Source organism: Leucopleurus acutus, assembly GCF_964270905.1.
Source record: "Leucopleurus acutus genome assembly, chromosome: 1".
Lineage (NCBI taxonomy): Eukaryota > Metazoa > Chordata > Mammalia > Artiodactyla > Delphinidae > Leucopleurus > Leucopleurus acutus.
In genome coordinates this window covers 24,919,525-25,063,703 of record NC_139142.1, presented here as the reverse complement: position 1 = coordinate 25,063,703, position 144,179 = coordinate 24,919,525, and the positions used below count along the sequence as shown (strand labels likewise).

General features: G+C 42.3%; 2 protein-coding genes and 1 pseudogene across 3 annotated transcripts; 1 reads left to right on the top strand and 2 right to left on the bottom strand.

Moving 5' to 3' along the window:
• Nucleotides 1-43: 43 nt before the first annotated feature.
• ISM2 (isthmin 2) lies at nt 44-14,727 on the bottom strand (the record flags this gene model as incomplete). The annotated part of the gene is made up of 6 exons (XM_082849659.1): nt 44-561; nt 1,850-2,103; nt 2,191-2,379; nt 4,187-4,593; nt 5,696-5,938; nt 14,440-14,727. 6 exons carry the CDS (start codon nt 14,725-14,727, stop codon nt 44-46), a joined length of 1,899 nt encoding a protein of 632 aa, XP_082705785.1.
• Nucleotides 14,728-25,408: 10,681 nt separating this feature from the next.
• SPTLC2 (serine palmitoyltransferase long chain base subunit 2) lies at nt 25,409-136,216 on the bottom strand. The gene is made up of 12 exons (XM_082832584.1): nt 136,009-136,216; nt 109,514-109,708; nt 99,278-99,432; nt 97,186-97,334; nt 94,975-95,099; nt 93,189-93,282; nt 89,828-89,933; nt 88,395-88,614; nt 85,953-86,079; nt 42,941-43,076; nt 40,160-40,289; nt 25,409-25,725 (listed from the first exon to the last, which is right to left on the bottom strand). Exons 1-12 carry the CDS (start codon nt 136,135-136,137, stop codon nt 25,606-25,608), a joined length of 1,686 nt encoding a protein of 561 aa, XP_082688710.1. The 5' UTR covers nt 136,138-136,216; the 3' UTR covers nt 25,409-25,605.
• Nucleotides 113,370-119,326, top strand: LOC309960197 (protein transport protein Sec24C-like; annotated as a pseudogene). The gene is made up of 4 exons: nt 113,370-113,398; nt 115,865-116,272; nt 116,569-118,791; nt 118,849-119,326. The product of its transcript is annotated as a protein transport protein Sec24C-like (transcript).
• Nucleotides 136,217-144,179: the final 7,963 nt, after the last annotated feature.

The following is a 144,179-nucleotide window of genomic DNA, read 5'->3' as shown; positions in this document are numbered from 1 at the left end:
GTGAGCGGCCCGTGAGGAAAGTTCTCCAGCACAGCAGCCCTCATTAGAACTCCTTGGCCTCCTGCAACTGCGCCAGGTATTCCTCCTCGGGGGGGTTGTCCGTGCAGGCCCGGCCATTGTTCGGGGGCCGCACGGCGTGGTAGCGGCTCCAGTCCCCCTTACACAGGATCCAGGGCAGCGTGTCCACCTTGAAGTGCAGCTCGGGCGAGAAGTCGGTGCTGACGAGGTCGGGCGCGCCGGCGCCCTTGCCTCGGGTCAGCAGCCGGCTGCCCGCGTCGTAGCAGCAGTGCTGGGCGGCCAGCGTGCTGCTCTCCCCGGACAGCAGAGAGCGCAGGCAGAAACGGGCCGTGGGCTGGTACACGTCCAGGCGCTCGCGTGGGCCGCTGGCGTCCCTCCACCGGAAGCTGCGGCCCTGGTGCTCGTCCTGCAGGCTCACGGCGCTGGACACAGCCTCCAGCGGGTATGCACACGGGCAGCTGGGCAGGTCCCGCAGCACCTGGCTCAGGTACTTGGCTAGGAAGTCACTCTTGCAGTTCAGCCACTTCTCACAGCTGTCCACATCTGCAGAGGGCAGGGGAGCGTGGGAAGGGGACCGGTCAGCCCCTGGGGTGGGGGGGACTGGTCAAGGGCCAATGCACGGAGGGGGAAGGCCTAGGCCCCAGCTGGTGCAAAGCTGTGCCTTGGTAGGGCCGTAGGGGCAGGAGGGGAAGGACCCACACCAGAGCGGGGGGCAGTCTGACGTGGCCGCCGCTGTTAACAGATAAGGGCAACCACACACCACCCAGGCAAGCTGAAGCAACAGGCCGTAGCCGAATGGACATCGGCCAAGGGGCTGGAGGAGGGGCCTACAGGCCTCTGCGGAGCTAGGCCTTGTCCCTTTAGATGCTGGATGGCGGGAAAGATCCTGGGATCGTGGGGAATGAGCTGGGGTGGGTGGGGGCAGGGACAGCAGTTTTAGCCTCTTGGTAAGAAAATGTTTCACTCTTTTCACCACTGGCCCATTCTTGTTCTTAACTTTGCCTTTCTTAGGCTCACTCTGTCTTTCTGGGCCCCCTGTGACCCCTCTGTCTATGCTGCCCTCCCCCCCTCTCCCTACCTTGGAAAATGTGGCCTCTGACCCTGGCCACCCAGAACAAACTGCTCCTCCCTCTTTGCTGCAGACCCTTGGGCCCACTTGGCAGTGCTATACCTAAGTTGGTTGTGTGTGTCTTTCCCCCGAAGACCTGAGCCCCTTGAGGGCAGGGACTGGGCTTGGTCTTCTGGGAATCCCCTGCCCCACACAGGGCCGGGTGCACCCTCCCGGCTCAGTGAGCTTCTGTGGCGTTGAGCATAGGACCCATCTGCAAGGGGGCTGTGGGCAGCTGCCTGCCTCCTTGTGGGGTGCAAGAGACACAGATGTGGAGTGTGCTGGGGAAAGCGCGGCCCGCTCCAAGCTGCCGGAAGGGGCAGTCCTGGAGCTCTGGACCCTGACCTGTTTTTGAGGGCAACTGCTCCCCAGACAGAGCCTGCCAGGAGCCTCCAAGAGTGACCAGGGAGTGGAAGCCAGAATGTCCCCAGCCTATCCTGCTGCCAGGGAGCGTACGCCCCACTAGATGGTCTCCAAGCTCTGGGCTCCCCTCAAGACCTTCTTCCCAGCAGGAATATCAGGCTGGGAAAGGCCAATGGGCCTGGTTAGGGGGGTTGGAAATGTTACGGTCCCCTTGCTGGGGGGGGGCTAACCTTCCACCTGGAAGATGTACCCTCTGCCTCAGTGGATGGAGGCAAGATTACTGCCCGCGCGGTGAGGCTCCACCCTCCCGAGAGAGGTTTCCCCCAAACCCCCAGGGGCAGGGCCTAGCCCCCCACTGACCTGGGCTGAGCATGTCCGTAGAATTGTGGGCCAGGGGCCGCCACCCCTCACTGGGGAAGCCCAAGGGGTCCTTGTCCTCAGCGCCTTTGGGAAGAGAGGAGGCCAGGCTGGTGGTGCCGCAGGGCACCTCTGTGCTCCCGATGGGAGCCCAGCCCTCACTAGGCTCTCGGTGCCCGCAGCATCTGGGACAGGCCTGGCACGGGGCAGGACCACCGTGTGTGTGAGCTTCCTGCCTCCCCTCTCCCAAGCCCACCCTATACAAGGCTTACACGCCCACATTCCCAGGGGACCAAGTCCAGCGTGTAAGCCACTCCATCTGCAGGAGCTGCGGCTCATCTCACCAGGACGGGGGGGGCAGGTCGCAGGCACGGGACTCAGTGGCAGTGCAGGTGTAGCCACAGGGCCGAGTCCTCTGCCGGCTGCCGCTGCCGCAGCTCCCATTGCAGGGAGACCAGGGGCTCCATTCCTCTTGAAGCTGGGTCTGCGTCAAGGCAGGGAGCCGGGGTGAGGGAGCAGAGCCCACGGGGTGCCTTGGTGCGAATTAGCAGAAGGCACCCCTTCCTTGGGAGGATACGGCCCGGGCCAGGACGCCCCTAGCGGACGGAGCATGGGCTGAATTTCAGCCCCACTAGTCTGCTCATCTGGGTACCCCTGTGCAGTGAACACCCGGGCAAATGCAGGAGGTGTCACAACTCCCAGCCACCCACTCTGTGCCCACACAGCAACGAAGAGGTAAAGCCACCTGGAGGCCACCTGACCACTGCTGAGGGGACCTTGGGCAAGTCCCCCGACATCTCTGAGCTACAGTTTTTGTGCCAATCAAAACCAAGAGTGACAATACTTCCCTGGCACTGGGGGTATTAAAGAATGTCCCTGCTCTCCACGTCCTGGTCTGAGGGACCCAAAATGCACCACGACAGTACCCACAGGCCTTTGGCTGCACGGGCCTGAGACCCAGGGCTCTCTGTGGAACCCCCAAAGTACTGACACACACACCCAGCTCTCTCCTCGCTTCCCAGGCAGGCCTGAGCAGGCTGGTACCAAGTGTTTAAGGAAAATCAATGGAAGAAAAGCTGAAAGTCATGAAAATTCTGCCTGTTAGCTTACATGACTTTGGTGAAATGGAAAAAGCCTGCTACGACTTAGTCTGAACCAACGATGAGACACCAGGGCTCTGGGGAGAAGTGCTGTAACTGTGTGTGAAACATGTCTGTACCCAGGGAAAACGGAAACCGCAATATGCAAAAATAAAAATGCCTGGGGGCTTCCCTGGTGGCGCAGTGGTTGAGAGTCCACCTGCCGATGCAGGGGACGCGGGTTTGTGCCCCGGTTCGGGAAGATCCCACATGCCGCGGAGCAGCTAGGCCCGTGAGCCATGGCCGCTGAGCCTGCGCGTCCGGAGCCTGTGCTCTGCAACGGGAGAGGCCACAACAGTGAGAGGCCCGCGTACTGCAAAAAAAAAAAAAAAAAAGTGCCTGTCATGGGGCGGGGGACAGGCTTTAGGTGGTATTTTCTGAATAGTCTACGTTGTTATGTTGCTTTCTAAAGAAAACATAATAGCCAATACTTTGTTTACTATGTACTGGCACTTTAAAAGTACTAACTCACGGGCTTCCCTGGTGGCGCAGTGGTTGAGAATCTGCCTGCTAATGCAGGGGACACGGGTTTGAGCCCTGGTCTGGGAGGATCCCACATGCCGCAGAGCAACTAGGCCCGTGAGCCACAACTACTGAGCCTGCGCGTCTGGAGCCTGTGCTCCGCAACAAGAGAGGCCGCCATAGTGAGAGGCCCGCGCACCATGATGAAGAGTGGCCCCCACTTGCCACAACTAGAGAAAGCCCTCGCACAGAAACGAAGACCCAACACAGCCAAAAAAATAAATTAATTAATAAACTCCTACCCCCAACATCTTCTTAAAAAAAAAAAAAAGTACTAACTCACTTATTACTCTCTACACCCAATTCTACATAGTCAGGGTTGTGCCCATGTCCATTTTAGAGAAGAAGTAACTGAGGCCTAGAGAGGTTAACTTGCCCAAGGTCACTCAGCTGGTAAGCAGCAGACCCAGGGTTCAAAGTCACACAATCTGAAGGCGAGGTCAGTTGTGAGTGGTGGCATTTATAATATTTCTTAATTTGTTGGAAACGGATATGAATATATATATTATTAACAAACGTCTGTTCTGCTTAGGGGATCTCAGGGCTGTTGTGAGGGTCAAATGTTTGAAAAACAAACAAACAAACTTTGCAAGCTATGGGTAATGCTTGCCTGATGATGCTGTCTGCACAGGCCTAGGCTCCAGGCCTCCCCAGCTGCCCCTGCCCGGGAAGCTCTCACCCCCATTTCCACTCAGGACCCCCAGGGCTGGGGATGTCAAGATGGGGGAGCTCACCGGAGTTATCAGGCTCCTTGAAGGCCCGGTCCCCGGGGGACAGCCAGCCCCGCTCCCAGCCTCCTGCGGCCCCACTGAACCCATGCTCTTGGTCATCGTCGTCTTCCTCGTCGTGGTCCTCTTGGTCCTCACTCTCACGGTACTCTGGAGGGTAATCCTCCTCTTCCCCTGCGGCTCTGCCCTTGAGACCGGGCCTCCCTTCCTCGCCCTCCAGGTAGCCCCAGAATAGGGGCCAGAAGAGTTCCTTGGCCGGCAGCCAGCTGGGGGCCCCCTGGGACCAGCGATTGCTAGGCTCAGCCAGCAGGTCCATCTCCACCTCAGCCTGGGGGTCCTCCACCACTTCGATGGTCACCTGCAGAGGTACAGACACACCCGGCCAGTGAGGGAGGGCTCAGAGCCAGACTCCAGAGGCAGGGGAGATGACAAGCCTGGGGGCAGGGGCAGGGGCAGGGGGAGAGGCCCGACCTTTTCTCCAAACCAGCTCATTCTTTCAGTCCACCTTCTTGGTCTCCCCGGGCACAGAGGGTCACAGTGTAAGACCTGGCTGTGCATCAGAATCTGCTGGAGATTCCTGAGCCCCTGACCCCACCCCAGACACGGATTTAACTGGTGTGTGAGGTAGGGCCAGGCGTAGTGGTCCTAACACGTGCCAGGGTGGAGACCCACTCATTTAAGAAAAGCTGGGTTTGAATTCTGGCTCCACCAGCCCACAGGCTGCGCAACTGCTGGGGCCACTGACGGCCCTGAATCTCCATTTCCTCATTCTAGGGCCGGAAAATGAGACCAAATGACAGCAGATCCGCACAACAGCCCTGGGGAGGCTCTCGCCCACTACATCGTGGACAGGAGAGAAGTAACGTGAAACCATTTATGTGAAAGTGAACTTTAAAAACATCACTTTGGGCTATTACAAAGCGATAGGAGGTCACAGAACAAAATTTGGGGAAAAGAACAAGCAAAATGTAAAGAAGAAAATGGAAATCACCGATATTCCATCTCAGGTAACATTTTGGTGATTAACCTTCCAAGTTTAGATATATAGACACACACACACACACACACACACACACACACACACTTTTAAACAACTTTAGAATGTTGTGTGTTCTATATTTTTGTGACCTGTTTTCTCTTTTGGTGAAAGTGTTTTGTAAGCTATAGATGGTACACAAAATGCAGGAATTATTGTCATTAGGGATTCGGGACTGATGGTGGAGTATGTAAACTGGAATTCCACCAACCCCTCTAGTTTTCTCTCCCATAAAGCCCCTCTGGTGGGCAGGCCACCACCCACTGCTCCACAGGCAGGGCGGGGGCTGTCACCTTCTCCGACCTGCACAGGACCCCTGACCTCCAAGCAATACCGGATGGGACGCCTGACTTCAGAGCTGAGCTCTTCAGCCCAGGTTCTCTCCAGGTGTCCACTGGGCCCACGGCCCCCCTGTAGCTCTCACCTGGATATTGGGGTTTGGGGCACTCAAGTCTGTGTTGGCCAATCCCGGCAGCTTCTGCAGCTCCAGCAGCAAGGGAGCGTCCTCCAGGGTCCCGGGCAAGGAGGTCTTGTCCAGGGTCAGGGCTGCTGGCTCTGTGAGAGCCCAGCGTCTGTGTCGGCGCAGCCCTGCCTGGAGGTGGGCTCTGGAGAGCAGAGGGGGCTCCTCTTCTTCTCTAGGAGAGCTGGGGTCTGGGGAGGCCGAGACCTGAGGGAGAGATGGGAGGGAGGGGTGCCTGAGGTCAGCGCCCATGTGAACCCGGAAAAGGCTGGTGGGGGGCGGGAGCAGGGGGAGATTCGGGAGCCCTGGGAGCAGACCAGGTCACAAACTTGCCTGGAGACCGTGTATCCAAACGTGTCTGCTTTAACACCTCAGAGGGTGGACGGCGTCCACAAAGCGCTCGGGCAAATGATGCCAGCGCGAGGCACGAGAAGGAGGGTTCAAATCAGGTTTCTACACGTGGAAGAGACACAATCCAACCTGCTCATTTCACAGATGAACAAACTGAGGCCCAGCGGGGAAGTGAGATGTTCAAGGCAGTGGCTCCAAAGTGCAGTTGGCAGACACTTGCCTCAGAATCCCCCAGGGCCCTTGTCAGAGAACAGACACCCAGGCCCACCCACGTCAGGGCAGGAAGGCTCAGGAAGGCCGACAGGGGCGTGGGCAGCAGACCCAGGCCCTTCCCCTCAGCACACTCCCCTGCCACCTGGCCTTCCCAAGCCATCCGTGCGGGGGCTATATTTCTTGGCATTCCTGACCATAGCAACCTTCCTTCGCCTGCTCACGTGGGGCCCGGCCCCTTTTCCTATTCCAGGCTGCTTGTGTGGCCGTCTGTCTGCCAGTGAATCCCCTCCACCAGCCAGTGCCATGAGGTCCACACTGGGACTGTCCTTGATGCAGCTCAAATAGTAAGTGAAAGCAGTCCTGGCTGTCTCTGACTCTTGCTCTGGCCTTCCCTGCTCAGACGGTGGAGCACCGGGTCGGCACCTACCTCCAGGCTGCAGCCATCGCCCAGGTCTCTACACCAGGGCAGAAGGAGCCCTGTCCAGGGCTGCCTGGTGAGCCTCAGGGGCCAGGAGCCTGTGGACCCTGCCTCACCCAGGCCACAGCCTCACCCAGGCCACAGCCTTCTTTCTGCCTCTACACCAGGGCAGAAGGAGCCCTGTCCAGGGCTGCCTGGTGAGCCTCAGGGGCCAGGAGCTGTGGACCCTGCCTCACCCAGGCCACAGCCTCACCCAGGCCACAGCCTTCTTTCTGCCTCTACACCAGGGCAGAAAGAGCCCTGTCCAGGGCTGCCTTGTGAGCCTCAGGGGCCAGGAGCCTGTGGACCCTGCCTCACCCAGGCCACAGCCTTGAGCCCACCTCCCGCCTCATGCCTCGGACAGTGTGGTACGGCTGAAAAACATGGGTCTGGAGAGTCAGATCAGCTTGGGTTCAAATCGCAGCTCTCCTTCTCACTTGCTCATTCAATTTGATGATTTCCCATCAACAAAATGAGAATAATAATTCCTACCTGGAAGGATTGTCGGAATTTTCTTTATCAAACACTTCCACAGCATCCACTGTGGCAGGCGCTCTTCTAAACACTTAAATCACTCGTTTAATCCTCCCAACAACCCTCAGAGGTAAGGGCTAGCTGTCATCTCCATTTTGATCATGAAAACTAAGGCACAGAAAAGGCAAGTAACTTGCCTGAGGTCACACAGACATTTACTGTTAGAAGCAGGATTTGAACCGGGCAGCCAGAGCTCACACTCTTCACCAGCATGCTCCAACACTGCAGGTGGGAGTACTGAGAGTCTACTTCACAAATCAGGGGCTGGATCAGTCTTGTTTCTCATGTCTCTCCCCTTTGACCCCCTCCTTCTGTGGTCCCCAGAGGCCTGGCTCCAAGGCTCCTGCACTGGGACTTCCCTGGTGGTCCAGTGGTTAAGACTCCACGCTTCCACTGCAGGGAGCACGGGTTCGATCCCTGGTCAAGGAACTAAGATCCTGCATGCCATGTGGCGCAGCCAACAAACCAAAACAAAACAAAAAACAGAACCAAAATGAACAAGGCTCCTGCACTAAACACCTGGTCCCAGGGCAGCCGTGGGCCCATCTCAACCGGGGCCCAGAGTCTCTCGATGAGTGAAAGTGTTCTGGTCCAGATAGCCGGGACGGATGAGCAGAAGATGGATAGATGAGTAATGGAACAACCCAACCCCTTCTCTGGCCAATCCTGGAGGCCTGGAGCATCCCCAGATGCCACCTTCCTAGCAGTTCCCACCCATCATTCCACGGAAGCCCTAACTGTCCCCGCGACTTTGCTCAGCAGTTCCTCTGTCTGCAGCCTCTGGGCACAGAAACAGGCAGACTTGGGGCAGCAGCAGTTCAGGGTCTGCAGCCTTTCTAGATGATTTAGATACCCCAGCCTCCTGGGCACAAACACCAGGTTTCATCTGCGGACATTTGGCAATGACATTTGTAGTTGTCACAGCTGGGGCGGGGAAGGGGGTGCTACTGGCATCTAGTGGGTAGAAACCAAAAATCTTAACAATGCATACATAGCACAACCTCACAGCAAGGATTATCCAGCCCAGAATGTCAACAGTGCTGCAGTTAAGAGACCCTGCTCTAGAGTCAGGCTGCCTGCGTCTGAATGCCCGTGGTGGCCTGGCTTCTGACCTGTGGGACCCTGGCAGGTGACATAACCTCTGTGAGCGTCCTCATCTGTAAAATGGAAATGGTGATGGGACAGAGCTGGTACTGAGCAGGCATTCAAAGTGTCCGTTTCCAGCCCTCCCCACCCTGGTGCCCAATCGGACCAGACGATGAGCAGAGACCACAGAAAGCCCTGGCTCAACATCACAGCCACACACACCACCCTTCCTCTCTTGGAGCCTCCTGCCCTGTGTGTCAGCCCCTGGGGAACTCCCCGGAGCGGAGGGGGACATCTGATCTTAGTTTGGGTTCCCTGAGAAGCCGACCCTGAGACAAAGATTCAAGGGCAAGTGATTCCTTTGGAAAGTGATCCCTGGAGACACCAGCAGGGAGTGAGGCAGCAAGTCAGGGAGGGAGGCAGCTAGTAAAGAATGCTCCATGAAGCCAGTGACCGCGGTGCACAACTGGAGCGCATCCCACTGGGCGCCTCAGTTATGCCATCGGTCATCGGCTGAGGGAGGCTGGGTGGGGGAGAGGATGGGCACTCCAGGCGCTTCGGGCTGGCCGTGCACAGCTCAGAGCAGGCCCTAGTGCCAGCAAAAGCCCTCAGGCAACTGGAAGTGAGGCCTGCAGGGATGTGGGCAGAGCACTCAGAGCCCTGACGTGTAAGCACCGTCTGAGCGCATCTTCCGTACCGCGCCTGGACCAGGCCCTTTACATACCTCCTGACACTTACTCCAGCTAGGGTGTAAGCTCCGTGCAGGTAGAAATGTTTGTCTGCTTTGTTCACGCTGTATCGCGTGCCTAGCACAGTGCCTGGCACGCTACAGGCACTCAGTAAAGCATTTCTGAGTGATTGAATGAATGCCAGCACTGATGAGGGGTGAGTGTGACTATCTCTGTGTTAACGATGAGGCTGTGGAGGCTCAGAGAGGGTAAGGGGTTTCCATAAGGTCTCACAGGTTACACTATGGGAGCTTAGGCTCAAACTCAGCTCTGCCGGATCTCAACGCCCAGGCATCGGTGCACACGCGCCTGCGCAGACAGTCAGGCCAATTACCCCTCAAGCGCAACCCCCTCTGCATTCAAAAAGCGCTTCGGCTTTCATCTTCTTGTCTGGCCCCGAAGGTGGTGGTAACGAGTGCAGGCTGGAGGCCACATCACCTGGGATCAAACCCCAACTTGGACACCTACTGGCTGTATGACCGTGGGCAGGTTACTTAATCTGCCTTAGTTTCTCCTCCTGTAAATTAGGGAAACGGCCGGCCATCCCTGTCTCATAGGGCTGTTGAGTTAGAACGGCGCCTGGCACATGCAGTGAGTGTTACCTAGAGGTGGTGATAGATAGTTCTCAGAGAGAGAGCGGGCAGCACCCCTCTCACCAGCACGGTGTTGGTTCTTTACATCTTACTTGGTTTGAAGACCGCCCCCCTCCACTACTGACGCAGATCTCTGGGCGGTGTATTTCCATGACATTCTGAAGCAACTTCGGAGGCTCCCGCCTGTTTAAGAACACCTGCCCTATCCCACGGGACCACCTCCCACATCTTTTATGCTTAAATGTGGAGTTTCACACGTGTACAAATACACAGCTCCATTCTTTTGGGGATGGTGTCATCACCCAGATAAACATGAGATATATAGATATACACCAAGATATGTCCCCACCATTCATTCTCTCTCTCTCTCTCTCATACATACACACACACACACACACACACACACAAACACGGGCCCACGCATATGCTCCCAGGCTTGGCAGGGCAGCCCTGACCCATGTGTTTCCAGTTAACATAAGAGCCCCCCCCCACCCACAAACCCTTACTGCATTGCTTGAGCATTGCCTGCTAACCTGTTTCAGCTCCCCTCACAGTCCCCCCACTCTCCCTTCTCCCCTCTGCCTCCTCTCAGGGGTCAGGAACTTGTTCCGGATAATGAAATCCAGTTGCCAGGTGCAGTCCAGCATCTCTCCTCCGCGCAGCCACTGCTGAGGCCCGGGTGCATCCCTACAGAGCCCGGCTGCACACACAGTCACCACGGCTTCCCGGAGGTGCTGGAGCCCCATCATTCAAAGGCGGTTGCTTCTCCAGACAGGCCAGAGGACCACCGGCAGAGGAGTGGGGTTGGATGTCACCCTCCTCACTGGTGTGCGCTGTTCTAACCCAGCCCACCCCGGCCTGGGAGGGAGACCTACCTCAGAGCACACCCTCCAAGCACCAGGGCTGGCTTCATGCTGTGTGACCTGTGGACTTGTACAGCACGCTGCACAGGGTTTACTGCTCTGCTGTTGCCATCTTGAAATGCTTAGAGACCCCACGTTTTCATTCTGCACTGGGCCCCATGAACTACGAAGCCGGTGCTGTCGAGCACCCTGCAGGTACGGACCCAATGAATCCTCACAACCACGAGGTACCAGCATCACCCTCACTTCCTGGAGGAGGCAGCCAAGGATCCGAGAGGCGGAGGAACTTGCTCAGGGTTACACGGGGGTCTGGCAGACCCGGTTTTGAGGCAGATGATCTGGCTAGAGAGCCTGTGCTCTTAATCCTTGTGCTTTGCCAGCTCCGGGCACGGGCAGCACCTTCTGGTTCACTGCCTGCCACTGTGGGGTGCGGAATGTGTCGACTGAACAAAACACTAGGACAGGATGTTCTGCTTTTCATATCCATCCTTCCCGTTGATCCTCATAACAACCAAGTGAGGTGAGAAGGGCAGGGACGATTAGGAGACTGAGATCCAGTGAGGCTGGGACTTGCCTGGGACCACTGAGCAGCCCAGCCTCCAGGTCTCAGTTCCTGACCTTCCTTCTCTCCCTCAACCACCTTTCCAGTGGTTCCGACCTCTCAGAGGGAGAAGAATGGGCTGGAGGGAGAACAAAGTTCACAGTCAAGAGGCGGGAAGGTGCCCAGCTGCAGGAGGTGGCGGAGGGCAGGGCCACAGGCTCGCCTCACACAGACCTGGGTTCCAGTTCCCCTTCTGTCAGCTGCTCACTGATTAGGCCAGAAAGACCCCAACCAAAGAAGGCCTATCTTCAGAAAAATACCTGCTTCTCGGTGCCACCCACCTGGCAGATGAGACCTTTCAACCCACCATGCCCCTCCTGCAGTCCAGGCCCTGCTGCCAGGTAACTGGCTGGATGACGCACCAGGACTGAAGTGCCGCCTAAGTACCCCTACCACGTGCATGACGCTGACCCGGGTTTGGGGAGCTCCTTCCTCTGTGTTTAGTCCTTCATCTCAGCCTGCACCCTCACAAAGTACTTCCTCCCATGGCAGCTGAATCCCTGCTGCCGCAGCATGAAATGTGCCCAGCTCTGCCCCGTGGGGGAATCCTTCCTGCGGGACAGTCCTTGAAGCCGAGGAGCTGCCCTCTATCAATTCTTCTCTCTTGCCTAGTTCTAAGCTCCATTACCCTCTTGTGGCTGCAAGTCCCCAGCTCCCCTCCGCCCTGCCCCAGGGTCTTCCCTTGCTGGCCTAGGAGGTGGTGAGTGCCAGGGTTAGGTGCCCAGGGGCTGGAGAATTAAGCAAAGCTGGGTTTGGACCCTGGCTTAGTTATTGGACCCATTGTCAGTTTCCTTGTCCTTCAAATGAGGACAACAAGACTATAGGAACACAAAATGCCCTGCAGCTGTTTGGGTGGTGTTCTGATCCCGACTAGAATAGAAGATACCCAAGGCAGAGCTGTATCATTCTTTGCTCGTCCAGCACCCAACAAATTGCGTGGCTCCAGCCCCTTGTAACGACGAGGCCACCCACGTGGACAGTGCTTTCTCACCCCGCATGCCACCCAACAAAGTGGGTTCTCATTCCCACTCGACTGTGGGAGTAAACTGAGGCTCAGCAACAGGCCTGCCCGGAGAGAGGATGGCATATTTTGCTCACGATAGTAATGATTTCAAGACTTTAGATGAGCAGGCTGGAGCATGACACGCAAAGGTCTCAGTGTAGCTCTGGAAAGACAGACCTGGCTCCCAATCCCAGTGAGGCTTACCATCTCTGTGCCTCGATTGTTTTCATCTGGAAAATGGGAATGATGCCCATGTCAGATATTTGATGATGAAATAACATCACGTTAAGTACTTTGTACTGAGTCTGTCAGGCCCAAGGGATGCTAACTGCCCTGCAGTCATCCTACACCTTTGGATCCGGGGAGGGGTTATGTTCTTCAGCTTCTTCACAAAGCCCCCTGGGCTGGTCAGTGATGTCTGACACATCACCAAGGCCCTAGAATAGCAGTGTGCACTCTCTCAACATGATTCCTCAGCTCACACCTTCGACGTGTGACTGCTTGAGCACACGTCATTCACACATGGGAAACAACGTTTGAGCTGGACGGGACCATGGAGGTGACTTAGCCCCTCCTTTCAAATGTCGGGAAATTGTCCAAGGGGAGTCACACATGAGTTAATAACCAGCTGGGACCGGAACCCCAGGCCTCGGGCTCCAAGCTCTGTTTTTCCTCCATGCCTGTAATTTGTTTGAACATGTTTCTGAGGGCTCTGCCAGGCTCGGTACCAGGGCTGGGGATATGACTTTGGCTCTGAAGTAACTCATCCTCTGGGCTGGCCTTGGGGGAAGATCTGGCAAACTTACTAAAAATAATTACAGTCAAAGGGGTAAGTAAAAATGTATTTATGCCAATTCAGTTCATTTTATTTTCCCTTGTCATCTCCACTGAGGAAGTGGACTGGCCAGAGGCTGTTCAGTTCCTCTAGATTTGTCTTCAGCTGTGGCTCCTAACAACGGGCAGGAAGAGGGGGTATCCCACAGGAAATGACGTCTGGCTCTGGGCAGCGGGTGCTACAGGCATCTAGTGGGTAGAGGCCAGAGATGCCGCTAAACATCCTACAATGCTACAACTCACAACAAAGAAGTGTGTAACCCCAGGATGATGGTGGTGTGGAGGTTGAGAATGCCTGGTCTACAGGACGTACTCTCAACAGGGGCAAAAATTAGATCTTGGAGGAGGAGGCAAAAAAATCTAAGTATTATTGCAAAACAATGGTTTGTAACACTCCAAAGGGCCTTAGTGCATGAATAGAGAGCATATCTGTGGTATTAAAATTTCATGGGGGAGGCACTTAGAACAAATAGAGTCTAAAAATCTCCTTAGGAGGGAGGGCAGTCATGAAAAAAAGATGGACAAACAAGGGTCCACAGAGACCACCCCCCCCTCAAATGCAGGGGACGTGCTTTCTTCCCGTTGCCTCTGGAGGGCCTCAGCAGCCTGGGCACTGACAGGGCCCCAGGCTCAGGCTCTCGCTCACTTCACTGCTCTCCTGCACCCGCCTCAGGCCCTGAGTGTCCTCATCTGGAAAATGAGAAGAGCCACTGCGGCCTCCCCCTAGAATTGCTCCGTGCACTGAGAGGCCAGGACCCCCTGCCACACAGGCCTGCTCCTGTGAACCCTGCAACAAGTCTGGCGGGCTTTGTCCCCATGGGGATGAGTCCGCTGTGGTCCAGGAGGGAACGGCTGGACCGTTGACCCCTGGCGACGGGAGACGCGGGTTTTGACAGACGGTGATTTCTCTTCGTGTCTAAACTACTCTTGGTCTCACTCCTCTGTCTTCAGTCGCCCGCAAAAGCCCACTCACAGCCCCTCCCCACTCCCAGAAAGCGCTCCTCTACCTCTTACCGACCTCTTCTGCTTGTTCAAGTACCAAATGATATAAAGGTCCCACCCAGCAAGTTGGAGGCCCCCACTTACTACCTCACCTTCTCTCAATTCACACCCTAAAGGACCCAAATCCTTTGAAGATTTGATTGAAGAGGCTGCACCAGGGGCTCACTTCGCCGCTGGAACCTCAGCAACACCCGCCCGCCACTCCGCAAAGCGCTGCGGTCCTTGAGCATCCTCTGGACTCCTCTCGGAGCGCGCACCTGAACCTCATGGCTGCAGGAGAGGTTCGCTCAGGGCGAGGCAGCCGCGGGGACGCGGCGGGCGGATGGGAAAGGAAGCCGGGAGGCTGCAGGGTGTCTGCGCACCAAACTCAGCAAAGAAGTAACGTTTCTCCCCAGGGTGACCTGCTTCACAGCCCGGGGGTGTTTTCCGCAGGTCCGGCGCACCTGGCCACCACCCGATGCCCGCCGACGTCCGGGCCGGTCCCGCCCCTGGCACTCGGGGGCCACCACTCGCGTCCCGGTCCTGCTCCCCGCGCGGCCAGAGCTGGGGGCCGGGGGAGCAGGGACCCAGCGCGCCGCAGCCCGCGCCGCGCCGCTCACCTCCGCCAGCCTCACGTGGCTCCAGCCGGGGCCCCGCGGCTTCCGCAGGGGGAGCGCTCGCACCGCGGCCAGCAGCGCGGTCAGCAGCACCACGCAGAGGGGGAGCGCCGCGCGGCCGGGGAGTCGAGGCATCCTCTCCCTCCCGAGGCTGCTCCGCCCGGCGCCTTCGCGCCTCCCGGGCCGCTCCGGCGAGTCGGTTGACGCCGGGCCTCGCCTCCTCCGGGGGCGGGAGCGCTGGGACGGCGGCGCAGGCCCGGCAGCGCCAGCGCTCAGGGCTCGGGAGGGGAGCGCCGGCGGCCGCGGGGGCGCGCGGGGCGGGGGCGCGCGGCTCTTCTCTCTCTCTCTCTCTCTCTCTCTCTCTTCTCTCTCTTCTCTCTCTTCTCTCTGTCTTCTTTCTCTTCTCTATCTACTCTCTCCTCTCTCCTCTGTCTCTCTCTCTTTTCTCTCTCTCCTCTCCTCTCCTCTCTCCTCTCTCTCTCTCTCTCTCTCTCTCTCTTCTCTCTCTTCTCTCTGTCTTCTTTCTCTTCTCTATCTACTCTCTCCTCTCTCCTCTGTCTCTCTCTCTTTTCTCTCTCTCCTCTCCTCTCCTCTCTCCTCTCTCTTCTCTCTCTCTCTCTCTCTTCTCTGTCTCTCTCCTCTCTCTCTTCTCTCTCTGTCTTCTCTCTCTTCTCTATCTACTCTCTCCTCTCTCTTCTCTGTCTCTCTCTCTTTTCTCTCTCTCCTCTCCTCTCTCTTCTCTCTCCTCTCTCTTCTCTCTCTCTCTCTTCTCTCTCTCTCCCTCTCTCTCTCCCTGGCCCGGCGTGGGCGCCCCGGCTGCTCTCGGGTCAGCGCTCGGGGTGTCCCCCGCCCTCCCCGGAGGGGTGGCCCCTCGCGCTCCCGGACAAATCTTGGCCCAGCGGGCGGCTCCCTTTGATCTGGCCGCCTCCCCGCCCTGAGTGCCCGCCGCTGTCGCCGGCGCAGCCCCAAGCGAATTCCTGTTCGGGGAAAGTCGCAGCCCGCCTGCCGGCGCTCTCCAGTCCAACTGTGCGACTCCTGCGGGGTCCTGAGGGCGACGCCGGGGCTCACCGACCGCCAGAGCCTCGCGGGCTAGGGACGCGCCGCAGCCCAACGCGGGAGCCTTCAGCTCTTGGGCAAATGTGCACCAAGGTAGGGTGGCTTGGGGAGGAAAGCCTGGAAGTAACTCCCCCAAGGCTCTTTCAGCTCCCCTGCTGGAGGTGGAGACTCGAAAAAACACCTGCCACTCTGCACCCAATTTCCCAGCACTTCAAAAGCCAGGAGAGAGCTGAGACTCAGATGTGAGGATAAAGTCCCAGAAGGACAGCAGCTAGCCACGTTTGAAGGAGTGGTCAGAGATCCTGCCCTGCCACTGGGTGTCACCTAGTTTCATCCTAGGTAAAACAGTGGGGCCACCCACTCCCTCCAGAGGGACACTCGTGCAGGGATCCTCCCGTGTAGGGCGTGCGGTCATGAAATAAAACCTCAGCTTATGATAATGATCAGGAACTATGAGTGGCAGTGACGATTTTCATGGCTGGGGGCTGTTAGGGACTGTGAGCTCCGTGACACAGGGCAGGTGGGGTGGGGTTTGGCCAGGTAGGTGAGGAGCAGTCAGAAGGCATTATTAGGAAGATGCCTACCCAGGGGCCATATGGAGGAACACAAAGGCTTCCTGGTTTCTGGGTAGGGACAGCAGATCCCTGGAGGTGCTGGGAAGGATGCCAGAAACCTGGCCATAGGGTAAAATTTGGGATCTGGATTTAGCCTTAGAAACTCTTAGGAGACTAAGCACATTTCTGAGAAACCATTCCTATCCCTAACAGCACTGCCCAGGACTCTGCAGTTGTTGTTGTTGTTTTTTAAATAAATTTATTTATTTTTGGCTGCATTGGGTCTTCGTTGCTGCGTGCGGGCTTTTCTCTAGTTGCGTCGAGGGGGGCTACTCTTTGTTGCGGTGCGCGGGCTTCTCATTGTGGTGGCTTCTCTTGTTGTGGAGCACGGGCTCTAGGCGCATTGTCTTCAGTAGTTGTGGCATGGGGCTCTCCCTCGCCGGCTCTAGAGCGCAGGCTCAGTAGTTGTGGCGAACGGGCTTAGTTGTTCCGCGGCATGTGGAATCTTCCTGAACCAGGGCTCGAACCCATGTCCCTGGCACTGGCGGGCGGATTCTTAACCACTGCGCCACCAGGGAAGTCCTTCTGCAGTGTTTTGAATAGTGCATCACAGGGGTTAGTTACAATGCCGATCTGGAGTCCGCCACAGGGGTTTGAACCTTGCTTCTATCATTTACTAAGAAGGTGATATTATTGGGCAAATTCTTTGACCCCTTGGTGGGTGCTTTTGTCATCTGTAAAAGTGTGGGGTGTAGGGAGGGGCTACCCACCTCACAGATATGAGGAGTAAATAAGAATCTAAGGACTTATATTAGGATGAACTACATGAAGTTGCCACTTCTGGGTCAAAAGGGTCAAATGTTGGCAATTTCATGTGGTTCAGCCTAATAAGATGTCTGGTACATGCTAAACACTCAAATATTAGCCCAAAGAAACCTAGCATTTGAGCAACCTGCTGCGCCATACTGCTTTTACTAAATGCGAGGCCACTGTGTTCTTTGTTTTTTAGGACTTTTTTTTTGTAAAACTATTTTCACATCCAGTCGAATATTTTGTCTTTTCATCAAACTTTTGAACCTTCCCCCAGATTAAACATGAAGTTTGAAAATAAGGAATTCATTCATTCATGTGTATCTGTCTCCAAGTCAGTAACTACCGCTAATGGGAGCCCTTCCCCTTACCTGGCCAGCTATAATAGCCTCCCGATTAGTCCTGCTATATCTACTAGTTCTCACTCTCTCCTCCCCAAATGCTGTTGGTTATTCTTTTCTTTTTCTAATCAACTTTATTGAGATATAACTTACATAAAATAAACACACCTATTTTAATTGTACAGTTCAATGAGTTTTGACAAATGTATACATCCAGGTAACTACCACCACCATCATGACTTAGAAATTTCTCATCACTCCAATATCCTTCTGTGCACTGCAGGAAAAGTAAATATGCTTCAGTGGAAAATAATGCATTGTCTACATACAGGGCATCCTTTTAAGTTATCTGATTCTAGTCTTTCATTGTCTTGGGGCTGTTTTACAACTTTGTAGGTTGTAAGTAACTAATAGCAAAGCAAAATACTTCTTGTCTATATAAATGCAAATTCTGTCCTGTTCTGTGGAGGTTCGATTGACCTCCCTCCCGCTGTGTGGAAGAAATCAGTTTTGTTTTCATTTGTACATTCACTTCAGTATTCCTGACCTATAAAGTTTGTTTTTCAATATCTCCTTTGAATTGGCTGTAATACCCTTAACAGTTTTCTCATTAATGAGTTAAATAAAATCTTTCATTTTTACATCTGTAAGAGAGTCATGATTTTATTCGTTTTTGAAAATTATCTTTTAACAGTCCCTTTGTACAGTTAATCCCTACCTCCCTACCCTTGGCTCCTGGTAAGCACTTCTCCACTCCGTCATCATAGGTTAGTCTTGCCTTTTTAGAAGTTTGTATCAGTGTAGTCACATTCATGTATTCTTTTGTTTGGCTTCTTTCTTTGAGCATGGTTTTGAGGTTCATCCATCTAGTTGTAGGTGTCAGTAATTTGTTCCTTTTCACAGCTGAGTAGTATTCATCATATGACCATTCTGCTGCTTTTCCCATTAACTATGATAGCATTTGGATTGTTTCCAGGTTGGGGCTATTACGAATAAAGGAGCTATGAATATTCAAGTGCCAATTCTCTTGTGGACATGCTTTCACTTCTCTTGGGTGAAATTGGTGTCAAACACCTGCCAAATTGTTTTCTCCAACGGCTGTACCATTTTGCATTCCCACTTTTGGCAACACTTGGTATTGTAATTTTTTTTTTTTTTAGTAATCTTTTATTATTTATATATTTATTTTTGACTGTGTTGGGTCTTCGTTTCTGTGCAAGGGCTTTCTCTAGTTGTGGCAAGCGGGGGCCACTCTTGATCGTGGTGCGCGGGCCTCAAGCGGGGGCCACTCTTCATCGCGGTGTGCGGGCCTCTTCACTATCACGGCCTCTCTTGTTGCGGAGCACAGGCTCCAGACGCGCAGGCTCAGTAGTTGTGGCTCACGGGCCTAGCTGCTCCGCGGCATGTGGGATCTTTCCAGACCAGGGCTCGAACCCGTGTCCCCTGCATTAGCAGGCAGATTCTCAACCACTGTGCCACCAGGGAAGCCCTGTAATTCTTTTTCTATTTAGCCATTCTAGAGGGTGGGTGAGTAGTAGAATTTTATTGCAATTTTAATTGGCCTTTCCTTAATGACCAATGATATTGAGCATTTTTGCATGTGTTTATTGGCCATTAGTATACTTCCTTTTGTGAAGTGTCTGTTCAAATCTTCTGCCAATTTTTAATTTCATAATCTTGCCTTATTGAGCTTTAAGGACTCTTTATATATTCTAAACAGAGAGCCTTTGTCAGATATATGTACTCTGGACATTTTATCCCAATCTGCAAACTACATTGTCTTCTGAAATTTTCATTCTGGTAAAGTCCAGTTTATCAGTTTTTTTCAGTCATGCTTTTTGTGTCTGAAGAAATCATTGCCACCTAACCCAAAGTCACAGATTTTCTTTTATATTTTCTCCAAGAAGTTTCATATTTTTTTATTTTTTATGCTCAGGTCTATGATTTGAGTCAACTGTGGTATGTGACGTAAGGTTGAAGGTCCTTTCCCCATTTAATTAACTTGGCACTTTTGTCAAAAATCAGCTAACCATACACATGTGGGTCTATTTCTGGACTCCCTATTCTGTTTCATTGTTCTATATGACTAATCTAATGCCAGTTGCAGTCTTGGTTACTGTAGCTTTGTACAAAGTTTTGAAATCAGGTAGTATAAGTTTCTTTACAAAATTGTTTTGACTATTCTAGGTCCTTTGCATTTCCACATAAATTTTATCAACTTGTCATTGTCTACAAAAAAGCATGCTAATGGGTATTTTTTTTTTAATTTTTAAAAATTTATCTTATTTATTTTTGGCTGCGTTGGGTCTTTGTTGCTGCGCATGGTCTTTCTCTCGTTGTGGCGAGCAGGGGCTACTCTTCGTTGTGGTGCATGGGCTTCTCATTGTGGTGGCTTCTCTTGTTGGGGAGCACGGGCTCTAGGCACGTAGGCTTCAGTAGTTGCGGCATGTGGGCTCAGTAGTTGTGGCTCACGGGCTCTAGAGCGCAGGCTCAGTAGTTGTGGTGCACAGGCTTAGTTGCTCCGCGGCATGTGGGATCTTCTGGACCAGGGCTCGAACCCGTGTCCCCTGAACTGGCAGGTGGATTCTTAACCACTGCGCCACCAGCAAAGTCCCAAACGGGTATTTATTTTTTCAGTGCTTACTTTTCACTGGTTTTCCCCGGTGTGTAAGATAAGGTCACCCAGTGGCAGCCTCTACCACCTCCTGCTGAGCCCCACTTCACCATCGTGCGAGCATCAACCACACCCTTGCTTTCAGATCCTCCCATCCTTAGAGAAGTTTCCTCTATCACCTCTGTCTAACCCAGACACTGGTTCCAATCTGATCAGGCTCTTTGCCTTTCCTTCATGGCACTTAGCAGTTTCTAATACAACATATATGGTTCACGTGCCTGTTTGTTTACAAAAGTAGGAACCATAACTTTCTGTTCGCTGTTATCGGTAATGCTCAGTGCAGTGCCTGGCATGGAAACAGCACTCAGTATTTACTGGTTTAATGAATAGAGGCAGATACAGCTTTCAGAGTATTTTATTGGAGCAAAACAATATATTTCATGGGATGATTCTTAAGTCATCTCAAGTAGTTCCCCTTCAGCTCTTAACAGGCACTCTCAAAATGGACACACCTCCCCCAACCCATCATTTATAGCTTAACAGTCATCCAACAACAACAGCAACGAAAAGTCATCTGGCAAAAAAAGGAGACCAGGGAGGGGTGTGGGTAAGGGAGAGAGTGACATTTTAACACTAAATTTTAAAAGGTTTTATTTATATTTTAAATAAATTTTATATTTTTAAAAGGTTTTATTTATATTTTAAAAGGTTTTATTTATATTTTAAAAGGTTTTTTAAAAGGTTTTATTTATATTTCCCCTTCTCTTTCTCAGATTGTATGAGCATTACAGGACTGGAGAAGGGTTATCACAGCACCTCTTGCAAATTCCAGTTTACAGGAATGAAAAAATATGGGCCAACAAAATACGATCTCGGCTCTCCATAAGCTATTTCTCTATTCTTATTTTCTCTCTTTCCCCCTTCTTAATGTTAGCTACCTTTATCCAGAGAGGGATCATCAAGACTGTTGGCATGCTGGCTGACATGGTGATCTCACCAGTATCCTGTGAAGAACCATCAAGGATGCTTTTTATCGTTCCAACCATTAACACCACTGAGGTAACAAGACCTAACATCAAGGTGGAAGACAAGTCACCACTCCCCCCTAGTCAGTGATAGGTCCCACACTTCCTTGGAAGGCCGGGAACTGTGTTGGAAAAAGCAGACACTGAGTGGGCTTAAGGCTCCTCGTGTATGGAAGGATCCACTATCCACGCAGACAGCGACAAGGCAGGACACTTGGCACATCAGGGCACTGCTCTAATTTTGACCTTTCATTCAACCTCCCTGTAACTGCTCCAGAAGAACAGAGCTTTGGGTGTGCTTCATTAAAAACACAGTAAAGGCAGTTTAAGAGCCACTGAATTCTTTATGGTCAGTTTAATAAACTCATCATACCACAAAAAAATCACAGTTTATAAGGCCATTTATCACGTGCACTACACAGTAAACAAGACCTTGCCCACAGCTCCCCCAAGTCAGTCACAAGGATGACTGGGAATGTGATACCTCAGACTCAGCAGAGACATTAGAATAAACATTTCCAATAAGGGCTCAAGCTAGCCCCTTCGGTTTCCTCCCTAGAAAAGGCTCAATCTATAGCAAAAGGTGCTTAAGAAACAGAAGTCACTAGAAATGACAAAAGGGGCAACAGCATTTTCTACACATTAAAAGCAAAGGGATCACTGGCCAGTCCTGGCATTTCCTCTGTATAAGGGAGGAAGCCAGCCTTCTAACCCAGCTATCTGGGCACATGGCAAATGGCTAGGAGCCTGAACACTGCATTTCATGTGGATAAAGCTGAAGAGAGAATGGACAGGCTTTTCTTTATGTGGAAGGTGTTTTAATTAACTGCCTTAATGGATTAAGAAAACAGCTGTTCAACAGCCAAGAAGAATACTTTGGCCTTCGTAACTCCCTCTTCATAACTCCTTTGGGCTAAGATGATTTCACCTGTGTGAAGTACTCAACAGTTCTTGACCTTCATGAAAGTGCACAGAGGAAAACCACAACTTTCCCATTTCTTCTAACCACATGGGTTATAGCAAGTACAGATTAAAACCTATTCTGGCTTACCTAGAACACCAGGAAAGACACCCTGGGAATTAGGGCACAGCAATTCTTTATACAAGAGAACCAGGAGGGACCTCCCTGGCGGTTCAGTGGTTAAGACGCCGCGCTTCCACTGCAGGGGGCGCGGGTTTGATCCGTGGTCGGGGAACTAGGATCCTGCATGCCACGTGGCACAGCCAAAAAAAAAAAAAAAAGAGAGAACCAGGAGACAGTCAGTTGTATTTAACCTTTTCTAGGTGGTTTTGCCACAAATTCATACAAAACAAGAACCCAAATTCTCTTTCTTCACTGCCTATGACATGACTAGAAATTCTGTGCTGCTGCCCAATCCAGTATGACAAGGGGCCAGAGATCCTCATCAATTTGGAAAGAGGCACATGGGGGAAGAAATAGGGCCTTGGCCTCTGAAAGGGCATCAGGCAAACACGCAGCCCTTAGTAGTTGTGTCGGGTTATTTCTGTCCACCTTCCATGACTACATGAGGAAGAGGGGTGTCTGACCATATGAAATCCTCACCTTATCACGAAAGTTTAAGACAGTGACGAGAAGTTCTTCAAACAAGCAAACAGTACTCTGGGCTCTGGAGACCAGAATGTTTTTTTAAAGGGAAAAAATGTTCCAAAGCAAAGCGAAAAGTTTAGTGCTTCAAAGACCCTGCCCCTGAACATTCTCTTTCAATGCTCTAGAACGTACGCCATATTCTACGGTAAGGCTTTTAAAATAAAGGTGGGAGGAGAATCTGCCACTGCCACTTGATCCATTCTTTGGGTGTGATTTTGATGTCCCCTAGTTATAAACTTCCTGGTTTCTGATGTGATCTGCAGAAAAAGGCGGTATAAACCTGAAATGGATGAAGACAAAGCTAAATAAGAGGGATGAGAAAAAGTAATGAGGATTAGTCACACCTCTATCGACTGATGACCAGCCTTGGTAGTAATGGTTAGCTGATGCCTGTTTGAATCCCACCAGATTCTTGAAGTAGGCTGTGTTAAACCATGTACTAAACAATACTTATTTGTCCCAGATTTCTACTCATTCCCAATGACAGTATTTATATACACTTGTGTTTCCCCAAGTGCTTGGTTAAGTAATGATATTTGTGATATGACTGGACCCTAGATTTATATTACAGTTTCAAGAAGAGACAACCAGTGTGTGTAACGTTTTGTCCTCTAGAAAGTAGAGGTCCTAGAGAGATCACAGGAGTTTTCTCTCTTCAAAATAAATCTGTAACTTAACTGCATTTATCCTGAAATAACTGCATAGCAAAGTGATATATATATATATTTAAATGCCCATATTAAGTGACATTTTAAGTTGCAGTGACTTCATGCAAGCCAAAATAAAAGACTGGCCATTAAGTTCATTGCTTTAAGTTTGTGACTTCTGCAAACCCTACATCACTAAATAGTAACTTCAGCGCAAAAGCTCTCTGGTTCTAATGGGGTTCTATGGTGAGGACCTAGATGTGCAGGAAAGGTTAGTAATGTATTTTATTTTACAGGACTAATTACTTAGTTACCACAATCTTTTTTACTTCAACTTGTACATGCTAAATGCAGTCCCGGCATCTCTACTTGGTTCTTTTCACTTTTTTCTATTCTTTAAAAAATTAAAATAAAACCTTGGAATATTTCAAGGGCTTAAGGCTCTCAGATGCTGAGAGTGACCAAAGATAACTTAAGACATGAAAACAAAACTTCACAAACAATAGCATTGCTTACATCCTCCACTACATGTATCTGCACAAAAATACCACAGCTGATGACAAGATGCCCAGGAGAATTTGGACTGAAAATTTTTACCAATAAAAGGAGTGATTTCAAAAATAGAGATGTACAAAACTACTTTCACACAATGTTTTTCCATTCTGTTCCCAGTCCTTCCCCTATAATACTAAAAGACAAGCTGATCTTGGGTATAAAAAAAAGTCAAAAGTTCTCTTCACTTAAGCTTTGGTCAACGGAAGAAAGTAAGAACTTTAACATGGTGATTTTCAGATTTGCTCTTTGGTCAAGCAGTATAAAGCTCGCTGAAAGAAATCCCCTTACTTGGTATGAAAACAGAGTCAAAATAGAGGATCCCAGTTTAGCAATAAATAAGTGTTCAGAATTTCTCAGGGAAAAAATAAGGGGTAATGGAAGGAGATGGAGCCCCTAAAAGCCCCAGATGCCAGGTTAGAACTGCATTAGGACATTAAGAATAGAAGAGAAATATCACTCAGAGTGATTTTTTTTTTTTTTTTTTTTTGCGGTACGCGGGCCTCTCACTGTTGTGGCCTCTCCCGTTGCGGAGCACAGGCTCCGGACGCGCAGGCTCAGCGGCCACGGCTCACGGGCCCAGCCGCTCCGCGGCATGTGGGATCCTCCCAGACCGGGGCACGAACCCGCGTCCCCTGCATCGGCAGGCAGACTCTCAACCACTGCGCCACCAGGGAAGCCCCAGAGTGATATTTAAATGGGTCATCTTTTAAAAAGGGTAAGTTAATAAACTTTAATCCTTAAATTAGGAACATGACAAATGATTTCTGAGCAGAGATTTACCAACATTCTCCTTTATCAGTTGAAACCCTAATATGGACCCAAACCCAGGCAGAGGCTGTCATGGTTCTGAAAAGTAGAAAGCAGTCAGAAGGAGACCACAGACATTCTACAAGGAGCAGTCACCCCTCTCCCCGCCACCCCCGCCCTCACCGCGCAGGAGGGCGCATCACTCTGTGGAGCAGCTGTGTACACAGAAGGGTGCGGCGTGAGTCGACTTCGGCACCGAGGTCTGACCAGAGGGGGGTGTGGGTGCTTTTAAAACATTTAAGTGTTTTAAACAGGGGGTGGGAGTGTTAGATTCCAGCTTGAGAAGAACCCAGAAACTGGACATGCCCTCAGATGGTGACCATTACGAAGAAACATTTGATGGTGAAGGAAGATATCATCTGGTGACCAGAACAAAATGGAATAAGACCAAGCCTTGGAGGCTCCTGGCCAGGGAGGGATATACAATGACAGGGAGTTTCAGCAATGTTAGTGTTTACTACTTTTCTTAAATGGCTAAACTTAAGACACATTAAAACGCTTTGGTTGATTACGTGACTGGTTAAACAAGGATTCCAAGGCTGGCAACCTCTGAGACCTGGACTGGAAGTAAGTGGAAGGCACTTGCTCCCCAGGAAGGAGGGCCAGGTGAGTCTCGAGGCTGTAGTGCCAGGGCCAGCAGGAGCTTTGGATGGGCCCACATCTGTGAGGCAGCTGGGAGAGGAAAATGGCCTGCGTGGTTAGCCAGAGACAGGGTAGGGTCAGTGTGATTTCACAAGTAGAATAGTTATAAAATAAAACATTTTTTAATGGACAAAAAAGCAAAGTGAGTCACCTCTCTTTTTAAAGGTGATGTAGCAAAGGAAGGATGTGAAGCAGTTTTTCACTATTTACAAAATATCATTTAGAGTGGAGGTGGCCACCGTCAGTAGTTGAGGAAATCTCTTGCACAAGAAGTGTGGTTCCTGCAACTGGACTGGAAAGGCCACACACTCTCCTGGGTGAGGGAGAGTTCCTTTAGGGGAGCACCAAAAGGCTCAGTCTTCTGTTTCTTCATACGTAGTCTCGTCAAAGGGCCTGTCCAATAGAGGTACCGACCGATGACGGGAATATTTCAGGTGCAAGAGGTCCCCGACTTCATCTATCTCCTTTAAAGCCTAAAATATACAAGACAGAGCAGAGGTTAGTCAGAGTCAGGAGGAGGAAGACACATTTGGTGCTTTATTGTTCTAAAAACAATCATGGCAAGATTATCCTGTGGTGGGACCATGTCCAATGCATTTACTCTGAGAAGACTAGAGTCTAGCAATGGAAAGAGCTGCTTTTAGAGCAAGGGCATCAGGCTGACCATGAAGAACAGGTTGTGAAGAGCAGGGATGCAGAATAAAGGGTATAATCCATCAAAATAGGACACGCTGGGACTTCCCTGGTGACGCAGTGGTTAAGAATCCGCCTGCCAATGCAGGGGATTGGCAGGGGACAGAGGTTCGAGCCCTGGTCCGGGAAGATCCCACATGCCATGGAGCAACTAAGCCCGTGTGCCACAACTACTGAGCCTGCGCTCTAGAATCCGAGAGCCACAAGTACTGAGCTCGTGCGCCACAACTACTGAAGCCCACATGCCTAGAGCTGGTGCTCCACAACAAGGGAAGCCACCACAATGAGAAGCCCGCGCACCGCAACGAAGAGTAGCCCCCGCCTGCCGCAACTAGAGAAAGCCCGCGCGCAGCAACAAAGACCCAACGCAGCCATAAATAAATAAATAAATATTTTTTAAAAAGAGAAAGAGCATTTTAATATTTTAAAAAAATATATGACATGCTTGGAAGAAGAAGGAATATGTACCCTGAATTTGCCAGGCTGGCTATAATTGGTCATTTCTCCTTTTACCCTCCAGCACTTGCTCTTTCTGTTATCACACTACCAAAAAAGTGAGGAGAAGTCTGCACTGGGATGCTTCCTAGATGCAAGATGAAGAGAGTCCCCAAAGTGGGCTGCTGTGCAGACTTAGTAAGAAAAAGTGGAAGCCAGCAAGGAAAGAAACAGAGCCAGCATTTAAACTCAGGTTTGATTTAAAACCCCCAAATCCTACCATTGAGAGATTATCTTGTCTTTCCATCAAAACTCTCTCAGTATAACTTTCTTTTCTATAAAACCTGCTCTTTTATTTTTCAAATATGTTTCTTATAAAAATTAAAACACTAAGACAAGTGATGAAAAGTCTCTTCCTGATTGCAATACTAGCCCTACCTGGTAATTTGTGTATGGTTTCTTATATGTACTTAAAAACAAACAAACAAAACCCAACTCCTGGTTGAAGTATACATACATACAGCAAAGTACACAACTCATAGTTCACACAGTTAACTTTCCAAAAAGCAGCACACAGAGAGTCAGAGTAGAGAATGACAATATAAGAAAGGCATATATGTTCAGAACTTCTTAGAAAATGTTTAATGGAAGGACAAGGAAATTCCAAGCTTCAGATACCCCTCAGAAAAATCCATGGAAGATAGCAAAAATTTTGGAATCCTAGATTCTAAGGCTTTCTAATAAAAGCACCTGGCTCAGGTCACGGAATGCATTTTCAGGTCATGGCAGCTCTCCAGCCCTGTTATTCACTCCCCAAGTACATGTGGATGTTGCCTAGTGGGCCTAATAGGCCTCAGCTCTGGAGACAATGGCCCTATCTAGGACACCATCTCATTAGACTAAGAAAGGGTAATGTGGGCAGTAGAAGCCCTATTGCCTAAGTCTGACTCTCCAAATTTCCATCACATCATATAAATCTTCTGTCCACTCTCATGGTTGTAATCCCATATAAAAATGTACATCTTCTAGTTCAGAAAAGGGAATCAGTTGATTATCAGTAAATAGACACATATACCTGTTCCTGAATTTAACTTTAAAAAAATCAGTGTTTGTAGAGAGGAAAAAGAAACACCAATAAATAGTATTCCTTATTTACTCTAGCATAAGAAAAAAATACTCTTCACTCCAAATGTGAAAAATATAAAAAGCAAATAAGAGCTGGACTTCAACATGCTATCCGAACAGTGGTACCTTTGAGAAGAGGTTTAATTAAAAGCTCCATATAGAAACAATTTAAGATTGAATTTCAGCTGAGCGAACCCATTAACTGTTTATTCCCCTGACTTCTGATACAGGATTTATTAATTTAAAACAATACATGACTTACTAAGATCACAAAGTAAAGGATATTCAGAAGAACATGATATTTTTCATCAATTAAAAAAGAAAATGAATAGAGACAGAAAAAAAGCCCCAGTAGCCCAAAGGGATCTAGATAACAAGATTGTGACTGATACCACACCAACTATCTCAGATGAATGGGTTTTATTTATATAAAAGGTAAAATTATGCGACTTCCCTGGTAGTCCAGTGGTTAAGACTCTGTGCTTCTAATGCAGGGTGCCCGAGTTCAATCCCTGGACAGGGAACTAGATCCCACATGCCACAACTAAAAGAGCCCACATGCCGCAACTAAACATCCCGCATGCCACAACGAAGATGCCGTGTGCTGCAACTAAAGACTTGGTACAGCCAAATAAATAAATAAATAAATATTAAAAAGGAAAAAAAGAGATAAAATTGTAACCAGAAACTGCTGGTCATGATGTGGGGTTACCTGGTTAGATTAGGAATAATGAAGCATTACAAGTACCAACTGTTAACAAATAGTCTACACTTACACTGAACCTCCAGATCACAGGGTAAGATGGGTTCTTAGGGAAAAAACATGTTAATTTAGGGTTGAGTATGGCCCTTGAATAAGAGAATATTCTCGGATACTTGTGCACCCCTGAGCTAATAAGCTTGCTCTTCTTCTTTTAAAAAATAATAGCTTTATTGAGATACAATTCACATGCCAAAAAATTCACCTTTTTAAAAGTTTACAATTCAGTGCTTCTGAGTATATTCACAAAGTTGTCAACTTTCATCACTATCTAATTTTAAAGCATTATCACCTCAAAAAATAAACCCCATACTCATATCCTCATTCCTCCTTTCCTAAGCCCTGACAACCAGCAATCTATTTTCTGACCCAATGACTTTGTTTATTTCAGACATTTCATATAAATGTGGTCTTCTGTGTCTTCTTTCACTTGGCATAATGTTTTCAAGGCTCCTCCATGTTGTAAGGGTACAAATTCATTCGTTTGCATGTGGTTATCCAGCTGTATAGAACCACTAGTTGAAGAGACTATACTTTCCCCATTAACTAGTCAGTCTTAGCCCCTTGTTGAAAATCAATTAGCCATAGATGTCTGGGTTTATTTCTTGACTCTTAATTCTATTCCATTGGTCTATAAGTCTATCTTTATGCTAGTACTCCGCTGTTTCAATTACTGTAGCTTTGAAGTAAGTTTTAAAATCAGGAAATTTGAGTCCCCCAACTTCTATTTTCTTTTTCAACATTGTTTTGGCTATCTGGGGCCCCCTACAATTCCATATGAATTTGATGATCAGCTCTTCTACTTCTTCCAAAAAAAAAAGCCATTGTAATTTTGATACGGATTGCAATGGATCTACAGATCTTGCTGTACTCCATATTAACAATACTAAATCTTCCAGCCCATGAACATAGGGTATCTTTCCATTTATTTAAATCTTCTTTCATTTCTTTCCGCAATGTTTCATAGCAATATGCAAGTCTTTCACCTCCCCTGGTTAAATTTATTCCGAGGTAGTATATTCTTTTGAATGCTCTCATAAATGAAATATTAATTTCCTTTTCATGTGTTCACTGCCGGTGTATAGAAATACACTAATTTTTGTGTCTTTTACTCTGCAATTTTGCTGAATATATTTATTAGCTCTAGCAGATTAGTTTTTTGTGTGTGAATTGTATAGCATTTTCTATAGACAGAATCATGTCATGGGGCCCATTAATAAATGAAAGTTCATTTTTATCTCATAATTTTCATGTTTACTTCCATAAAAAATCATAAGACAAAAGTCATAAGACAAAATCATAAGACATAAAAAAATCATAAGACAAATCATAAGGTTTGTTGACTTCAACAAACCTGTGGTTTCAAAAAATGCACTTTATGCTTAAAAAAACCTAAATGGGGCTTCCCTGGTGGCGCAGTGGTTGAGAATCCGCCTGCCAATGCAGGAGACGTGGGTTCGAGCCCTGGCCCTGGAGGGTCCCACATGCCGTGGAGCAACTAAGCCCACGAGCCACAACTACTGAGCTCACATGCCACAACTACTGAAGCCCATGAGCCACACCTACTGAAGCCTGTGTGCCTAGAGCCCGTGCTCCGCAACAAGAGAAGCCACTGCAGCAAAGAGTAGCCCCCACTCACACAACTAGAGAAAGCCCACGCTCAGCAGTGAAGACCCAACGCAGCCAAAAATAAATAAATAAATAGATAAATAAATAAACAAATAAATTAAAAAAAAAAACCTAAATGGAAGGCAAAGTCAAATAATCCTGCAAGTGGATCTTATGAGAAAAATATTAGCACTCTCAACTGGTAAACACGTTTGTTGGCAACAGAAATCTAACAAGATATACTGGTTACATCTAAATTATTTCTCTCTTTTAAAAAAAATTATTTATTTATTTGGCTGGGCCAGGTCTTTAGTTGTGGCATGTAGGATCTTCATTGCAGCATGTGGGCTCTTAGTTGTGGCATGCTGGATCTAGTTCCCTGACCAGGGATTGAACATGGGCCCCCTGAATTGGGAGTGTGGAGTCTTAACCGCTGGACCACCAGGGAAGTCCCTAAATGATTTCTTGAATGTGTACAGTTATCAGGAGTAAAAACTGTTAGAAAACACAGTGAATTACTATAGCCATTGCATTTAATGACACAGATATTTTTTAAAAGGTGTGCTGGGCTTCCCTGGTGGCGCAGTGGTTGAGAGTCCGCCTGCCGATGCAGGGGACACGGGTTCGTGCCCCCGTCTGGGAAGATCCCACATGCCGCAGAGCAGCTAGGCCCGTGAGCCATGGCCGCTGAGCCTGCATGTCTGGAGCCTGTGCGCCGCAATGGGAGAGGCCACAACAGTGAGAGGCCCGCGTACCGCAAAAAAAAAAAGAAAAAGAAAAAAAAGGTGTGCTGAAACTCCTAAACACCCAAATAAAGTAGAGTGGAAGAAAAGTTGATATTGCTGGGTTAAAAAAATAATCAATGAAGAAATTCACCAGTAAGATTTTTGAGTAAAGGGAAAATCCAAAAGGTATAATCAAGATAAAAAAGAAGAAAAACAAAGATACAGTATCAATAAACTGAATTCAATTTCAGTGTCAGAAGAAGATTAAGAATATACTCATACTGGTAGGAGTTTTGCTATGAAGAAATAGGGAAGAAAAATCAAAATCTTTAGCAGTTAAGAAAATTAAAATGTCAAACTTTTAAAAACATACATTCATAATATTCTTTAAGATTAGTACCTCTCCAATGAATTAATATTATGATATTTCTATCAACTAATTTTATGCAAATATGTTCTAGAGCTCTATAAACTCTCAGAAAGTAATACTTATGTAATATAAAGTCTGAAATCTTGAAGATGTTAGAGACAAGATGGTGGAATAGAAGGACTTGAGTTCACCCCCTCTCACGAAAACACCAAAATCACAAGTAACTGCTGAACAACCATTGACAAAAAACACTGGAACCTGCTAAAAACGATATTCTACATCCAAAGACAAAGAAAAGGCCACAATGAGATGGTAGGAGGGGCGCATTCACGATATAATCAAATCCCATACCCACCGGGTGGGTGACCCACAAACTGGAAAATAATTACATGGTAGAGGTTCTCCCACAAGAATGAGAGTTCTGAGCCCCACATCAGGCATCCCGGCCTGAGGGTCTGGCATCGGAAGGAGGAGCCCCCAGAGCATTTGGCTTTGAAGGCCAGTGGGGCTTGATCACAGGAACTCCACAGGACTGAGGGAAACAGAAACCCCACTCTTGGAAGGCACACACAAGGACATAAGGGAAAAAGCAGTGACTACATAGGAGCCAGGGCCAGACCTACATGTTGGTCTCGGAGGGTCGCTTGGGGAGGTGGCAGGGGCGGATGTGGCCCACTGTGGGGACAAGGTTACTGGTGGTAGAAGTACTGGGGAGTACTCATTGGCATAAGCTCTCTGGGAGTCTGCCATTTTGACACCAAGACCTGGCCCTACCCAACAGCCTGTAGGGTCCAGTGCTGGAATGCCTCAGACCAAACAACCAACACAGCGAGAACACAGCCCCAACCATCAGCAGACAGGCTGCCTAAAGTCTTCCTGGGCCCACAGCTGCCTCTAAACACACCCCTTGACATGGTCCTGTCCACCAGAGGGACAAGACCCAGCTCTACCCACCAGTGGGCAGGCACCAGTCCCTCCCACCAGGAGGCCTGCACAAGCCTCTAGACCAGCCTCACCCACCAAGGGGCAGACACCAGAAGGAAGAGAAACTACAACCCTGCAGCCTGTGGAATGGAGACTGCAAACATAGAAAGTTAGACAAAATGAGACGGCAGAGGAATATGTTCCACAGAAGGAACAAGATAAAAACCCCAGAAGAACAACTAAGTCAAGTGGAGATAGGCAATCTACCTGAAAAAGAATGGAGGCACAGACCGAGAAGGTACAAGAAATATATTACAAAGAGCTAGAAGATATAAAGAACAAACAAACATAGTTGAACAAAACAATAACTGAAATGAAAAATACACTAGGAGGAATCTATAACAGAATAAATGAGGCAGAAGAACGGATAAGTGAGCTGGAAGACAGAATGGTGGAAATCACTGCAGCAGAACAGAATAAAGAAAAAAGAATGAAAAGAAATAAGGACAGTTTCAGAGACCTCTGGAACAACATTAAACATTAGACCAACATTCGCATTACAGGGATCCCAGAAGGAGAAGAGAGAGAGATAGGGCCTAAGAAAATACGTGAAGAGATAATAGCTAAAAACTTCCCTAACACGGGGGAAAAAACAGTCACCCAACTCCAGGAAGTGCAGAGTCCCATACAGCATAAAACCAAGGAGGAACATGCTGAGTCACATATTAATCAAACTGACAAAAATTAAAGGCAAAGAGAAAATATTAAAAGCAACAAGGGAAAAGCAACAAATAACATACAAGGGAATCTCCATAAGGTTATAAGCTAATTTTTTCACCAGAAACTCTGCAGGGTAGAAGGAAGTGGCACAATGTATTTAAAATGATGAAAGGGAAAAACCTACAACCAAGAATACTCTACACAGCTAGGCTCTCATTCAGTTTTGACGGAGAAATCAAAAGCTTTACAGACAAGCAAAAGCTGACAGAATTCAGCACCACCAAACCAGGTTTATGACAATTGCATAAGGAACTTCTCTAGGTTGAAAATAAAAGGCCACAATTAGAAACAAGAAAATTACAAATGGGAAAGCTCACTGGTAAAGGCAAACATACAGTAAAGGTAGGAAATCATCCACACACAAATACGATATCAAAACCAACAATCATGAGGAGAGTACAAATGCAGGATATTGGAAATGCATTTGAAATTAAGAGACCAGCAACTTATAACAATCTTGTATGTAGACAGACTGCTATACCAAAACCTCATGGTAACTGCAAACCAAAAGTCTACAATAGGTACACACAAACAAAAAAGAAAGGAATCCAAACACAACACTAAAGATAGTCATCAAATAACAAGAGAACAGAAGAGGAAGGGAAGAAAAAAGACCTGTGAAAACAAATCCAAAACAATTAACATAATGGTAATAAAAACATACATATGGGTAATTACCTTAAATGTAAATGGATTAAATGTTCCAACCAAAAGACACAGACTGGCTGAATGGATACAAAAACAATACTCATATACATGTTGTCTACAAGAGACCCACTTCAGATCTACGGATGTATACAGAGTGAAAGTGAGGGGATGGAAAAAGGTATTCCATACAAATGGAATTCAAAAGAAAGCTGGAGTAGCAACACTCATATCAGACAAAATAGACTTTAAAGACTGTTACAAGAGACAAAGAAGGACACTACATAATAATCAAGGGATCAATCAAAGAAGAAGATATAACAATTAGAAATATATATGCACACAACATAGGAGCACCCCCAATATATAAGGCAAATGCTAACAGCCATAAAAGGGGAAGTCAACAATAACACGATGATAGTGGGGGAACTTTAACACCCCACTTACATCAATGAACAGATCATCCAGACAAAAAGTCAATAAGGAAACACAGGCCTTAAATGACACATTGGATTTGATGGTCTTAATTGATATTTATAGAGCATTCCACCTGAAAGCAGCAGAATACACATTCTTTTCAGGTGCACATGGAACATTTCTCCAGGATAGATCACATGCTGGACCACAAAGCAAGCCTCAGTAAATTTAAGAAAACTGAAATCAAAGTATCTTTTCTGACCACAATGCTATGAGATTAGAAGTCAATTACAAGAAAAAAAACTGTAAAAAACACAAACAATTGGAGGCTAAACTATATGCTACTAAACAAGCAATGGATCACTGAAGAAATCAAAGAGGAAGTCAAAAAATACCTAGAGACAAATGAAAACGTGATGATCCAAAACCTATGGGACACAGCAAAAGCAGTTCTAAGAGGGAACTTTATAGCAATACAAGCTTACCTCAGGAAATAAGAAAAATCTCAAAGAAACAACCTAACCTAACACCTAAAGCAACTAGAGAAAGAACAAACAAAACCCTAAGTTAGTAGAAGAAATTATAAAGATCAGAGCAGAAATAAATGAAATACAGACTAAAAAAAACAATAGAAAAGATCAATGAAACTAAAAGCTCGTTCTTTGAAAAGATAAACAAAATTGATAAACCTTTAGACAGACTCATCAAGAAGAAAGGGAGAGGGCTCAAATCAATAAAATTAGAAATGAAAAGGGAGAAGTTACAACTGACACCACAGAAATACAAAGGACCATAAGATACTACTACAAGCAACTATATGCCAATAAAATGACAACCTAAAATAAATGGACAAATTCCAAAAAGGTACCATCTCCCAAGACCGATTCAGGAAGAAACAGAAAATATGAACTGACCAATCACAAGTACTGAAATTGAAACTGATAGCAGTTAACTAATTTCCAAAACTAATTTCCAATAAACTAATTTCCAAAACACCCAACAGGGACTTCTCTGGTGGTCCAGTGTTGAGACTCTGCACTTCCAACACAGGGGGTGTGGGTTCGATCCCTGGTCGAGGAACTAGGATCTCACATGCCATGCAGTGTGGCCAAAAAATAAATAAATAAAAATAAAAATACTTTGTGTGTGTGTGTGTATAAAAACTCCCAACAAACAGAAGTCCAGGACCAGATGGCTTTGCAGGTGAATTCTATCAAACATTTAGAGAAGAGTTAACACCTATCCTTCTGAAACTATTCCCAAAAATTGCAAAGTAAGGAACACTCCCTAACTCATTCTATAAGGCCACTATCACCCTGATACCAAAACCACACAACAATACCACAATGGAAGAAAATTACAGGCCAGTAACACTGATGAACATGGTTGCAAAAATCCTCAACAAAATACTAGCAAACTGAATCCAATGATACATTAAAAGGATCATACACCATGACCAAGTGAGATTTATCCCAGGGATACAAGAATTTTTCAATGTCCGCAAATCAATCAGTGTGATACACCACATTAACAAATTGAAGAATAAAAACTATATGATCATTTCAATAGATGCAGAATTTTGACAAAATTCAACACCCATTTATGATAAAAACTCTCCAGAAAGTGAGCGTAGAGGGAACCTACTTCTGGGAGTTGCCTGGTGGCCTAGTGGTTAGGATTCAGTGCTATCACTGCAGTGGCCTGGGCTTGATCCCTGGTTGGGGAACTGAGATCCCACAAGCCACGTAGTGCAGCCAAAAGAAGAGGGAACCTACCTCAACATAGTAAAGCCCATATATGACAAACCCACAGCTAACATCATACTCAATGGTGAAAAGTTGAAAGCATTTCCTCTAAGATCAGTAACAGGACAATGATGTCCACTCTTGCCACTTTTATTCAACATAGTTTTGGAAGTCCTAGACACAGAAATCAGAGAAGAAAACGAAATAAAAGGAATCCAAATTGGAAAAGAAGTAAAACTGTCACTGTTTGCAGATGACATGATACTATACATAGAAAATCCTAAAGATGTTACCAGAAAACTACTAGAGCTCATCAATGTATTTGGTAAAGTTGCAGGATACAAAATTAATACACAGAAATCTGTTGCATTCCTATACACTAACACCAAAAGATCAGAAAGAGAAATTAAGGAAACAATCCCATTTGCCGTCACATCAAAAAGAATAAAATACCTAGGAATAAACCTTCCTACGGAGACAGAAGACCTGTACTCTGAAAACTATGTGATGCTGATGAAAGAAATCAAAGATGACACAGACAGATGGAAAGATAAACCATGTTCTTGGATTGGAAGAATCAATATTGTCAAAATGACTATACTACCCAAGGCAATCTACAGATTCAATGCAATCCCTATCAAATCACCAAGGGCATTTTTTGCAGATCTAGAACAAAAAATCTTAAAATTTATATGGAGACATAAAAGACTCTGAATAGGCAAAGCAATCCTGAGAAAGAAAAATGGACCTGGAGGAATCAGGCTATACTGACTTCAGACTATACGATAAAAGTTACAGTAATCAAAACAGCATGGTATGGGCACAAAGACAGACTTATAGATCAACGGAACAGGATAGAAAGCCCAGAAATAAACCCACGAACCTATGGTCAATTAATCTGTGACAAAGGAGGCAAGGATATACAATGGAGAAAAGACAATCTCTTCAATAAGCGGTGCTGGGAAAACTGGACAGTTACATGTAAAAGAATGAAATCAGAACATTCTCTAACACCATATACAAAAAACCCCTCAAAATGGATTAAAGACCTAAATGTAAGACCAGATACTATAAAATTCTTAGAGGAAAACATAGGCAGAACACTCTTTGACATAAATCGCAGCAATATCTTTTTGGATCCACCTCCTAGAGTAATGAAAATAAAAACAAAAATAAACAAGTGGGATCTAATTAAACTTAAAAGCTTCTGCACAGCAAAGGAAACCATAATCAAACAAAGAGACAGGACTTCCCTGGTGGCACAATGGTTAAGAACCTGCTTGCGAATGCAGGGGACACAGGTTCAATCTCTGGTCTGGGAAGATCCCACATGCGGCAGAGCAACTAAGCCCATGCGCCACAACTGCTGAGGCTGCGCTCTAGAACCTGTGAGCCACAACTACCAAGCCCATGTGCCACAACTACTGAAGCCCATGTGACCTAGAGCCTGCGTACCGCAACTACTGAGCCCATGCGCTACAACTACTGAAGCCCACATGCCTAGAGCCCACGCACTGCAACAAGAGAAGCCACGGCAATGAGAAGCCCATGCACCGCAATGAAGAGTAGACCCCAGTCACCGCTAAGTAGAGGCCACGTGCAGCAATGAAGACCCAACGCAGCCAAATAAATAAATAAATAAACAAACAAACAAAGAGACAGCCCAGAGAATGGGAGAAAATATTTGCAAGTGATGCGACCGACAAAGGATTAATTTCCAAAATATATGAATGGCTCATGCAGCTCAATATCACAAAAACAAACAACCTAATCAAAAAATGGGCAAAGATCTACACAGACAATTCCCCAAAGAAGACACAGAGAGGGCCAAAAAGCACATGAAAAGATGCTTAACATCACTAATTATTAGAGAAAAGCAAATCAAAACTACAGTGAGGTATCACCTCACACCGGTCAGAATGGCCATCATCAAAAAGTCTACTTAACAGGGCTTCCTTGGTGGTGCAGTGGTTAAGAATCCACCTGCCAATGCAAAGGACACAGGTTCGAGCCCTGGTCTGGGAAGATCCCACATGCCACAGAGCAACGAAGCCCATGCGCCACAACTACTGAGCCTGTGCTCTAGAGCCTGCGACCCACAACTACTGAAGCCCACACACCTAGAGCCCGTGCTCCACAATGAGAGAAGCCACCGCAACAAGAAGCCCACGCACTGCAACGAAGAGTAGCCCCTGCTTACCGCAACTAGAGAAAGCCCGGGCGCATCAATGAAGACCCAATGCAGCCAAAAAAAAAAAAAACAACAGTGGACCAGGCTTGACTAGACATCATGGTACTCTTCACCACTGCACACACTTCAAAAAAAAAAAAAGTCTACAAAGTCTACAAACAATAAATGCTAGAGAGGGTGTAGAGAAAAGGGAACCCTTCTACACTCTTGGTGGGAATGTAAGCTGGTGCAGCCACTGTGGAAAACGGTATGAAGGTTCCTCAGAAAACTAAAACTGGAACTACCATATGATCCAGCAGTCCCACTACTGGGTATATATCCAGACAAAACTAAAATTAAAAAAGATGCATGTACCCCTATGTTCCTAGCAGCACTATTTACAATAATCAAGATATGGAAACAACCTAAATGTCCATCAACAGAGGAATGGATAAAGAAGGTGTGGTAATATATACAATGGAACATCACTCAGCCATAAAAAAGAATGAAATAATGAAATAATTTGCAGCAACATGGATGGACCTAGTGATTATCATACTAAGTGAAGTCAGACAGAGAAAGAGAAATATCATATGATAACATTTATATGTGGAATCTAAAGAAATGATACAAATGAACTTATTTACAAAACAGGAATAGACCCATAGATTTAGAGAACGAACTTATGGTTACCAAAGGGGAATGGTGGGGGTGTGGGATAAATTAGGAGTTTGGGATGAACATATACACACGACTAGATATAAAATAGATAACAAAGACCTACTGTACATCTCAGGGAACTCTACTCACTCCTCTGTAATAACCTATATGGAAAAAAAATCTGAAAAAGAATAGATATATGTATATGTATAAAGTGAATCACTGTTGTACACTTGAAACTAACACAACATTGTAAATCAACTATACTCCAATATAAAATAAAAATTTTTTAAAAAATAAAAATAATCAAGATACTGGTGAGAAGACAGACACCTAAATCAATGAAACAGAACAGACTTTTCAGAAATGAATTTACACAATATATTCAACTGATTTTTGACAAAGTTGTTAAGGAAAACATATGCAGGAATGATAGCCTTTTTTCAAAAAATGATGCTGAATATGAATAATAGCCTACAAGACCTCTAAAAACTTGATAATATGAAAATAAAAGATAAACAATGAAACTTGGACATAAACTTGTACAGATACTTTATCACAGAAGATACACAGATGGCAACTGAGCACATTAAAAAAAAAGGTTCAACAACATTTGTGATTAGGGAAATACAATCTAAAGTCATCATGTTATCCAATATACATATTAGAGGGACTAGAATTTAAAAGTATAATGGACGCAGCTTCGATCCTGGTCGGGGCACTAAGATCCCACATGCTGCAGGGCAACTAAGCTCAGATGCCACAACTAGAGAGAAGCCTGTGCACTGCAGTGGAGGATCCTGCATGCCATAACGAAGATCCCACATGCCGCAACTAAGACCCGACGCGGCCAAAAATAAAATAAATATTTTTTAAAAATTAATAAGCCAATCCTAATTCAGACAGAAATAAGAAAAACATTAGAAATACTGATATTGATACGAAGGTGTGCTTTACTAAAATATGTGGGATTCCACTGACATGGTGTTCATTGGAAAATCCATATCCAAATCAAAAAGTTAGAAAATAATAGCAAAATAAACCAACAGAAGGATAAGAAAAAATTCAAAAGGGAAAAAATACACTAGAAATTCTAAAAAAAAAAAATTAAATAAAAAATGCTAAAAAAAGAAGTCTGAAGTCTCAGGTGTGAAATAATAGCATATTAAGAGAATATCAAGAGATCAGAACATATTAAGAGACCATAAATAATTACATTCAGTAATAATTATGAGCTCCTACTATGTGCCTGGCACTGTGGTAGGTCCTGGGGATACAGAGTGAGAAAAATAGACTTAGTCCCTCCTAAAGATTTATCTAATGGTAAAGATTGCCATTAAATAATTACAGGTGTAAAGAATTTCCTAGGGGAGAGTCTTAGGATTTCCAGAAATATCTAGCCAAGAGGGTTTGGGAAAACCCTTGAGCAAGTTTCTTTTAAGTGGAGATGTTAAGAATGAGTAGCAGTCAGCCAGGCAAAGGGGAGAGAAAGGTCAAGAGAGAAACTGCCACAGACAGAACAACACACAAGAAAGCTCAGGGGAGAAACAGCTAGAGTAGAAAGAGAATGTAGAGCTGTAGAGATCATAATGAGGGAGAGTGGAACAAGATGAAGCCAGAAAATTCCCTAGAGCCCTGATCATGCAGTGTCTGGTGGGTGAGGCTAACAGTTTTGCAATTTTTTGTAAATAGCAATGTATTAAGCAGCATTGTGCACTCCCTCCTCTACTTCACCAGTAAATATCTCAGGTGCTCAGAGAGCATCAGGACCAACAGATGATTAATTTCATCTGATATACAGGCCTTCTCAGTATAAGGTATTTTATATCAAAGTGAAAATGTCTACTTACAGTATCAAGCATTTCTTTGGTATGAGCTGCTGACAGGCAAAACCTGGCTCTGGACTCAATGATTGGGGTAGCAGGAAATCCTACCACAACTACACCGATATTCCGCTTTAGCATCTCCCGTCCAAAGGCGCTGCAGAGGGAAAACAAGAAAAGAAACCAGGAAGAATAATAAATCACACAGTACAAAGGCCTGAATGATGTAAACTCTTGGGTGATACAGGCACTAGACAGTTCTATGAGGAATTTCTTCTAACTTCTATGAAAGTTAAAATTGACAGTTTACAAAGACTTCTTTTATTCAATCCTAAAGTGGTCTTCTCCCAAATAGTTTCCTTCAGAAAGGTGAAAGAATATTGTTGGCACAGACCAACTTTTAATAGGGCTTGCCTAAAGTAATTTGCAACTGTAGCCTTAAGGTGTCACTGACATGTAACAGTGGTTCAGAGGTTTCAAAATGAACTTGAGTTTAAAACCTGGTCCTTGCAGGCTTGGCAGTTTAAAAAATTCTTAAGATTAAGGATGCAAAGGATCTGGACATCTTTCTGCTGGCAGAAAGGCCAAGCACTAGCCTCCCAGACCAGGCATTTTTTGGATCGACTTAAGTGTTGAGCTGCCTTTGTAATTCAGGGTTTCCTTTGGTGTTTGTGAGGCCAGCTCATCCCCAGACTTCAGATGACCACCCAGACCACACAGTTCTTGTTTAACCCCCCATCCCAAGTCAAACTCGTGGCATGTGGCCTTACTCTACATCTGTATCTTGCCTAATTAATACAATTCTAACTTTCATGTAAATTTTGTTATTTACTAAATTATGTTATTCTTTGTCCTTTTCTCTTGTTGACCTACCTTATTCCTTTCTGACTTTTCCCTTAGCTGTTTAAAGCATTTGTTTGAGAATAAAAAATTCCACTCTCTTTAGTAATAGCACCAGCTTTCCCCACTCCTAGTAACAGTACATCCTCTTCAATGTGTTTCCTTTGTGTCAGGCCAAGTCCTGCATCTTTAGCACATGCTCCCGAACTGTCTAGTGCTTTATTCCAATTCTGCCTTACTCTCTCTAAATCTTAATTATAATGTACACAGTCAGTTTCACCTGTATAGAATAAATTAGACACAGTCCTCTCTAAAGAAAGCATTCTAGACTAAGTCAATCCTCCAGAACAGGTAACTTTTTGAGTTTATTTATGATGATAATTCCATTTAAAGAAGAATGAGGGAAATCCTACACCTCTGCTTTGGTGTAGGATTCCCTCATTTCCTCCATCTCCTGTGAAGGCCATAATGCCAATTGCCCATATGACTTCCTACTGGAAACTAAACTCCTCTTTTTCCCTCAATGAGCACCCTTTCCCAATATCCCCCATTCACTAACTTTGGAATCACCATACTTCCAGGTTCCCTGATTTAATTTTCCCTCCTATATTCACTTTAATCAACACTTATTGAGTGCAAGGGGCTGTGGTGGGCGCTGGGGATTCAAAGATGAATAGAAATATTTGCTCCTTTAATGAGTTCCATTAAACCTGAGAAATGATCCTTACTCAATTTTATATTTACAATCCAGTCAAAACTCACAAATCTGAAAAGATGTGCCTTTTTTACTGAACCTATACTAAGCAGATGACTCCTTTATTTTATTTTTAAAATAAATTTATTTATTTTTGGCTGTGTTGGGTCTTTTTTGCTGCGCACAGGCTTTCTCTAGTTGCGGCAAGCGGGGGCTACTCTTCGTTGCAGTGTGTGGGCTCTAGGTGCGTGGGCTTCAGTAGTTGTGGCACGCGGGCTCAGCAGTTGTGGCTCGCGGGCTCTAGAGCGCAGGCTCAGTAGTTGTGGCGCACGGGCTTAGTTGCTCCGCGGCATGTGGGATATTCCTGGACCAGGGATCAAACCCGTGTCCCCTGCATTGGCAGGCGGATTCTTAACCACTGCGCCACCAGGGAAGTCTGACTCCTTTATTTTATATCTCTGGTGCAATTTTGCACATAATTATTTTGCAAATAATTAGATTCGTCTACTGCATATCTGCTTTTCATATATATTTTGGTTTCGTTATACATCTGTACTTCTCAAATACATTGAAAGCTATTCCAGGGCAAAGATTTCCATTATACACGCCTTGCACAAGCCAGAGAGGCTGGTGTAAAGTGCACATCTGACCTCATGGCTCACTGTTCCCCCTTGGGCACTGTACCTCAGCTCCACTCACCTCCCGCTAGTCTTCCATCAGCTAAGTATGTTCCTGCATTGTGGCCTTTGCACAGAAGCTTCTTCCTCCAAGTGGCTAACTTGCTCAGCTAGTTCAAGCTCAGATGTCACCTTCCCTTACCCCTGAGGCTGTCGAGGGTGACCACCCCATTTAATACTGTAATCTGCCCACCCACAGTGCACTCTCAAACCCCATATCCTGCTCTTTTTTTTCCTATAGCCCTTAACACCTTCTCGCATATTACATAATTTCTTTATTTATTACGTTTGTCTGACTCTTGCCCCAGTAGAGCATGAACTCCACAAGGACATGGGTTTTTCTGTGTTTTGTTCACTGATCTATCTCAATCCCCCAAAGAGTGCATTAAACTCAAATGTTTGTTTAAGGAAAGACTAACAAGTTAACATATTTTACAAATTGGAATCCACTTGTTTAATCTACGGCAGATCTAGCAAACAAAGGTTAACATAATGAGGCCAAGACAATTTTACCTAACAAAATATATAAGCCTGGTCTCACATCATGGTAAACCTTAAGTCTAATAAGGGGGCAATCTGTAATCTGCAAAAAGGTACCCAATTTTGGCTGGCATGTAGAGCATCAGAGGCACCACTGGAGAATCTTCATTTCCATAGATGATGAAGCCCATATTTTTCAGACGTCTCCTGAAATATCTGACGTTTTCAGCTAACTGCTGTATACACTCTTTGCCTGGAAAATCATGGGGAGGGAAACAAAATAATACTAAGAAAGAAGAAGTGGAAAAAGACAGCAATCTCCTCCATCTCTATTCTATCAATCAATTCTATGTTTTGTTTCTTCCTTTCCCATATAAAATATTTTTGCACAGTAAACTGTATGGAATATAAGGAGAAACAAATATATCTTGCGTTTGTATTCTGTCATAGTAGGTGTTGATAGCAGATTTTATAGTAATGTACAGAATAAAGTTTAATGACCAGTATTTCCATGGCACATTAGCATCTTCAAACATTTTCATTGATACAACCTCATTTAACACTCTACCACCCCTTTACAGTAGGTTGGATAATTATTATCATTCTCATTTTATATATTAGGAGACTCACAAAGGTTGTGAGTGGCCTACAGTTACACAATAATGAGTGGCACAGTTGACTAGAAGCTAGGCCTCTCAACTTCAATATTCATTCCAAAAACCGTGCTGCAAATAATTTTACACATAAGACCAGAGACAGAACCATTCAGAGCCCCATATTTTCCTCTTAAGAGTTTATGTTACCATTTCCCTAAAACTTCTACCAGACAGCAATAGCATACACATATAATAATGTAAAAATCATATTTTTAACCCTACTTTGTTCATCTTCCCTAAAACACAAATGGATTAAGACACACATTTCTCTAACTGCTGATTGACTAAATATTTGCCCTGGTTTTGACTTTATGGTAGGTCAATCTATGAACAGATGTCCAAAAACAATCATTCTGTTACAGAGAGCAAGACATAAATTCAAAAGATCAGCTTGCAAAGGGCTAAGAACTGTTTAATGGTTTTCTAAATCACAAGTACTCACAAATAAGAAGAGGTTGCAGTCATTTTCACATATATTAGAAAGCAAGCAAATTCATATTTTAAAAAATACAACCATACAGCTCAAAGGTAAGTTAATCAATTGCAAATACAGATGACTAACAAATGTCCTTAGAATCAAAACACTAACATATCCGTCATTGATGGGAAACTACTCTAGATAAGTTTGCTACAAATAACCCCAAATTAATACTCTGTATGTAAATAATTTCAAGTTGACCGGAGAAGCACATACAAGCTTAGATTAGTTTAGTGTGAACACTGAAGAACATCACTTAAGTTATGACATACATCTTACACATATTAAAACAGACATTAAGGTATGTTAAGTTTATGTTGACAACTGATGAGCCACGTACTCTAATTTTCCCCTAGAAATACCAACACATGCTTACTCTACATTTAGAATAAGAGACTTCCACTTCCAGCCATGATAAAGTACTAGGAACCGGATTTTCTTTCCTGTTTGTAAACAACAGAAAGCTGGACAGAGTACATTACAAAATGGTTTTCAGACACTGGGCCCCAGGCAGTGGGGGACTGTGCTGCTGCAGAGAAGGGAAAACAGAAGTGAGTCTCTGGATTGTCCTCATACCACCTGGAGACAGGTCCCGGGCTGCTCCAGGAGTGGGGACCTAGTCTTGTCAGTCGAAGACATCAGATTTTGGAGTTGGGGAGGCTAAGGTGGCTAGAATTTACTGGGCACACAACAGGGGAGGAGGAAGGTGCACAAGAGACCTTTGGGGGTCTACAGAAGAGCACTTGGCAAAGGGCTGATCTGAACACGTATGAGAAGAAACTATGAGGGGCTGGGGAAAGCTCCAACAGAAAGCAGCAGACTGAACAACTCCCAGCACTCATACAGTTGGGAATAGCTTCTATTTTCACCAACCAAAATGGAAAGACCTCAGAATCACACTAGTAGTGGAGTTAAATTAGCCCTAGACTAAAACTTGCTCTGGCCCACCCTAACACCCCTTAAAAGCAAGTCTTAAAAGGATCCAATTGATTCCAAGAACAAAGTCCAACATTATTACCTAAATGAATACAAAATGCAGCCCCTAGTAATGTAAAATTCACAATGTGTGATGTATAATAAAAAATTCTAGGCATTCAAAGAAACAGGAAAATATGACCCACCAACTAGGAGAAAAGTCTATCAATAGAAACAGACCAGAAATGCCAGAATATTAGCAGACAAGGATACAAAAATGCTATTATAAATATACTCCATACATTCAGAAAAGTAGAGGAAACATGATGAAGACAGAAAGAAAATACATAAAAAGGGAACAACTGATACATGCAAAAATGATGAATCTCAAAAGGATTATGTTAAATGAAATAAGTCAGACACAAAAGACTATACTCTTATGAATTCATTTATAGGAAATTCTTAAAAAGACATAATTACAATGATAGAAAACAGATTAGTGGTTGCCAGGGAATGGAGAGAGGACTGACAGCAGAGCGGTATGAAGGGGACTTTTCAGGGGTGACAAAAACATTTTATACTTCAGTTATGGTACATGACTGTATACATTTGTCAAAACTCATGGAATTACACACTTAAAATCGGTGAATTTTATTGTATATAAATGATATTAAAGGTTTTTAGAAACTGTGTGACACATCTGCTAATTTAGTGTACATTAATTTTTCCTGTACCACTTATTATTTTACAACTTGCTACCTTTTTCTTATCACAAACTACCTTTTGTTAAAATATTTTTTTCTTATTCCAAGATTATCAAGAAAAATTATCAAGGAGAAGAAGAAATGCTAAGAGATTTAGACCTTACCTTTTCCACCTATGGCTATATCATTCTAAGCAAGTTCTCTGTAACAAAAGCAAGTGGAAATCTCAGTCTCACCATTCATTGTCACCTGTTCCTTGACAAGAAGAGTCCCAAAAGAAAACACATCTAAAATAACATTCATAGGCAAAACTGGAAGATACTGAGAATAGGCATTTAAAATTCCCAACTTATATATCCTTATTATTGCTGAATAGTATTCCTTACCAAAGATATACCACAATTTGTTTACCCATTTATGTGTTAATGGACATTAGACTTGAGATTACCAACTTTCATTTTGGCAGTTATAAAGTTCAGATTTAAAAGAATTCTCTCTGAGGGACTTCCCTGTCAGTCCAGTGGTTAAGACTCTGTGCTGTCAATGCAGGGGACACAGGTTTGATCCCTGGTCAGAGAACTAAGATCCCACATGCCATGTGGTACAGCCAAAAAATTTAAAAAAAAAAAGAATTCTCTCCTAAATAGAGGATGTGGATAAAAGGGACCCTTGTACACTGCTGGTGGGAATGTAAATTGGTGCAGACACTATGGAAAACAGTATGGAGGTTCCTTAAAAAACTATTGATAAAAATAGAACTACCATATAATCCAGCAATTCCACCTCTGGGTATATATCTGGAAAAAAAGAAAACACTAATTCTAAAAGATATATGCACCCCAATGTTCACAGCAGCACTATTTACAGTAGCCAAGATATGAAAGCAACCCAAGTGTCCATCAACAGATGACTGGATTAAGAAGATATGGAATATATACAATGGAATATTACTCAGCCATAAGAATGAAATAATGCCATTTGCAGCAACAGGGACGGACTTAGAGAATATTATGCTTAGTTAAATAAGTCAGACAAAGAAAGACATATACTATATGGTATCACTTATATGGGCATATATCTGGAAAAGACAAAAACTCTAATTCTAAAAGATACATGCACCCCAGTATTCACAGCACTATTTACAACAGCCAAGACATGGAAGCAACCTAAACGTCCATCGACAGATGAATGGACAAAGATGTGTGTGTGCAAGTGTGTGTGTTTGTGTATACACACACACACAGTGGAATATTACTCAGCCATTAAAAAAAAGAACTAATGCCATTTGCAGCACCATGGATGGACCTAGAGATTATCATACTAAGTTCAGACAGAGAAAGACAAGTATCATATGATATCACTTATATGTGGAATCTAAAAAAATGATACAAATGAACTTATCTACAAAACAGAAATAGACTTACAGACTTAGAAAACAAACTTATGGTTACCAAAGGAGAGAGGGAAGGGGGGAGGGACAAATTAAAAGTATGGGATTAACAGATATAAACTACTATACATAAAATAGATAAGCAAAAGAATTTACTGTATAGCACAGGGAATTATACCCATTATCTTATAATAACCTATAATGGAATATAATCTGCAAAAATAATGAATCACTGTGCTATACTCCTGAAACTAACACAATATTGTAAATCAACTATACTTCAATTAAAAAAAATTCTCTCCTAAATATTTATTTAAGCATCTTAGTCATGCCCAAATAAGGGAAGAATTACTATAATTAGCAACTAACAGCTCAGTTTCATTTGCTTCTAACTGCTTTAGGTGGATATGGTAAAAGAATGTACTACAGTTGACCCTTAATCCATATAATTTATAGTCGGCCCTCCATAGCTGAGGTCTGCAGATTCAACCAACCAGGGACCACGCAGTACTGCAGCATTTACTGTTGAAAAATATCTACATGTAAGTGGACCCGGGCAGTTTAAACCTCTGTTGTTCACAGGTAAACTGTATTTATACTTTATACACAAAGAAACAGGCCCATAAATGTTAAACTACTTTCTCTAAGGCTTTGCATTCAGTAGGAGGAAGATCAAGGTTCTGACTCCCGTTTAGCGCTTTTTCTTCTAAACCGCAGCAAGAAATTATGTACTTTTCAAACTTTAAAGTGTTTAACCCTTTATTGGGTAACAATATCTGTATTTTACTTTTTAAACGGCACTTACTAGCAATGAATAGGATAGGGATGAATGGGTGAAGGAGCCTAAGACACAAGGCAAGTATGAGACAAGTGGAAAGTAGTTCTTCCAATAAACTCATCTGGAATAGCAAACTGCAATCATCACTGGTGAGTAGGGAATAAAGACTGAGGGGGAGAATCAAGACCAGTGCTGGAGAAAGAAGCAAACTCAATTAGAAATAGTGGTCATAGTGAATCCCAGAAATTAAGTGGTCTGTTTCTCCAACAAAACTACTAGGCTGAACCATGAAACTGCCAATATTTGACTATTTTTGACCTTAAAAAGGCGATTTCTTCTGATTCAACCTAATAATTTCAAAGATAATAATAGGAAAAGCAGCCAAGTTAAGTTACTTACAAATCAGTAAGCTTTTGCAGTTATACGTATTGGGAAAGTGATTGTCCCTTATTCCTGAAGTGACACTGAATTTTAAAGACAACACTGTTACCCATTTTGAATTAAATATCATATAAAATACCAGTTAATATTAATACAAGAAGCATGGTACTTAAGTCCAATCTGCTAGCTCAGTTCTAAAGAGTTTTCTTACTGCAGAGCTGCAGCAAGTATTTGGCCTAACACAAACTTAAAAACAAAGAAAGGTTAGCCTTGTTAAAAAAAAGGATACTGGGCTTTCCTGGTGGCGCAGTGGTTAAGAATCTGCCTGCAGGTGCAGGGGACACAGGTTCGAGCCCTGGTCCGGGAAGATCCCACATGCTGCGGAGCAACGAAGCCCGTGCATCACAACTACTGAGCCTGCGCTCTAGAGCCCGCGAGCCACAACTACTGAGCCCACATGCCACAACTACTGAAGCCTGAGCGCCTAGAGCCCGTGCTCCACAACAAGAGAAGCCACCACAATGAGAAGCCCGCACGCCACAACGAAGAGTAGCCCCCACTCGCCGCAACTAGAGAAAGCCCGCGCACAGCAACAAAGACCCAGTGCAGCCAAAAATAAATAAATATATTAAAAAAAAAGATACTAACTCTTAAAAGGTCTTTATCCTTGCCTCAGAGAGAACACAGATGGTAATATAAGAGATCGGCATTCTTCTCTACTTTTCAAACATAAATCTTTACTTTTAAGGGTGATAAAAAGCATAAAAGCAATGTAGAGAAAACCTCTGTACTGATTCTCTTGAAGTTCACAAATGAACCTTACTGTGTTGGCTGTCCTTCTGGAATTCCTTAATACAATTTGTTAGAATGAAGCCATTTTTAGAATCTCTTCAATTAAAACCTACAGCCTGGCATGAAAGAGAGAAAAGTAAACACATATGTGTAGTTAATGTCCCAGAAAATGTAGCAGATAACTTTAACTGGTCATTTTTTAGTCCTCAACTTCTTGTAATAAATTTTATGCTAAGGAGGGAAGTAATGGATATGATGGATCAATAGGTTGTGATGGCATCATTAGTTTTAAGAAATAATGATGGCATCATTATTTCTTTTAAGGAAATAGAAAGCCTAAAAAGGGTGGAGGAAGATGGAGGTAGAAGGAACAGCACAATTATCTACGTATTGACAACCATTATATATTGATAACTTTAAATCACTTTTACCAAACAGAATTACAAAGAGAGTTATATTTATTAACCACTGCTAAACAGATTTGCAGTTGTACTAACTGCATTCCAGACATTTTCAAAAGAAATATTTTTACCAAGTCTTAATCCAGATTTCTCTGGGTTCTCAGGCTTATAATCTTAGGGTTTGAAGGAACTACTCTGTTATTACTCAAATAAAATTCTGTAAGCCCTCCCAGACAGTTATTAATCAGAACAGATGGTGTTCTATGAGATAAAAATTTTCTGAAGTCTCAGGGCCAGTTAAAAAAAAAAAAAAAGATAAGATCTATGCACAAAACAAGAAATACAAAAGGTAGCAGATATTTTGTCTTAAATGGCATTAGTGCTAACTACTCAGAACTCAGGCTTCAAAAAATATAGCAAGTACTCACCTGTTTACACAGCAATATAACTTTCAATTTAGCTGATGAGCTTTTATATAACTTATAATCAGCAAAATGAGTTTGAGTCTGCAACTTCAAAAAAAACATTTCCGGTGTTAACCAAAATCTTTCAAAATAAAGGACACAAATATGACTGATGTTCAGTCAGAGTTGATCCCCTAACTCACATTATACTCCATTACACAGCTCCTAATCTTCTTAGATTTCCTGGATATGCTGATATAATCTGCCTTCCTGGGAAAAATAAAATAAAGTTACTGCTATTCCTCAGACTTATACTTTCCAATTAATCATAATGGGCTAGAAGAATTTGAAACTGAAGAGCTTCTTCCCCCCTCCCCACTTCTTCTTAAACGTCATAATATCAAAGCACATACGGGTTTTCTCAGTTTAGGGTTCCCAAAACAGAATACATAGCCCCAAGAATGGTTTCAGTTAGCTTTCAGCATTAATTAGGAGTTATGGGACATAAGGCAGGATAAAATATGGAAAAATACTACCCATCACCTTCTTCTAATTTATACTATCAAAGACATTACATTATGGATATTTCACATAATATCTCTTTAATACTTTATGTCTAAGAATTGAACTTAACTATCAATCTTTCAGTTTACTCATCTGTCCAAAGACTTATTTTTACTATCTGGAAGGTTACTTTTTCTAATATTTTACTTTGGTTGAACTATACTGCAGAGTGAAAAGGAACATGTTTCACTCCTGTGGTTTTTCTCTTGAAAAGCATCTTCTTTAAAAAATAGAATAAACTCAGACATCCTCAGTGTTTACTCTGCCTATGTTAAACACATGTCTCCATTGATATCTAAAACTGGAGCTTGTATCTTGAAGACTTCTTATACAAGTCTTTATAGTATCAGGTAACTCAAATCACATGCAAACTATGTTTTCAAAGGCTATTTCCAAAGTAATTATGGAAGCTTCTAGTACTGACTCCCTTTAAAGCAAAGAAACCATGTAACATAGTAAGCACAGTGCCAGGCTCAATAAATGCTTCTTCATTTTCCTTTTGCCAGTAAAGCAATTTCTAATCAGGGGAAAATTATATTTAGCTTCAGTTATTATATCTCTAAATATTACCAAGTCAACTACTAACCAGCCTTACTTCCTGATAAGATACTACTTTATAGTCTTCCATAAGTGAATGGACGAACGTGTTGATTTATATTAATTTAAACGAACTTGGCATTCTCTTGCACTAGTGGTACTATATCTAAATCCAATATTAGGACAACAGCTCCATCTCCTTCTCAGCTGGAAGTACTCTGGGCTTATGCAAAGGAGGAGTTAGGTGTGCCTTAATTACTGCTATTATAGCAGCTCCAAGAACTGTAAATAGTTGGCATGGCAGAAAATCTCAGATGCAATCACAATGACACTTTCAAAAGAGACAAGTAAACCTGGGCTAAGAAGAAGAATTCAAATTCCTTTCTTGCTCAACACTTAAAACCACAGCATCTTTCATACACCACATCCGTAACTTCTGAGAAGAAGAACAGACTATTAGTAGACATTCTCATCTCTCACTTTTGGAAACAGAGGCAACTCTAAGAATTATTTTGCAGCTGAGGAAACTAACCTAACACCCGAAGAGGTTATGTAATTCCAAGTGGAAGAACCAGGATTTGAACTCTCTGATTCTTCTGGTTTCAGACTGTTGTCTTAACCACTACTCACTGATCCACTTTGGCTTCTATATTAAGTAGAACTGACTAAAAGGAAATATTAGGAATAAAACGCCTAGGAATAACCCTACCTAAGGAGGCAGAAGACCTGTACTCTAAAAACTGTATGACACTGATGAAAGAAACTGAAGATGACACAGACAGATGGAAAGATACACCATGTTCTTGGATTGGAAAAATCAATATTGTCAAAATGACTATACTACCCAAGGCAATCTACAGATTCAATGAAATCACTATCAAATTACCAAGGGCACTCTTTGCAGATCTAGAACAAAAAAAATCTTAAAATTTGTATGGAGACACAAAAGACCCTGAATAGCCAAAGCAATCTTGAGAAAGGAAAAATGGATCTGGAGGAATCAGGCTCTCTGACTTCAGACTATACTATAAAGCTACAGCAATCAAAACAGTATGGTACTGGCACAAAGACAGACTTACAGAACAATGAAACAGGATAGAAAGCCCAGAAATAAACCCATGCACCTATGGTCAATTAATCTACAACAAAGGAGAAAAGATAAGCTCTTCAATAAGTGGTGCTAGGAAAACTGGACAGCTACATGTAAAAGAATGAAATTAGAACATTCTCTAATACCATACACAAAAATAAACTAAAATGGATTAAACACCTAAAATAAATGTAAAACCAGATACTATAAAACTCTTAGAGTAAAACATAGGCAGAACATTCTTTGACATAAATCACAGCAATATCTTTTTAGATCCACCGCTTAGGCTAATGGAAATAAAAACAAAAATAAACAAATGGGACCTAAATAAACTTAAAAGCTTGTACACTTGAAACACTATGTATAACTGAACCACTCTGCTGTACACCTGAAACTAACACAACATTGTAAATCAACTATACTCCAATATAAAATAAAAATTAATTATCTGGCTCTGCTCTCAGGAAAAGATGTGGTGCCCAGAGACTTCCTTTCATCCTGCATTCTTCCCAATTTCCACTGTAAGATTTCTGTCATTCCCCCATCTTCCAAAAGGGGGCATCCTACAAAATTTTGGTCAACCATTGCCAGTGTTTCTCAATAAGACTGCTATTGGCATTTGGGGCATAACAATTCTTTGTTGTTAAGGCTGTCCAGTGCCCTGTAGAACATTTAGAATCACTGGCCTCTCAACAATAAATGCCAATAACATCTCTCCATAGCCCAGTCTGTGACAATCAAAAATGCCCCTAGACTTTTCCAAATGTGCCTTAGGAAGGCAGCACTGTTGCTGGTTGGTTGAGAACTCCTATTGGTCCTGTTATTTCTTTATAGGAACCATGGATTTCTTTTCTTTTGTATCCTTAAACCTGAGTTGGAGATGCATTAGCTATATGATTTGGGGCATGTTTTTACGTCCCTTAGATTCAATTACCACATTTACTCTAGAGGAAGATATAAACGTGGGGCAATTTGATATATTTAGAGTACAAAACCACACATAGGAAAACCTAATATAAAAATACAAGCTAACTGATTAACAGTATATTAAAAGTACCATATACTTATGGTTAAGTAGGGCCTTTATTCAGTAGGCCCTTTCTTTATATATGTTTGGATTCCTTTCTGGAATTTTACTTCTATTTCATTAACTGGACTGTTACAAATTATTATAGCTTACATATAATATATAATTGCATGTATAATTTATATATTTATATATAAGATATATATAATTACTTGTATTTATAAACTACATATATAGCTTATATATAATAAAATTTACTCACCAGTTCCTCTACTCTTTGGAGTTTTTCACCTCAATTATTATTATTAATTGAGATATAATTCACATCCTTTAAAATTCATCCTTCTAAAATGTACAATTCAGTAGTTTTTATCTATTCTGGACATTTCATATAAATGGAATCATATAATATGTGACCTTTTGTACTGGCCTCTTTCACCTAACATAACGTTTTCAAGTTTCATTCATGTTGTAGCATGTATGAGTACTTCATTCCTTTTTATGGCCGAATAATATTCTTGTACAAATATACCACATTTTGTTTATTTATTCATGAGCTGATGCACATTTGGGTTGTTTTTGATTTTTGGCTATCACGGATAATGCTGCTATAAACATTCCTGTGCAAGTTGTCATGTGGACATACGTTTTCAATTCTGTTGGGTATATACCTAACAATAGAATTTCTGGGTCATATGGTGACTATATATTTAACTTTTTGAGGAACTGGAAACTGTTTTCCAAAATGGCTGGGTTATTTTACATTCCTGTCAGTAATATGGGAGTATTCCATTTTATTAGATCCTCACCAACAATGTTATTGTTTATCTTTTTTATTTTAGCCATCCTAGTGGGTGTAAAGTGGGATTTTGTGGTTGTCATTTGCATTTTCTTAATGACTAATAGGTTGACCATCTTCTCTTCTGTGCTTTTTGGCCATTTGTGTATCTTCTTTGGAGAAGTGTCTATTCGAATTCTTTGCCGATTTTTTTTTTTTTTTTTTTGCGGTATGCAGGCCTCTCACCGCTGTGGCCTCTCCCGTTGCGGAGCACAGGCTCTGGACGTGCAGGCTCAGCGGCCATGGCTCATGGGCCCAGCCTCTCCGTGGCATGTGGGATCTTCCCGGACCGGGGCACGAACCCGTGTCCCCTGCATCAGCAGGTGGACTCTCAACCACTGCGCCACCAGGGAAGCCCTCTTTGCCCATTTTTATTTTATTTTTATTTTTTTTAATGATTGCTCTTATTTATCTATTTATTTATTTTTGGCCGTGTTGGGTCTTCGTTGCTGCATGTGGGCTTTCTCTAGTTGCAGTGAGTGGGGGCTACTCTTCGTTGTGGTGTGCGGGCTTCTCATTGCAGTGGCTTCTCTTGTTGCGGTGCACGGGCTCTAGGAGTGCTGGCTTCAGCAGATGTGGCTCACGGGCTCTAGAGCACAGGCTCAGTAGTTGTGCACACGGGCTTAGCTGCTCTGTGGCATGTGGGATCTTCCTGGCCCAGGGCTCGAACCCATGTTCTCTGCATTGGCAGGCGGATTCTTAACCACTGTGCCACCAGGGAAGTCCCGTCCATTTTTAAATTGAGTTGTTTAATTTGAGTTGTAAAAGTTCTTTATATATTCTGGACACTAGACCCTTTTTAGATATATGGTTTGCAAAATTTCCTCCCACTCTGAGGGCTGTCTTTTCACTATCTTGCTAGAGTGTCCCTTAAAGAACAAAAGCTTTTAATTTTGATTCAGTCCAATTTATCTATTTTTTTCTTTGGTTGCTTGTTCTCTTGGGTGTCATAACTAAGAAACCACTGCCTAATCCACAATCATGAAAATTTTACATCTATGTTTTCTTCTAAGAGTTTTATAAATTTAGGGACTTACTGGCAGTCCAGTGGTTAAGACGCTGCGCTTCCAGTTCAGGGGGCACGGGTTTGATCCCTGGTCGGGGAACTAAGATCCCACATGCCACGTAGCATGGCCAAAAAAAAAAAAAAAAAATAAGAGTTTTATAAATTTAGCTCTTACATTTAGGCCTGTGATCCATTTTGAGTTATTTTTGTATATGGTGTGAGGTACGGATCCAACATCATTCCTTTGCATGTGGATATCCAGTTGTCTGAGAATCATTTTTTTAAAAGATTATTCTTTCCCCAATGAATTGTCCTGAATACCAACTAACCATAAATAGAAAAGTTTACCTCTGGATTCTCAGTTCTATTTCACGGTTTATATATCTACACCTATGCCAGGATGACAATGTCTTGTCACTACAGCTTTGGGACATGTGAGTCCTTCAATTTTTTTTTTTTCCGAGACGATTTGGCTATTCTGGGTCTCTTGTTTTTCCATATGATTTTTAGGATTAGCTTGCCTATTTCTAAAAACAGGCAGCTGGGATTTTGATAGGTATGTTGTTGAATCTACATACTTGAGGAGTATCACTACCTTAACCATAGTAAGTCTTCCAACCCATGAGCACAGATATCCTGCCATTTATTTAGGTCTTCGTCCTGTTCATTTTTGTATATTTTTTTCCTTGGGTGGAATTACGTAAATATTCTCAAAATACTGAATTGAGCTGGGAAGATAGGGCAAAAGGAGGAAATGAATAAACACATTAAATATAAAATGATATGTTCCTAATTTGGAGTAAGAATAAATAATGTTTCTCTTTTTTTCTACTTCCATTTCTAATTTCCCCTAATGGGAATGGAATGTGTTTTTAAAGTAGTTGAAAGGTTACAAGTGTTGGCAAAAAATATGGAACAATACATTGCCAGTGAGAGACTGTAAACTGGTACTTTGTTAAAAATGGCAATATATGCTGAACCTAAAGATATGCCTACTCTATGACCCAGCAATTTCATTCCTAAGTACATATACCCAACAGAGTTATGTACCAAATGGCACGGGTAAGAATGTCACTCTTAATAACAGCCCAAATCAGAAAATAACCCAATTTCCATCAGCAGAATGAAAAAACTGTGATATATGCAAACAATGGGATACTGGACAGCAATGAAAATGAATTATTGTTTCACCAAAATATGTGAATGAATCTCAAAGACATATGATGAATAAAATACACTAAATTCAAGAGTGATTGTGTGTACTGTATTGTAGGTAAGATTCCATTTACATGAAGTTCAAGAACAGGCAAAACTAATATATAGTGATAGAAGTCAAAATAATGGTTATCTTTGGCAAGGAGGAATGAATTGGGAAGAGGTACAAGATAACCTGGGATACTGAAAACGTTCTACAACATGATCTGGGTGGTGATTAGACAAGTGTGCATTATTCACTAAACTGTATGTTTAAGATTTCTGCACTTCACTGTATCCATGTCAATACTTCAAAAAAAATAAAAATAAATTTTAATTATTTGGGAAATAAACTGGAAAGAAAACTGGAATGAGGTTAAATGTCTGATCTCTCATTTTATAATCTTAAGTATATCTAACTACTATTTAATAATCACCGTTTTACTTAAAAAACAAAACCAAAACAGAACCATCTAGACATTACAGGGGTGGGCTCAAGCATTTTCCTCTTAGCCTTTGTTGTTTAAGACAAATCTAAAAAAAAACCGAACTTTTTAGTGCTGGGTGTTCCAGGAATTTGTAAGACAGGGGAAGTGTTATGAAAACAGCACTTTGGAGTTAAAGCCCTTGCCCTGAGGCAGGAAATGAAAGCATAAAGGGATTGGCCCTTCCTTTCTTTCCTTTTAAAAAAAATCCTATGGGGACTTCCCTGGTGGCGCAGTGGTTAAGAATCTGCCTGCCAATACAGGAGACACGGGTTTGATCCCTGGTCCGGGGAGATCCCACATGCCATGGAGCACCTAAGCCTGTGCACCACAACTACTGAGCCTTCACTCTATAGAGTCTGTGAGCCACAATTACTGAGCCTGTGTGCCACAACTACTGAAGCCCAGGTGCCTAGAGCCAGTGCTCCACAAGAGAAGCCACCACAGTGAGAAGCCCGCGCACCACAACAAAGAGTAGCCCCCGCTCACCGCAACTAGAGAAAGCCCACGTGCAGCAACGAAGACTCAATGCAGCCAAAAATAAATACATAAGTAAAATTTTTAAAAAATCATATGAATGAACGTACAAATCAGACAATACTGGCCAAAAAATATTTATTTTTCATCTGTGCATCTACTTTCATTCCCATAAAGTTATTTTTTCCTAGGATGTTTTAGTATCAGTTTTTCTTATACATACTTTGTCGAGAGAGAGAGAGGCTGATAAAAGGTGGCACCAAGTATTACTAACACATCTGGTTCAGACTGCCTACTGTAAGACTGCCTTTTAGGAGAGCTATGGGACATTTGCATATCCTTTAATAGGGGGAACTGCTGGGATTCCTGACTCCAATTAGTCAGGAAATCAGAGTTCAAAAAATAACTTTTACTTCTTCCAAGAAAGGGGAAGTGGGTTGGCAAGTGAACACTTAGATTTGACACCAACATTAATAAGAATTATTCTGTAATCTCTGAAATTTTGGGGAGCCCAGTGGAAACCAATTGAATTTTGAATCCCTATTATAACGGCTACCTATTTTTATAAAAATAAATATGCACATCTATAAAACTCAACAGAACATGTAAATTTGTTCCACATCTTATTACTTAGTCCATATAAATGATGAACTCTTTCATCACATTCAATATTGTCAATTAAAACAAAAGTGTTCATATTTGAGAAAGATGACCAATTTATATTGGTAAGTCTATCAAGTAAGAGTTTTATAAAAACCCTGCATGTACAGCAGTTGTGTATATGCTTCAGGATTTCTTAGAGAAACTTAAACATTAAAGAAGCTGAATTTAGGGGCTACTAACATTTTTTAAGTCTCAGTGCAGTCTAACTTTAAGATATAAAACTATTTTTTAAAAAACAGAAATCTGATACATAAAAATAATTAAATAATAAAGATTTCATTTATTTCAGTATACATTTGCTAGAGATACAGCAGATACAAAAGTGGTATGATAGCCATTACACCAAAGGCAAAAATCTCACCAGGAAGACTACACAGAAAGGGGAGAATATATTACGTGCTGGGTAAGCACACACTAGACAAATCTATCCTGAGCACCCATCTATTATGTGCCAGATCCTGCTCTAGGCCCTGGGTAGACTGTATCCAATAAAAGACACAAAAACCCCTGCCTGCTGCGAGCTTACATTCCAGTATGGGGGACAGACAACAAAAAAGATGAACCTCACTCAAGCACTCATTCTGCTCAAGCGCTGCCTCCATAAAGCGTCAAGACCCCAAAGCAAAGCACACCTGCATTTCCAAGGACCAAGTAAGCCAGTCTGGTTGGAGCTGAGCGAGCCAAGCAGGGAAGAGTGGGACCGGAGAGGTCAACAAAGGGCCAAATCATAAATTTATTTATTTTACTTATTTATTTTTGGCTGCGCTGGGTCTTCGTAGCTGCACGGTCTTCCTCTAGTTGTGGTGAGCGGGGGCTACTCGTCCTTGTGGTGCGCTGGCTTCTCATTCTGGTGGCTTCTCTTATTGCAGAGTATGTGCTCTAGGCACATGGGCTTCAGTAGCTGTGGCATGTGGGCTCAGTACTTGTGGCTCACGGGCTCCAGAGCACAGGCTCAGTAGTTGTGGCACACAGGCCACAACTGTGGCTCCGCGGCCTGTGTGATCTTTCTGGACCAGGGCTCGAACCCGTGTCCCCTGCATTGGTAGGCGGATTCTTAACCACTGCGCCACCAGGGAAGTCCAGAGGGCCAAATCAGAAGGGCCTCATAGGTCTTCATGTTAAGACTCTGACTTTAAGAAGCAGGAGAAGCCCTCTGAGAGAGTTCTTAAACAAGACTGGCATGACCTCCTATGCTTCAGCAGGATCACCCTGAGTGATACATTTAGAAGAGAGTCAAAGACAGAAGCAGAGAGAGCACTGGAGAGATGACTGTGGTTTGGACTAGGGTGACAGCAATAGGTATAAAAAGTGGAGGGAGGATATATTTTGAAGGTAGACTAAACTGTTACCAATGCTTAAAGCACACAGAAAATGCTAAATAAACATTTAATGAAAGAATGAATCTTGAAAGGTGGGAGAAACCAATGTGAACTAGAGTACTCAAGAAAGGTATCAGTCATAAAATTTTACTGGTACTCTGCATGGATAGCTCCTATTCCTAATTTTCAGCATTGTTCATGTATCTGAATCCTTCTAAACCATTTTTCGCTTGACTGATCCCTCTAACTGGTTATTAAATCCAGGTGAAAGTAGACAGGAGTCTAAGTCAAATAAATAACAGTGGGGATTACAGTGAAGTAGAGAGGTTCAAGACATTAAGGAGGCATAATCCACAGGCTCTGGTGATTAAATATATGGAATAAAAAAGGAGAGAAAATATAATAATGATCTCTTCTTCGGACAACTTCATGAATAAAAGATGTCATTACCTGAAATAGGGAACACAAAAAAAGCAGGTTTGAGGGGAAACAAATGGAAAAGGCTAAAAACTTTAGAGAAACAAAACAATTTTGGGAAACAAGTATTTTTGGAGTCTAAAGGCTTAAAATTAAGTATATCAAGACTACTGCTTCCAGGGATTTCCCTGGTGGTCCAGTGGTTAAGAATCCGCTTTCTAATGCAGGGGATGCGGGTTTGATCCCTGGTCGGGGAACTAAGATCCCACATGCCGGGTTTCCCTGGTGGCGCAGTGGTTGAGAGTCCGCCTGCCGATGCAGGGGACACGGGTTCGAGCCCTGCTCCGGGAAGATCCCACATGCCGCGGAGCAACTAAACCCGTGTGCCACAACTACTGAGACTGCACTCTACAGCCCACGAGCCACAACTACTGAGCGCGTGTGCCTAGAGCCCATGCTCCGTAACAAGAGAAGCCACTGTAATGAGAAGCCTGCACACCGCAACGAAGAGTAAGCTGGTGCAAAATTAAAATTTGGTTCCTCCTTAGGTTAAAAGGATGAGCGTTTTTTCCCCTATTCGTCTGCTCTTGATAGTAAGATTATAAAAGACAGATCTTATGTTTTGTCAAAATAATCACTTATGTTCTATGTTGTCTTTATCAGATCTTTGATTATTTAAGTAAACCTAGTCCTCTCAATATTAAAAGAGCTAAGTTTTGCACAGTACTAAATATATAACCTTGAATAATTGCCTGAGAGGGCTTCCCTGGTGGTGCAGTGGTTGAGAGTCCGCCTGCCGACGCAGGGGACACGAGTTCGTGCCCCAGTCCGGGAAGATCCCGCATGCCGTGGAGCGGCTGGGCCCGTGAGCCATGGCCGCTAAGCCTGCGCGTCCGGAGCCTGTGCTCCGCAGCAGGAGAGGCCACAACAGTGAGAGGCCACAACAGTGAGAGGCCAGCATACAGCAAAAAAAAAAAAAAAAAAAAAAAAAAAAAAATTGCCTGTGAAATCTTTGTCACTTTGATTAAATGGATAACTGAGCGTTGTTCCACAATGACCTATGATCCTATTTGACGAAGTATTTTTAAAACTTTTGATATTTTTGACAAATTTCAAAAATAAAATTTTAAATAAAGTCTTTTTTGACTTAGAACTAACTCTGAAATATTATTTCAAGGCCCCTGAAATATCTCAAAGATTGGTTCTCTCCTTATAAAAAGGGATATGTTAAGCTAACTAGGCTTATTTCATATATTAAATTACATGGGAAGCATTTCCAAATAAGTAATACTAAACCTTCTTTATTGTATGTCTGTATAGATATGTGTTATAAATATTTCAGAAACTATGTGAAATTCCTAGAAATCTGGTATGTCCTGAAATAATGTTATCAGTCATAATTCTAGTTATCTTAAAATATTGTATGTCACAGAAATAACCCAATTTCCTTGTCAACTCTACTGTCATCAGATCTCTAACCATGCCAGGGTAAGAATTTATAGAATTCTAACTTAGAAATGGATGACTTCATAAAACTGTTAACAAAAGATCAAAACCATGAATTAATTCCATGGGACTAAATGAACTGATGAAGATGATTATAATTTTTATGACTTTTTGTTTTAAATATTGTCCGTTCTTTTATGCTTTGTCAGAGTCCCCATTTATGTTGGATTCACAAGCTGGCAGACCTCTCACAATGTGACTTCCTTATCTTTTGTTATTCGTAGGCACCATTAAACACTGTGTGGGAGGGGAAGTATCCTAGCAGAACTCATCAGCTTTTTGTTCTTGCCAAAATTATGGAGTAAATTCTAACAACCCTAGAATGAAACTGTCCTCCAAAACTGCTAAATAGGCAATTAATATCGTCATTTTCTTCCCTCCCATAAATGACTACTAGTCAAAACTCTTCTAATCCTGTGGTGTTATTTATGTGCCACTGCTAAAAGTAACACGAATAAAATTATTATTTGTATATATGTATATTATTTGTATATATGTGTATATATATGCATGCAAAAGAAATCTGTAGACTATATGCCAAATAACTGACACTGGTTATTCCTGTTTATTTTCTGTGACATATATTTGGGGTTTTGAAAATGAGCATGTATTGCTTCTATAAACAAAACAAGAATGAATGAATAGGTAAATTCATTTAAACGTAGTATTAAAGGGTTAGGACTCAGCACTTTCACTGTCGTGGGCCCGGGTTCAATCCCTGGTTGGGGAACTAAGATCCTGCAAGCCGCACGGTGAGGCCAAAAAAAAAAAAGGAGTATTAAAATTCTGTACTTGGATCCTTAACAGGCTGACCCCGAAATGCATATTTTCATACAGCAAGAGGACTCAAACAAAATAAAACTATACAGAAAAAGAATTCCAAAATCAGAACTTAAATCAGAACATAAAAACACATCTTCATATTTGTACAGATAAACATAAACTCTATATCCATCAGTTTTACTTGTTGGTCTCTTACTTTCATTAGTTAGAATCATATAACAAAGTTCCCAAATTAATTCATTTGTTCTTCTTGGCTGTTACTGATGATCTACTTTCTAGCAAATTGCCAAGGGTATAAACATAATGTATGGAACCAACTAAAAATGAATTAATGAATAGAAACTAAAATATAAAGTTAACTGAACTTAATATTGTAAAACTGTCAACATTCCAAGGGAACCAGACTTTAGAACCCAAAGTTAGGTCTTCACTGTCAAGCCCAATATGGAGGGAAAAAAGTTGATAGGCTTAGACAGAGTTTATTCACTCATTTACTTCTCCTGAAGCTGAAAAACATTAGAGGCAAATTTCAGTATCCAAAAAAAGTGGACTAATCAACTGAGGATACTGTGATGGCTTTTTTTTTAAAAAAAATATTTATTTATTTTTATTTATTTATTTATTTGGTTGCACCAGGTCTTAGTTGCAGCAGGCAGGCTCCTTAGTTGCAGCCAGCGGGCTCCTTAGTTGTGGCTCACGGGCTCCTTAGTTACGGCTTGCCAGCTCCTTAGTTGTGGCATGTGAACTCTTAGCTGCGGCATGCATGTGGGATCTAGTTCCCTGACCAGGGATTGAACCCAGGCCCCCTGCATTGGGAGTGCAGAGTCTTAACCACTGCACCACCAGGGAAGTCCCCGTGATGGCTGATTTTATGTAACACCCTGACTAGGCTTCATGGGCCCCAGATATTTAGTCAAACATTACCCTGTATGTGTCTGGGGGTGTTTTGAATGAGAGTAATATTTAAATTGGCTGACTGCCCTATGTGGGTGAGCCACATCCAATCAGCTGAAAGCTGAAATAGTACAAAAAGGCCCCCCCAAGTAAGAAGGAATTCCTCCTGCCTGTTAAGGTGGGACATTTTTTTTTTTTCCTCCTGCCTTCATACTTGAACTGAAGCGTCAGCTCCTCCTGGATCTTGAGACTGATGGTATCTGGACTAGATCATTTGGGTCTCCAGTTTGCCTGCTGTAGATCTTGAATCTTGTCAGTCTCTATAACTGCATGAGCTGATTCCTTATAACATCTTTCTCTCCCTCTTTCCTTCTACCTCCCTGTAAAAATACTGCACAAGGAAAGCCCAGCAAATGCTTTATGATGATGATTTTAGCACTGATGCCTTAGAAAGCGTGGAACCCTCTCCAAGAGACAGCAATCTATTCATTTGACCAAGTTATTCCAGGTCCAATGGGACTTAGATGATACTTAACAGAAAATTTTCTTGAATATGGCCATACTTTTACTTAGAAGTTAAGAACAATTTCTAACTGCTGTTAGAGCCACTTATCTTCTACTCTCTTTTCTACTTCTCTCTGCAAATGGCCACAATCCCCGGTACTATCATTTGAAGTATAAGCATAGAATTGGAAAGAATACTAACCCATGTAATTACTGTACTTCACTTAAATGGTTTTGGTTATAAAGAAGAGATAAGAACCACTCCCCACATCAAATATAAAAATGACCAAGTACTTCTTTTATCCTTTATCAACTGCAAAAACAAACAGCTCTCTAGGACCCGGGAACAGAGCACCCTGTCACTGACGGGGTGTTGTTCAGGAAAAACTGAATGGGAGACATTACTCAAAATCACATATAGCAGCAAATCTCTTAGAATAAAAAATCTTGTAGCCATGCTCTCTATAAATCCCCACAAGAGCAGACAGGCTTCCTAAATAATTAAAAACTGAACAAGTAGGAGGCATAGCAGAAGTCCCTACAGCCACAGTGTTGTGTTGTGGGGAAGAGACGGATTTGTAAATCCTAGAGCAAGGTTCTGCCTACCCGAGGCCACTGCTGGGGGGAGACCCTGGGGGAAGCCACTGTCACCATGTCTGACCAGGAGGCAAAACCTTCAACTGAGGACTTGGGGGATAAGAAGGAAGGAGAGAACACTAAACTCAAAGTCATCAGACAGGATAGCAGTGAGATTCACTTCAAGGTGAAAATGATGACGCATCACAAGAAACTCAAAGAATCACACTGTCAAAGACAGGGAGTTCCCATGAATTCACTCAGGTTTCTCTTTGAAGGTCAGAGAATTGCTGACACTCACACTCCAAAAGAACTGGGAATGGAGGAAGAAGATGTGATTGAAGTTTATCAGAAACAAATGGGGGTATTCAATGGTTTAGATTTTTTTATTCTTCTCCCTCAATCCTTTTTTTATTTTTAAAAATAGTTCTGGGCTTCCCTGGTGGCGCAGTGGTTGAGAGTCCGCCTGCCGATGCAGGGGACACGGGTTCGTGCCCCGGTTTGGGAGGATCCTGCGTGCCGCAGAGCGGCTGGGCCCGTGAGTCGCGGCCGCTGAGCCTGCGCGTCCGGAGCCTGTGCTCCACAACGGGAGAGATGACGACAGTGAGAGGCCCGTGTACCGCAAAAAAAAAAAAAAAAAAGTTCTTTTGTAATGTAGTGTTCAAAACAGAATTGAAAACTGGCACCGCATCTCTTTAAAACATCTGGTAATTTGAATTCTAGTGCCCATTATTCATTACTGTTTGTTTTCACTGTGCTGATTTTTGGTGATCAAACCTCAGCCCCCTTCATATTGCCCTCTCCTTTTTAAAAATTACATGTGTGCACAGAGAGGCCGCCTTTTCCAGGACTGTGCATTTGCACGCTTGTGATAAATAACAGCGACTAATGCGAGTGTTCATAATGACTTTCCAATTGGCCCTGAAGTTCTAGCATGTGATTGCTTCACTCCTGGACTGTGGCTTTCAGTGGGAGATGGAAGTTTTTCAGAGAACTGAACTGTGGAAAAATGCCCTTTCCTTAACTTAAAGCTACTTTTAAAATCTGAGGGTCTGGACCAAAAGAACAGGAATATCAGGTTGGAGTGAAGATGACAGAGGTGGTGAGAATAATGACTAACTCCAAAGATGGCTTCACTGCAGAGAAAGCATTTTAAGATGAAAGAAAAACCTTGCTTGAAGATCCCAGAAAAGTTCTACTTTTCATTAGCAGTTAAAGTTATTCATGCAGAAGTGTATACAACAGAACACTGCTCTTTTTGGTACTTTTTGGCCTGGGATATGGGTTTTAAATGGACACTGTCTGTACCAGCTTCATTAAGATAAACAAAATATTTGTTTAAAAAAACTGAATAAGTAAAGGTAACAATGGGGGGAAAAAACCTTTTCTACAAGTAGTAGCAAATATTTGGTACTTGTTAAAATTTTGATACTTTTTGCTTATTTTATGAATCTTACAAATGTATAGATACTGAAGTTGATTTTCATGCCAACAGAAATATATTGATAATTAACAAGGTTAAACCATGAAGGAACTTCTACTTCATGATATATATATTTTTCACATTTAGATGATACCGTAGTTTGTGAGTTGGGCAGAAGAGGGATTAATCCTTAACTAGGTCCTAAAGTTTTCTTCGTTAAAGAATCAGTCTCTTCTTCATTCATCTTTTTAAATCATCAGTAGTCACTCTCTTTGAACAGCTCTAAAGTGAGGGGGCAAAGCAGCAGACAACGCTATCCACTCTCATCACAGCACTTTCTAGATCAATAAATTATGTACTTGTCACAAGTATCCAGTCAGGATGCATCATGAAGAGCAGCAACTCAGGGCCTCCTGGAAGGAGCAAGAGAGACAAAAGAATGCCAGCAAACACACAAATCAACTGACCTTTATGGTCATCCTTAGTTCTTTAACTTCTACATGAACACCTGCAGAGATGTAGATGAAAATTAACATCATTATATCTAAAAATATCTTAAAATACCAAAAGGGACTGGAGAAGGAAGTAGTGGTGGAAGAGAGAATAGAGCATAGGATGTAAAAAAAACATCAATGAAGCTATTTTTAAAACCACACTATGCTGGAACTTGAATTTATCTATTCATGTTTTTCACATGACCTCAGACAAAGAAGAATAAAGTATCCTATTTAAAAACGTTACCTTGGGACTTCCCTGGTGGTGCAGTGGTTAAGAATCCACCTGCCGGGGCTTCCCTGGTGGTACAGTGGTTGAGAGTCCACCTGCCGATGCAGGGGATATGGGTTCGTGCCCTGGTCCGGGAAGATCCCACATGCCGCGGAGCGGCTGGGCCCGTGAGCCATGGCCGCTGAGTCTGTGCGCCCGGAGCCTGTGCTCCGCAACGGGAGAGGCCACACAACAGTGAGAGGCCCGCGTACCGCAAAAAAAAAAAAAAAAGAATCCACCTGCCAATGCAAGGGATACGGGTTTGAGCCCTGGTCCGGGAAGATCCCACATGCTGCAGAGCAACTAAGCCCGTTCGCCACAACTACTGAGCCTGTGCTCTAGAGCCTGCAAGCCACAACTACTGAGCCCACGTGACACAACTACTGAAGCCCGCACACCTAGAGCCCATGCTCCGCAACAGGAGAAGCCACCACAATGAGAAGCCCGCCCACTGCAACAGAGTAGCCCCTGCTAGCCGCAACTAGAGAAAGCCCGTGCGCAGTAACGAAGACCCAATGCAGCCAAAAGTAAAAATAAATAAATTTATTAAATAAATAAAATAAAAATTAAAATGTTATCTAAAACAAAAGTAAAAGAAATATTAGCTAAAAGGCAGGGCAGACTGACTTTAATAACACTTAAGTCCCAATTAAATGGCACTAGACAATCTTCCCGTTAGGCTCTTCCAGGGAACAGAGAAAAATAAATGTACCTTTCTGCTCCAGTGAACAGTCTTGTAAAAGGGATATTTATAAGGGACTTTCAGGAAGCAAGAGTTCAGTAACTTTGGAACACTGAAGCAAAATGAGTGGGAACTAGGTTTACCATCTTCTAGACGCAGCCCCTGTTTTGCTAGACTGTCAACAAATAACAAAGTGCTCAGCTTGGGCAATTGTTAAGTTAATGAACATCAGAGGAGACAGCCCGCCCCTCCCTACCCTAGGGATACTGTTCTAAAGCAGCCCTTTGGTTCTTTATCTCCCTACAAGAATGCATACAAGTATTTGAATCTACTCTCCCATTATTACTACTGCTATTTCTCTCCTCAACAGCTAGAGCAGCTCCTTAACACCAAGCACTGCACAGTGAATTCCTGTCACAAGCACTTGTTTATCACCCTCTCCCTAGTAGTAGTTTAATCCTTTAATTAGTTTTAATGCCCCAAACTAGGATTTCCTGAGGACTGCCACAGGATGTGCAACAAGCAGCAGGGGCCAAGGCTTTAAGTTGTTGATTCAATATAATCAAGAATTTTTAAAAATGGGTGCTAATGCAGAGCCAGAAACAGGGCCCTAAACAAAAGGAAGAAAAGAGGCCAAGTGCCTCTGAAAAATTAAGGAACTGAGTTTTAAAGGGTGCCAGCTCACAATTAGGACAGAAAGGCTTAATTTGTCCAGACTGTCCTACTGTCCTCCTTTGGTACTGGAACATATTACAAGCTACTTTTAGACAGAAAGGAAGGGATGAGGAAATATGCGTACTGTGGTCAAGCACCCACGGACAGATGAAGAGGGTTAGCAAATACAGCAATCACTGGTGAAAGCGAGGCTTGGAATTAAACTAGTTTCAGAGGCAGAAGGCAAGGCAATAAGTAAGAATTTCACAAAACTGATTAGTATTGAACATTTAAAAAAAGAGTATATAGTGAGCAAGGCCTTTTGTAGGTTACGTACAAAATTTGAGAATCTGAATTAATAGGCTATAAAAAATACAAGTAGCATTAAAAAAAATAAAACAAAATAATTCCAACCATCCTTAAGAGGCCTGAACATAGGTCTCTGAATCCTTAGTTGTCTCTTTTCCCTCTCCTAATTTGTTCTAACTTCACCTATGTCACTGATTCATTCAGCAAGGACCACCAGCTCTTTAGAAGGAAGCATCAATGCATTTAGATTTCCAAAAACAATGAAAATTGGCAACTTAACATCACCACCAAACTCCTGTTCCACAGGCCAATATTTCCCTTATTTTTTTTTAAAAGAAACAGATCAAATATCTTGTCTTCCAATTTCCTTTCTTTTCCCCAATTACCACCAATCAGTAGAGTGGCTTTTGGTTCTCACTGATGTAAATGAGCTCAAGAAAAAAAGAGAGAGAATCCTCAAATCTCTTAAAAGTTAGTTTGCATTATTAATTGAGATTTTATTTAAAATGCATAGTCTAAGGCCTTTGTCCACCAAGACTCATGGTCTGGTGAAACAGACTCGAATCCTCATTTTTAACAAGCTCTATAACTGTGGTGCTCAACCCTGGCTGCACATTAGAATCATCTGGGGTGCTTTTAAATAACATCCTGCAGGAGCCTCACCCCCAGATAGTCATGGGTCTGCAAAGGGGCGTGACACTGGCATTATTACTAATTTTTAAGCTTTCCTGTGTGTGACCAAGGTTAGGAACCACCATACTAAAAGTAACTTTGACGCAGGTGGTCCATGGACAAAGTTTGAGAACAGGGGCTTAAAAGAGTACACCTTAATGAGATCCTTCTGAAACTCATTCCACGTATCTAGATAGCAGGCAGATACAAGTATTTAGATAATTTATTTTTTCTAAACCACAGGTGACAATTAAAAAAAAAAATCAGGGCTTCCCTGGTGGCACAGTGGTTGAGAGTCCGCCTGCCGATGCAGGGGACACGGGTTCGTGCCCCGGTCCGGGAAGATCCCACATGCCGTGGAGCAGCTGAGCCCATGAGCCGTGGCCACTGGGCCTGCACATCCAGAGTCTGTGCTCCGCAACGGGAGAGGCCACAGCAGTGAGAGGCCCGCGTACCGCAAAAAAAAAAAAAAAAAAAAAAATCAAATGCTCTTCAAAAAGCTCTCAAATCTTAAGGAAGGCCTTAAGGAGGATATCTGGTTCTTAACTGAGAAGAGTCCACCTATCTTGTCACTTATTTATACATATTAAGTATTCCTGTGGCAATAAACTGCAATAAAGTTGATGAAAATCTAGGATCAAGTCTCCTAGATAAAGCCCTCAAAAATAATTCTGGGGGGGCTTCCCTGGTGGCGCAGTGGTTGAGAGTCCGCCTGCCGATGCAGGGGACACGGGTTCGTGCCGCGGTCTGGGAAGATCCCACATGCTGCAGAGCGGTTGGGCCTGTGAGCCATGGCCGCTGAGCCTGCGTGTCCAGAGCCTGTGCTCTGCAATGGGAGAGGCCACAACAGTGAGAGGCCCACATAATGCAAAAAATATATATATATAATAATAATAATAATTCTGGGGGAGGGACTTCCCTGGCGGTCCAGAGGTTAAGACTCTGTGCTTCCACCGCAGGGGTCACAGGTTTGATCCCTGGTCAGGGAACTAAGACCCCACATGCTGCACAGTGCAGCCAAAATTAAATAAAAGAAAAGACAAATAAAAAAATAATTTTTGGGGAAAAAAGCAATTCCAACTGTGTTAATATTGAGAAAGGGACTTCCCTGGTGGCACAATGGTTAAGACTCTGTGCTCCCAATGCCTGGAGCCCGGGTTCGATCCCTGGTCAGGGAACTAGATCCCACATGCATGCCACAACTAAGGAGCCCATGAGCTGCAACTAAGGAGCCCATCTGCTGCAACTAAGACCCGGCACAACCAAATAAATAAATAAAATATATATTAAAAAAGAAAAGATTGAGAAAGTTATTCCTCTTCAACAAACAAAACAGAGACTGGGCTATAAAGTTGACAAATTATAAGTGATGAGAAGAAATGGTCATTCATCTCACCCAAACAGTAAATGAACAAATCAAATCATGGAAAAAAATCTTTAATTTTATTATGAAATAAAACTAAGGTAGTTCACCCACTTCAATCTTAAAAAAATAATAATAATGTGATTCACAGTAGTTTAATTAAGAGTTTAGTTCCCTTATATCATCTTACCACATCTTCTCCAATATGAGGGGCATCGACTTTGGGGCTCCTTTCCTGTCCAAGGGGAACATCCTCAAACTCCTTATTTATGTTGTGCATTAATAACAACATTCTACTAAATGAACAAGTCTACATTAGCTTCCAGCCTGCTGCCTGTGGGCATCTTAACAGCCAGCTTAAAACAAACTCTGAAACAAGACGCAAAAGGAGAGACCACTCTTGTGGCAAGAAATTTTTATTAGCACTTGGATTTGGAAGAAATAAATGGGAGTGGAAGAAGTAATAGACAGACCGTGCTACAAAAGCTCTTGAGTATTCAGGATAGATTTCTGAAGCAGAGAGGGAGGTTAAAGGGGTTACTGATCCATGGAGAGGAAAGAGGTAGGCTTTCATTTGTAGGGGCGATTACTCACAACTAAACTTAGCTGTTTTTTTGAAAATTCGCAGACAAGAAATCAGAAAATTAAAAATAGATTATGAAGTGGATGGAGTTCAGGAAAGCCACATTCTACTTGACGACAAAATATTGAGAAAACTTATCTTGTGTGTGAGCTCAATTTTCTCTACCTGTAAAGTGGTTATACTGCTTGCTGATTTCAGAAGGCTTTAGCCATTCGTTAAAAAGCCCTTTTTGCTAGGTAATAAAGAGGCTACTTTACAGAAAGAAAATCTTTTTCTTTGATTGCTGGTAATTTACTAAAGTGATGTATATTCCATAGGAAAAATCCATTTAGATAGAAAAATTAGTAAGAAACATAAAATCAATAAGATCTGAATTTGCTTCAAATAATTAGCTGGATTTAAGGAAGTTTAAGGGGGTTTTTTGGGGGTGGGGGTGAGGGAGGAGGAGAAGGAAGGAGGGAAAACAAGAAAAGGGGAAGCTGAACCAAAGAAGAATTTATTTGTGGCTCTGAAACCAGTCCTTTCTGGAATCTTACCCCTACCACTAGACTATATGCATTTTCAAAGGCAAGGACCATGTATTGTTCAACTCTGTACCCCTCAACAGCATACCCACCACAGGATACAGAGCAAGTGCTTGAGCAATGTTTGATAAATGAAGAATTAAATATTTCTCAACAGTGTTCTAGGCTGTAAGTTACAAGAAAGGAGGGATCTAATCTACTCTCCAGCATTAGATATACTGCTAAACTGTACTGTGGCTAAGAATTAACTGTGTTCTCTAGAAAACTTGATTTTTACTTAGATGAATCTCTAATAGTGAAATAAACAAATTACATAAAAGCAGATACATAATAATAAAGAAAAAAGTGGAACCCAAATATTCCTAGGCTCAGAAAGCATAGGGATTGGAAAGAAGGGTACCCAGGTTCAACCAAATGAAAAGCCCGCCTGCCAAAGGTAACGAGCGGATGTCAGCACCCCCTCTCCAGAAGCAGGAAATTCTCTTTATGACCACTCCCACCGCCACCCTCTCTCAAGACTGTTTTCTTTAAGGGTTCTGCCCCCTCAGCATGGGGATCCTGGAATGCTTTTAAAAAAAAAAAAAAGCTTTTAAAAAAAGGATGGGCATAGAATCTGAATAGAAATTTACAAAAAAAGCTTCTCAGTTCTAATTAGCTTTTGACAGTTCTTGGGATTCTCAAGGTGATCATTTAACACCTCATTAACAAGTCTATTATAGGAATTAATTCAAATGAGCCAAACCGAATTTTAATTAAACCTCTATCTGCCCAAGGTATTCTTTTTCTTCCTCCTATGCCAACAGCCACCTGAATGAGCTCTCAGTTCCCTTCAATACTAAGAAGTACAAAAAGTGCAGTTTTCTACAAAGAAAGGTATTTCTGTCATCATATTAAAATTTATCTAGTAAAATGTACCTATCTAGTTTATTTTGTTCCACAATTTGGCCATTCTGGCTTAACATTCAAGTATACAAGCAACGTACTTTAAGAACCCATCCATTTTCTAATATTTCTCGATCATGTGTGTGTTCATTCATTCACCAAATTTATCAAAAGGCTACTAGATTTCAGACACTAAGCTAGGTGCTGTGCTTGTTATTAACTACATATTTGGACAGAAATAAAATACATCAAAACACAACTCTGGAAAATGGAAAAGCGCAATTTTAGTTCCTTTGGTCAGACATTTTGCCTTGATTCATAAATAGATCTTACAGCTAAATTTCTATTACTGGACGTGGATTAGTGACGTGTCAAGTAAAATCTAGAATTTCAAATGTCTTGTGTAATTTGTCAGAATTTCCTAGGTCTCATTTTTTTCTACTCACCAGCCTGTTCTAACTCAGTATGTCTACTCAAGGTACAAACACAATTCCTAACCACTGTTATCTTAGGTAAGACAGCTCTTAGGTGGTTCCTAGGCAAGACGGCTCTCAGTATCTACCCATCACTGTAGTCACATGGCCCTCTCTTCTTTGAGAAAAGGAAAGGAATTGGAGGGGAAATGTGGAAAAGATTGGGAGAAAGAAGAAAGGAGTGCTTACAAAGTAGGGTAGGGAAAGGATCTCAACTGCCCCTGCATGCTGCAGCTTTTCTGAAGGCTCTACACTCTCATCACCAAAGAATAACAAGTCTTCCCACAAAAAAGATGAAAACATTTATCAATAATCAACCACAGACTATTTGTGTGTATGTTTAAGGCTTACTTTCACACTTATCTTAGGTAGGATTTACTTTCATGTAAGTTATTAATGTACTCTGGAGTCTAAAACAAAAAAAGTTTTAAATATAAAAGTAACATATTCAATCTGGTAAAATAAAATTCTAATAGTACAGAAAATTATTAAAAAAAAAAAAAAAAGAAGTTTCCCTCCTCCACCCAGCCACCTCCATTCCCACTCCCAGCAAGAAGTTCCAGGCTCTGTTTCTGGCTCTCTTCGTGGCTAGTACCAAAATGCTGAATAATAAACTTACACCTCTGCTGCCTCTTCCGTCAACCCTGGATGGTGCTTAGATAAGGCATCTGTACTCCTACTTTCCATGTTTCCTCCACTAATCACCACCACTTTTTGTAATACTACTATTTTAAAATTCTTCTAGTGGCTAGTTATCTTTATAAATTTAAAGACTATTTCTTTCTTTTTTCTTTTTTTTGGCTGTGCTGCGTGGCTTGCAGAATCTTAGTTCCCCAACCAGGGACTGAACCCAGGTCACAGAAGTGAAAGCACCAAGTCCTAACCACTGGACTGCCAAGGAGTTCCCTAAAGACTGTTTCGTAATTTCAAAATGTGTTGTTTATAAACTTAAGATGGTATCTACTGACTCTGAAGAGAAAAAATAAAGTATGAATACTAATAAGATACACAGAACTCAAACTTAATTCATTCAGGACAAAACCAAAAATTATTAGACATGCCGAATGTGGCAATAATAAACTTCATATACTCATTGGAATTATGCTATTATTAGCCAATTAGCGACATGTTAAAGAGAAAAAAATCAAAATTCAGTAACATAAAATACTTGAGATATACAGTCAAAATTACAATGAAGGGGGGCAATAGAGGGGTGAGGGGTGGGAGGCACAAACTATTGGGTGTAAGATAGGCTGAAGAATGTAGGGTACAACACAGGGAATATAGCCAACATTTAGTAATAACTGCAAATGGAAAGTAACCTATAAAAATTGTTTAAAAAGTTAAAGATTTTTTAAATAAAAAAAATCTTATTTACATTTAAAAAATTGCATGAAAAGGCTTAGAGAATTGCAATGAAAAGGCTTAGAGATTTCATTATATGTTCAGTATTTTAGGACTGGGACAACAATTGTAACATCTATCATATAAGTCTTGACTTACACACTTTGAAGAAAACATTGTGTTCAAACATTAAGCACTGGCTCTGTGAGACAAAATTATAAATGTGAGATATAAAGTTGTGAAACATGGCTTTTGGAAGGAAAAAATGAATCAGCACAAAGGTGTCATAAAAGACAGGATTTCACTTTGTTGTAAAGAATGAACAGAATTTCGGTGACAGGAGGATGAGCATTCTGTCAGAAGCACCAAATTGGTTTAAATGAGGGTACAGGAAAAGATGGTTAAGCTAAAATCAAACTATAGAGGATCTCAAACATCACATAAAGAATTGAACTTTATTCTGTAGGCAACTAGGAGTTACTAAAGACTGTTATGCTGTATTTCGGCATCTTTAGGCAGACACCAACAGAAGCTGTATGTTAGGAAGATTAATAAGTGGTACAGGAAAGACTGGAGCAAGGAAAATGCAGTTATGAGTGGTGCAACTGTTTAAGGAACAGGGAGTCAGGGCCTGAAACAGTCATATGGCAGTGGGAATAAGCAGAAGTGACAGGCAGAATCAACAGATTTTGACTTAGACATGGGGAAATGGGGCTACGATTTCAGGCCTACATAACCTGAAGACAGTTATATATTTAGTTGAGAAGATGAAGAGAGGATACAATGAGAAAAAGCAGCATAATTTCTGTGCTGTTCCTGTTAAAGATACGTAGGCTGAATCTTAATCACGAGGAAACACTAGATGAACCCAAATTGAGGGATATTCTGTATAATAACTGGCCTGTAATTGTTAAAAGTGTCAACGTCACAGAAGTCAAACAAAGACCGAGGAACTGTGACTGAAGAAGAGTAAAGAGACGTGACAACTAAGTACAAAAGGTGACTCTAAACCACATCCACAGCCTCAGGATGCTGGTCTGAGGAACAGACAGTAATAATGTATCATTATCAGTTACTGAAATAATTAATAACATGTTCACATTAGTTAATTAAATAACATATTAGTGTAAATTTCTTGCTGTGGTCGGTTGTACTATAGTTCTGTAGGAGGTACACACTAAAGCATTTGGGATGATGGGGCTTCAGATCAGCAACTAACTCTCAACTGGTTCAGGAAAAAAGGTTTTTTTGGGCTGTACTTCCAACTTTTATGTAAGCTTGTGATTGTTTTACGGATAAGAAAAAGATTTAAAAACATTATGATGAGGGGCTTCCATGGTGGTCCAGTGGTAAAGAATCCACCTTCCAATGAAGGGGATGTGGGTTCAATCCCTGGTTGGGGAACTAAGATCCCACATGCCTCGGGGCAACTAAGCCCGCATGCCACAACTAGGGAGTGTGCATGGCACAAACTACAGAGCCCATGCGCCCTGGAGCCCACGTGCCACAACTAGAGAGAAGCCCTCGTGCCGCAACGAAGAGCCCACGAGCCACAATGAAAGATCCTGCATGCCACAACTAAGACCCGACACAGCCAAAACTATAAATAAATAAGTAAATAAAACAAATATTTAAAAAAAATTATGATGAGAAACATCAACTCTGCCATATGACTACAGGTCTACATCACAGAATTTAGGGACAAACATTTGAAATTATTGTGACTTTTTTTTCATAATTTTTAGTTCTCTTCCCCAGCCCCCAGTTCCTTAAAGCCAACAGGGAAAAGCAAGAACACCAAGGAAGATTAGAATGCTCCTGTTTTTCCCTACAATGTCCATTTGTTTCCAGAAGTTGCAGGAAGTTTCAAAAAATGAAATAATATATACATTTAAAAATAAAAGACAGGAAAGATGATCGTTGTACAGCAACAAGAGACGTGCACTACATATCCACAAGGGTCCATATTGGGCCAAGAAAGAAGAAAATAAATACTTTTGTAGATGTAATATATGAGCTCCTTAAGTTCCTAAATCAGTCTCAAAAATGCAATTGTGCCTCAAATTTATGATCATATATAAAATGCTAACAGCTCCAATAACAGAGTAGCTTAGAGAAGATATAAAAATTCATGATCTTAAAACACACACACACACACACACACACACACACACTCCTTTCAAACACTGTATGTTCAGAAAAGTGAATCTGAGTCTCAAAGGGGTAAGGGTGTGGTAATGAGATTAGAACCCATAGATGGTAGTGCAACTGGCCCAGGGAAAAAAGCAAACCAACAAATACTGTGCTGCTCAAGATGGTGGACTAGAAGGACGTGTGCTCACTCCCTCTTGCGAAAGCACAGGAATCACAACTAACTGCTGAACAATCGCTGACAGGAAGACACTAGAACTCAACAAAAAAGATACCCCACATCCAAAGACAAAGGAGAAGCCACAATGAGACGGAAGGAGGGACGCAATCACAATAAAATAAAATCCTATAACTGCTGGGTTGGTGACTCACAAACTGGAAATCACTTATACCACAGAAGTCCACCCACTGGAGTGAAGGTTCTGAGCCCCACATCACGCTTCCCAACCTGGCGTCTGGCAATGGGAGGAGGAATTCCTAGAGAATCAGATTTTGAAGGCTAGAGGGATCTGACTGCAGCACGTCAACAGGACTGGGGGAAACAGAGACTCCACTCTTGGAGGGCACACACAAAGTAGTGTGTGCATCGGGACCCAGGGAAAGGAGCAGTGACCCCATAGGTAGGTCTGGAGACTGAACCAGACCTACCTACTAGTGTTGGAAGGTCTCCTGCAGAGGCGGGGGGTGGTTGTGGCTCACCACGGGGACAAGGACACGGGCAGCAGAAGTTCTGGGAAGTACTCCTTGGCGTGAGCCCTCCTAGAGTCCGCCACCAGCCCCACCAAAGAGCCGGGTAGGCTCCAGTGCTGGGTCGCCTCAGGCCAAACAACCAACAGGGAGGGAACCCAGCGCCACCCGTCAACAGACAAGCGGATTAGAGTTTTACTGAGCTCTGCCCTCCCCAGAGCAACACCCAGCTCTACCCGCCACCAGTCCCTCCCATCAGGAAGCTTGCACAAGCCTCTTGGATAGCCTCATCCACCAGAGGGCAGACAGTAGAAGCAAGTAGAACTACAATTCTGCAGCCCAAAGAACCAAAACTACATTCATAGAAAGACAGACAAAATGAAAAGGCAGAGGACTATGTACCAGATGAAGGAACAAGATAAAACCCCAGAAAAACACCTAAATGAAGTGGAGATAGGCAACATTCCAGAAAAAGAATTCAGAATAATGATAGTGAAGATGATCCAGGACCTTGGAAAAAGAATGGAGGCAAAGATCGAGAAGATGCAAGATATATTTAACAAAGACCTAGAAGAATTAAAGAACAAACAAACAGAGATAAACAATACAATAACTGAAATGAAAATTACACTAGAAGGAATCAATAGCAGAATAACTGAGGCAGAAGAACAGATAAGTGACCTGGAAGACAGAATGGTGGAATTCACTGCCCCGGAACAGAATAAAGAAAAAAGAATGAGGGCTTCCTTGGTGGCGCAGTGGTTGAGAGTCTGCCTGCCGATGCAGGGGACATGGGCTCGTGCCCCGGTCCGGGAAGATCCCACATGCTGCGGAGTGGCTGGGCCCATGAGCCATGGCTGCTGAGCCTGCGCGTCCAGAGCCTGTGCTCCGCAACGGGAGAGGCCACAACAGCGAGAGGCCCACGTACCGCAAAAAAAAAAAAAAGAAAAGAAAAAAGAAAAAAGAATGAAAAGAATGAAGACAGCCTAAGAGACCTCTGGGACAACATTAAAGGCAACAACATTTGCATTATAGGGGTTTTAGGAGGAGGAGAGAAAGAGAAAGGACCCGAGAATATATCTGAAGAGATTATAGTCAAAAACTTCCCTAACACGGGAAAGGAAATAGCCACCCAAGTCCAGGAAGCACAGAGAGTCCCAGGCAGGATAAACCCAAGGAGAAACACACCGAGACACACAGTAATCAACTTAACAAAAATTAAAGACAAAGAAAAATTACTGAAAGCAACAAGGGTAAAATGACAACATACAAGGGAGCTCCCATAAGGTTAACAGCTGATTTCTCAGCAGAAACTCTACAAGCCAGAAGGGAGTGACATGAAATATTTAAAGTGATGAAAGGGAAGAACCTACAACCAAGATTACATTACCCGGCAAGTATCTCATTCAGATTCAACAGAGAAATCAAAAGCTTTACAGACAAGCAAAAGCTTAAAGAATTCAGCACCACCAACCAGCTCTGCAACAAATGCTAAATGAATTTCTCTAAGTGGAAAACACAAGAGAAGAAGACCTTCAAACACAAACCCATAACAATTAAGAAAATGGTAAAAGGAACATACATGTCGATAATTACCTTAAATGTGAATGGATTAAATGCTCCAACCAAAAGACACAGGCTTGCTGAATGGATACAAAAACAAGACCCAAATGTATGCTGTCTACAAGAGACCCACTTCAGACCTAGGAACACATACAGATGAAAGTGAGGGGATGCAAATGGAAATCAAAAGAAGCTGGAGTAGCAATACTCGTATCAGATAAAATAGACTTTAAAAAAAAGACTGTTACAAGAGACAAGGAAGGACACTATATAATGATCAAGGGATCAATCCAAGAAGAAGATTTTACAATTATAAATATGTATGAGCAAACACAGAAGCACCTCAATACATAAGGCAAATGCTAACAGCTATAAAAGAGGAAATCAATGAAAACACAATAATAGTGGGGGACTTTAACACCTCACTCTAGTGGACAGATCATCCAGACAGAAAATTAATAAGGAAACACAAACTTTAAATAACACAATAGGCCAGACAGATTTAATTGATATTAATAGGACATTCCATCCAAAAATAGCAGATTACACTTTCTTCTCAAGTGCGCACGGAACATTCTCCAGGATAGATCACATCTTGAGTCACAAATCAAGCCTCGGTAAATTTAAGAAAATTGAAATCATATCAAACATCTTTTCTGACAATGCTATGAGATTAGAAATTAATTACAGGGAAAAAAATGTAAAAAACACAAACATATGGAGGCTAAACAATACATTATTAAATAACCAAGAGATCACTGAAGAAATCAAAGAGGAAATCAAAAAATACCTAGAGAGAAATGGCAACGAAAACACGACGATCCAAAACCTATTGGATGCAGCAAAAGCAATTCTAAGAAGGAAGTTTATAGCTATACAATCCTACCTCAAGAAACAAGAAAAATCTCAGATAAACAATCTAACCTTACACCTAGAAGAAATAGAGAAAGAAGAACAAACAAAACCCAAAGTTAGTAGAGGGAAAGAAATCATAAAGATCAGAGCAGAAATAAATGAAATAGAAACAAAGAAAACAGTAGCAAACATCAATAAAAGGAAAAGCTGGTTCTTTGAGAAGATAAACAAAACTGATAAACCTTTAGCCAGACTCACCAAGAAAAAGAGGGAGAGGACTCAAATCAATAAAATTGGAAATTAAAAAGGAGAAATTACAATGGACACTGCAGAAACAGAAAGCATCATTAAGAGACCACTACAAGCAACTCTATGCCAATAAAATGGACAACCTGGAAGAAATGGACAAATTCTTAGAAAGATACGTATAACCTTCCAAGACTGAACCAGGAAGAAACAGAAAATATGAACAGACCAATCACAAGTAATGAAATTGAAACTGTGATTAAAAATCTTCCAACAAACAAAAGTCCAGGACCACATGGCTTTACAGGTGAATTCTATCAAACATTTAGAGAAAAGCTAACACCCACGCTTCTCAAACTGTTCCAAAAAGCTGCAGAGGAAGGAACACTCCCAAACTCATTCTATGAGGCCACCAACACCCTGATACCAAAACCAGACAGAGATACTACAGAAAGAGAAAATTACAGGCCAATATCACTGATGAACATAGATGCAAAAGTCCTCAACAAAATAGTAGCAAACAGAATCCAACAGCATATTAAAAGGATCGTACACCATGATCAAGTGGGGTTTATCTCAGGAATGCAAGGATTCTTCAATATACACAAATCAATCAATATGATATACCATATAAACAAATTGAAGGAGAAAAACCATATGATCATCTCAATAGATGCAGAAAAAATTTTTGACAAAATTCAACACCCATTTATGATAAAAACTCTCCAGAAGTGGGCATAGAGGGAACCTACCTCAACATAATAAAGGCCACATATGACAAACCCACAGTAAACATCATTCTCAATGGTGAAAAACTGAAAGCATTTCCTCTAAGATCAGGAACAAGACAAGGATGCCCACTCTTGCCACTATTACTCAACAGTTTTGCAAGTCCTAGCCATGGCAATCAGAGAAGAAAAAGAAATAAAAGGAATACAAATTGGAAAAGAAGTAAAACTGTCACTGTTTGCAGATGACATATTATACATAGAGAATCCTAAAGATGCCACCAGTAAACTACTAGAGCTAATCAATGAATTTGGTAAAGTTGCAGGATACAAAATTAATGCACAGAAATCTCTCGCATTCCTATACACTAACAACAAGAGATCAGAAAGAGAAATTAAGGAAACAACCCTATTCACCATTGCAACAAAAAGAATAAAATGCCTAGGAATAAACCTACCTAAGGAGGTAAAAGACCTGTACTCAGAAAACTATAAGACACTAATGAAGGAAATCAAAGATGACACAAACACATGGAGAGATATACCATGTTCTTGGATTGGAAGAATCAATATTGTGAAAATGACTATACTACCCAAAGCAATCTACAGATGCAATGCAATCCCTATCAAATTACCAATGGCATTTTTTACAGAACTAGAACAAAAAATCTTAAAATCTGTATGGACACAAAAGACCCCGAATAGCCAAAGCAGTCTTGAGGGGAAAAAATGGAGCTGGAGGAATCACACTCCCTGACTTCAGACTATACTGCAAAGCTACAAAATCAAGACAATATGGTACTGGCACAAAAACAAACATAGATCAATGGAACAAGACAGAAAGCCCAGAGATAAACCCACACACCTGTGGTCAACTAATCTGTGACAAAGGAGGCAAGGATATACAGAGAAAAAACAGTCTCTTCAATAAGTGGTGCTGGGAAAACTGGACAGCTACATGTAAAAAGAATGAAATTAGAACACTTCCTAACACCATACACAAAAATAAATTCAAAATGGATTAGAGACCTAAATGTAAGACCAGACACTATAAAACTCTTAGAGGAAAACATAGGAAGAACACTCTTTGACATAAATCACAGCAAGATCTTTTTTGACCCACCTCCTAGACTAATGGAAATAAAAACAAAAATAAACAAATGGGATCTAATGAAACGTAAAAGTTTTTGCACAGCAAAGGAAACTATAAACAAAACGAAAAGACAACCTTCAGAACGGGAGAAAATATTTGCAAACGAATCAACGGACAAAGGATTAATCTCCAAAATATATAAACAGCTCATGCAGCTCAATATTAAGAAAAAACAAACAACCCAATCCAAAAATGGGCAGAAGACCTAAATAGACATGTCTCCAAAGAAGACATACAGATGGCCACGAGGCACATGAAAAGCTGCTCAACATCACTAATTTTAAGAGAAATGCAATCAAAACTACAATGAGGTATCACCTCACACCGGTCAGAATGGGCATCATCAGAAAATCTACAAACAACAAATGCTGGAGAGGGTGTGGAGAAAAGAAAAACCCTCTTGCACTGTTGGTGGGAATGTAAATTGATACAGCCACTATGGAGAACAGTATGGAGGTTCCTTAAAAAATGAAAAATAGAATTACCATATGACCCAGCAATCCCACTGCTGGGCATATACCTAGAGAAAGCCATAATTCAAAAAGACACATGCACCCCACTGTTCATTGCAGCACTATTTACAATAGCCAGGTCATGGGTGCAACTTAAATGCCCATCGACAGATGAATGGATAAAGATGGGGTACATATACACAATGGAATATTACTCAGCCATAAAAAGGAACAAAAATTGGGTCATTTGTAGAGACATGGATGGACTTAGAGACTGTCATACAGAGTGAAGTAAGCTAGAAAGAGAAAAAACAAATATCGTATATTAACACATATATGTGGAATTTAGAAAAATGGTACAGATGAACCGGTTTGCAAGGCAGAAATGGAGGCACAGATGTAAAGAACAAACGTATGGACACCAAGGGGGGAAGTGGGGGTGGGTAATGGGGTGGTGGGATGAATTGGGAGATTGGGATTGACATGTACACACTAATATGTATAAAAGAGATAACTAAAAAGAACCGGTTATATAAAAATAAATAAATAAATAAATAAATAAATGCTGTGCTAACTGCAGCTTATTTAAAGCCTCTAGTCCTATAATTCTTTGAATTATTTGAAACTGAAACAGGAGGAAAAAATAAATAAATAAAGGAAATCAAGTTCCTGGTGACTCTTTGCTGTCTTTAGTCCCATCTGCAAGGGAATTCCATTGGCTTGGCATCCTGTTTGGTGAGAAAAGCTTCTGGAGCGGCCCCACAGGAAGGACTGTTTATGATGAAATAAGTTTACACAACAAAGAAATTTAAAACATGCAATATATAAAACTATTATGTCTTACAAGAAGGAGAAGATATTATGTCAAAAATGAGCTTTTTCAAATAATGCTTAATATTTGTATGCCTGGTAACAAAAGTCAGAGAATAATAGTAAGGACATGACAAGAAAACCAGCTTCTTACTTTTAATATTCCCTTAAACCAACATTAAATCTAGGACCAAACCCTAACATTACATGATCTTTTCCCCTCTCATTCCTAAATAGAAATCATATGTGAGATATTTACCACAAAGTAAAGAAAGAGTTCTTCCATTTGCAATATCAGTATTATCATGTAACAGTCTCTTCTGTTCATATATGGGTTACACTTTGCTTCCCCCATTCCCAACTCACAGTGCTACTGAAATTCACTGAAAGGAAAACCACTGGTATAGGTCTTAGGCAAATCTGACTCTTTCTAGACAAATTTCTTCAAAATATAATCATGGGTATATTATATTCTGTACTTTTCATGAAATCTGAAGGGGCAGTAAAATTCTTAACCTATCTGAAACAGGCCACAAGCCTGCCAATATTAAAAAGCCCACAGAAACTATTCAAGAATTTGAGTTTGATACTAGACAAGGTAAGAGAACCAGTGTGTCTGCGTTTTCATATCAACCTAACACCCCTGCAGGACAAGAGTCTCCCCGCTGTCCTTACCTCACTCACTCATCCCCAGGCACTCTACCTATACTATTATGCTCCTGCCACAGTGGCCTTCATACTATTGCTGAACATGGAGTCACCTACATCTCGGGGCCTTCTAGCCCTGGATTTTCAGGGTTAAATTCCCACCTTGCTCAAGTGCTCCATAAAATCTTACCTTCTCAATGACCACCCTATTTAGAATTACAAACTGTGTCTCCAGAACTCCTCAACACCTACCTTTCCTGCTTTTTCCCAGAGTACTTACCACTTTCTAGCAACTGTATGATTTATTTCCCTTATTAGAAACCCCGCAAGGCAGGAATTTGGGGGTATTTTATTCTTTGATGAATCAGCACCTACTACACACTGCAGGCACTCAAATATTTGGTGAATGATTAATAACACTTCAATTTTTCTATGGTACAGTAATCTCTGGGATTAATACAACAGCCCACTACCCTCTACAGCCCCAGTAACCCCCAAGTGTACACCTCATTCAAATGACCTGCTTGGATGCCCACTGCCTATGGATTCTGATTCACAGAGTCTAACATGTAGTGAGATACTCAATGTTTGTGGAATTAATGAAATTCAATGTTCTGAACATAGGAAATTAAGTTTCTCTTAAGGTAGGTGACTTCTATTATAAAATCACACTCAGATAATTAATTGCAGATACCTCTTTTTTAAAGGTCACCTTAAGGCATAGTCAAAAGGCTACTGTCTGGTTCCACCTTTTTTTCTTCAAGGACAATGAAAAGATGCATTAAATGATGTCATAGGGCTTCCATGGTGGCGCAGTGGTTGAGAGTTTGCCTGCCAATGCAGGGGACACGGGTTCGTGCCCCGGTCCTGGAAGATCCCACATGCCTCAGAGCGGCTGGGCCCATGAGCCGTGGCCACTGAGCCTGCGTGTCCGGAGCCTGTGCTCCGCAACGGGAGAGGCTGCAACAGTGAGAGGCCCGCGTAGCGCAAAAAAAAAAAAAAAAATGATGTCATAAAAATAAGCACTGCCTTAACCCACTCAAATCTAAAAGAAATCAGGCCAAATTTAAATAGGATCAGGTAGCAGGTTTTATGAGAAATGGTTAGATTTTTATTATCCTCTATTCTGGGAGAGAAACAACATAACCAGCAGAAGTCTGTCACACTAATTAAAAGTTTTAGGGACTAATTTTAAAATATATTATCTAAAGGCTGGTAGTGGCAAGTTTTAAAAATGGCCACAAATTCTTTGACCTGCCTCCCATTTGCGGTGGAGTCTGATTCCCCATGCCCTGCACTCTGGGCTGGCCTTGGTGACTTGCTTGTTAACAACAGATCACAGAAGGTCATGGGGTTTCAGCAGGTTCTTTGGGAATGCTCGCTCTCTGCAGGGTCCTATCTGGATACCTGGTCTCCATGCTGTGAGAGCCCACGCCACATGGAAAGGACACGTGAAGGTGCTCTGGTCAACAGCCTCAGCTGAGCCCAGCCTTCAAGTCACTCCAGCCCAAGTGATGTGTAAGTGAAGAAGCCTCCAGATGATCCCAGCCCCCAGCCATCAGAGTCTTCCCCAGCTGCCTGGGTCTTCCAAGTTCAAGCCCCAGACACTGTGGAGCAAAGACAAGCTATCCCTGCTGTGCCCTGACCGAATTCCTGACCCGCAGAATCTGTGAGCATAATAAGATGGCTGTTGTTTCACACCACTAAGCTTAGGGGGCGGTTAGAGAGGCAACAGATAAACTGGAAAATGAGTGCTAACCCGAAGTCTATATCTAATTACCATATTTCATTTTCTGTCTGCCAGTAGAGCCTAGATTTCATTATTTAGCACAGATAAGTCATTATCCAGAGGTCACGCATCACGTGGATCCATGCTCTAGGACAGGGCAAAGAAATTATCTAAGGTAACTTTGAGAGCTGTTACCATTCGTTTTTCAGTCACCTAAATCTGTGTGCTGAATCCACAAGGCTGATGCACCTATGGCAAATAACTAGCTAAGTGCTAGCTACGTACATATATATATAAGCATAGATACACATACATTTACATATATGAACATATACGTACACTCAGGTCAAAGCATACTATTTCTAGTTAATACCTTATATGAGAGAGAGAAGATAACGCTGTAGCTCTGTTAGCAGGGAGCTTCTCACAAGGCTCCATGTGGTGTTCACGACATTAATGAATTATATTCTTCCCCAAGGAATCAATTTATGAAACTAAAAATGATCAACACTTCCAAGAGACAACAAGGATGCATGTACCACAGATCAGAAAAAATATTAAGGGAAAATTCTGATTTAAGAAAACAGGCTTAAATCAATGAAAATGAGACATACTACTTTTTTCTTGTTTTTCAATGCAAACCAGATCAATCTTACCACAAAATATTATACAGCTGAAGAGTAGAGAGCGCAAGGCTGATAACATGAAATATTTCACTAGAGCAAAAGTGATTTTAGAAGTATTAAAAAAGCAAAAAGCAAATGTATGTCTCACACTCACAATGGAGATTCTTCTCAAAGTGAAAAAACAAAACAAAAAAACCCAATTGCTCCCCCTTTATTATAACTTTTCTGTAGTCAACACTGCCCTCTAGTGATATAAAAGTCAAATAGAAAGCGAACATCACTGTTGGTTCACTTGAGTATGTTTTAGTCAGAGAATCTAGTTTGGACTACAAATCCCACCAAAGACAGAATAAATAGATTCAGGATGACCTTTATTATATACTGTATGTTAAATTAGAAACTCTTTTAAAAGGTATTAAATCAAGGACACTAATTCACGGAAACAGCAACTTTTAAATACTATGGGAACAAAACATCCCTACACAGTGAATTACATCTTCACATAAAATTATGCAATTCAAGAAAGACCCTGAAGGGCTTCTCTGGTGGAGCAGTGGTTGGGAGTCCGCCTGCCGATGCCGGGGACACGGGTTCGTGCTCCGATCCGGGAGGACCCCACATGCCTTGGAGCGGCTGGGCCTGTGAGCCATGGCCGCTGAGCCTGCGCGTCCGGAGCCTGTGCTCCGCAGCGGGAGAGGCCACAGCAGTGAGGGGCCTGTGTACCGCAAAAAAAGAGAAAGACCCTGAAGACTTATCACCTAAGATATGAGAATACGTAGGATAGTGAGATTAAAGCCTCACCATCTGTAGACAAGAAAATTCAACAGGAAATGAGCCAGGCTAGTTCTCATGGTGTGTGTAAACACACTGAAAAGTGTCCCTAGAAACCAAGACCTCACATACCTGCCAGCGCTGCCCATTAGTATACCTGACTCCTCCTTTTAGGAAAAGAGCTCAAGAAAAAGAGTACTTTTGGTTGCTAAGTGTTTACTGAGCCCAGGAAATTTTCCAAGAAAAGAAAGACTTACCAAGGGTGGTGCCATCCTGCCCCATGATGCACTTCATAGAAGTGATGATCTGCTCCACAACAGGTGGTGACAGTGACGTGGCATACACTGCACTATGAGAATGTGTCCGCAGGTAGTCGATCAGCTCCTGGGGAGTTCACAGAAGCAAGTCATTAGAGGCAGTGCAGGAATTCACCGGCAATGTCACTGCCTTCCTCCCAGGTGACAGAAGCCTCCTCCCTTCAATAGCACTGGAATAGGCACATCTATCTGAGACATGAGATCAACCAATACGGTCAAAGCACACTGTCAGCAACAACCGGGTCAGACACATGGCAACATCCTTAGGCTTTGTTTTGTTTTGTTTTTTTGGCTGTGCTGCGCAGCTTGTGGGATCTTAGTTCCCAGACCAGGGATTGAACCTGCGCCCTCAGCAGTGAAAGAGAGGAGTCCCGACCACTGGGCCACCAGGGAATTCTCTGTTTCGTTTTTTAAACATGCCACAACATGAAAGGAAGAAGAACTAGCTTTAAAGAAGACCTCTAAACTTAGAGAACATACCATTTAATGTTATAAACAGCTCTGCAATGCTAAATTCAACAAGCAAGTGTTCGAATTGCTGTTTAGATACAACTTACTTCTAAGTATTACAGAAAATATCATTTGCATCTTATCCCATGCCTGCAAAGCTCATCCTTACATTCCCAAATAAGAGACAGGTCTCTAATATCAATTTTAAAGACACTAAATGTCCTCTCCAGATAAACAGAGATTTATAAAATGATATAAATGTGGCAAAAGTTAAACAGAAATTCATTGGGTCTTTCATAAGGACGCTAAAGCCATCTCACTGAATAAAAAAAAAAAAACTTGTCTGTCAGTCACAAAAATTTCAAAACAATCAGTTGTATATCTCTATTCTCTGATACCTTTTAACTTCACTAAGTCTTTATATAAAATGTGCACACAAAGAAGCTTATGTTCCAGAACCAAAACAGGAGACAGAAAATGCTGCCAGAAAACAGTGTAGATACTAAAAATTGTACAAAACCAAAAAAAACATAAATACACGGTACCTCAATGATCTCCCAGAGTATTATTTTTCTATCCTTTTGTTTAGCAACAAATCTTACCAAAAACCAATCAATTCCCCAAAGTGAGCCTGGTCCTTTCAAAAATTGAAGTAAATATCTATTGAACTTGACTAAAACCACTGATAATGGGGTTTCTCTAAAAGACAATGAATTATTAAGAGCAAGTCCATGCTTTAAGACTCCCAGCATCAAATTTTAAAGAGGAATTTTAAACAGGAATTTAAGGGCATTTATTTAAGGACATTTAAGCACCTACCATGTACTATGTACAAATACTTGACATACACTGTTTTTTTTCCTAATACTGGAGAGTTTTTTAAAATAACAGTTTTATTGATATACAATTCACATACCATAGTATTCACTTTTTCAAACTGTATAATTTAGTGGCTTTCAGTATATTCACAGAGCTGTGCAACTTTCATTACTATCTAATTTTAGAACATTTTCATTACCTCAAAAAGAAACCTCATACCCATTAGCAGTCACTTTCCACTTCCCCCATCTCCTGAGGCCCTGGCAACCACTAACCTATTTCTGTCTCTATGATTTGCCTATTCTGGATATATCACATAAAAAAAATACTTTAGCCTTTTGTGACTGACTTCTTTAATTGAACATAAGGCTTTCAAGGTTATTTCTACGTTATAGCATGGACATGTATTATTTTTTAAACCTTAACTACAATCTTATAAGCCAGGCACATTTATCTCTGTTTTCCTGATAAGGAAATCGGAAGGTTAAATACTTTGCCCAAGGTCTCATGAAGTTTGGGAAATACTCAAACCTAGGGCTCTGTCTCCATGGTTGAACCATTTCCACCATGCTACATTGATTCTCAAATACCCCAGAGTTCATTACGTAATTTTTGAATTGGAAAATACAATGCCTTGTTAGTACACCAGAGCTAGCAGAGTAATCTTTTTTCTTCCTGTCTTGATGCTCACCCAAGATGCATCTGAATCCAAGGGCAGGGGAAGAAACTGGTCTTCTATCCCCCACCAGTTCCCATGACATCCCCACTATGTTTGAAATAGTGAGCACAGCTCAAACCCAATAGAAGACTATGGCAAACAGGCAGCACCACTGTGTGTTCTTTCATACAAGAGGGTATTCTGTACTCAGACCAGGATGTAGTTTAGAACGAATAAGAAAACAACAAACAATGAACAGAACCAGCTTATCAGAGTCACTCACCAGGCAGCTGAAGTGTGAAGTGTGCTGGCATTATACGCCTAAATCACAAACAAATTTAGGATCTCCACATCCAAGTTTGGGACTCTATCTGCTAAATGTGAGTAACCAAATCGAAATCTAGTAGCCAGTACCTTTATGAACCTTAGCTGCTTGATTCTCAGGGCCCATTTACCTTCTTGCCTCCGATGTATCCTCCAGCAGCACCAAAGCTCTTTGTGAATGTTCCCATCATAATGTCCACATCCTCAGGATCCAGGCCAAAGTAATCCACCACACCTCGGCCTGTAGGGCCCAGAGCCCCAATGCTGTGAGCTTCATCTAGATACAAGTATGCCTTGTATTTCTTCTTAAGGGCAATCACTTCAGGAAGGCGAACAATAGATCCCTCCATGCTGGCAAAACAGGGTAAAAAATACACACACTGAGACCTCTTAACTCTCAAAAATTAGGAATTGGACACTTTATTATTATTAATTTTTTAAGTTTACTGCCTTTTTAAATGGTCTGACAACTCTGCCTGTGGTTTTTTTTTTTAGCAGTTTTAACAATTCTTTATTTCCTTGGGTTCATACTAACTCAGGTGAACTTCCAGACACTTTAGAATAAAAAAATTTTCCCCAGATATATTACACTTGTGGTCCATAATCTTCTCATTCAGTCTCAACAATACCATTGGAACCAAGTTGCAATCTATATTATTAGTCTTCTACATAAGACATGTAACAGTTCTTAACTTACTTTTCCAGTATATTTTATAAGGCAGTTCTGTTATTAACCCACTACTCTCTTGCAGCACTTATTAAATCTTTGTTCATTAATAGACTGCAATGGTTTTTTATCCCCCAAAGGAAAAAGAAAGGATTAATATTTATTGAACATCAACAAGGTGCCGAGTTCATTACACTAGTTTTCCATATTCAGAGTTACAACAAGATTTGGGAACAAGAAAAAATAAGATTACCCTCCAAAGGCTAAACTACAAAGCAGCACATGGTGAAGGAAAGTAGCCAGCCTTAAAAGAAGCATACCTCTGGTTTTAAACTGGCAAAGAAAGACAATGCCATGGATAGGCAGATATCTAAAGGAAAGGAGACTGGATCTTTTAAAACAAACACCAGAATACAAGTGATCTTAATTCACCACAGAGGGATAGAGGTCACAGTAGATTCTTCTAAAGTTTGTAATTATAGGCAACATTAGACTTTGCATCACATTGCATGTGTAATTAAAATTACATGAAAAGAATAAAAAACATTAGGAGATGAGAGAATAAATGCCAGGGCTGCAAATAGGTAAGCAAAATAAAGTATTTCTTAAAATTAAATGGCGTGTAATTTGTTCTGACATATTAGAAAACATATTCCAATTCTTGCCCCTATGTATAAACCCCCTCTACAAACAGTGGAAAAATAAAAGAGCCAAATAGAAAGGAGATCTGGAGATCATACAGCATGATGGAAAGAATAAAGAAGAGCCAGGTATTTTAACAAGTCAGAAACCCTGTCTCCTTAGTTCCAGAGGAGTCTAGATTAGTGTCCCCTTCAGCTTTAAACTTCTATGACTCCATGGCGCAAATCAGACATAAGAACAATAAAGCAGGATTACCTATATATTCCCTCCACAAGGATTAGAATTTTCTTCCAGGGCCTTCGTGTCCGAGGTTGACCATAAACAATGGCATCTTTCAACAACTTCTCTAGGCTTTGCATATCTATGGCACACAAAAAATAATTTCAGCACAAAGTATCTTCCTCTTTGCTAACTTTATTCCTAAAGTGCAAATATACATTTCTTATTCAGGAAGTGTGTCTCAGATAGCAAAGGACATTAACATAATTAGAACTGGGCAGAAAAAGATAGGGCCAAATGGGTAAGCTACTGCTGGCTTGAATTAAAATCTCATCTAGAATGTAACAAGTGTTCAGAACCACAGAAACTCGACTAAATGAGTGTGGCACAAGTGATTCAGTTGGTTAGCATGCTTATGAAATGACCAGTGTTTCATGTGAAATACCTTGCCATTCAGTTAGCTTTTTTTGTATTTATACAATCAACTGTATCTTTAATCCTAGTGAGTCATTCAGAAGTAAATGCATAAAGAAGGCTAAGCAAGAAAGTGTGAATGAAGTACTACAAATACATGCACCTCCTAAGAAGCAAAATATGGGAGAAAAGCTTCAAAGTGTACACCCCATTTCCTTTCACCTAGGATATATTCAATAAAAGCCTGCTAAGTAGCTTCATCTTGGTAGTGGGTTGAATATACACCAGTCTGGGCAAGCATGAATCTATGTGTTAGCAAGCTTGGCCATCAGTTGAGACTGTTCCATGTCTGACTTGACCAGTTGCCTGTCCACAACCAAGGTCTTCTGGCTCTGTTGGTCATTAAGGTGGTTAACAGGCCCAGGAAACACTTGGCTAGTACTACCACTAATGAGGAGCATAATTTTCCTGTTAAAGACAAATGCGGGCTTCCCTGGTGGCGCAGTGGTTGAGAGTCCGCCTGCCGATGCAGGGGACACGGGTTCGTGCCCCGGTCTGGGAGGATCCCACATGCTGCGGAGTGGCTGGGCCCGTGAGCCATGGCCACTGAGCCTGCGCGTCCGGAGCCTGTGCTCTGCAACGGGAGAGGCCACAGCAGTGGGAGGCCCGCACACCGCAAAAAAAAAAAAAAAAAAAAAGACAAATGCTTTGAAGACCACTGCTACCACCACTACAGACTGCATACTTAAAATATCTGCCCTGAAACAATGCCCCTACGAACCCCCCCGCCCAAAAATCTATGCAACATTAAGTCTAGGGTGTGTTTACCAGGGGTGGGAGGCATCCCATAAATCTGATTTTGTATTCTTTACTGTTCATCACTGAAGGAAGGGGTTACAAACTTACATGAATTTGCTCTCTTCATAAGAGAGCAAATTGGCAGAAAAGAGAAATAAGATAATAAAAACACATACTACAAACACAAAATGGCCAAAAGCTGTGACTGTGTTTACACCTTTGGTTATTCATAACAAAACAATCTATCTGCTATCTAACCTAGAGATAGGAGATGCTCCCACAAAGTAAAAAGTCTCATCTGAAGCCACTAGTCTTGCTGCAGAGGGCGACATGTGGCAAACAGCAGGAGACAAGTAAAAATGGACTCATTGTTTCAGTTTCCTCTGTTTATATACAGAAGGGAAGGGAAAAATAAACACTGATTCAAAATTTTAGATGAAAGGAAATATCTATGGAATGCTTGACCATATTATCTACTCAGGAAAAAAAATTCAATACCTCTCTCATAGTATACTCTCCAAATCCCATGTAAACTAAAGATTTAGATAAAAATGGGGAAGGCCATTACACAAAATCCAAACAAAAGTCGTAAGACAATAAATGTGACAACATAAACATTTTAATAAGTCTGCACAGCAAGACACTAAAAACAAAGTTAAAAATAAAAAATATTGCAAAATAAAGGGCTCTTATAATCAGTAAAAAGAGAAACAGTTTGGGGCTTCCCTGGTAGCACAGTGGTTGAGAGTCCGCCTGCCGATGCAGCAGACACGGGTTCGTGCCCCGGTCTGGGAAGATCCCACATGCCGCGGAGCGGCTGGGCCCGTGAGCCATGGCCACTGAGCCTGTGAGTCCAGAGCCTGTGCTCCGCAACGGGAGAGGCCACAAAAGTGAGAGGCCCACGTACCACAAAAAAAAAAAAAAAAAGTTGCTCAACACTTAATAATCAAAGCAACAAAAATTAATATGTTATTGGACTTATTAGATTAGAAAAGATTTTAAATGATGCATAATGGCCTATGTTGGCCTGTGAGTAGAAACAGTCACTGTTTTTGAGCTGAGTTATTGTATAAAAATTTGTACCATATTTGGAGGCAATCTGGAAAAGCATAGCAAATTTATACCATTTTAACCATGCATTCTAAAGACTGCTGGGAATTTATCCTAAGGTACTAACCAGACCAGTGAGCAAAAATGTGAATGTTAAGTAGTACTGTTTCTAGCAGAAAAATTCAGAAACAACCTGGATGTTCAAACTGAGGGATGGACTGAATGAGGGCACTGCCTGCCACCCTGGCATTACGGGAGGAGGACAGTCACACGTACTCCAAAGTTCCCGATGTGTTGCAAGAGAACAGCAAGTCACACAACAGTGTTTAATAAATCCCATTTACATAAAACAAAATACTGTATATATCTTTCTCACTGTAAAACATTTTAGACAAAACAAAGACAAAAGGAAGAAAGTTATTACCATCCATAAACCTCCATCCAGAGGCACAGACCTAACATTTGAACGCATATTCTTTTAGCCTTTTGTCTATACATGTACACAGTCTGGTAAATGATGATACTGAACAGCTTGGTAATCTTTCCTCTCTACATGAGGGTTTTAACTTGGAAAGTTATGCATTTTTATTGTGATTATTTTAATAATGCACAAAGATATTTCCATTTAGAGAGAAAGGTCTGGCTTAGTGCCACTCTTCTCCGTGCTTATACAGCACCTGTTCATATCTGCATTTCAGTATTCGTCTGTTGTATTCTAACTACTGGTTTGTCTATAGTCTCTTTAGCAACCAGTCAGAGATCCTTGAGATCAGGGAGCTTGCTTTATTCACCTTAATACCCCTAATGTTATGGCAAGACATACCACAGGCATCCAGCAAATGCATACTAAACAAGTGACTTGTAAACAAGGAAGATGAAAAAGTTCAAAGTAAAAAAAAAGAACAATGTTTTTTTTTCAATGTTTTTACTTTGTACCAAAAGGCTTCCTTCAGCCTTTATTTTTATTCCAATGAGAAAGATAATAACTTTTAAAAGACTGGACCAGAAAGACATTTTAAATGTTGCTACTTCAGTTTCACTTGTATTTCCTATTAATGTAATTAATGTTACCACTGCCACTAACCCAAAGACTATTACACACTAAAGCCAGCAGTAAATTCCATAACAAACTCACTGTTGTGCTTGAAGACTCGAATGGTTGCTCCTGAGAGTCTGGCTCCTAGAACCAATGATGCATGGTTCAGTTCATCACTCAGAATCAGGCAACCCTGCAAAACCACAAGCACAGGAAGGTAAGAAGCTGGGGGGAAAGGTTTAGTTAGCCAAACTACAAAATGCTAAAATCATTAATAATTATATTTTATTAAGGAAAGCCTGCACAATGGCAAAGTTATCAATTTGCTCTGAAATCTTTGTTTATATTATTATATTAATATTATATATGATAGTGATATATTTATTAGTTTATTATATTATAATAAAATATTATATAAATTATTATTACTGTTTACATGCTATAACTTTTTCCATCCTTTTACTTTTTTTTATTTTATTTTATTTTATTTTATTTTGTGGTACGCGGGCCTCTCACTGTTGTGGCCTCTCCCTTTGCGGAGCACAGGCTCCGGACATGCAGCCTCAGCGGCCATGGCTTACGGTCCCAGCCGCTCTGCGGCATATGGGATCTTCCCGGACCGGGGCACGAACCCGTGTCCCCTGCATCGGCAGGCGGACTCTCAACCACTGCGCCACCAGGGAAGCCCTCCATCCTTTTACTTTTAACCTGTGTCTTCAATTTTTTTTTTTTTTTTTTTAATTTTGGCCATGCCGTGTAGCTTGCAGGATCTTAGTTTACCCAAATAGGGATTGAACCTGGGCTCACAGCAGTGAAAGCACTGAGTCCTAATCACTGGACCAGGGAACTCCCTGTGTCTTTAAATTTAAAGTAGGTCTCTGGTGGAAACCTATTTAATTTTATCTAGTCTGACAATCTCTATCTTCTAATTGTAATATATAAACCATTCATATTTAATATGATATCAATATAGTTGTGTTTAAATCGCTTCTCTTGCTTTTTGTTTTCTATTTGTCCCATCTATTCCTTGAGGAACCATATATGTATGTTAACGTAGTCCAAGTACCTCATTTCAAAAAGGAAAATTTGAGGCTCAGAAAGGTTGTGACATGCTCATGGTCACACAGCTAAATCTGACCATATAACCAACCAAAAAAATCTCAGGTCTTCTGCTCATTAATACACTGATTTTTCAATATACCATGCCTAGATATCAATGTTAAAATGAGATGTGTAGGGCCAGCCCTTGAGGGCCCTTTCAAGTTGATAGTGCCAATCTGTTAAAATGTGATTTACAAGGTCTCTTATCTTTTATCTCTTCCACTGTCCCCTCACAAACTCTACCCACAGAAAATAAGATACATACATATATATTACTTTTAACTTATTATTTACCTATATTATTACTTTTAACCTATATTATTACCTATATTATACATATATGTATTATATATATATACACACATAATTGGCCCATATATCTCTGAACAACATGCATTACCATAAGAACAAGTATTAGGGACCTATATATTTTCATATTTTTCTATTACAAAAAAACCACCTGATAAATAATTTCCAAACTAAATATCCTTTCTTCCATAATTTTAGTCTTTTATGAGAATCCCTTTAAAACTGTATGAAACGAAGAAGGCAAGAGTCATCTAATGGAAGGAGAAAAGATCATGGGTTCCAGAGAAAAAGCTTCAACTGATAAAAGTCTCCATGGGATACACTTACACACAAATTATATAAAATTTTATGATAGAAATATCTTTGGGTAAACTATGTTTAAAGTTTACAAGAGCTTCTGGCTTGCCTGAATGCCTTACAAAACAAAAGAAGATATATACGAGGGAGTTTTCATAAATGACAGACTAAATCTTACTTTGCTAACGAGAGCAGGAATGTTCATTGAGTTTGTTGCAAATCCCATGCCATATGTCATAGCAGCTTCCACTCCCAAGAAACTTGCCACAAGCTTCTCTAGCTCTTCATGCTTGTCCAGGTTTCCTGTGTGAAGAAGTTAATGAAGTCAATACCACCAAACCCCAAATCTAAGAATTACTCATTACTTTATAAAAAGAAATCATAGTCTATGTGTTATAACCTTTTCAGACTAAGGTCTATGAAGGAGTCAGTATTACGAAGAGTAAAGGCTCATAAAGAATACAATAGTTGAATAAAATCAGATGCAGCACCTGTGGTGGCATTTCTATAAAAAGGGTTGCCAACAATTTCTCCCGTTCCTGTTCACACATGCTGGTTCCAAGTCTATGCCTTAAGGGGACTGGCAGCATCTGCTTTTATACATTTGAAGTCAGCTGCCATGTAAAATAGTCTAACTAGCCTGTTGTAAAGACAGATCATGTGGACAGGGAGGGGCTCTGGAGGATGAGGGACCATGGAAGGAAGGGGCAGGGCTCACCACTCAGCTGAGGCGCCAGACATGTAAGTGACACTATCTTGGATACTCTATCGTCAGTCATAATGCTCCACCCAACTCCACATGGAGCCGAGATAAAATGTCAAGTCCTTTCCAAATTACAGAATCACAAGCAAATAAGTACATGTTTCTGTTTTAAGCCACTAAGTTTTGGAATGATCCGTTATGCAGCAAAAGCCAAGTTAAAAAACACCTTCCCTCACTTTGTATTATGATTTTACATCAAATGCTCAAATTTTACATCAAGTGCTCAAATCCTTAAGGACCGAACAACACTGATGAATGATAATGGCTGCATGCAGAGAGAAAAGCAGCAGAGAAAGAAGACTGCTGAACTTGGATACTCTGTGTCCTTAAAGCTTAAGCAAGTCATTTATCCTCTCTGGGCCTGTTTCTTATCTGTTAAATACCAATAATAATATTTGCTCTATCTACCCCATGACATTGTTGTAAAGATCAGAAGGGATAAGATGTTCAAGAAATTTATACAATATAAAGCACCGTAAAGACATAAGGTGGGCTTCCCTGGTGGCGCAGTGGTTAAGAATCCGCCTGCCAATGCAGGGGACACGGGTTCAAGCCCTGGCCCGGGAACATCCCACATGCCACGGAGCAACTAAGCCCGTGCGCCACAACTACTGAGCCTGCGCTCTAGACCCCGTGAGCCACAACTACTGAGCCCATGCGCCACAACTACTGAAGCCCACGCACCTAGAGCCTGTGCTCCACCACGAGAAGCCACTGTAGTGAGAAGCCCACACACCGCAGCGAAGAGTAGCCCCTGCTCACCACAACTAGAGCAAGCTCGCGCACAGCAACGAAGACCCAATGCAGCCAAAAATAAATAAATAAAAATTAAAAAGTATCCTTTTAAAAAAGATGTAAGGTATGATTACTCTATGTCGTCACTGCACAATGCTCCCTTAACCACATCACTGGGGATAGACCCATGTGAAATAATAATGAATTGTTGTTTTAATCTACTAAGTTTTGGGGTGATTCACAGTAATAAACATCCAGAAAGTTGCCTTATAACTTTTATGGTTATCAGTTCTCTTGAACAAAATGGAAAAATTAGGAATCCTCCTTTGAACTTAAATAAATCTCTTTGTAGAAATCTGTTCACTTTCACATTTTATAGACTTGTAATAATAATAAAAGAGTTAATGTTTATTGAGGGTTTACCATGTTACAAGCACTTTACATGAATTAGCTTATTTAATTCTTGAAACACCTCTATAGTGTAGGAATTATTATTAGCCCCAATTTACCAGTATGGAAGCAGATTAATGCTCATATGCCCATGAGCTCAGTACTAGTACGTAGTACTCTCAATCACTATCATTTGCAAAAGCCAATAAAGTCAACATTAAAGTTATAAATGAAACAAATACTTAATGGAACTTTTCTAGAGATGTTCTGTAAGTATAACACAATGGAAAAGATAAATATATCTCAAAACACACTGAAAGCATTAAAATCATCCATCACTTCAGAAAAATAAAGCATTCTTTTTACCTGATCTAAACTACATGGGAAAGTATGTATTTGGATGCTCTATACAGTATTCTAGCTCTATCTCAGTATTATTCCCTCCTGAGTAAAAAAGTTAAGAATAAGAACATCAGCTGGCCAAACAGAGCCTACACTTACCAATTTCCTGCCGAGTGCTGCACACTCCAACTCCATATTCCTCCAGGACTTTGGCAGCCGCCTCTTGACATGGTCCAGTATTCCGTGCAAACCCAAGATAGTTGTAGGAACCCATGTTTATAACATCTTTAATTACATTCCCTGTGTACCTGTATTTCAATAGCATAAAAGTTCATGAAACTCAAAAGCAAATCAAATACATGTGATAATAAACTTATTGATAATACAAAAGGAAGCACCATCTATAGGAAGTAGAGAGAATATGGTCTAGATGAAAAGCAACTCAAACTCACTACCAATTAGGAAGACGGAAGTTAAAACAAAATACCAGTTTTTACTTATCAATAGGGATGTTTAAAAACTGACCATATCATGGGAATTCCCTGGCAGTCCAATGGTTAGAACTCGGCGCTTTCACTTCTGTGGCCCTGGTTCAATCCCTGGTCAGGGAACTAAGATCCTGCAAGCCATGAGGCAAAGCCAAAAAACATTTTAAAAAATATTTTAAAATAAATAAATAAAAATAAAAACTGACTACATCCAGTGTTGGCCAGGACACTCTCATACGCTGTAGATAAGAATATCAGTCAGTACCTTTCTTTGGAGGGCAGTTTGACAGTACTTCTCTATTAAAAGATATACATATCTTTGACTCAGCAATTCCTACACACATATAAAAGGATATACGCTTAAGGATCCTTTAAGAGTCACTACACAATTTGTCTACTGTGTCCCTTTCCCAGGCACACAGACCAGTGACTTTCCACATGGTGGAAGCTCAGTCAGCCTGGGACCCCGAGTGAGGACAACATGGTTCAGAGGCTCCACCGATCTAAGATGGACATGAAGTAGGGACAAGAAATAAACTGCTTCTGTCTCAACGCTGAGGTTTTGGGGGTTTTTAACACAGGATGACATAGCCCAATCTACTCTACATTATATGTATCTATACTGTAGAACACTAAGCAGCCACTACAAATAGTGGGCCTGCTGTGAACGTACACAAGAAGGATGCTGTTACCGGTATGTTAGCAAGTAAAAAAAGCAAGATATAAAATAATTTCCATAGTATGATCCCATTTTTGTAAATCAAAAACTACCTGTGTGCAACCCCAGTAGTACAATATATATATATACACGCCATAGAAAACATATGGAGGAATAATATACAATAAACTGATAACAATGGTCACCTCTGGGAAGTGAGGATTTGTGGCGAAGTGGATTTGCAAAAGGATAGTGGTTAGCTGTCATAGGGGACCTTCAGTTTATTTGTATTACTTGTCTTTTTTTTAAAATAATGACCATACAACCATGTACAATATAAACAAAACAAAATCTTACGAATATAAAAAGTTTTCTAAACAATTCAATCCATTTAAGTAAAAATACTCCTTGAATCATTTGAGAAATCAAAATATCCATAAATAAATTCAGATAACTGATTCTGGTAAATGGCATAACAGAAAGGATGTTTTTTCTTTGTGTGAGTTTTTTTAATAAGTCAAATTTTGTTTTCAACTATAATCCAACACAGTGACAAATGTACTAGCAAAATGCATTTAAAAAATCTCAGGACTTTCCTGGTGGCACAGTGGTTAAGAATCCGCCTGCCAATGCAGGGGACACGGGTTCAAGCCCTGGTCCGGGAAGATTCCACATGACGCGGAGCAACTAAGCCCGTGCACCACAACTACTGAGCCTGCACTCTAGAGCCCATGAGCCACAACTACTGAGCCCTCGCGCCACAACTACTGAAGCCACCTAGAGCCCATGCTCTGCAACAAGAGAAGCCACCACAGTGAGAAGCCTGCGCACCGCAACAAAGAGTAGCCACTGCTCACCGCAACCAGAGAAAGCCCGCGTGCAACAACGAAGACCCAACGCAGCCAAAATTAAATAAATACATAAATTTATTTTTTTTTTAAATCTCAGTAACAATGAACAATATGAAAGGAAACTAATCATGCTGTATTGTACTCTCAGCTTCCACTCCTATTTTGACGGAATATTCAAATTGCAATACAACATCTTCTGAAGTGAAGAAATTCTTTTTTTGTTGTCAAGAAACAATTTCCCAACCGAGACTCACTTGAAGGACCAGTTGTAATCATGAGACTGTCTCTCCATGATGTCCACCCTGGCCCCAGGCACACTGCAGATGGGCCGATTCCAGTTGTCTCTAATCCTCATGTAGAGGTTCCTTGTATAGAAGTTTTCGAAATCCTGATACAATGACACAAAGTCCTGCCAAAAAATGGTGAAAATACTATAAATTAAACTGAGTTCCTTTGAAAAGTTTTACAACTTCCCTTTTTGTAATGCAAAAGCACTTTAGACTAAGACGTCAATTATACAGAATTAACTGATATGGAAAACATTGGAAAGGCATCAATTCCTTATGTTATTTTTAAACAACTCAATCAGGTAAAATTCACTTAGCTTTGACCACTGAGCTATAAGAAATGGTTGCAAGTAACTATCTGACAGCTCGAAAGTAGAGCCAAAGAATTTAACTTAGTAAAGCAGGCCTCATAAAAATAAACCTGGTTTGTACAATTCTGTCAATAAATGGTTTTCTTTCCTAAAAACCTTAAAAACATGGCTCTTCTGCCCCGCCCCCACCAGTAATATATTAGGGGAAATGCCATAAAAACCCCTATAATTCCAGTTTCAACCAAGAAAAATAATTCCAAAATTAAGATTTCATCCTCTGCATATTTTCAAGGATCAAAATGAAACAAATCCAAAGAAAAATTATAAACAAGAAACACTAAAAGGTAGGTTATAGAAAGACACCTACTTGAGGTTTCTTTCCTTGGATGGGCGTTTTTAAAAAATCTCAAAATGGGACTTCCCTGGTGGCGCAGTGGTTAAGAATCCGCCTGCCAATGCAGGGGACACGGGTTCAATCCCTGGTCCGGGAAGATCCCACATACTGCGGAGCAACTAAGCCCGTGCGCCACAACTACTGAGCCTGCGCTCTAGAGCCCATGAACCACAACTACTGAAGCCCACACACCTAGAGCCCGTGCTCCGCAACAGGAGAAGCCACCACAATGAGAAGCCAGCGCACCGCAAGGAAGAGTAGCCCCCACTTGCCTCAACTAGAAAAAGACCGCACGCAGCAATGAAGACCCAGTGCAGCCAAAAAATAATTAAAAAAAAAAGAATCTCAAAATGAATTTTCATGATCAGGGATTTAAAGCTCTCCCTTCCTCCCTGAAAATAAGTTATGCTAAAATTTAAGTCTGTAAAAATTAAGTCACAGTGGAGCTTTAATTAATGCATAATGTTCTGCTCAGAACACAGTGACCAGACCACATGAGGTCTACTTGAAGGTAAAGAGTAAACCAAACAAAAAGAAAACTGTACTACAGCTTTATGATAGCCAGCAAATCACTGAGCTTCTAGCCCTCAGATCTGGCTTGGTGCCAATCTAAATTCATCTTTTAAATAAGCTAGTCAAAAACATTAAAAGTTTAAGCCTTATTCTGTAAAAGATTTTCATTGCTAAAGAAGGCTCTACATAAAAGTTTAAAATTCACCTTCTGTGACATTGGACTCTAGAAGTGCCTACTAAATAAGTCTCACAGTAGATAAAAACCTCCTTAAGTAAAGCTAAGCAGAGTCATGAAGAACTCAGGCGTTTGTGGTAGCTGATACCATCTCTCCTGCAATTGGTTCTAACATTTACATTTCCTAAAGAGAAAATATCCATAAATAATGTGTCTGTCACAATTGGAAATTTATTACTTAAATACTATGCCCCGTTTGATAGTCTTTTCTTTCAACATACTGGATCAATTAAAACTGGAACAGAGACACCCAAATTCTAATTAAGGACTTTCCTTTAACTATTATTCACCATGCATTTATTTCACAAAGGAAAAAACAAAAAACCAGTCTCCAGTCCTTCTCAATGGGTAAACAGTACTAACTCTTCTTGATCTCATTTCTTTACAACTTCCTAAAACTGCACATCAATGTTAAAGGTATTAACTCAAATACTTGAGAGAAATACTTCATCATGGACAAGTTTTTATTAGCGACAAAACGCAGTATTTTTTTGCTTTTAGTATATAAATATCAGAAAAAACTTAGAGTCCGGTCCTATCTACCAGAAGGGTTACTAAACCCCAAAGAGAAAAGGGCTGCAGACCAGAATGAGCTGAGCTTTGGGTAACCTGTGACAGAGCTGTCTGAGGTTAGGAGGGCAGGGATGGGCTCTGATCTGAACAGAGAGACCGCCAAGATCAGGGAGCTCTGCCTCTCCTTACAAGGAGAGAACGACTAAGTCCCTGAGAAGGGAACAGGCTTGCACAGTGAGGAAGTTGTCACAGTGAGGGATGTTTGAGACCCAAAGCAGGTGAGACAGATGGTAGAAGACAGGGACTTGTGGCCCGGGTAGCAGCTTTGACTGCAGTTAGAAGGTTCGGTAGAGATCTGAAGGGACGCTAACCAAACTCGCTGCAGCCTTGCGATGAAGTAAGAAAGGGGATGGAAGGGGACCACGATTTGAGATTCTAGTTCTAGGCAATAAGAACGTCTGTTTCTAAAAACATATACACTTTACACTTTAAATATTTTAGGACTAGGGGTAAACTAGAGGACTTTTCATTCATTCTTTCAAATCTTTTATTGGACACTCAATATATGTTTGATTCATTGCTAGACTTGGGATACATTAAGGACAGGAGAGTTCTCTCTGCAAACAATGACACCCCACACCCCAGCCTGCTCCACAACCCCCTCCCTCTCTTCTTCCTCCTCAGTTTAGTCACTGTGAAATGACTTTAGTCAGGGCCAACCTAATACTCATTTGTTCAGGCACTGAACCAACATTTACTGAGCAGTACTTTCCAGGCACTTAAGCAAGGCACTGGGGATAAAAATGAGTAAGACACAACCTTTACACACTGAAGGATCTCTTAATGTAGTGGAGAGGCACACAGATAAAGTTACAACACAATATAACAAGTACTGTAGAGGGAGGCTTGCCCAGAGACAGCCTAACTGGTAGGTGAGTGGCAATGATAGAGTCAAGTTCAAACAGCCTTACGGATACCCTCCTCATGGACATCTCTGAAGATCTTTACAAACCCCATACACCAGCACATATCCATGATAAGCAGAAATAAAACCTGAGACCACCTTGGATTGTTGGGCTTGAGGTACTCACAAGTTAAGTGACTTCTACTACTGGCCTGAAAGGTAAAATTGAAATTCATGGATTTGTTAATTAGGGATCAGTAAAGACCTTACCCAAAGTAGTCTGGGGTCATCTTAATCACCCAATAAATATCCTTTATTATTTAAGCCTATTTGAAGTAAGTCTTGTAGAAAACATCCTATATATTGTTTAAAATAAATAGGCACCTATTCTACTGTCTATACAGGCCTTAAGATCACAGGGTAATCTATTAATATATAACCAGTGGGATCTGCGGCACCCCAAAACCCAACACTTTAATATATCTGCAGGAAAGCTGTGATTGTTCATACCAAGTGGGATAAAAAAGAGCTGTAAAGAGCAACACATCTGTTCAGGTCAGGTTTTACCACCAAATGTGTTAAAAAAAACTTTTGGTTTTCAGATATTTTAGAGTTTTGATTGTAGATATGGGACTGTGAACCTTCTGGAGAAGTATAGGATGATCCTGACAAGTGAAATTGTGCCCCAAAGAGTTAACAGAAGTTGATAACTAAGAGAAAGTCTTGAACTTGTCTTACAGAACAACAGATAAGGGAACAGCTTGTTAAAAACCCTTTGCTCGTAAACTGCTTTCATTGATTAAGTTCGCCTTAGTTTTTTTCTTTCTCTCTTTTTGCCTCTTCTATAACTGCAGGCCTTCCCAGCTTTCACACAGCCCCAGTTGTTTTAAAGGAACGTGGAGTCTGCTCCCACCCAGTGTAAGCTGGCTGGGGGCTGCATGGGACCACTGACCCTAAACCTGGGGCTGCACAGATGTTCAGTAAATGGCCTTTTAACATCAGAGGGCCAGAAAACTCTACCCTCAGACCAAGCTAAGCGACTCTAGTTTGAATATGAAGAAGCATGTAACCCAAATGTGCCTGTGCAGAACAAGGATTACCTCACCTTTTCTCTGCCTTTAATCACCTTTCTCTATGCCTAAGACCACTCTTGCTTATCCCATAAATACCCCAACCTCCTTGCCTTCAGGGAGGTGGACCTGAGACTTGTTCTTCCATCTCCTCGCTTGGCTGCCTTATGAATAAGCTCTTGGCTGTAAACCAACCCGAGTCTCGGTGTTTGGCTTGCGGCATCTTGGGCAAACAGACCTGGTTCAGTAACACAAGTATTATTCTGGTATTTACGTATTTAGGCACCATGTTAACCTCTGCACATAAATGAGTTCTGAAAGCTAATTTCAAAAAAAAAATCACAGGGGAAAAAGGTTGGGTGCTACCACTTTCAGAAGTTGACTTTATAAAAATTGGCCATGTTCGTTAAGACAATTCAGGCCAACACAGATGCGTGCCCAGATACTTTTATATGATGAGGATAAAGATGATGAATAATCACATCAATAGAAACAGGAGCTCCCAATTACTGAGTACTTATGATATGTGTTGCCAAGGGCTTCACATATTTTTTCTCTTAAGTATCCCTGAACTCTCTTACAGAAGCTATTACTCCCATTTTCAGAAAGGCAAAATGGCTTTCCCACCTAGAGACCTGGCCAGAAGCAGAGCCAGGAACTGATCCAGGTCTTTTAATTCCAGAGTCTATGCTCCTAACCCTAGCCACAATGCCTCCCATTCTGTGCTGCTACTAAGTCAATCTGAAATCACTTTCTACGGCATTCAAAGCACGTTAAGACCACTGGACTATTGGCCCTCCCACCCCTTTCCTATGGTCGGCCTACAGCCAGCATGTGTGTATGTGCAAGCACACAAAGAAGCACACGTTCACACACACACACATTCACACACACAGTAATAGTGTACAATAAAACTCTTTAAAAAGGTTTATTTTGGATATAGCTTTTCAGTGAGAAATCCCAAGAGGAAATAGATGACTGCTCTATACAATGGAATATGATTCAGCAATAAAAAAATGAATTACCAAAATATACCACAACATGGATGAACCTCAAAAACATTCCAAGTGATAGAAGCCAGACACAAAAGATCACACACTGTATGATCCCATTTATATGAAATGTCTAGAGACAGAAAGTAGATTAGTGGTTGCCTAGCATGAGGTGCAGGAGGAAGGGGTGATTGTTAATGGGTATGGGGTTTCTTCTTCAGATAATGAAAACGTTATAAAATTAGCTTATGGTGTTGGCTGTACACTTTCTGTAAATAGTAATAAAAATCATTCAACTGTACATTTTAAACAGGTGAACTTTATGGTACATAAATTATATCTCAATAAAGCTATTTAAAAAAAAAATTAAGTAGGGAATTCCCTGGCAGTCTGGGGGTTAGGACTCTGTGCTTCCACTGCAGGGGGCATGGATTAGACCCCTGGTCGGGGAACTAAGATCCTGCAAGTGGCACAGTGCGGCCCCAAAAGAAGGTGACTGCTTGACTGCTGTCCTGGGCTCCACACTTACCACAAAACTATGGAAAGTAGAGCTCTTTTTAAACCCACAGAACTAAAAAAGACAAACCAATTGATAATCCCCCAGCTTAATATATCAAGCAACTATACTCATTGTTTCCAAAGATACTGCTAAAGTGACAATTATCAGAATATTCTTAGTAAGCTACTTTTTGAAGGAGGTCAAGAATAAATCCTTCCAGGAATTTGAATTAATGTATTTTAATTCTTTTGTATCTTGAAAATTAAAATATATCAAGATATAGACATATAATGTCCCTTCCCAGTATCCTATCCCTCCCATTTCTGAATATATGATCATGAACCTTAGAGGCAAATGTTAAAGTTTAGTAAGTGTGTGGTAACTATCTACCACAATTTACTCCTTAGATTTCTAGGTATTTCCTATCTAGACACTAGAACATTTGTATTAATTCAAGCTTTTACTGTACCTATCACATACATGTTTCTGAACTACTAGCCTCACCTCACACAAAAAAGAAACCAGACTGAGAGAAAACATTTTTATCCAAAACACCACCAATAACAGAAGATCAAGCAGTAAAGAATTCCAATAATTTTAGCAATTTATATAAAATAGAACACATTTATGCTAACTCATCTTTATTAGCATGACCATGTGGTTCATTTCTACCCAGAGCAACATATGAAGAACTTGCATAAATAGTTTAAACAGGCTCTCTTTTGTAATGGAATGAGGGAGAAAATAAGGATGTGGTTATGAACACTACTCACTCAGAGAAATGAGAAAGTAGCAACATTGTATTTGCATTTTATGATCCTAAGCAAGCACTTTCCCTCACCTCTTCCCAGTGTAACACTTAAAAACTGGCCTATCCCTCTCACTACATCTAAACCAGCATCAGAAAACAAACACGATCTGCCATAACGCTAAATGAGCCTTCCTTCCCTTCTAATAGCTGAATTTTTATAAGAAAATGGCAGAATTCAGTTGTTTTAACTGCTAATATTATCTTCTGTGAAAATCCTACTAAAATGAATTTGAATAAACTAGTACAGTCCTCCCCTACACAAACTCTAGAGGCAAATGTCCCCCTCCATCCTACATATTTCCTCCTATTACTTCTTTCAAGAATTATTTCCTGGGGACTTCCCTGCTGGCACAGTGGTTAAGAATCCACCTGCCAATGCAGGGGACACAGGTTTAAGTCCTAGTCCGGGAAGATCCCACATGGCACGGAGCAACTAAGCCCGTGCGCCACAACTACTGAGCCTGTGCTCTAGAGCCCAAGAGCCACAACTACTGAGCCCGTGTGTCACGACTACTGAAGCCCGTAAACCTGGAGCCCGTGCTCCACAACAAGAGAAACCACTGCAATGAGAAGCCCGCGTACCACAACAAAGAGTAGCTCCCACTCGCCGCAACTAGAGAAAGCTCACACGCAGCAACAAAGACCCAACACAGCCAAAAATTAAAATTAATTAATTTTTTAAAAAAGAATTATTTCCTGATTAACTCTATGCTACTCAGTTTACTTTTTTGTTCTACATCTGCATACAATTCAAGTACTATTTACCTGCATAGTGCTTTGCAAAGGCCCATAATTTTGAAGTGTTTATGTTCCCTCAACAAAATTAGAAACTACTTAAGAAGAAAATCCACGTGTTCCAATTCTTTTTTTTTTTAATTTACTTTATTTAAGTAATTTATTTTTGGCTGTGTTGGGTCTTTGTTACTGCATGCTGTCTTTTCTCTAGTAGCGGCGAGCAGGGCTACTCTTCGTTGCAGAGCATGGGCTCTAGGCGCGTTGCAGAGCATGGGCTCTAGGCGCATGGGCTTCAGTAGTTGTGGCACATAGGCTCAGTAGTTGTGGCCCGAGGGCTCTAGAGCGCAGGCTCAGTAGTTGTGGCGCACAGGCTTAGTTGCTCCACAGCATGTGGGATCTTCCTGGACCAGGGATCAAACCCGTGTTCCCTGCATTGGCAGGCGGATTCTTCTTCTTTTTTTTTTTCTTTAAAATAGATCTTTATTGGAGTATAATTGTTTCACAATACTGTGCTAGCCTCTGTTGCACAAGAAAGCGAATCAGTCACGTGCATACACATGTCCCCACATCCCCTCCCTCCCACCCTCCCTATCCCACCCCTCTAGGTCATCTCAAAGCACCGTGCCGATCTCCTTGTGCTATGCTGCTGCTTCCCACCAGCCAACTATTTTACATTCGGTAGTGTATATATGTGGATGCTACTCTCACTTCGCCCCAGCTTCGTCCTCTCACCCCATGTCCTCAAGTCCATTTTCTATGTCTACATCTTTATTCCTGCCCTGCAACTAGGTTCATCAGTACATTTTTAAAATATATATTCCATATGTATGTGTTAGCATACGGTATTTGTTTTTCTCTTTCTGACTTACTTCACTCTGTATGACAGACTCTTGGTCTATCCACTTCACTACAAATAACTCAATGTCGTTTCTTTTTATGGTTGAGTAATATTCCATTGTATATATATGCCACATCTTCTTTACCCATTCATCTGGCGGGCAGATTCTTAACCACTGTGCCACCAGGGAAGACCCCTCCAATTCTTTTATACAAAGTTAAGTACACACAGGCAGCCCCAATACTTAAACAGTCAATTTACCCTCTAGAGACATGAAAAAGTTCCAAAGATAATGTCCTCATTCACAAAATAATTCAGATGCATCCCCATCGGTTCACTCATTCGTTCATCACACTTTGAGACAGCACCAGCTGTGCAAACTCTCCAGTCACTCCCCTGCTCAAAAATGCCCAGGACTCCTCATTGCCTACCAAACATTCAAAACACAATTTCTCATACATTCACTTTCCAGGTTCTCCCAAACATTCCTCATGCCTTTGCGTACACTTCTATCCCCTCAGCAGGAACGCTGTCTACACCACAGTCAGCACGCCCCCCCACCCCCATCTCTACATGTCAATTATTAGGTCTCTATAGTGTTTAGACACTATGAGAGGTCCCTGTATATAAAGACTTTCTAGTTTGAATATATGAATAAAACTTTAGCCCCCATCAGTCACAACCACCATCACCTCAGTCTAGCAGGAAGATGTTGGTTTGTACACAAATCATTGTAATACTGTACAACACAGTAAGTACATAGTAAGCTAGTAACCTATAGTAAGTAGGCCATGCCTAAGGGATGTAAAAAAATCAACATATTGTGGACGCACCCTACCAGGAAATCTGTTTGGGATGTACAGGGGTAGAAAAAAGTGAATCAAAGAAATTTAATTTTTTTTCAATGATGAAAATTAGTTTCGCCTACTGGACCAAGTTCTGAATGCAGGGCTTTGCTTGTTTTAGCAAAAAAATATCTTTTTTTTTTAATATATACACAGCAGGTTCTTATTAGTTATCCAAAACATACCTTCTTAATGAAATGAGCTTGTAGGCATTTCAGGGCAATGAGAAAGAGGGCCAACTTGTGGTACCAGGGCTGCGAAGGGGGCAGAATGGTTGAGATGAGAGAAGAACGCCTGGATCCTCAGTTCTCCCAGCTTCAGGATCCTCAATCCCTATGCTGATTGGTTTTGGCTTCCTAGTAGATGATGAGGTCCTTTCCCTTCCCATGTTTCTTGGTGCCTTCTCCCCTTCCCATGTCTCCATCATCCATTCCCAGTGTTTACTGGCTCCCCTCTCAGTGTTGATCTTAATGCCACCACATCTGCCTCCCTCTTCTAATGTCCCATGAAAGTGAGACGTATGATAGACAAAAAATGTCTAACTTCTGAATCCCTTCTCTAATCTAGTGCATTCCCTGGGCTAGAGGACAACCCTCTCCAGACTTCACATGCCAAGAACAAACAAGTTTGTTTTTCATAAAATCAGGCATTTTTCACTCTAATTTAATTTATTTTTTTAACGAAAAAAAAAACTTTATTATGGGATAAAGAAAATCTTTTATCATTTTAAATAATAAAATTTAAAGCATTAAAAAAATGCCCATAAAGAAATATTTTGGTTTGGGAAGGAACATAGTGTTCCTTAGTCCAAGACAAATTAGGTTGTTTTATTTTCTTTAATCTTATTGGAGTACAGTTGACTTACAACTATTTTTTTTAAAGAGTAGATAATACATGTATACTGTACAAAACTCTAGAGGCACAAAGGAGTATGCAGAGAAAAGTGAAGTGAGGTGAAGGCCGTCCTCCTCCCCAGAGACAATCAGTATCATTTGTTTACCATTACTAAAACAAGATAGTTTTCCACAGAAACAGAGTAGCTCAGCCAAATTCTGCTTCAGGGCTTGTTTTTTTGTGGAGAAGAGGTGATCTATGAACCAGACATGTATGTGTAATGTGCCTATGTGAAAACACAACATGTGTTCTGAAGAACACAATCTTTCCAGAAGACTGTAGACACAACTTGGGATACAGTATGGTATTGTGAATAGAAAGGACATGGCTTCTGGCTCTTCACAGAACTGTGTCCACATACCAGCTCTGACATTAGGCATCTTGGGAAATGTTACTTAACCTGTGAACTTTAGCTTTCTTGTCCATAAAATAAGAATAGATTTTTGTGATGATTAAATTAAAACATGTTAAATGCTTTGGTTTCTCCATGGCTTTACCCTTGTTTTTAGCTTCCCTTGTGGAATGTTTTCATTTAACTGCATCCAGAATATTTTTTATTTTAATGTATACCCAAATATCTAAAGAAAAAAATGAGTGAAAACCGCAAGATAAGAGGCTTCCATTTACAGAATCAAAGACTAACAATTACCTTTTGTTCTTCTCTTTCTGTTGCATGGTGACACTTTTCAATTCTCCAATGCCTTAAGAAATCTCGAAGATATCCAAAGAGAGTGAGGACACCATACCCCACATAAGTAAGCACAGCAACCAGCATTGGCGTCTCTTCAAAACCTTCATTAAACGGTCTTTTATATAGTCCTCCATTTTGTGTAACATGATGTATCTAAAAGGGAGGTTAAAAATGTTTCTTTCAGTCATGGTAACAAAAAGAGTGCTACTTAAAATCTGAGTCCTTACAGATTTGCATACCTTCAGAATTCTCTAAGTAATTGTCAACCCCCCCCCCACCACCACCACTACCAAACATCTGCTAAGTTCTTCTAAGCGGGACCTAATTTTTTTCTGTGGAAATAAGTTTTAAGTTATACATACTTCAGATGAACAGCAAAGAAAAGCAAGGGGAGAAGGACTGTGTAAGAACGACGCTTAACACTGATTTCTATCACTTGATTTTATGCAAGAGATCCTAAAATGCTATGCTTAGAGAATGCATAATTTTCTTTGTCCTAATGAAGAAAATAAAAAATATAAAACAAAGAGAAAGCCTATCCTGAAAATAGTATATTAGCTTACAAATAATCAAAAGTAAATTCAGTTTTAGAATAAAATATTTGTAAATGTTTTACTGCTAAATATTCTTAAAGCCACCGAGCCACAGCATTTCAAATAACTATTAGCACTAGGCATCTATGGAAACACATAGTTTATACCAGCTTTGTTGTCAGTGGTAATACAAATAAATTATTCACAAAAATAAAATGCTTACATTAAGTGATCCAGCACTGTATAACGCAGGAAGAAAGTGAAATCCAACACAAGGGGAAAAACTGTTAAGAGTGATCACTAACAGTCCTGAAATCATTCTGTCCTCCTTCATCTTGACCAAGTGACCTTTTCCAAACATAAGATTATCCCTAGTTTCCTCTTCAGGGATATCCAAATTTTAACATACAAACACCAAGGTACTGTACTTTGATCTCATAGCTGAAAGCTGTTTACTCTTTGGTCAATTTTAATGGAAATGTTGTTTTACAGAAAAATTCCACTAAAGTAGTTTCTGCGTCAACTTTAATCTTAACTCTGAAACAACAGATTGCTGTGAGGATGGTCAATCACAATTTACCAGGAACATATTTTCTTCTGAGCACTGTACTAGAGTTAAGAATTCGAAAGGAATAAAAGATTCTTTCTTGGCCTCTCAGGCAACTGATCGAAGAGCTAAATATTAGTTTGGGAAAGCTACTAGAATGCTACAAGTTAGAACAGTTTGGAAACAAATTACTGTATTTGACAAAGGAAAGACATTTGGATAGGCATGATACATGAAATCTGCTGGTAATGATTCAATTTGATGGCCTAAAGAACCTCTGAAAACTATTCATAAAACTGGCTTAGGTCTTCATCAATCTCTTCCCCAGTGGTGGAATTCTGTGCTAACATTTACTGCTTAAACTTTCATGCAGGAGCAAAGTTATAATGTGTTTAGAACAGAATAGCTAAAAATGAACCAATATCTGAATATAGAAAATTGTTTAAAAATTAGTAATAACATGTAAGCAAGCAATTAACCTGGAAAAAGCAAAATCAAGAGCACTTAAAACACAAGAAAAAGAACATTCTGATTATCTTGTTTTTTAATAAATTTATTTATTTTATTTATTTATTTTGGGCTGCATTGGGTCTTCCCTGCGGCGTGCAGCCTTCTCATCGCGGTGGCTTCTCTTGTTGCGGAGCGCGGGCTCTAAGCATGCGGGCTTCAGTAGCTGTGGCACGTGGGCTCAGTAGTTGTGGCTCACGGGCTCTAGGGTGCAGGCTCAGTAGTTGTGCTACGTGGGCTTAGCTGCTCTGTGGCATGTGGGATTTTCCCGGACCAGGGCTTGAACCCATGTCCCCTGCACTGGCAGGCGGATTCTTAACCACTGCGCCTCCAGGGAAGCCCCTGATTATCTTTTTAAAAAACTATATCTAAAAATACTTTGCCATAAGAACACACCAGTACCCAACTCACTGTAACTCTGAAATTGTTTACACTATTTTCTCTCAACTGAACATACTAGTAAAAAGTAAGGCAATTTTCAGAGCTCCTAAGTCTCTAACAAATGTGTGGCAGATTTATATGCCAGGAATGCTGTGGGTGGATCTCTTGATCTACCTTTATTTCAGACACACCCAAACCAGCAAGACCAAGTATATTTATACAGTTGGTTGGACTGACTAGGAAGGAGAAAGTTAAATCATTAGTTTGCTTTTAAATATTGTGTGATTCTATCATAGCCTCACTTAATAAAATTAAATGCATTTTAAGGAACTGAGATCCAACTATGAAGTAACTTTTACAATGTGGCCTCAAAGCACAGTTCACTATGATCATTCACAGAGTCAGAATGGACAGACCAACTGACATGCAAACTTCTGATAGGTGAAAGTCTTAGAGAAAACAAAATTACTTGATCTTCAAATGCAGATGCTAAATGCTATCTCTGACATGATTCAAATAAAAATAATGGTATTACCATCTTATACGTGTATAATATTCTATAAGGGAAAGCACCAGGCTTATTTTGTTCACTGCACAACTAGCACTCAGGATAGTATTTATTAAGTGCTAACAAATAATAAGTACTCAATGATGTTTCCTTTTGGGAATTCCCTGGCAGTCCAGTGGTTAGACTCCGAGCTTTCACTGCCAAGGGCATAGGTTTGATCCCTGGTTGGGGAACTAAGATCCTGCAAGCTGCGTGGACTGGCCAAAAAAAAGGAAAAATAATAACGTTTCCTTTTATTACTATTAGTATTACAGAAAGTGGCACCTTATAGGAGCTCAACAAGTATTTGTAAATGAAAATACACATTATGCTCTTTGCTCTGTCATAGAAGGGGTTAACTTATGATGATTATACAATTAATATTAGAACATTTCTAGAACCCATATCTGATACCTTCTAGTCTCAACTGGACTGGAGATCAAGTTCACTCTAAACAAACACAGGCTACAAACCCTTACAGAATATTTCATATTCCGGATTCACCATGCAAGAGGGCTCTTAAGAGGCCTTTCAGTCACTCTAACTTGAGAATTACACTGTCGACAAGGCAATCAAGAAAAATATTAGCATATCACTCCCTCCAGGTCAAAAAATTTCACACTAAGCAGACAAGAGTGTGACACTCTGTATTATTATTCAAGAGAAGTTTAAGAACACCAATGAATACCAAGACACATTTGCCTGAACAGTAATATTTTTTCTAGAAAATGAAGAAGGAAAAAAAAAAGGCAAAGGAAGAAATTTTTTTAAAGTCGACTAAGCACACACCATAAAACATGACTTTTAGGAGGGCCATGGGCAGAATGTTAGAGGCTGAGTGTTTGTGTCTCTAACCCCATTCATATGTTAAAGCCCTAAACCCCCAGTGTGAAGGTATTTGAAGGTTGGGCCTTTGGGAGATAATTATGTTTAGGTGATGAGGGTGGGACCCTCTCGATGTGATTAGTGCTCTAATAAGAAGAGAAGGCAGAGATCTCCACTGAGGAAAGGCCATGTGAGCATACTATGAGAAAGTGGCTGTCTACAAGCCAGGAAGAGGGTCCTCGCAAAGAACTGAACCTGCCAGCACCTCTGATCTTGGACTTACCAGCCTCCAGAATCGTGAGAAATAAATATCTGTTGTTTAAGCCACCCCATCTATGGTATTTTGTTATAGCAGCCTGAACTAAGACAGAGGTAAAGAGACATAATGCACATATCCTACCCTCAATTGGTTCAGGAAAAAATAAGTGTGAGTGTGTGTGTGTGTGTGTGTGTGTGTGTAGAGAGAGAGACAGAATGATGGAGAATTTCTTCATGAACCATTTGTGAGTCAGTTGCAGTTATACTGTACCTTTGTCTTTTGATACTTCAGTGCATATTTCTAAAAACAAAGATACATAACTTTTATCTTTTACATAACTATAGAACAATTATCAAAATCAGGAAATTGCTAGAATACTAATACGTACTTTATTTAGATTCCGCTAATCGTCCTAAGAGTGTCCTTTGTAGCAAAAGAAAGTCCTGGAAAATGTATTGTATTCTCTCTTTAGTTTCAGAAAAGAAAAAAAAAGGGGGTTTTCATTACTCTGTAAAATGACTTAGAAGGAATAATCCTGAGCAGAGGTTTCGAGAATCCCATGAAAGCACACAAAGTAACTATGCAATTTTGGGGAAGTAATTATTGGAAAACAGAAGCTTACATTCCTGACATAGATACAAAATCACACAAGCGTGATTTTTTAAAGCAAATAAACACATTCCCGCTTAATGTGACAGCAGGATGACAGAACCTGCCTATCACAACAGAACCTGCCCAACTGGTAGACAGCTTGGGACATTATTTTAAAAATTAATGTCCAATATGAACCACCCATTATGCATCAGCAATCAAAGGACTGTTATGTCTTTTCCTTTAAATGAACCCTATTCATTTCCAGTGATACGCTGTGTTGTTCCTTAAAATAAGTTCTGCTGAAATGGTTCTTTATTGGAATTTTACTGAAATGTACTAGCCTCTCACTACTGCCTACCACACATACTAGAGAAAATAGTTTGGAGCTTTATGCCCATCACACAAGCTGTGCCACACTCTGAACATATATTTCTAGAAGTGTCTTCATTTTCTTGGCAGGCAAATTTTGAAAAGTAGGGAGTCCACATTTTATCTTGCAATCAGGGTAAGTTCCCGAATTTCTGTTGGTAAGTATCTCGTATGGAATGGACTAAGGAGTGCTTCCAAAGCCAGCTGTGAAAAAACCTATATTTTGCCATTACCATATTCCTACTGAAAACTCAAAAATGCAGACCTCCAAGTATATATGCACTGCAGGATTTCAGTCAGTGTCATCCTATGCACTCTGGGCAGTGATGTTCTGCACAGGAGTTATTATTTTCACTTGCCACTCACAGCTCTGTAGCACTTCCCTATCTCTAGATAAGCATCAAGGTATGACAGACGGATGTAATAGGAGATTTGCGTACCAGTGCAGTTCTGCCACAAATTCCACGTCTTTTTCTGAGCTATATTCCACCTCTAACATGTTCTAGGCCTGTAACACCGTGCCCTCCTCTCTGGCTTTGTAGTTGACATGAACTGGAAAGGCAACCCAGTTTGCATCAGTCTCCCTTCTCTGGGAATACTCCCTTATACCAGGGGTGGGTCCCTGGTGGTCACATCTGTGCAATATGACCGACTTCCTGGGTCATAACTGACTGGCACAGCAGTAGGCACCTATGCCAAAATGAACCCAACAACCCTCTCTCGTGGGGATTTAAAATTTCAGTGGGGAAGGAGTCTGAAGGACACTGGACTGCCAACGTCCTGGAGAAAAGGTCCATAAACTCCTGTTGCCAAGGTGTCAAGCGCTGTGTTATTTCCTGCCATTTTACCTTTTCTGAGTTGTTCATCAATTCCTCCCTACTTTTTCCTTTTCTTTTGTTGTATACCTATCATCCTTGCAACAAATCACCTTTTTGTTTAGCTAGAGTCAGTTGCTATCAACTGAAAGAAATTTAACAGATACAGACTCTAAGTTAAAATTCTTAGAACTTCTTTTCTGCACTTACTGAACAGGTTTTTATATGTTGGCATAGCCTGCAAACTTTTACGTCTTTAGCAAATTTTAAAAAATGGCTCCCCACTTTGTCAATTTTGTGCATTTGGAATATTGTTGACTGTCTTATCTAGGATAAGGGATACTTGGTTCAAAATCCTAAGTACTTACTTCCCTATATTAAGGGACATCAGATTCTAATTGCCCGCTGTAACTAACCTCTTCCCAGGTTCTCAATAATACCCATGAAGATAGAGCCAAAAGAGAAAAAAAGTCAGAACTAGTATTTTTTTTAAAAAGGGCAATAAAATGCCTCAAATCAAAATTCAGACAGTATCTGTCTGCTAAGTTCATCTAACTACAGAGAATATGCTCATAACCGTTAAACAAGATTAACTTTTCACAGTAGAAAAATCACAAACTAAAGGGCAAGTAATAGACTATTTAAGATTTTTTTTTTTTTTGCGGTACGCGGGCCTCTCACTGTTGTGGCCTCTCCCGTTGCGGAACACAGGCTCCAGACACACAGGCTCAGCAGCCATGGCTCACGGGCCCAGCCGCTCCGCAGCATGTGGGATCTTCCCGGACCAGGGCACGAACCCATGTCCCCTGCATCGGCAGGCGGACTCTCAACCACTGCGCCACCAGGGAAGCCTTAATACAAGATTTCAAGGGAACTGGAAGTGGAGCCTGGGAGCCTTGACATTAGGAATGAAGTCGAACCTGGATCTGGAGCCGGGTGGAACCAAGTCAGTCAGGCCCACCTGTGCTGCCATTTGGGGAGCCTCAGCCTGTCCACCCAGGGTGTCATCAATCTGGCTGTGGTGGGCAACCAGGACCCACAGCCCCACCCCCTGTGGAGCCTCCAGTGGCCCAGTGCCAGGCTATGGGCAAACCCCTCCCCCAGGTGTTTCAAGAGTCCCACCTTCTCCAGGGGCACCTCCAGCCTCAACAGCACAGGGCCCTTGTGGCCAGACAGCATATGGCCAGTTTGGCCAAGGAGAGGTACAGAATGGGCCAAGCTCCACTGTTCAGATGCAGAGGCTCCCTAGGTCTCAGCCATTTGGATTAGTCCCACTGGCTCCCGTGGTCAGCCAGCCAGCTGTGCTTCAGCCCTACGGCCCTACCCTGACAAGTACAAAGGTGACTGCTCAGCTGGCCAGAATGCAGATCAGTGGTGCTGTGGCCCCAGCACCTCCCGCTCTGGGTCAAGCCTATGGTCCGCCAACACCACTTGCCTCAACCTCAGGAAGTTTCCCTAACACCGGTCTGCATGGCTCCTACCCTCAGGGCCAGGCCTCTCCCCTTAGCCAGGCCCAGGGTCATCCTGGGGCCCAGCCTTCCCAGCAATCTGTCCCACCACAGGCCTCCAGCTTCATACCCCAGCTTCAGGGGGTCCTTGAATGCCTTTGATGACTGGTCCACTCCTGCCTGCACAGAGTTTTGGGGGGCCCCCAGGGAGCGAGCCCAACCATGTGTTCTCACCTCCTCAAGCTCTGCCCTCTGGCACCCAAATGACTGGGCTCCCGGGACCACCACCACCTATGCATTCCTCCCAGCAGCCAGGCTACCAGTTGCAACAAAATGGTTCCTTTGGACCAGCCCAGGGCCCTCAGCCCAATTATGGAAGTCCCTACCCAGGAGCAGACACTTTGGGCAGCCAGCCAGGAACACCTCAACTATTGCCTCCTAAGCGCCTGTACCCTGATGCCATCCCGAGCCCTATTCAGGTTGCTGAGGATGACAGGAACAACCAGGGTTCAGAGCCAATGGTTACTGGTGTATGGGGCCAGGTGCACCCTTAGTCAACACCAACTTCCTGGTGAAAGACCAAGGAAATGCAAGCCCCCGATATATTCGATGCACATCCTATAATATCCCTTGCACATCTGAAGTGTCTAGCAGGCTCAGGAGCCCCTGGCAGCTGTCATCAAGCTGCTGGCAAGCCTGCCCCAAGAGGAGGCTTCACCATATATCGCTGACCACGGGGAACCTGGTCCTTCGTGCTGCAATCGCTGCAAAGCATACATGTGCCCCTTCATGCAGTTCATTGAGGGAGGGAGGCGTTTCCAGTGCTGCTTTTGCAGCTGTATCAATGATGTTCCCCCCCAGTATTTTCAACATCCGGATCGTACTGGCAAATGTGTGGATGCTTATGACCGTCCTGAGCTATCCCTGGGCTCTTATGAATTCTTGGCCACTGTAGATGACTGCAAGAACAGTAAGTTCCCCAGCCCTCCTGCCTTATCTTCATGACTGATGTCTCCTACAATGGCATCAGGAGTGGTCTTGTTAGGCTCCTCTGTGAGGAGCTCAAGTCACTGTTAGACTTTTTGCCTAGGGAGGGCAGAGAAGAAAAGTCAGCAATTCACGTTGGCTTTGTCACCTATAGTAAGGTGCTCTGCTTCTACAATGTGAAGAGCTCATTGGCCCAGCCACAGGTGATGGTTGTATCTGATATGGGTGACATGTTTGTGCCACTGCTGGATGGCTTCCTGGTCAACGTCAATGAGTCTCGGGCAGTCATCACCGGCTTATTGGATCAGATTCCAGAAACATTTGCAGACACAAGGGAGACGGAGACAGTATTTGCTCCTGTTATCCAGGCTGGCGTGGAGGCTCTGAAGGCTGCTGAGTGTGCAGGGAAGCTATTTCTGTTCCACACCTCCCTGCCCATCGCAGAGGTCCCAGGGAAACTGAAGAACAGAGACGACAGGAAGTTGATCAACACAGACAAGGAGGAGACTCTGTTACAGCCTCAGACAGGTGCCTATCAGACAAAGAGTGTGTGGCCCAAAGCTGCTGTGTAGACCTCTTCCTCTTCCCCAGCCAGTATGTGGAAGTGGCCATGCTCTCTGTCATACCCCAGCTAAGTGGTGGCTCTGTCTATAAATATGCTTGCTTTCAGGTGGAGAATGACCAGGAATGGTTCCTTAGTGACCTGGTCAGAATGTACAGAAGGTCACTGGCTTTGATGCTGTAAAGAGGGTCCCGACAAGCACTGGTATCCGTGCTGTAGATTTCTTTGGGGCTTTCTACATGAGCAACACAAAAGACGTGGAGCTGGCTGGGCTGGATGGGGACGAGACGGTGACTGTGGAGTTCAAGCACAACGACCGGCTCAATGAAGAGAGTGGAGCCCTCCTGCAGTGTGCCCTGCTCTACACCAGCTGTGCAGGGCAGCGATGGCTCCGCATCCACAACCTGGCCCTCAACTGCTGCATCCAGCTGGCTGATCTGTACTGAAACTGTGAGACTGACGTGCTCATCAACTACATGGCCAAGTCTGCATACCAGGGCCTCCTGAACAGCCCTGTGAAAATTATTTGTGACACTCTCATCACTCAGTGTGCCCAGATCTTGGCCTGTTACAGAAAGAACTGTGCCAGCCCCTGCTCTGTGGGACAGTTGATCCTTCTGGAGTACATGAAGCTACTCCCAGTTTACCTGAACTCTTTGTTGAAGAGTGACGTCCTGCAGCCTGGAGCTGAAGTCACTACTGATGACCGTGCCTGTGTCCGACAGCTAGTTACCTCCATGGACATGGCTGAGACCAACGTCTTCTTCTATCCTCAGCTCCTACCATTAACCAAGTCTCCCCATTGAGAATACCACTGAACCACAGGCAGTTCGAGCATCTAAACAATGGGGATATATATTGGGTTGGCCAAAAAGTTCGTTCGTTTTTCATAACATCTTATGGAAAAACCTGAACAAACTTTCTGGCCAACCCAATATTTGCTGGAGAATAGGCTCAACCTCTTCCTCTGCGTGGAACAAGTGTCCAGCAGGGTGTTGTCCAGAGCCTCTTTGGCGTCTCCTCCTTCAGTCAGATCACCAGTGGCTGGAGCATTCTGCCAGTTCTGGATAATCTGCTGTCCAAGGTGAGAGGCCTCATTGATAGTTTGAGGGCACAGAGATGACGGTACCTGAAGCTTATCATGGTGAAATAAGAGGACAAGCTGGAGATGCTGTTCAAACACTTCCCAGTAGAAGACAAGAGCCTGAGCGGGGGAGAATCCGACGTGGACCCTGTCTGTCATACGCACACAAACACTTCCCAGTAGAAGACAAGAGCCTGGGCGGGGGAGAATCCGACGTGGACCCTGTCTGTCACACGCACACAAACCCCTCCCAGTAGAAGACAAGAGCCTGGGCGGGGGAGAATCCGACGTGGACCCTGTCTGTCATACGCACACAAACACCTCCCAGTAGAAGACAAGAGCCTGGGCGGGGGAGAATCCGACGTGGACCCTGTCTGTCATACGCACACACACACCTCCCAGTAGAAGACAAGAGCCTGGGCAGGGGAGAATCTGACGTGGACCCTGTCTGTCATATGCACAAGGAGATTTGGCAGCTACCAAGCTATAGTAAGTGGGTAAACAGCATAGGGTCCAGGCCAGCTTCCAGAAGATACCCCAGGACAGCAGAGAAATTGGGACAGTTCCATATCTTATAAGTTATGTAAGTTGACCTCAGTCTCTTTGGAGGAAGAGGGAAGAATAAGGAGACACCTTTTTTCTGGGCTCAAGTATCCTACCACTCTATCACATCCTGCTGTTGGAAGGTGCCCCTATTGCCTCACTTTACCCTCCTTTTTCTAACTAATCCTGTCGTAATGAATGGAGTTTCTCAGTTCACTGTATATGATTTGGTGTTGGAGGATTTGGAGCCACCCAGACCCTCGCAATATTATGTGTCCCTTTGGACCAGCCTCCAAGAAGAGAAGGGCAGGCGGGAAGGAGTAGGGATCCCAGGGGGAGGGGCTGCTAATTCATCTCAGTGTAATCAACAACTTCCTCTATTAGGGATAAACATACATACAGGTGCACAAGAGTCGGGTATAGACCATACACAGTAGACAGAAAAGGGGTCAGTCTTCTAGGGCATGGAAGTCAATAGCCAACTCAAGAGTCACTAAGGGTGGTTGACTAGCTTTCTTGCTCTGCTTCCACTGTTCTTTCTCTCTCCTGCAATGATTGGTGATCGCTTGGTGGACAGAGGAACATCATCAGAGATGAATGAGCTTGGGAACAGAGTTGTAAAGTGTATTAACACCTGGGAGAGGTATCAGCCTCCTTTCCAGCTGGAGAGGCCCCAGCACTGGATGGTTCTGTAGGGAGCCTGGCCATCAACTTGCAGTACCTCACAGAGCCAGCCCGCATCCCACTCTGAGCTCCTGCTGGAAACACTGCTCTCCAAGCTGGGGGCTGCTGGGGAGAGAGGCAGAGGTGGCTAGTCTCTCCTGCCAGGACACCACTCAGGCTTTCGTACTGACAGAGTGGCTGACGGTTATCTCCCAACCTGACCTGGCTGCGGCCGGACAAGGGCTAGGCTCGATGGTGGCCAGGCTTGCCTGCTCCCAGCCTGGGATACCCCTGCTCTGGACCTCTCATTTCTCTTCATTAGTTTATTTTTCAATGCACCTTTAATTTGCAAATAAATAAACTAAGATGTAGGGAATTCCCTGGCGGTCCAGTGGTTGGGACTCCACGCTTTCACTGCCGTGGGCCTGGGTTCAATCCCTGGTCAGGGAACTAAGATCCTGGAAGCCATACGAAGCAGCCAAAAAAATAAAATGTAAAAAAATTTTTTTAAGAAAATTGACTGTTCAGGAAAAAAAAAACCAAACCCCTAGTTAGAGCTTTTCCTCATACCGTACTGTGGAAGAGACAGCTAACTCGCCCCTTGTATATATTCTCCGTAAGTTCCCATTGGTAATAGACTCTCAGTTTTAGCTGGGTACAAGGCTACCCAGCTACAGTCCACATTCCCAATCTCTCTTGCAGCAAAAGGTAACCATGTGAGGAATTAGGGCCAATAGGAAGTGAATAGAAATGATGAGTACCAGGGCTGGATTACATCCTTTAAAACAGCAACTGCTTTCCCTCACTTCTCTTTCCTTCTGCCTGTGGCCTAGAACATAGATGTGGTTGAAGATGCTAACTGAAGACAACATCCTCAAAGACTGCAAGACAACAGAGAAGATACCTCATAACCTACCTGCCCAGGACTACCTGTCTATCTCCAGACTTCACAAAGAGAAATCATTTCCATCTTGTTTATTTAAATGTCACATTTATAGCAACAAAAACAAAAAAATCAGAAAACAATATTGAGACTTCTGCTTCCAAGTTGGAGGTAATATGTAGAGGCAAGCCATCACTTTCACAGAAAAACTACATAAAACTAAACAGATTACTCAAAACAAGAAGTAGTTTTAAAGACAATGAAGAATTGTTTTCCATGCAAAGAGAACAAGATGACCTAAAATTCCAAAGAGGGAAAAGCCTTTCCTTAGTGAGCTGAAATTGCTAAGTCATTTTCTCTCCTCGTGGTATTTGCAGAGTTTGAACAGGAACTGATCATAACTGGACTTGCCAGAGGCAGAGAAACTCTACCAAGAGAAAGAAAAACCAACAGAGTCTATAACAGCTATATAGGTTAGTATGAAGAGTCACAGATAAGTGACCAGTTTTCTGCATAGGGCGTTTACTAAGTGCTGGAGAAGCTGGGGAGATGGACTAGAAAGGTGACTTGAAATCAACCACAGTCTTACAATGCTTAAGAGGTAAAGTCATACCAGAGGGAGGGACCTACCACAAACACACAATGGATCTCATCCTTGAGACACTGTACTCACTAGAGCGAACTGAATCTACCTAGAAACTCAGCCCAGGACTTCCCTGGTGATGCAGTGGTTAGGAATCCGCCTGCCAATGCAGGGGACACGGGTTCAATCCCTGGTCCGGGAAGATCACACATGCCATGGAGCAATTAAGCCCGTGTGCCACAACTACTGAGCCTGCACTCTAGAGCCTGCAAGCCACAACTACTGAGCCCATGTGCCACAACAACCGAAGCCCGCGTGCCTAGAGCCTGTGCTCCACAACAAGAGAAGCCACCGCAATGAGAAGCCCGCGCACTGCAATGAAGAGTAGCCCCCACTCACCACAACTAGAAAAAGCCCGTGCACAGCAACGAAGACCCAACGCAGCCAAAAATAAACAAATAAATTTATTTAAAAAAAAAAAAAAAAACTCAGCCCAGCCCACCCAGCTCAATCCCTGGTTAGATGAGGCGCTCAGGCCCTTGCCATATCTAAAATAGCAAAAGGCAAAAATAACACTGACTTTAATCTCTGCAGTTTTTTTTTTTGTTTGTTTTGTTTTTTTGCGGTACGCAGACCTCTCACTGCTGTGGCCTCTCCCGTTGCGGAGCACAGGCTCCGGATACACAGGCTCAGTGGCCATGGCTCACGGGCCCAGCCGCTCTGCGGCATGTGGGATCCTCCCAGACCGGGGCACGAACCCGCGTCCCCTGCATCGGCAGGCAGACTCTCAACCACTGCGCCACCAGGGAAGCCCTCTGCAGGTCTTTTACTCACGGTGTCCAGCAATCAATCAAAAAATCCTGCTTTCCCAAGAGGCTGGGAGAGAAAATAGGAGTATGACTGAAAAAGAGAAGGCACGGTATACAGTAGTGTACAGTCACCTTATATTTCAGTACTGCTAGTCTTGGGAAATCTCTCATCCCTTGATCCCTCCCTTTAATTTCATGTCCTCAGAAGTGTAGATTCCTGTTAAAGTTTTTTTAACATTTCTAAAACTGCAAGAATAATTTTCAGACATCAAAGACTCCCCTAGAAACCCAGAGCCCCCTTTTTACCAAAGAGCTCAAAATCATCATAATCATCTCATTCTTTTCACTCATTCAACAAATATTTCATTTCTATCTATATGTCAAGATCTGTACAAGGTATTTGACCATACAAATAAGAGACAGTCCTTTTTCAAGTCTTCAAGAATTCTGCATTTTTTAAGAGAAAAAGCATGCAAAGATCAACATGATTTTTGAGATAAAAGAATAAAGAGGGCTTCCCTGGTGGCGCAGTGGTTGAGAGTCCGCCTGCCGATGCAGGGGACACGGGTTCGTGCCCCGGTCCGGGAAGATCCCACATGCCACAGAGCGGCTGGGCCCGTAAGCCATGGTCGCTGAGCCTGTGCGTCCGGAGCCTGTGCTCCGCAACGGGAGAGGCCACAACAGTGAGAGGCCCACATACCGCAACAAAAAAACAAATAAAAAAAAGAATAAAGAAACTATTTTAAGGGATACTGTCTAAAGGGATTTATATATAAATGCAGAGGACGAAAAATGCACACAAAGTGAGAAGCATTTCTATCACAAGCAATTCTCAAGTTGTCTCACTTTTCTTCTTCACATTACTAATGACAAAACCAAGGAAAATTTAAGCTATTTGTCCAGTCACAAGAAAGTTAGATTCAAAGTCAGGACGAGAATCCAAGTCTCTACATTTTCCATTTGTTACCATTTCTTAATCATATTCCTGAGATTTTCTATGAATCAAATTTTCTTTTAATTATTTCAGAGATAATACAACTTAATCTGATTGTTTTAAAATTATCAGTGGCTTAAAATTAGAATTTAACTTTAAACTCAACCTTCGTGCTCATTTTTGCTATTTCATATAATTAGCTATTTTTGCTATTCATATTATCAGCTATACATGGATTGCGATAAATGATTATATGAGTTTCGTTTCCCCTGCTAAAAAAATGTCTGTTTTTAGGAAACCAGAATTAACACTAATTAACTTAGCTGCCCTGGAAATAACCTGCTTCCTTTGCCTACATACAAAGCCACAATTGTACGGGAGGCGATAAAGGTATTATCCTTTAGCATGAACAGCAGAGGTCTCCAACAGATACTTCTATCACAGTCTTCTGTCCATTTTAACACTGGGTTGTCTTTTTCTGTTTTGGCCGTGCTGCATGGCGGCTTGTGGGACCTTAGTTCCCTGACCAGGCATTGAACTGAGGCCACGGAAGTGAAAGCGCCAAGTCCTAACCACTGGATCGTCAGGGAACTTCCTTGGGTTGTCTTTTTATTGTTGAGTTATGAGAGTGCTTTATACATTCTAGATAACAAGTCTCTTTATCTGCTATATGATTTTCAAACATTTTCTCATTCTGTAGATTGTCATTTCACTTTCTTCATGGTGTCCTTTGAAATACAAGCTTGTAATTTTGATCTAGTACAATTTATCTACTTTTTCTTTGGTTGCTTATACTTTTGGAGTCATAGCCAAAAAAGCACTGCCTGATCAAAGTCTATAAAGGTTTATACCTATGTTTTTTCCTAAGAATTTTATAGCTGTAACTCTTATATTTAGGTCTTTGGTCCATTTCGAGTAATTTTTCTGTATGTGGTATAAGGCAGGGATCCAAGCTAGTCCTTTTACATGTGGACGTCCAGTTCCCCCCACACCATTTTTTTAAAAAGGTCATTCTTTCCCCCCCTTGAATTATCTACTCTTGTAAAAAAAAATCAACTGACCATAAATGTAAGGGTTTATTTCTGGACTCTCAATTATATTCCACTGATCTCCAACTTTGTTCTTCTTTTTCAAGACTTGGTCTATTCTGGGTCCCTTACATTTTCATATGAATTTTAGGATCAGCTTGTAAATATCACCAAAAAAACCAACTGGGATTTCAATGAGTTGCACTGAATTTGTAGATTAATCTTAATATTAAGTCTTTCAATCCCTGAACATCGGATGTCTTTGCATTTATTTAAATCTTTTTTGATTTCTTTCAAAATGTTTTGTAGTTTTCAGTGTACAAGTCTTGCACTTTTTCTATTGCATTTTTTCTAATCATTTAATTCTTTTTGATGCTATTGTGTGCAAAAGTTGTGCTTTGATGATATTAGGGTAATCACTCTATATGCTAAGGTCATAAACATTTTCTTTTATATGCTATAGCTTTATATTTTTTGATGTTCACATATGAATATCTAACAACCTAGGACTGATTTTTACAGAGTGGTGTGAAGTTGGGATCTATTTTTTTTTCCATACTACTTGTCTCAGCACCACTTAATAAAAAGGCAATCCATTCCCCACTGATTTGAAATGCCACCACCCTTATCTATCAAATTCCATATTCATAGTGTACTCTTTCTGGGTTTTCTATTCTGCTCCATTTATATACTATCTGATCAAAATCTACTGCCTAAATAACTGTATTTTTATGGCAAGTCTTATTATCTAATAAAGATGAGTACTCCCATCTAATTTTTCTTCAAAACTGCCTTGGCTCTTCTTGGCCCTTTGCTTTTGCACATGCATTTAGAATCAATTTGTCAAGAAAGAATAAGAGGGAGGGAGAAAAAGAGAAGAGAAAAACACTTGGAGGGTAGGATTTTAACTGGAACTGCATTGTCTTAAAGATCAATTTGAGGAAACTGACACTTCTAACACATTTTCACCTGTGAATTTTAGGAACCCAAGCTGACTCTGTGTAACATTATATTTTGAGATAGTGGTTTTATTCATTTAAAGATACGGTTTGGGGCTTCCCTGGTGGCGCAGTGGTTGAGAGTCCGCCTGCCGATGCAGGGGACGCGGGTTCGTGCCCCGGTCCGGGAAGATCCCACATGCCGCTGAGCGGCTGGGCCCGTGAGCCATGGCCGCTGAGCCTGCGCGTCCGGAGCCTGTGCTCCGCAACGGGAGAGGCCACAACAGTGAGAGGCCCACGTACCGCAAAAAAAAAAAAAATAATAAATAAATAAATAAAATTAAAAATTTAAAAAAAGATACGGTTTGGATCACTTAAGTGGTGGTTCACTGCATTTTAGAAATCAGAAAAAAAATTTTAATCTTTAAACCTCCTTTAATTTATTTTACAAAATGATACTCTGATTTTATACACATGCGTGCACACACACACACAAACACACACATCTTCTGAGTGAGCAATCTCATTTCTAGGCATTTATCCTAACAAAAAAACCCAAAAGTGTTAAGAGAAGTACAAAGGGCTCATATATCAGAAATACTGAGAAAAGTCTAAACATTATGCATGAGGATTGGTTAAATAAATTACGCTATGTATCTGTACTATAGAATTTATGCACCCTTTAAAAGAATGATGTTTGTGGGGGAGGGGCTATATAGGGGTAAGGAGAAAAAGGGTTATTATGGGATTACATGAAATCATGTGTGTGAAACTTTTTTCTTTTTTTGGCCATGCTGCACAGTTTGCAGGATCTTAGTTCCCAGACCAAAAATTGAACCCGTGCCCTCAGCAGTGAAAGCACAGAGTCTTAGCCATTGGACTGCCAGGGAATTCCCCTGTGTGAAACTTTTGAAAATTGTAAAGCACTGTAGAATTTACAGAATCTTTCATTCAACTAAAAAAAAGAAAATACATTGTAGGGACTTCCCTGGTGGTCCAGTGGTTAAAAATCCGCCTTCAAGTGCGGGGGACGTGGGTTCGATTCCTGGTCGGGGAACTAAGATCCCACATGCCGCAGGGCAACGAAGCCCATGCCACAACTACTGAGCTTGCATGCTGCAACTAGAGAGCCCGCACACTCTGGAGCCGGTGCACCACAACTAGAGAGAAGCCTGTGCCGCAACAAAGGATCCCGCATGCTGCAACGAAGACCCAACAAAGCCAAATAAATAGGTAAATAATGTTTTTAAAAATACATTGTAAAAAAATGATGTTTATCTCTACTGACTGATGATAGATTATATTCATGATACTAAGAGAAAAAAACTGTAAAATAGATGTAGTACGATCTCTTTTATGTAAAATTGTAACCCACTCCCTCTCACATTTATATATATATATATATACACACACACATACACACATTTATATGTATATATATACACACACACACATATATAAATACATGGCAGGATATATATCAGAATGTTACAGTATTTATCTCCAGGTTATAGAATTTCAGGAGATAAAGCTGACCCTTGAACAATGCTGCAGTTAATCTCAGTATAATTTATAGTTGGCCCTCCGTATCCAAGGTTCCTCCACATCCACGGATTCAACCAACCACAGACTGTGCAGTACTGTAGTATTTACTATTGAATAATATCTGCATAAAAGTGAACTGGTGCAGTTCAGACCTGAGTTGTTCAAGGGTCAACTGAATTTATTTTCTTCATAATTTAAGAAATATTTCATATTTCTTCATTTATTTCATATTTCTTCATATTTTCTTCATATTTTAATTTATTAATTTATTTTCTTTAAACATTAACATATTTAATGTTCTGCAAGTATGGTATTTTTCCAACTCCTATATTTTCATATAAAATAGTATGTAAAGTATGTTGACTTTACAAGAGAAACACTACATCTGTTCATTTTAAATCTTATTGAAAATATGCAAATTTTCAAGAAATACTTCTTTATAAAACGAAAAAATTTAGAACTTTCAAGTATATGAACTATTGTAAAGAGTGTAACACAGGTGCTAGTCTACTTAAGGGCAAACTCTCCCCACTGAAATTTTAAATCCCCACGAGAGAGGGTTGTTGGGTTCATTTTGGCATAGGTGCCTACTGCTGTGCCAGTCAGTTATGACCCAGGAAATCGGTCATATTGCACAGATGTGACCACCAGGGACCCACCCCTGGTATAAGGGAGTATTCCCAGAGAAGGGAGACTGATGCAAACTGGGTTCCCTTTCCAGTTCATGTCAACTACAAAGCCAGAGAGGAGGGCACGGTGTTACAGGCCTAGAACATGTTAGAAGTGGAACAGAGCTCAGAAAAAGACGTGGAATTTGTGGCAGAACTGCACTGGTACGCAAATCTCCTATTACATCCGTCTGTCATACCTTGATGCTTATCTAGAGATAGGGAAGTGCTACAGAGCTGTGAGTGGCAAGTGAAAATAATAACTCCTGTGCAGAACATCACTGCCCAGAGTGCACAGGATGACACTGACTGAAATCCTGCAGTGCATATATACTTGGAGGTCTGCATTTTTGAGTTTTCAATAGGAATATGGTAATGTCAAAATACAGGTTTTTTTCACAGCTGGCTTTGGAAGCACTCCTTAGTCCATTCCATACGAGATACTTACCCACAAAAATTCGGGAACTTATCCTGATTGCAAGATAAAATGTGGACTCCCTACTTTTCAAAATTTGCCTGCCAAGAAAAAGACGACACTTCTGGAAATATATATGTTCAGAGTGTGGCACAGCTTGTGTGATGGGCATAAAGCTCCAAACTATTTTCTCTAGTATGTGTGGTAGGCAGTAGTGAGAGGCTAGTACATTTCAGTAAAATTCCAAGAAAAGATCAGCCTCTATAATCAACTCTCAAGAGATGAAATCTATTGTCATTCCTAATATCTAATTTAAAATCCTCAAAAATCACCAGTAAGTTCTGAATTGCCAAATCCAGTGACGTGATAGAATAAGATAAAGAATACAACCCAGGCTCTATTAACTTCCTAACTGGGTCAGTTATTTAAATGATTTGGAATTCAGTCTTATTTGTAAAATGGAGATAATATTCACCTACCAAGGGCCCTGTGAAGATCAGATAGGTTAAAAGGCTGGGAGAGGCCCTGGCCACAGTAAATGATACCTATTACCATTATTATTCTTGGTTTCTGACCACCAAGATGTTGCTTACACTGCTTAAAGAAACACCCTCGGGCTTCCCTGGTGGCGTAGCGGTTAAGAATCTGCCTGCCAATGCAAGGGATATGGGTTTGAGCCCTGGTCTGGGAAGAGCCCACATACCACGGAGCAACTAAGCCTGTGAGCCACAACTACTGAGTCTGCGCTCTAGAGCCCCTGAGCCACAACTACTGAGCCTGTGTGCCACAACTACTGTGCACAGCAATGAAGGCCCAACACAGCCAAAAATAAATAATAAATAAATAATTAAATACATAATTTCTCTTTAAAAAAAAAAAAAAAGAAACACCCTCCATTTCCTTGGGCTTTCACACACCACTTGCCAACACTTCTGTTCTTTCTCAACCAACCTTCTGCAGCAGTGGTGTGTGTTTGTGCTTGCCTTCTCGCAAGAACACTGATTCCCCAATATTACATCCTTAGTGCCTCCTCTTCTTGCTTAATGCCCTCTTCTATCTACTTTACCAATTCCCATGGCTTTAACTACCACCCATTCATTCCTTCAACTAAGATTTCCTGAGTTCCTATTACATACCAGGCACAATTCAAACAGTAAAACCTCAGATGTTTGCTGAAGGGACTGACTTATTAGGCAGCAAGAGGCTTATTTAGAATAATTCAAAACCACCACATTTGACAGGTCAGTACTTCATCTGTACAGTAGTTTCTAAAGCTTTCCAAGTCACAAAAATTGTTGAATATTTTCCCCGACCTCAATATGTATTATTTGGAGTAAGGCTGGATCACAACCATAGTCTCAGTATAACTGCATATTTCACTGTACTTAGAAATTATCAGAAAGCTGGGACTTCCCTGGTGGTCCACTGGTTAAGAATCTGCCTTCCAATGCAGGGGATGCAGGTTCGATCCCTGGTCGGGGAACTAAGATCTCACACGCAGTGGGGCAACTAAACCCGCACACCACAACTACTGAGCCTGCGCACCATAACTAGAGAGAAGCCCCTGCGCCGCCAACAAAGAGCCCTTGCGCAGCAATGAAAGATCCCGCGTGCTGCAACTAAGACCTGGTGTAGCCAAATAAATAAATAAATAATTTAAAAAATAATAATAATAAAAATAAATAAAAATGAGCCACCAACACAGGGGTTATCTCAATCCTTTAGGGTCTTACAGTATACATGTATTTTTTCTACAATCAGAAGCAAAAGTTATTTTAAAACAAAAGGAAAAATTGCCACCTTAACCTTCATAATGGGTCTTGAAGGTAGTCTTAAAGACAACAAATGTTTAGCTAAATTTTCTGAGCTTAAATCAGTCAAGAGCAAAAGGCTTACTTGCTTAATGGGTTTAATGGGTCACAAATTACAAATTATATTATAGAAGCCTTCTTAGAAGCTATTCAGAAGGCAACTGGCTTTTGAGGCCACAAACCATGTATTTAATCAAATAAGACACACCCACTCAGAATGCAAACACAGCCTCTACCCATCCTCTCAATTGCCTATTCTGCCAATAAACACTGCTTCTTTCTTTCAAAAATGGAATCTGATTGAATCTCAACCAATTAACTACTCGTTCAGAACACTATGAAGTTTCTGGGGCACCTAGTCCAACCTTAAAAAGTGGGCAAGTCTGCATTCCCTGAATATCCAAGTTCTAAAATACTATATTAAGAATACAGTGGTTTATATATTAAACACGGGTCTCATTTCCCAAGAATTTTTATTAAAGAGAATTCCTGAGTACCTCAAATGACTCTGGAATCTTTCACATCCAACTAGTAAGACTTGAAATGTTCTTCCCCTTGGAACAAAAAGCATTTGAAACAAAAATCTAGTCCCACGAGTTGTAAACAGTTAACAGCATTATTTTTACAAAGCTGTGAGGTCTTTGGATGTCTCATCAGGCCCTGAAAAACTTGAACAGGTATACTGGCCATTCTAGTTACTCCTCCAGTTCCTCTGTCATAACTAACTTCTCCTTTTCCCAGGTAATGTTTCCTCTCAGTGGAAACAAAAGCCTAGTAGCTACTTAGTAAACCACCTCTCATTAGTTATTCATTTGCCTTCTTCTAAGTATAAGAAGCAAAACCAGCACTTTGTTCTTTCTACTTTTCTTATCATTTAAATAAGAACATAACTTGTACCCCAATTCCTCCTTAAGAATCTTATTTATTCTGGCAGCTAGAAGGCTATCATCCTTCTAATATCTCATTAAAACTATTCCTAAAGGGAAGAATCTTAGGTCCAAACTCTCTCCAAGGCAGATAATTTTTTTCTTCCATATTTGTTAGCTAATTAAGGAAGGTTAAATGTGTGAACAAATCTCAAAAGTTCTTTAAAGAAATGGAAGACCAAAAGAAAGTAATGTTAACAAGGGGCTTTAAACGTAGAAACCAACTGTATTATATTTCAGGTGCAACCAAAATATGCCATTTATTTAATCAAATGTTAAACCCACAGTAATAAACTCTTGGTAATTAAGATGACTGAATACTCCAAATCGCTGCTGAGAAAATTTCCTGCAAAGCCTCTAGAGGTCTTTAAAAATAGGATAGAATCATCTATCAAGATTAGCTTTAATAAAGTCCTACAAATAGAAAAGGGCATGAATTACATAACCCCTAAAGGTTCCTTCTAGCTCTAATTCTGCCAAAGCTTCCGATTCTCTTTCTGTTTCCTTAATACTAATTGCCACCTGTTACCTCAAGAAAGGCTGACCCGCTTCTCTCACTCCTCTGAATGGCAGGGAGGAAAAACTACCATTTCTCTTCCTTGTGAAAACTCTATCTACCGTCATCATTAAAAAACAGTAATGTCTACACCCATAAGGATGGCTACCGTAAAGAAAAAACCTAATTCTCCTGCGATGTCTCTCCTTTACTCTCACACTACCTTGCCACCAACACTTCTGACCAGATGTTTGGCGGGTGGGGGGTACACACCACTAAGCAATACTGTGACATCAGCTGGGTGTCCTACATTGTTTTTTCCTTTTTTTAAAAATTGAAGTATATAGTTAATTTACAACGTGGTGTTAGTTTCAAGTGTAGGTGTCCTACAATTTAACTTACTTCTATCGCTATCTACCTGGAGATAGCGGCAGATCCCACAGGTAAGGGCTCAGTCCCACAAGACTGTCTCCACCTCAACTTCAGATGCCAATCTCAAGTCCAGGTTGTCACCTGTGCTTCTGACCAACCAGAGATTCCTGGGACTCTCTCTTCGTAGAGCAGCTCACAGAACTCAGAAAAATTGTTTACTTACTGTTTACCAGTTTATTATAAAGGATCCAGATGAACACCCACATGGAAGAGATATGTAGGGCAGGGAAAGTGGGGAGGGTCACGGAGCTTCCAGCTGTGCCACTCTCCCAGCATCTCCACGTTGTCAGCAGCCCAGAAGCTCTCTAAACCCAGTACTTTGGGGACTTTTATGGAGGCTTCATCATGCAGGCATGATTGATCATTAACTCCATTTCCAGCCTCTCTCCCCTCTCTGGAGAATTGGGAGGTGGGGCTGAGAAATCCATGCTTCTATTCATGGCTTGGTCTTTCTGGTGACCCCATCCAGGAGCCCACCAAGAGTCAGCTCATTAGAACTAAAGATGTTTCTATTGTCTAGGAAATGTCAAGGGATGTAGGAGCTCTGTGTCAGAAACTGGAGGTCAAAGACGAAACGTTAGGACAAAAGATGCTCCTAGTGCTCTTATCACTTAGGAAACTACACAGGTTTTAGGAGCTCTATGCCAGCAGCAGAGGAAGTTATATACATATATTTTTTGTCCCTATAATCTCACAGCTACTATCAAAAAAAAAGAAAAGAACAATTGTTGGTGAGACTGTAGAGAAACTGGAACCCTTGTGCACTACTGATGGAAATGTAAAATGGTACAGCCACTGTGTAAACAGTACGGTGTTACCTCAAAAAATTAAAAATACAATTACCACATGATCCAGCAGTTCCACTGCTAGGTATATACCCAAAAGAATTCATGGTCTAAGAGATATTTGTACATCCATGTTGATAGTGTCATTATTCACAACAACTGAAACAGGGAAGCAACCTAAGTGTGCACTGACACATGAATGGCTAAGCAAAATGTGGTATATACATACAATGGAATATTATTCAGCCTTAAAAAGGAGGCAAATTCTGATACATGCTACAACATGCATGAACCGTGAGGATGTTATGCTAAAGGAAATAAAGTCAGTCACAAAAAGACAAGTACTTTTACTTATATGAGGTACTTACGGTAGTCAAATTCCTAGAGACAGAAAGCAGAATGGTAGTTGCCAGGGACTGGGAGGAGGGGAGAATGCAGAGATACTGTTTAACGGGTACAGAGTTTCAGTTTTACATGATGAAAAGAGTTACGGAGATGGATGGTGTTGATGGCTGCACAGCATTATGAATGTATTTAATTCCACTGAATTATACACTTAAAAATGGTTAAGATGGGGCTTCCCTAGTGGAGCAGTGGTTGAGAGTCCGCCTGACGATGCAGGGGACGCAGGTTCGTGCCCCGGTCCGGGAAGATCCCACATGCCGCGGAGCGGCTGGGCCCGTGGGCCATGGCCACTAAGCCTGCGCGTCCGGAGCCTGTGCTCCGCGGCGGGAGGGGCCCCAGCAGTGAGAGGCCCGCGTACCGCAAAAAAAAAAAAAAAAAAGAAAGAAAAACAATGGTTAAGATGGTAAATTTTATGTTATGTGTATTTTACCACACACACACACACAAAATTTGGAAAAAAAAAAAACCCAGAAAACAAAACCAAACAGTAACGTCTGATTGTTTCATAACATCCTTTCTACCACAGGAGCTATTTACTCAAACTCTAAACCCAAATCCAACAAAGAGGCAAGCATATAGACTCCTGAGAGAGTAGAGGGATCTTAGAAGTTTCTAACTTCTCTTCTGTTCGTTAAAAGACAAATGGTGGTATATGTGAGGAAATGAACTTATATCCTGGGTTTAAAAACCCTGTTACAGGGCTTCCCTGGTGGCACAGTGGTTAAGAATCTGCCTGCCAGTGCAGGGGACATGGGTCCAGGAAGATCCCACATGCCACAGAGCAACTAAGCCCATGTGCCACAACTACCGAGCCTGCGCTCTAGAGCCCGCAAGCCACAACTACTGAAGCCCGCCCGCCTAGAGCCGGTGCTCCACAACAAGAGAAGCCACGGCAATAAGAAGCCCGCGCACGGTAACAAAGAGTAGCCCCTGCTCGCCATAACTAGAGAATTCTGTCTTGTGTGCAGCAACCAAGACCCAACGCAGCCAAAAATAAATAAGTTTATTAAAAACAAAAAAAACCCTGTTACACTCTATTTTAGAAAAGGCAAGACACACGCCTGTGCACTTGACATCTTATGTGTATTTTTACGGCATAATTGGCAATATTTCCCCCAGAAACTGGGGAAAAATACACAGGGCTTGGAGCACTAGCACATCACTTTAATCGAAACAAAAATAACTTTAAAAAATATTTTAAAGATACTCTTGCTCTTATGAAGTTTCTTTTGCTTAAGGAAAAAGAAACGGGGGAAAAAAACACCCCACAGACAATAGTCCTCTTATTAGTGTAAAAGCTACAAACCTAAAGTCTTTGTTTTAAAAAGACTCCTGAGAAATTGTTTTCTAGAAGGGATACTGCACCCCTAAACATTCTTTAGGGCATTCCACCAGACCATTCTTCCAAATGCCACCATTGTGGCTTGAGTGAATTTTTTCACTAACATGTGTTAGAAAAAGTCAGGCAGATTTTCCAGTTATACAGATTTTTAAATTTCATGCTAGCAACTTGATATTTCTTCATCTTATCAGTCAGCAATCTCTGAAGAAATGTCATGCCCACCAATGCTAAACTGTTCAGGATTATGGGAGGGAGAAATCTGATTTACTACTAACTCAGAACATACGTGTGTTAAATGAAAAGAGCACGTAAACACAAAGCACCTCTATCGTGTGGACGCCTTGCTCTTGATTTCCTTCTCCCTCTTAAAAATCATAACGCACTCCTTGGCCTGCAATGTATTTTCTAACTCCCACCACGAGGTTTCCCTTTTACAATTTATACAACAATTTTGTCTTATTAGCCATTTACACTGCTGGGAAAGCAACTTCTTCCATGGCTTACAATGAGCTGATTCTTATCACTTCCTGTCTCACACAATTATTTCTTCAAAAATGAAAACAAATTTTTTGAATCTGTATATTATGTTGCCTTACACCTTACAACTTCAGGGGAGGTCAAGTCTCTTTTATGTATTTCCCCCCAACTCTTGTGGTCTTAATATCTCAACCTGACCCGGAGAAACGCTTTACTTTCTGTTTCACACCAAACAGTAACAGGCCTGTCTCTCCTATCTACTGCCTGGGGGAGAAGGCTGCCAGATATTTATGGTAATGCCAAATTACAACAGTCACATTTCCTGCCGTGGGGAACGGACTATTTGCGAAAAAAAAAAAAAAAGGATTTCCTTAACTTCTTAAAGAGATTTATAAGTACCAAAGTCAACTGCAGACGTCTCGACACTCTCTTCCACCAACACTGACCTTGCATCTTTTTAACCAGCTCATCGTTAAAAACACATTTCAGCATAATAGCTGTCAGTCCAGAGAACGTGAAGCTTGATAATAATTACTGCCTTGAATTCAGAACTTTTCAAAATATTTCAGAACTGCCTGGACTGGGTTGGTGATTCAGCCTTGGTGAATTAGTACAGACTCATCACATGTCACCACCAGGCTAAACCATCCCCTTGTGAGATAGCACTCCTGCTCAAGGGGTCAGCAGGACCACCTAACTCAACCTGGAGCCCGAGATGGGGGTCTCACCTCGGGCCAAGACCGTAACGCTTTTTAGGCTCTGGACCGGGTTCACTGCCAGACTTGTGGTCCAAGGCCTTACTTGTAGACGGGGGTAGGTACGTGGTAGGAAAAGACTGGGTGTTTCCGCCTGGTACCACCTCCTAACTTGCTTTGCCTCCTGAGGATCCTAAATGTGGTTTTCCCTGGAGAGCTTCAGAGCTCTAGGAGGAAGCAACCACCCGAAGGCCACAGGAGGGAGGCTCGGGGGAATCCTCCTGGGGTCCGAGGGGGCACTCCCTGCCTCTCCTGGGGGGCAGACCCCACTTCTGGCGGGATAGGGTAGAGGAAGTAGAGCCCAACCTCCGGGGAGAGGTGAGGAAGACCTCAGGCACGGAGAGACTGGGGAGCCCCAGCGCCGCCCTTGAGCCTTCCGGCCCGGGGCAGGCCCAGTCAGTGCCCGGACACTGCCACCAGCACACCTGAGCCGCGCCCGGCCCCGCGGACAGTCACCGCGACCCCGCCCGGCCCCGCCGCCTCTCCGCAAGGGCGCCAGCCCGCGAGGTCCCGGCCCACCGCCCCCAGCACGGCCCGGCCGCCTGGTCCCACAGTACCTGGCCGGCAGCGGCGGCGGCAGTAGCGGCGCTGATCCTCACGTACCCGTTGCGCACCTCCCCGTTCGCCACGCAGTCGTTCGCCCGCACCGGGCGACGGCAGCAGCACCCTCCGGGCTCCGTCCGCATCGTCCCGGCAGCACTAGGCGCAAGGCAGGATCCGTAAGCGGCGGCCGAGGCGGCAGCGGCTCCAAGTCCCCCTCCGCAACCCTCCGCACCCCTCCAACCTCCCCGAAACCGGAAATGGCTGCACGCCGCCGCCAATTCCCTGCCGGGCCGTCACATGGGGGCGGGACCCACTCCCCCACGAAGCAGCGGATCGCCGTAGGCTGGGCCCGGGAGCTGGAGACCAGGCGGGGCGCGCAGGAGTGTCGTGAGCCTGAGGACTGCTGACCAATCTGGAGAAGGAGGAGGCGGACCCCAGGCTCCTACCTGTCCAATGACGGGATGGAATAAAACGGCCCGCGGGTGTCAAGGGGGTTTTCTGAAGCGACCTTTGGACCTGGGACCAGGTCTCAAGAGCGGGTTCCCTCTTCTGGACAGGTGGCACCCTCTCTACCCTTGCCTCCCGGGAAGTTCTCGGGTTTGAATCCCAGCACTTAATTTAATTAGCTAATTCTTCTGTGGGTTTTTATAGTAAGCCTTTTTCGACATTCCTTCACCATTCTTCAATATGCATCATACATTAACACATTTTAAGTAATGATTCGGGTGTCTCTTTGCCCTTCACATCTGTCCCTATCAGGGTTTTCTGTACAACTTCCTTTTAAAAACACTTCCTTGAAAAACAAGAAACCTGGTTGTTCCAGCTCTGACAGTAACCAGAAGCTAAACCTTGAGTGTTTAACCACTTTAGGAGCCAAATTCTTTAAAATGGAGTTAATACTTCCTGCTTCATAGACTCATTGCAAGAATTACATTAATAAGCCATTTTGCACCTATCACAATACCTGGCTCATATTAGAAGCATAATGTATACATATTATTTTTCATCTCTTTAGCTCTATATTCCCATAGTTATTAGAAAGAGAAGAAATGGATTTACATTGTAGCAAGAAACTTTTGGTTACCCATAAAGAATTTAGTGTCGGGGCTTCCCTGGTGGCGCAGTGGTTGAGAGTCCGCCTGCCGATGCAGGGGACACGGGTTCGTGCCCCGGTCCGGGAGGATCCCACATGCCGCGGAGCGGCTGGGCCCATGAGCCATGGCCGCTGAGCCTGCGCGTCCGGAGCCTGTGCTCCGCCAAGGGGAGAGGCCACAACAGTGAGAGGCCCGCGTACAGAAAAAAAAAAAAAGAATTTAGTGTCATGTTTAAGAGTACGGACTCTGGAGTCAGTCTGGGTTTGAATACTGGCTGTGCCACCTAGAGGGGTGGGATAGGGAGGGTGGGAGGGAGACCCAAGAGGGAGGAGATACGGGGAGGTATGTATATGTATAGCTGATTCGCTTTGTTATAAAGCAGAAACTGACACACTATTGTAAAGGAATTATACTCCAATAAAAATGTTTAAATAAATAAATAAAGTAAACAACAATAAAAGGCTGACCAAAGGCTGGAATGATTAGGCAACAGGAGTTCTGATGAGGAAGGCTGGTTGACAGTGACAAGTCTAGACTTTCTATACAGGAAGTTTTCAGGGCAGGAATCTGGTTGGAAGCACGGGTAACGGATTTAACTGGGGCTTAGACAGTGAGCTGAATGAAGCTAGAGAAGGCCTGGGAGGAAGATGTGGAATGAGCTTGATCTTGAAGGATGAGCAGTATTTGGAGAGCTGGAAATGAGAAGGAAGGGGTGGGTGATCCTGGGAGAGGGAACCTTTGGAAGCTTAGGTATAGAGGCTGGAAACAGCAATGCCTTACTGGAGAGTGAGAGTTAAGGAGCCTGGCTAGATTAAGGAATCCTGCTAGGCAATCCCTCCCTCCAGAGGGTAGGACACCAGGGCCTTGTCTTGTTCTGCCACTTACTCACCATGTGTGGTCTTGTACAAGTCATGCAACATCAACCTTGGCTTCCTCACGCATCTTACGAAGTTAATACCTGTACTACTTACCTCACAAAGTTTTTGTGAACATGAATGATATAATACATAAATGATCTGATGATCTTGCACACCATTGCTAAATCACAAAAGGGATGCCTCAGAAGGCAGTAGGAAACACCCCAGACTCCATGTACACAGGAAAACAACTCCTTCCAGAGGCATAAGCTGCCTTATCATCATTTTACTGAGTTCATGTGCAAAGTTCTGTGCAAGGCACCAGGCTTACAATTCTTCTCTTCCTCCAAGATTGCTCAGACCTCTTCAGCTGTGAAACCTTTCTTGAACTCCAACCTCTAGGCAAAATCAGTCACTTTCTTCTCTGTGAACTTTATACACACCTGTGCAGGCATATGTCACATTGCTTTGGTATTCTTTATTTTGAGAGGGAGGTCACACAATGATTAGAAGCAAGAGCTCTGTAGTCAGACAGGATTGCAGCCCCACCTCCAGCACTTAGAAGCTTTGTGACTTTGGCAAAGCTGCCTAACCTCTTTGTGACTCAGTTCCTTCATCTGTAAATTGGGACATATCTCATAGAATTATGAGAATTAAATAAGAAAAGCATTTAGTACCAGGGCCTGTCACATAATATTCAATAAGTGCTGGCGATGATTAGTTCATTAGAATAAATGAACTACTTGTTAAATGAATGAATGATTGAAGACATTAATACCCCAACTAGACAGAGAGCAGGCTCCCTGAGTTCAGGGGATTGTCTAATTCCTCTTGGTGTTCTCAGCACCTACCATAGTGCCTGAAACATAGTAAGTGCCCAATAAATGGTTTGTTTTTTCGTTTTTTTGTTTTTTTTGCAGTATGCAGGCCTCTCACTGTTGCGGCCTCTCCCGCTGCGGAGCACAGGCTCCGGACGCGCAGGCTCAGCGGCCATGGCTCACGGGCCCAGCCGCTCCGCGGCATGTGGGATCCTCCCGGACCGGGGCACAAACCTGTGTCCCCTGCATCGGCAGGCGGACTCTCAACCACTGCGCCACCAGGGAAGCCCCCAATAAATGTTTGATCAGTGAATAAATGGATGAATGAATGAAAATCCGGCCGTGCCTCCAAGGAGCCTTCTATCACATGGAGACTGTGAATTGAATTAAGGTTGTTTTGATTGCAGATAAGCGAATATTAGAAAACTTAATCAAGAAAGTTATATTTTATACACTACCAAATGTAAAATAGATAGCTAGTGGGAAGCAGCCGCATAGCACAGGGAGATCAGCTCAGTGCTTTGTGACCACCTAGAGGGGTGAGATAGGGAGGGTGGCAGGGAGATGCAAGAGGGAGGAGATATGGGGATATATGTATATATATAGCTGATTCACTTTGTTTTAAACCAGAAACTAACACACCATTGTAAAGCAATTATATTCCAATAAAGATGTTTAAAAAAAAAAAAAGAGAGAGAGTTATATATATTTATTGGCACTCTCCTCAAGATAGGTAAGTGTTGGGACCAAGAAAAGAATCCCAAACCTCAGCAACAGAAAATTATAGACCTTCCCCCTAGAACCAGCTCACTTCTGAGGCTTAGCGGTCAGCCACCTACAACTTTCACATTCCCTAGGTAAAGCTTATAAATTCCCAGGAAACAGAAATTTGATTGGCCCAGTTTAAGGTGAGATATCTAATGCTTGACCAATCGATGATGGTCAAAGCCCAAGGTCAAGCTGCTATAGCGTGAGGAATCAGTTACAGAGAAGGAGGATTCATGGTGGAGAAGGAAGGAACAACCCTATCATTGCCCACTACAAGGAATGGAATGGAAAGGACAAATAACAATTGCTTGGAATCAGTATTAAAGGAGGAGGCTTCCAGTATAGTATTTTTTTAAAGGGCCATGCAGGACTGCAGCCTAGGAAGAGAAATAAAGTGAGAGAAACTATACAGCCGGAGGAGCAGCTGGCCTGCGCTGTCAAATAGGGGTCTTGGTTGCATGCAGCACAAGTTAATGCTGCCTGACTTGCACAGATGGGAATTCACTGGAAGGTTATTAGCAGCTCAGAGACCTGGCTAAAGGCTGGGGGGCCAGGCTTAGAAAAACTCAGGAGTGAGCGGAGATCCAGAGGGCTAGGCAGCAAGGACCTTAGCGAGGGTTTGTGGCAGAAACTGGTGAGCGCACCACCATCAAAATAAATGAGCTCTAACCAGCCCTTCCATCCTTGAGTCACTTGCCCAAGAGTCAGTCATGGGAGAGAGTATCTGATTGGCTGACTTTAGGTCACATTGGTCCATGGGGGTGGGTGGCAAACAAAGAAAAGGGTGTGATACCTTCATCTTTCATGGTGGAAGGTGCCTAACAGGATCCACCTCTCCAAAAGAGGACACAAAATGAGCAGAGGACTTTCCCAAAAGGAAACTGAGGACCTCATAGAAAAAGGGAACAAACACTGGGCAGGCAAAAATGGCCAATGTCCAATAGTAGTTAAAATGACAATAGAATCATAAGGTAGAAAGGGCCCTCCAGAAGAAATCTGCTTTGGTATAAAACCCAGGGCTGGACAACTCAGAGCTGAGTCGATCTGATCCTGACTCTAAGAGCATCACTTGGTCTTCCCTTTCCAAACCTTTCATGCTTCATTCAATCAGTTATCTCTTTTGGACTTCCCTGGTGGAGCAGTGGTTAAGAATCTGCCTGCCAATGCAGAGGACACAGGTTTGAGCCCTGGTCCAGGAACATCCCACATGCTGCGGAGCAACTAAGCCCATGTGCCACAACTACTGAGCCTGCGCTCTAGAGCCCGTAAGCCACAACTACTAAGCCCGCAAGCCACAACTACTGAGGCCCGTGTGCCTAGAGCCCGTGCTCCACAACAAGAGAAGCCACCGCAATGAGAAGCCCAGGCATCGCAACAAAGAGTAGCCCCCGCTCACCACAACTAGAGAAAGCCCAAGTGCAGCAATGAAGACCCAATACAGCCAAAAATTAATTAATTAACTAATTAATTTTTTAAAAATCAGTTATCTCTTTGGCCAGTCATTCAACAAATAGTTTTTTCTGGGCATCATTCTAGGTATTGCAAATACAATGATAAGCAGATAGAAACATGGTCTCTGCTCTTGTGGAGCTTACAATCTTTTTTTTTTTAAGATTTATTTATTTATTTAATTTATTTTTGGCTGCGTCGGGTCTTAGTTGCAGCACGTGGGATCTTTCGTTATGTCATGCAGGCTCTTCGTTGTGGTGCACGGGCTTCTCTCTAGTTGTGGCGTGTGGGTTTTCTCTTCTCTAGTTGTGGTGTGCAGGCTCCAGGGCACATGGGCTCTGTAGTTTGTGGCACGCAGGCTCTCTTGTTGAGGCACGCAAGCTCAGAAGTTGTGTCATGCAGGCTTACTTGCCCTGCAGCCTGTGGGAATCTTAGTTCCCCGACCAGGGATCGAACCCGCATCCCCTGCATTGCAAGATGGATTCTTTACCACTGGACCACCAGGGAAGTCCCGGAATTTACAGTCTTGATTTACCAGAAATGGGTCTGTTAGTTCCCTTTTTATTACTCTTAAGCTAATAAAATGAATTTAGAGTTACTTCTTCTCTCCTAGAGTTTCTGGCCCTATTTTTGCTGGAATATCTTGAATAACGTTTTTGGATCATTTTCAGTGACAATGTTTGCATTCACAAAACTTAGTAGGCCCTGAGACAAGAGTTTAGAATTGCATTGTTGTGAGGCCTGAGCTGTTTAAAGGAATGATTGCAGAAGCAAAACTTTAAGAGGAATGATGTTTCCTGATTGGTTTGGGGTGCCTGCTGAGCATCCAGTAGAGTGATTTTGATCTGTGTCTAACGAGGCATCTGCAATCAGAGCTCAGAGATGAGACAGATGAACACTCCAAGAACAGGCAGCTGGAGCCTGTCTCTCAGTGGTAGAGCTCTGCCTGGTGTTTCCTTTGCCCTACTCAACCACCACACTCGCACTGCCACCCTGGACTTCCTGTGGGCACTCACTCCACTGATTATTGTAATCATCTGAGGCTCTGCTTCAGGAAGTGGACTTTTGCATCTAGCTCCAGGAAGGAGGAGAAGGGTGTGGTGTTGCAGATAAAGATTACAATGATGGTGGTGGTATTAGTCAAGACTCTGCTTTGCAAGTTTTGAAACTGAGTTCAAACTGGATTAAGCGTAGAGGAGGTTCGGCTCACATAACCAAAAAGACTAGAGGGGGATCTGACTGGATCCAGGTGATCAGGAATCAGAAACAGGTTCCTTGGTTTAGCGTCCCTCTGAGTTGGCTTCATTCCCAGATAGATTCACCAAGTGATGTTAAAGATGGCTCACGGCTGGCAAGCTTGCCTTCCACCAGCTTTAAAATCTCAGCTGAGAGAGAAAGCCTCTTTTCTGGGGTCCCAGTGAGAGTCCTAGCTAAGCTCCCATTGGCCCAGCTCAGGTCACATGTCTCAGGTGGATGCTGAATTGTTTGGCCAGGCCTGAATCTTGTGCCCACCCACTCCTCCGATTCTGAGCCACAGGCTCTGAGAACGGGAGATCAGTGGTTTCCCAAATGGAAGAGATGGGTGCTGTTACCAGAAAAAGGGGTGTTGGGCAGGCATAAACAACAGATGTCCATTATACTGCTCATGTTAAACATGACGATGACAAGAAGCAGGGGAAAGGAATGCCTAGGAGATTCTCAACACTTTTAGAAGATGTTTTAAGAAATACTGGTTCTAGGTGCTCCCTCTTCCCAAATCTAACCTCTGAAATTTACCCCAAATTTACGTTTAGTTAAACTGATTAAAGTGATAATATCTTATCATCTTCATCAAACTGTCATCTCAAAGCAATTAATAAACATCCTCTGTGTATGCAGTTGTATAAGAAAAAATAGAAATATCATCTCTATAGACAGAATTTACTCCTTAAGAGAGCATTAACCATGACAAAGGACCCAGAGACAAGCATACCAGCTCTGAATGTTATGCATTGTCAACTTTAAACGACGTAAATTAAATTGTACTATATGTAAAGTATACCTCAATAAAAAAATAGTTAAAAGAAAAATGACATAAATAAGAAGGTCATTCATCCTGAGACAAGGTGGCATATGTACTCTATGGAGTGATGAAGTTTACATATTTAAGCAGAATTTGTTTACGGTGAGGCAGCCATTTCTTTTCCACTTCATTATAGAACTCTTCAAAGATTTTGCTGTCTTCCCCATCACTCTCTTTATATTCACTTGACAATGCTACATAATTCTTGTACAAAATAACTACCTTTAAAATGGCCTTTTGGGGTTCTTCCCCCATCCTCAATATTTCCTAACTTTTTTGCACTTTTTTTCCTATCTTTTACTACCCCCCAAACCAATTCTGGTACCTGCTGTCTGGGAGAGCCATTTCAACTTGTATCTAGAAGAGGGCTATTCTGTTGTTTATGCTCTCGGGGTATCTCCAAAGTCACACAGCAAGTTCTCTCAGTAGATGTCCTGAAAAGCACAGGAATTAGAGCAAGTTCTGGGGATGCAACAGAGGTGCTCAAGCAGTTGACAAGGAAAAGGAAATTTCTTGTACCTACCTTATGACACTGATACTCTAACATTTCAAAATACAGTATATTTCTGTTTTATATCAATAACACCTTTTAAGACATAAATGACAACTACAGAGTCACCTTCTATTTCAATCCAAACCTGCCTTTCCCCATGCTGACCATCCCATGCTAGTCTGCCAATCTATATCTCACATTTCAACTGGTTGCTTCTCCATCATCTATTCCATTCTTCCTTCACTGGTCAATAGTCATGTATTTAGAGTTAACTATTGCCCGGAGCCTTGCCACAGTGATTGGTTCAGGGACAGACACAGGAACTTAGTTGATTCAGTCATGGTAAGACTGGAGATTTGGGTTCAATGCTTGGAGGGAGGAAATCTACCTGTTCTTCCAGAAGGTGTGCTGTATGAATGTGAAGCCTACAGCTGCTGTAACCATTTGGCTACCAAAAGGAAAGCCCAAGTAAGAGTGACGCAACATCAGGAAGTGAGCAAAGTCAAAATGGATCAAAGAACTAAAGGTAAGAGATAAAAACTATAAAATCCTTAGAAGAAAATAATGGTATAAATCTTCGTGACCATGGATTTAGAAATGGTTTTACATATGATACCAAAAGCATAAGCAACCAAAGAAAAAAT

What these genes read in the sequence shown, in the direction of transcription:
- SPTLC2 (XM_082832584.1), bottom strand. Translation starts at nt 136,137, where the DNA reads ATGCGGACGGAGCCCGGAGGGTGCTGCTGCCGTCGCCCGGTGCGGGCG. An exon ending in CAGCACTCGGCAGGAAATTG is followed by an intron (nt 95,100 to 97,185) that starts GTAAGTGTAGGC and finishes TTCTTCACACAG; the next exon opens with GAAACCTGGACAAGCATGAA. An exon ending in TACATGCCAGCCAAAATTGG is followed by an intron (nt 40,290 to 42,940) that starts GTACCTTTTTGC and finishes TTCCCTCTGCAG; the next exon opens with CGCCTTTGGACGGGAGATGC.